We start from the raw sequence: 122,139 nt of genomic DNA on the forward strand, positions 1-122,139 counted from the left end.
AATTTAAAATAGAGTCATGATTTTCTGACGCTCCCTTAGACATGTGCTCTCTGACACATATTTTTTTTCCTTGGGATTTACAACTGCATATCCTCATAAATATGTGCAGTGGTGTATCCCGAGAAAAAAGATATATGGTTTGAGCACATGCCATGTCAGGGGGCATATGTCATGGGGACATAAGAAAAATCATTATTCTTTAAAATAAATTGACCAATTGTGAAAAAAAAAAAAAAAAAAACGATATGTGATACTTGAGTATGGCCGGATGCCCTCCGGGGGTATGTCCAGGGGCCCTCCTGGGGGGACCACCTAAACAATAAACAGACAGAGACAGACCCAGGAATGACTCAAGGAAAGCGGGAGGGTAGGAAGGATACACGCAAACGATAATTGTGCTATTGATGCTTATTGCTAAACCATAACTAAAACAAAGAAAAACACAAACATGAAAAAAAACGAGAAACCCAAGAGCAAATAACAAAGAGACCAAAACTACCATAATCAGACCTTTCATTTTGATAACATTAAGTCATGCAGAGAAAAGAGAGCCGGCAATTTGATCACATAATATGATTTTTGGTAGAACACATCCATATCATTAAGATAACCACGAAGATGACACCACAGCCATCCAAATCAAATGAATTACAGCCATTATGTTACTTTGTTCAATTTTTACATGAGTTAGTTTTTTCTGTTGTTGTGACCAATAATAATCGTCAATATACCTTATCATATCTAAATATTGGAATCAAAAACTATTTTATCATTCAAATTTGTTTAAAATATGTTTCTCCAGTTATTTTTAGATATTAAGGGAAAGGAGACTAAATTAAGAAAAGGAAAGAAAAAAAAAATCTCCCATAACAGACAAATAAATGGTTGATTAATTCTTTTATTTTATTTTATTTTATTGGTCTATTTATTTGGTGGATTGGTTGAGCGAGACAACGATTTGAAAAAAAAAAAAAACCTCAACCTAGTCTTCAAAGCTTTAACGATAAATACAAATAGGGAAGGTCAATAATTGGAGATACCACTTTCATAAGCTTGAGTTAAGTAAGGTCTATAAGCATCTTCCACAGCAAGAAAAATCAATCTGGTGCATCGGTACCATTTATTTGATGGTCCAAATTGACCTATGTGTCCACAACTTATGTAATGAAAGTGTGGATCATGTACTCCTTGATTGCTGGGTAGCTAGCTACTCAACTCCTTGTCTCCTTCACTCACACATGAATTAATAGACACCATAATCAAATCCTTCTCCCAAAGATTTGGAACCGACGGATGCCATTCATCGAGTGAATTGGTAGATTGGTGATTTCTACTCCCATGTTATTATATTTCAATTTAACACACTTGGGCTCAACAAGTAGTATGTGGGCATTAACACATCTATTAAGAGTATTAATATGGTGTATTTCGATAAATATACTCGATCATATTCTTTTTGAGGTTAAGATAAAATTAGATTAGTTTGAGATTGGTGTTAAAATTTGATCAGAAGAGAGTTTATCTTCAATTATACATTTATGATTTACTTCTATTGTTTTTTATGTAAATGTTATTAAGAATCATGTAATCAATTATCAAGAATAATTCTAATTCTAACATTAATCAATCTCAACAAAAGCCATGGTTTGGTATGAGTTTATATATCTATATTTATTTGGCCAATTCAATAATGACCCAAGTGTCCCACCACCCAAAAATGACACGTGGAAAATTTTCAAGCCACACTAAGAGTTGGCCTTATTAATGATGTCTAACCTTTGAGTATCAAAATATTTCTTACTAAGGACTTCAAACCCTCAAATATGATAGAAATGCACCTGAATATATTTTACAGTCAGGACCTTTACTGCGTTCTACATTTCATTTTGATGGTCTCATGAAGGTGTGTTGGGGTTGGGGGAATGCATGTACCCGGGGATTAGTTGGGTGTTCTAAGAGGCCTGGCACCACGGTAACATTTTTTTTATTTTTTTTAAGATGTGTATCACCATCTCTATCCAAAAAAGTTATTTATCCTTTCTCGAGGAAGAATCTAGCCACGGGCTTCTGCTTAAAGCCCAATGTCAGATAGCGTAGTTATCATTTGTATGGGCCATGGCCCAAAACTAAATCCATCTGGCTCTATGACTGCTAGAAATTTTGATTTTTTTTTTTTTTTCATTTCCTATTAAAATTGTATGAAGATATGGCAGAATTTTGGAGATGAACAGCGATTTATTATTAGATATAGGGCTCGATAGACAATATAATCCCGATCGTGTAATGTAAAATCTAATGATTGGGATAAAAGATGTATGCCAAGAATGTATCAAGGATCTCTAAGATAAATTCCAACCGTTTTATTTCGCATTTACACCATCAGGGTTATCTATATATGTTGGATAATCCAACATAAGCCTGACTGGACCAATCCATACTTGGAATTGGTTGGGTTGGGTTGGGCTTTCTGCCATGAATTGGGCTAAATCTGTAGATTTAGGACTTGACCTAATTCAGCTTGGGCTTGGATAATCATTATACACTGGGTAATTATTGTGTCCAGCAGTGTTGTACGCAAAATATCTACTCAATAAAATTGTGCAATGTTGGAGACAAAAGCATCCAATAAAATTATGCCAAGGAAAAATAAAGGTTTTTTTTTTTTTTTTTGACGCTTTTTCTTTAAAACTAATCTAAACCATGAACTCCAGAAGGCTGATGTATCAAAATGGTTGATTGTATCAATCACGTTCTATCTAAATGAATAACTTTCTATCTTACTAAGGCTTTCCTTTAATGAATCCGAAGATCAGAAGAGGATCATCAAGAATCCCCTTAAGTAAAGAAAGGGGTGACATGTCAATGAAAATGGTTAGGAAAAAGGATTAGTCTATAAATAGAGAAAGAGGCCATATTGGAAATGACTTTTCGCGTGTACAATCATTACTTACTGGAACTTTAACAATAACTTGAGCATTAGCGGGTGTTCGCAGGTAACACATCGGTGCCCCCAACGAAACGAAAGTAGAAGGACTCACCATTAAAGTTAGCATTAAGGTTAGTGCTGTCAATGGGCCGGGTTTTAGACCAGCCCGTCATGGACCGGGTTTGGGTTTTGAATGTTGTCTCATTGTGTGGCCCGGCCCGCTATACTATTTAAAATATATTACATAATATTTTTTTTGTAAATTAATAATTGTGCCCATAAAATATTATTATATAGAATACAACTAATTTTGACAAATCTAATAATAAAATTTTATTTTAATCCATTTATTGTTATTTAGTATGATTTTGATACAATAAAAAAAAAAAAAAATAGTTAAAATGGGCTTGTACGCCCGTACATGGCCCGAATATAGGTGGACTGGGCTTAAGCCCTGACCAATATTTAGATGGGTCCGGTTCAGGCCAAGTTTTTTAGCTTTAAAAAGGCCGGCTCATTAAAAGCCCTAATTTAGGTGTTCGAGGCATGTTCAAGAAAATACCTCTACAAATATATATATTCATTATAAATAATAGAAACCAAACTTAGATATACAAGCCCAAGTTGTGTTTGGGTTGACCCCAAATTATGATACAAAAAGCCCAATCCAACCGATTGCAATTATTGATTGGAGCAATATGGCTAATCTTGGGCAATCCAAAATTAAACTCGTTACATAATAAACTACACAATGGTTAAATTTGGTTTTTAGCCTAATCTACTGTTTTTTGTTCTTAAATCCATTTTTTAAATATCTTGCAAACAATAAATGTGCACGTCCATCACCCTACAATGAAACTTGCATCCAACACCCTTGTTTTATCATTGAGAATGAAAGCTTGTTTTATTTTGGACGATATTGCCCATATGCTTTTAGTGAATAAATTACTCTCTCAAGAATGTTTCTAAATATTAAATCAATAACTAAAATGACCAAAACTTTTAATATTATTACCAAAATTTCCAAAGAAATTGTTACTCAAAAAAACTACAAACAACCAAATTCAGAAATGCATCTGTTGGATGCACCAACTATCGAAACAAACCCTTAATTCACAACAGTATAACCTAATGACTAAGCATTAGTACTAAGTAGAAGATACCTATAAGAAAAGAATTATAAAGAAAGGGACTTCAAGATTTGAACTTAAGGGGAGAAGTTGAAACTTAGCTCTCGATTATCCAAATTGCACCTCGTTTTATATTTTCTACGGAAGAAAACTTCATCAACATAAAAAGTCCATAATTAAAAAAATGTAAGTAGATGTCAATACCAATCAACATAACGAGAATAAGTCGCAAACGAAAATGAGAGCGAAGTTGACTGTGGGAGAATAAGTTAAGCAAACATTTAAAGAAAAAGTCAGATTAAAATTTGAGCTAATGACGATTTGAAGGAACAACCCACCATTTGTTTAGTTTAAAGATCACATCTATTACCAAAGCTCTAGAGATTATTTAAAAATAAAAATATCAACAGAATTACAAAGCATCACATACTAAAATGTTAGGTCAATAAATTGGACGTATGAGGGAAAAAAAATTGGACGTGAAGGCAACAAAATTTATCTAAGAGTAGGGATCCAGAACGGTTTTCCGTACCTAACCAAGGTCAGGTCTCCACGTGGCATTTTTTGGGACCCACTCAACGTATGGGTATGTGTTTCATCTCTTGATGAATCTACACACAAAAGATCAGTTTGATTGGTGATGTGCATCCATTGATCATAGCATTATTTTAATAATGATTTTTAATCGTTGGATCTAAATTATTTTTCAAAAGCATAGATCTAGTGGATACAAGTTATAAAACACTATGATTTTTGGTACGTAGGTTCACCAAGGGATGGACCTCATATCCATACCATCAGTGGGTCCCAAAAATGACACATGGCATAAAAATGGGGTGCCACCTGACCTTGGTTAGGTACGGGACACCATCTTGGATCCTTACTCTTTATCTAAATTCTTTACAGCTTTCTCAATTTAATTTATCTTAAATTATGGATTTCAAATGATTTAATACAATATAATGCAAATCCTTAAGTGTATTAGTACCACTTCTTTAATATGGGGGAAGTAGAGAAATAATATATGGAGAAAAGTGTTTGATGATTTTGTAAAATTTGTTTATTAATCTTTTATTTTCACAAATAGGAGAAATGTGAATATAATAATAAATCGACGAACACCAGATATATTCCTCTATGTTCCAAGTCCAAAATCCAACTGGAAGTGATTCCATCTTTTGGTATTGCTTTGATGTAAAGAAATGATTATAGAGTTAAGAAATATTCAACTTAAAATCACATAGAACTTTGAAGAAGTAAACCTGTAAAGCCATTGCTTTACATCATATGTCATGGTGTGACTTAATTAATGTAATTTCAGAGAGAGAGAGAGAGAGGTCCAATTTTTGGGACTTGGTCATTTTGGGATGAAGAAATTCATTTTCGACAATCTTGTTCATGAATTTTTTAGTGGTACCCTGTCTAAATCAAATGGTTTACTTTAACATTTTTTTATATTTATCTTTTAAATTTGATTTGATGTTGATATCCGTTTTTATTGAAATTAATATACAATAAATGAGAAGAAAAGAAAAAAATTAAAAATATGAGCTGCTATATAGAACACCAACTTTTACTTATAACAGACCAATTCATATGTAATTAATTTGAAGGGTGAATCTCCATTTCCTTTGTTGAACATGACAAAATTCCAAGTTGGTTACATTGTTCATTTTAATTCAATCCCAGAAAATATTTGTCACTTTTATAAGAGAGTTACTTTTGCCACACCAACTATGTGTCTTTGGTGATTTACATAGGAATTGGTGTGGCACTAGCAAAAATTTGTGTGGTAATACCAGCTCTCCTTTTATAATTGACGAATTCGTTGATAAAATACCAACGATTTTGTCATATCAACGATCTCGTTGGTAGTTTAATGGCAAATTCATTGATTATAAAACTGACGAATTCATAGGAAAAAACATTTTGGGAATTGAAATAAACAGTGTATCGGAACCAGAGTTTGTCATAAGTTGCACACGTTTTGAGAAATAACTCTAATTTCAAAAGGATCAATGTGTTGTAACTAAAAATTGAGTGACTATTCTATTGCTCTTAAAAGAAGACAAAAAAAAAACTAACAGCAAAATCACAATGAAACATTCAATTACTGTAATAACAACAAAGCCTCATCCTAAATATTTGGGGTCAACTATGTGAAATGTTAATCACACCATGCAACCAAGGTTCAATTCTCTTTTAACCCACTTTCACATTGACTAATTTGCTTGTTAAGCAAAAAAAAAAAGCTTTTAGTATTCCTACGTACATATTTTTGCGACTTCGATCCCCTCATTCTTTGGGACATTCATCTTTTATCTTTCATCTAATTAAGATCATCCACTTTCATTAAATAGGCCCAAAACCATGTCAATCAGCTTTTCAAAGATGAATTACTTCTATATTAAAATTATTTTAAAATGTAAAATATTTTTATTTTTGCAAAAACTAATGATAAACTGACTCGCTAGAATTGATGTGGTTGACGTGGCATGTGCACAGAACCACAGATCTTCTTCTTCGGACTACACAAGGGAAAAGATCTGTGGTTCTATGCACATGCCATGTCAACCGTGTCAGTTTTAGCGTGTCGCTTTATCGGGACTCTTTTGAAAATATATTAGAAATAACATAATATTAATATTTCATTTGACCTAGTAAATTAACAATTTCGTAGTTTTTATATTAAGTTGGTCCATCTGGTTTAAAACTATAGTTTTGACAAGAAAATTCAGTACGTGGTCAACCAAGATCCAAGCAAACCTCTGATGTGTCTCCTTAAATATCAAAAAACCTTCATAAATTATATCTAAGTCAATCCTAAAAGAATCTAAGATCTTTTACGAGTAGATCCCAATGATGGTCAACTCTTTAGTTTATTTTTGAACTGGTAATTAGCTAGAATTGTATGAATGTGCCCCCAAAAAATAGAAATATATGAAATATATGTGATCCTAAACATGGGTGGCCACATTCAGGATTTGCAACCATTTATGAAATCAAGAAAGCCACAACAAGATCTAACTTTGGAAACATGAATTTCGTTATTCTCTTTCATGGAATACGTGATTCTATTTTGCAATAAAGGAAATGTTTTGTAACAAATATAATCAAAATTTGAACAAAGCCATGCCATTTATGGAAGCAAAACAAGAGGAATAATATCTAAACTCATATTGCTAACTAGATACCCATCAAGAATTACTACTTACATACCAGTGTTTGTCTCTTACCATCATCATCAAGCCAAAGAATTTGGAATTGTCTAAGACTTTCTTTTGTTTTTTCAAACCTAATCTAGATCATGAACTAGAGGGCTAAGGTACCATTTGGCCCAAATGAGACACATAAATCCTGACTGCTACCCATATGTCATTTTTCAAAGTTAGGCAACTTATGAAAAATGAGTCATGGAAAAGCACATGATTCAAATCATTTTACACGAAATCAAACTATCATATTTCATCCTAGGAATTTGCATTATCGAGATATTTAATTGGGATAAGTATAAAACATAACCGTTAGATTTTACATTGTAACGGTCAAGATCATGTATTTTTCCACGAGTCATTTTTCATGAGTCACCCAATTCGATTACATGTGTTTGCAGGAGTTCAAAGAAACACTTTATCGGAGGAAATTGCTTCCTACACCCTCTCATGGGAAAGCAAAACAAAGGGGAAGTCTTCTTTTTAAGAGTAGCTAGAGTTACCTCTTGAGTAGTCCATAAGAACAAAGAAGTGAGTTGCTTAAAATTTCATGCACTTTAACAGGCAGATTTACAATGGGGGCAATTGTCTCCTCCATACTTTTCAAAGTCTATTAGGATTTATGAGCTATTGCCCCTCATACAAAGAAAAAAAAAACTCTATTGATTGCTCCCCCACCCAAAAAAAAACAAAAAATCAGTCTTGGTCGCCCCAAGTTTTTTGGAAGTTTAATAGGATTTATGAGCTATTGCCCCACAAAATACTTTCTCCATTGATTCCACTCATAGTAAAAGAATTTCTCTTAATTGTCCCAAGATTTTTTAAAGTCTATTAGAATTTATGAGCTATTGTCCCCATACAAAAAAAATTTGATCTCGGTTGCTCCACGATTTTTCCAAGTCTATTAAGATTTATGAGCTATTGCCCTATACAACACACACACACGCACACAAATCTCTATTGATTTCCCCCACGTTGGAAAAATCCTGGCTCCATCCCTGTTTTGATTTGAAAAAGACAATTAAGAAACAGAAAAGAGTTGGAATCTAGGAAATGCAACAAGTAAGGCCTAATTTTGTTTTATATTGAGGTAAAAGACATTTTTTTATTACCAATTTCATCGTGCCAATTTTTAGTAAGTGCGTTAGGTAATTTATTAATTAATATAAATTGAAATATTCTCTGAAAAAGTCTCCCAATAGCTACAATTTAATAGTCAAAGATATTAGAGAAATTAATATATGTAAGAAGTTTCAAGGAAAATTGGGATAATATAACCAAGAATCACAAAAACATGCCCTTTGACATTAATGAAAAAAAAAAAAAAAAAACCAATAATTAGAGAGAACACAGAGTAAGACTAGACAAAGTCAACTAAGAAGTACTTTTAAAATATATTGAAATTGCCACTGGCTCGAGTATCTTAGTTTAATTTATATCAAATGGGTTTATACAGACTCATCTCAATGATCTTTTTATTAATAAGTATGGTTGTCGTGATAATAGTTATAGTTAACTTTCTTATCCTTATTATCGGGAAATATTTTACTCACAAGAAAGTCGATACTTGATTTTATTGAATCCTGATCGATCAATTGCATGACATCTACACATGACTTCCAGTGATTGGTCGATCCAAGATTTTGTGAAATCCTAGATTAATTTTCTTACGAGCAATTTATTATTATTATTATTAGTGTATATCTTTGCGAGATATTAGTGGTTCGTGGCACATATATCAATTTATGTATTACATGGATCCAAATTTTTCCTACAATTAACTAACACTAATATTTTAGAATCTCATGACAGTTGGTGCAAAGCCTCTAACTTCTTGCCATGTTCGTGCCCCAACCTACCACATTTCTCCTTTAAAAATAATGGAACTTGCTTTCCTCATGTTGACACACATCACTTGCCTATGCGCGTTTTGTTTGAATAAAATAAAATTGATTTAGTCCCCATATATTCCTCTTGTATTTTGTTTATTGAAGATTGTAAATCTCTCACTTAAAATCGATTTTAAAGTCGCTCTAACTAATGCCATATTTATTTAATACGACCTAACCAAAATGTACCATAAATTGTTAATACATCTCAATAGCTTCTTAGGACCCATCACCCACATTAAGACTTGCTTCTCACTTCCAACATTGGTGGGAAGCTAGGATGATAATCCCCTTGTTTTTATTTAATAACTAAAATATCCTCCAATAGTATAACTTAGATATTAAATTAATGGCTAAAAAATATAAACCTTAATATATAATTGTAAAAATGTCCAAAAAAGTCATCCTAAAAATTCACCGCCTTAAACACTTTCACCAAACAAGGCCTTAAATCCCCTTTGGACTTAAGATGCTCTCCTACAGGGCATTATAACAGTCTATTGCCACCTTTCATTTTAAACTAATTATTTTGGTTCCCTAATCTCAAGGGTTTTGTCAACTGCCGACACCACCTTTTATACACTTTTTTTTTTTTTCTTAAAATAACTAAATCTTATACTCCTTAGAGTTGGATAATTAACCAATTTCAAATCTTCTTTGCACTCCATATGGGATTCTCTTTTCATCTCTGGTTGATGATTTTTAACCGTTTGATTCAAATATATTTTCTTCATATGTTTTTCAATGGGCCCATGTGTTTGTTAAGACCATCATAGAGTTAGACTGAAGGATAGAGCATTTGGTGTGAATGTCTTACTAATATAAGTATCACACAACATGTGGGCCCTCTTATCAATCTATCATAGATCATCATTATCGTCTAATAGTGATTATGTTGAAATATATATATATATATAGATATATGTGAGTTTCACACCTGACCAAAATACCCTTATTGGGTATTAAACCACCCTTCCCAAAGAGAAATTGAAAATTCGTCCCTTTTTTTTTATTATTAAAGAAAATTATACAAATTCTTCTTTTTCTATGGTTTTATTTTATCAAAAATAGTTGGCACCCAATTTAAAAAGTTGGAAATGATTGAGAAACCAACGTATACTGAATCCAAAGTTAAATTTTATCTATCCCAAGGACAGGAAAATGGACTAAAGTACACCTCCACTATTTAATAAGACCCACTGTTGATAGATCAAAATCTTAACCTTATTATATAATCTCAACCCCAAGATCTATAATTAAATTTCTAGACCCTTATGTTGGACCCACTAAATGATTGATTTTGAGCCGTAAATGTATCTGATAATTATACATGCATTACATCAAGACTTCCATTAGTTGGCAAAGCAAAACTGAGCACGGTTTGGCCAATTTGTCCAATCTTGTCTAATGGCCAGACCATAAAGAAGGATTTATATATCTATATAATAAGGTTAGAAAAAAAGACCAGTCAAATACTAACGGTCGTTAATCTTACATAATTAGACTTACATAGGAAAATTACACTTAGCCCCCTTGACCATTTGACTAAGATTATCTCTGACAATTATTGATGAATTTAATCCTCAAATGACAAAATTTTGTAATATAAGTCATCTAGAAAAGGACTTACGATTTGATGGGACTCATTTTCAAGGGAATATAAATTTCTCAAAATATTTAGTCTTGAGGTTAGGAATAATAATCTGAGATTGCGTACAACGGAAAATCACTTATTTTAGGAAAAATCATTTTTTCACCCATTTTCCATCCACAATTTAATTCTAGTATTTAAATATAAAAAATTATAACAGAATTTTGTCAAACTCAAAAGGGCAAGTGACATAATTTTGGAATCAGTCAGGCATGTGTAATATGCTACAGTAGGGGAGGGGAGGGGAGAACTCGAAATCTTATTTTTATAACAGAAATAGTTTCAGAAACATTCAAGAAAAAAAAAATTAGGGGAGAACTTTTCTCTTTTGCACCAAAACCTCTATATTGATTGCAAACCCGAAGAAGAAAAATTGTATTAATTCTTTTTCATTTGCCCTTTCTAGACTCTAGTTTGTAAAATCCAATTTCTCAGCAAATAATGGACCTCTGCATGACCCAACTGAATAATTCTAAGTTATAATGTAACAATATTTGCAACAAAGAAATGTCTTTCTGTTGTTATTTAAGAATTTTTCCCTCTCTCTCTCTCTCTCTCTCACTCTCTCTCTTCAATAATAAATACAAATGGTTGATAATGAAATATATGGTTTGTGACTTGTCAATGGGTAACTTAGAATTTCAGGCACATTGATGCGAAACAGAAAATAAGAATAAAAGGCATATCTAGTGAACAAATGTGCTAATTAAGTTAGGTTAATATTATTATTTTTTAATTTCAATGTAAAAAAAAAAAAAAAAAATCTTTTATCACCCCCATTGGACATGGGGTACCTCAAGTTATCCGAAGAGATTTTACACCATATCAATGTGGAAGTATTACTGACAAAAGCACCATGTTATGAAATGAAGATGAAACTCAGACGTAAAATTACATTATGCTCTTGTTTGGTAACATGACCCATCCAGCTGAAATGCTTCTTTAATTTCTATTAGAGTGCATGTAAGAAGTAAATCTAGATCGACTTTTAACTTCAGCATTTGATTGAAAATGAAAATTTTAATTATTATCAAATTAAAATTTTAGACCCTAAATGACATTTATGGACCAAGTACGTATATGTACCACATTCCTCGTGTTGCCCATACACGCGTTTTATTCAGCCATGTTTTATTATCATGTTTTGCTTGTTGAAGAGTACAATCTTCAAATAAAAAAAAGTCAGCTTTGAATCACTCTAACTAATGTATTATTTATGTAATAAGACCTAACAAAAAAACAAATGCCCAATAAAAGAAAATTAATATATCCCCACATCTTTTGCTGTGGCCCATTTACCCATATCAAAGACTATTCTAAATATTCCATTTGGCCGTAGTAAGGTCGTGCAAAATGGAGCCATAGTGTGACTCGTGTCATTCAATAATTGTCCACTGGATTGGCACCCCAACTTTTACTTATTACACTCCAATTAAAAATTAAAAATAAGTGAATAGTGGTGTACAATAATTCTTTACCACCTACGTGATTCTATTATAAATACATCTTTAATGGATATGTTAGTCCCTCATATTATGAAATGTGTTGATCAATATTTATATATACTCTAAATGATTTTGACATATTCAAGTCATGAATTTTATTTATTGAAACTCATATCGAAATCATGAAACTTACTCATTGGATGTATATAAGTACGAGTCTTAAATATAAAAAAATTCCCATTTATTTATAAGAGTAAAACATCTCTTCCTATAACTTCCACGAAACTAGGATCTAGAACGGTGCCCTATTCTTATTCTATAAGAACTATGTTTGGGTAACACTTTGGTGGTTTGTTTAGAACACATTGAACTCCTAATTGAACTATTTTTTTTTATAGGATTTGCAACCTAATGCCTTTAATCTCCAATGAAAAATGGCATGTAGACACCATTTGTTGATGTAGGAATGGGATACTGTTATGAATCACGACTCATTTAAAACTTCATTTGATCTCATTCTCATAGGCCTTTAGGGTATGTTTGATTGCATGGAAAATGATTTTTCATAGAATTTGAAATCTACAAAAAAATAATGGTGGAAAATAAGTAAGGTTGAAAAATCAAATTTCATTATTTGATTTTACTTGGATAAAATCATGAAAAAATATATAAAAGAAGAAGAGGAGAGAACATAGTGGTGGTGGTGACAATGAAGGTGAGGGAAAGAGAAGAAGACGAAGAAAGAGAGAGAGAAGATGGTCGGAGATGATAATGACGACGATGACGACGAGATTAGTGTGATAGTGATTATGATGATGGTGGTGGTGGTGATGGTATGGAAGAAGAAGATATGAATGAGAATAAAAAGATGATATTTTAAAAATGAAAAATATGGATTGATTTCATTTTTTTCAACCATATGGGTGGGAAAGTAAAATTCATATTTCTGTGAATTTTTTAATTGGGATGAAAAATTAATTTTTATGAAAAAATATAATCAAACACATAAAAAATATCATTTTTTATAAAAATTAATTTTTCACCATATTTTTCATGTGCAATTAAACATACCACTTCCTTTTGTCCACTAAGGACGGCAAGGCATATGGGCTAAAGTAAACAAACACATCTTTCAGACAATTGTCAAGCTGCAAAGCAGCACATCCACCAGTTAATTATTAACTATTCTCATTAAAAAGTTTCAACCGTTCGATCTATAAAAAGTTTTACCTGGACCCACTGATCGATGGGTTGAGGCACAAATGTGTATAATATTAATTATATGTGCGTCACATCAAGATGTTCATTAGTTGGCAAAGCAAATCTAAGGAAAGTTTCGCCAACCTGTGTCCATTCCTGGCCAGACCACAAAGTAGGGAATTCTTTAACATTTTTGTAGAGAAATTTCATTGGCAAACCAACTTTCACTTACAACACACCAATCCTTTTAAAATTGAACAGTAATTTACACTTTACATAGAGATTGGTGTGTTATGATTAAAAGTTGGTGAGTTAGTAGAAGCCCTCTTTTATTTATTTATTAATGTTTAATAAAGATAGAAAAATTACCAGGTCAAAATTCAAATTCTAAAGCTCGTAAACATAGAATAATTAATCACACATTAAAAAAAAAACAAAGTAGAGTCTGCTTCCTTCACCTTTAGACTATGATAATTTCTGACTATTCTCAGAGAAATTGATATAAATGACAAAATTTAGAGATCTAAGTTGAAGAGAAAATGATCTTTCTAACCTCTGCATGGTTTTAATTTTAAACCTAGTAATTGTGACTTTGATTAGTTAAATCATTTAAATAGATTCAAAATTATTTGTCATGAAGGGTAAGAAGAGAGGTAATTCAAAATTCTGGGATTCAGTGAGAGGCAAATGTAATATGCTACAGTATTTAGGGAGGTAACTCAAAACTCCTATTTATATTACAGAAATAATTTCAGAAACATTCAAGTAAAAAAAACAAAACAAAAATTAAGAGGAAAAAAATTATATATTTCACAAGAAATTCTACATTGTTTACAAACCCAAAGAACAAAAATTGCAGAAATGTTATTAATTCCTTTTTATTTCCCTTTTTTTTTTTAGTCCGTAAAAATTAAAATCAAATATCATCTGTTAACTTGCGCAGAAAAAAAAAAAAAAATAGAACCTTCAAATGTCTGTATAATCTACAGAAAAGGATGAAACATCTGTCACCCTCCGCGACTAGAAAACCAAACTCTCTCTCTCTCTTTCTTACGATTCAAGAGAGAATGGGGTCTTCAAGAGATCGTAAGGAGCCCATAAAGCGTCCAATGGACAAGGCCGATTCGCGTCGAGTCGAGCCCAAGGCTTCCCCTTTCCGCTCCAATGTAACAAACTCACCGGACCCGGATGTAAATCCCGGCAGAGTCCCCTGAAATTGTCCCCGCCGAGACCATGTTGGTTCCATCGATGATCCACTGGAGCTATATTTCCGGCAAAAACAAGCAAAAATGGCGGCAATGAACCCAATTCGTAGATCCTCATTCGCTTCTGAAGCTCCATCCATTCTTCGATTTTCGTCGTAAAATCTCCTTTTCTCCATCTTTCGAGATCGATCACCATAACTCCTGTGTTAAAGTAGCAAGCTTTTCGACCAGCGAAGGTCAAAGAGAGAGATGGATTTGACCAGAAAGTTGGGGTGAAGTAAGAGGTGAAGTTCGCGTTACAGTATTCTGGTGCAGCGAGGACTGAGTCGGGACCGAGTGGGGTTGCAGCGAGTTTAGCTATGTCATCGACTAAGATTAGATCTGAGTCGAGGTAGACGACTCGGTTGATGCATAAAGGGAGGAGATTTGGGAGATAGTTGCGAGCATAGTTGAGTGGGCAGTCGAGAGCGGAGCGGATTGAGGTGGAGATGAGTCCTAACACGGACGAATCGTCGATTGAGTAGAGTCGGAATCGGAGGTAAGGAAACGAGTTGGAGATTGAATGGTTAAGGTGGTGGGAGTTTGTTGAGGCAGAGGTGATGAAGTGGAAATCGATGTTTTGTGGGCAAGAAGAGTGTTGGAGGACAGAGAGGATTGCTGCCATGGACCCACGAAGGTAAGCTGCGTCGAGAGTCATTGCCACGTGTACGGTTTGATCTGAGCAGAACATGGAGTCTGTGTCTGGGATTGAGGGGCAATCTGGGGAATTGTAGAATTGAGGAGCTTCTCGAAATTGATTGGTAGTGGTAGCATTGATGGTGGTGGTGATGGAGAAGAGGAGGAAGAGAGAGAGATAGAGAAGGTGAATGGGTGTATGGTAAGGCATGATGTGGGGTGCAAGGTTTAGAAAGAGCCAAAGAGGTGTTGGGTTTTAAAGAGAGAGAGAGAGAGAGAGGAATTTGCTTTGTGACCACGTTGGTTTAAAAAGGAAGCCAAGCTGGCTGAGATGCGAAGTCAATGGGTTCGTAGTTCGCTTCACATTGGTCCTAGATTTTTGGAGAAAAGTTCTGCTATGCAAACTCGATAGCAACATTTGATACGCAACTCCAAAACTGATGCTTCTTTGAAACCAATGTTTTGACTCTTAGGTGTCGGGTTGGTTCTAGTTTTGGTTCCATATCCTATGCAACCAAAACCCTTATTGTTTTACATCCGGTTCACAAATCAATCGAATCAAAACTAGAATCATCCAAAAATCTCGTTATATGATTTTAATTCTTGATTTTTATCAGCTCGTATTGGTTTAGTTTCTCACTAGTGGTTTGATTCCTAGAAACCCAACTCTAATTGATTCCAATAAAATGGGACCTAAAACTATTCAATTTTGATTTCAATTTGGCTTTGATCACCCATTGACACTCTCAATTATCACTCATATTATTTACACAAAATAAGTATCCATTATTTTAGTGACCTATTGACTTCTTTTCTTTTTGATGTTTTTACTAGATACTTACCCCCCATATTGTTCCCGGGAGGTGAACAAGAGTTGAAAGTAGCCCTCGTCCCAATGGAAGACACGGGGGGGTAGGTAGAATGACTCGAAATCGTAAGTGCCACACAACTTCCCTAAAATGGATAATATAATTATGATACATATCCATATTTTCCATGTGAAATCGAGTTTCAATTCAAATACCACAACGACACAAATCTTTTAATCAAACCAGATTCATTGAAACGATTCTCATTAAACACCATTAGTTTAGTGGGACAAATAAGTAAAAAAAAAAAAAACATTGCAACATGGTATGAGATACTCTTACTACCATTGACAATATTCTTACAATGGGAAATGGCTTTTAGAGATTCATAGTAATTATCATCCTCTTATTAGGTCTCCTTCCATAGTTTGGATGACTTTTTTTATTTTGGTTTATATAAATCCAATTAGGCTTCTTATATTGCAACTAGGTCTTAAAAATACTTTATTTTATTTCACTCACTAATAACATCACCTTGGGCGAACCCTTCTACCTAAGTTGCCATGGTCATCATCCGCATCAAGTATAATATTTCTTATTTCAATATTTTTTCATAATCTAAGCTCTAAGAGCCCCATAACAATGATCAAGCTCTCTACTATGTGCTCTGCAAATTTCATTCTTAATTCCTCTATATATCATTTGAATTGAATTATTAACTCCTCCCCAATTGTTTTACATTGTTTTATGGGAAAATTTTACCATTTATCTGTAGCATTTGTCTCTGATACCAATCATTGTCCTCATAGAATTTTCTTTCCAATGGATTTATTTTTGTTTTTTTTATTATTATAATTTTTTAGGTAAACTAGTTCATATAATTACATTTGAGTCTTAGTAATTTTTTTCTTATTTAAAATAACCAACACATATAACTTATTTTCCAAAAATTAAGGATACAACCTGTGGAGGATATTTTTCAGACACTAACATGTGGCAATTATGAGATGGTTATGCCGAATATCCAACTGAATAATGAACATCGAAAGAAGGGAGATCGGGTGTTACAGGGAGAGAATCTTAAATCGAGATTCTGAAGATCAAGGATATAGTTTGAAAACATCGCATCCCTGAAAATCAGGAATTTAACCATATTTGTAAGAATCAAGAGAAGTCCAAAAAAGGATGAAAATTACTGAAACATAAAGAACGGAAATCATGGAGAGAATCAAGGAGAAAGCTCTTATAAATAGATAGGCACAATGCATTGCAATGATGCAATTTTCTCCATTAAATCCTAAATAATATTTTCTTGTACTAAGGTTCAAACTTGGACGTCAAAGAAGTGTTTTTGCAGGCACACCCAAATGTACAGGAAAGAGAAGAATTTGAATTAAGTGGGAATCTTGAGGTAATACAAGTTTTTGTATCTACACAACCCAATCGATTAAAGGGTCGACCCTTTAACTTGTTATATGAAAAATAACACTAAGTTCATTCATCTACGACTTCTAGAAGATAGATTTTTGAGTCTTCAACAAAATTTATTTTTGTTTATGTAAATTATATTTTTATTATTATTTGTGAAATAATATTCATAGTCAATTATGGGTTCTATAATGGATTATTGATATCATAATCCATTACTAGAATGGTTATCATATGGTCCATAGTCTGAGATTTTGTAATTATATTCTTATTAGTTATTTTAAGTCATGCAAATATTTGAAAATGAGTAGGCTTCAATGTTTGCAAAATAACACCATTATTTGGTGGGGACAAGTAGAGAAGACAACCCATAGGCATTAAAAGGCCACTAAAAGGTTAATAATAATAGATATTACAATCATAATATTTTGCAACCTGTCGCTAGTGTCTATGATTTTCAATTATATGAATAAAGAATAAACAAAAATTATAGAAATCTTGGTAGTTGTATTTTTTTTTTCTTCACATAGTATCATTACCTAAAAGACTTTGGTGGAGGGATTTATTTCTAAAAAGTCTCTAAGTTTTGGATTATAATTTGATGATTATATTTTTTTATTTATTTCTTAATGATCCCGCATTAGTCAGTATTAGCGAATTCGTCGCTTTTTATTTATTGTCAAATTTGACAATAAAAAATGGTGAACTCAGCACTAGTAAAATCCACCCATTTTTAATTTTTGAATTTTTTTCGATCAAAATAAGTAGAAAGATCGGTTAAAAGCTTGAGATAACAACTTGATTAAATGATTTCAAATCCAAAGAATCATATTAATTATTTTCTTCATTATTAAAATAAATAAATAAATAATATTTGACTTTTTTTAATTTTAAAATTTAAAAAGTGGAGATTGGAATATTGAAAACTCCTGAGTCTCTTTAATTAAATATATAAAAAGGAAAATAAATAAAGTTTTACTCTTGTTGATAAATCATTATCGGAGAAAGCTCCTACTCATCGGTTCTCTCCATTATACAAGAAGTTAGTGTGAAATGACAATAAGGCCACGGAACGCTGACACCATCATAAACGCGTCTTTCACCTCTTGCTCATCTCAAATAAAAGTTTGTGTCGGTCCCAATCCCGGCCCGAGGACATGTGCCACGTGTCATTCACATACGGTCTTACACGTGTCATTCACATACAGTCCTACGAGAGAAATCCATTTGTATCCCGATGAAAAGTATCCATGATTTGATAGACATATACACGTCAGCAATATCTCAATCGATGTCAATTTCTATGTTCCATTCAGTTAATGAGAGAACGCACGCTTCAATTGAACACAAAGGGAAAGGGCCTCTTCTCCTTCCTTCCTTCCATGTCGTTAATGGATCGGGTCCAGATTGGACCCGGGCTGATCCAGAACAAACTGATTACAATATTAATGGACTGGTATAGAGATTCAGATAAATTCCAATTAGATCTCAATACCAAGATCCAAATCCTATACAATAAGAATTGCATCAGATTAATTTTGATTTGAAATACAAAATTTAAACAAATTTTGTATATTTACAACAAAATGTATAATATAATTTACATATTTTCATAAAATGTATCAGATTGGACTCCTATCAAATTAAATCATATTGAACTAGAACCTATCAAATATTCAAATCGGATCTTCATCCAAACCCAAATCGGAAGTATCAGATGGAAACACATCACATTTTGGATCTGATTCAGTCCATTGGTGGCCCAACATTTTCAATCCCCTTCTCCATGTGATTCGGGTCTTAATGGGTAGAGCATCCGGATGTCCAATCCAAAGTACCTCTAGGAAGTAGGAACCATACCATCCCCGCATTATATAGTGTTGTTTATCTCATGGTGATTAAAAATACTTTATTTTATGGCAATTGGGAAATTTATAACTATAATTTTTGGGGGCCATCCATGAGATTATTAGAACAAAATAGTGGTCACAGATAAAATTTTGAGGGCTTATACCGTCTGTGACCAGCTTTTTATTAACAAATCAAATAATGAAATTAAACATAATGTTTGGTGTGCTGATAACCATTCTAGTTTTCTATTATTTTTCTTTTTTCTATGGAAGTTTCTTTGATTTGGATTTCTACTTAGGTGAGGTATTCTCTGATTTATTATGAAATAAAATTCATAGGTAAGAACAAATCACAGATTGATTGCTCTCAAATTACTTTTCTGTTGTAGTTGCTCATTTCGTCGTCTTTGTTTTTTAGTCTTTCTTTTTTCTTTGTTTGAAGGGATCTTCTTTTGTGTGTTTATATGCTTATTTGATGTGTTATATATAATTTTGTTTGATAAAGATTTGAGATACCCTAGTATTTTCATATAGATGACATAGCCACTTGACTTCTGCCTTCTCTAAGAGTCAAATATAAAATGGTGTCTTCAATCTCTTACCAAAACCCCTTGAAATTTCTCTCTTAATCCAGTAATCTTCAACCCTTAGATAAAATTTTAATATCATTCTCATCAATCTCAAGATTATATTTCTTATTCAACCTTTAAAACTCAACAACCATATAGGATTTTTGATGAAGTTGAAATCAATAGATTTTCACGAGAAAATTTAATGTTTATGGTAACAAGTTGACGAAGATGTCAAACAGAAAATAATAAATAAATTTATGTGAGAGATTGAAAAAGTTGAAGATGACAAATTTTAAGTTAGGTTTTTTTTTTTAATGGTTGAAAATTAGGAAATTTAGATCAATTTTTGTTATCTTTCCCAGTAGATTGGAGTCAAGATAACAAACTTGTGGTAATTAAATCATGACTTGGTGGTAGGGGTGTCAATGAATCGGATTTCACTTTCTATTTCAATTCCAACTCTCAGTTCGTATAAATTCTTATTCTCAATCTGTTTGATTTCAAGAGATCCAACTCTAAACGTTTTAATAAAAAGGGATTTAGAACTATTCCTCCAATTTCAATTCCGATTCTATTCCGGTTAAATAGGGCACCTATTTAAACCTCTACTTGGTGGGCGTAGTGGCAAATTTTTAGCCATTAGGTACAAATAATGTGAAAAATGTTCAGTGGGGCCAAATAATGTATCACACGGCTTTTTGTTGATTAATTGGTGGACAGCTGCACAAAGAGAAGGTTCCCCATAAATAATTATAATCCATCCCACCAATTTTGAACGAAAGAAAGGAAATATAGGTGTGGTAGTATTGAAGAGGAGCAGTCATCCAGTCAAAGATGAGTCTTTAAGTCAAAAAGGTCTGTTATAAAGGGACCACCGGATTCAATATTTAGGTCATTTCTCAACTATCTTTCTATGTAATATTTTTTTTTTTACTATCTTTTACACATTTTTTTTTAACTTGGTTTAATTTGCAACAAAATACTCTTTTACATCGATTTTTCAAATTGAGATGATATTTTATTAAAAAGGAAGTAGAATATAAGAAATAATACATTGAAGACAAATATTTGAATTAAAAAATATGAAGAAATTATTAAAACGGCAATGTATTTTGCTAAAATCATTTAAGCAATCATAAGTTTTTAATATTTACAACAATTATCATATTATATCATTTTTTTTATTTTATGAAAATGATTATTTGATGTGATTGTGAGCTCATTGGAAGGGTAAATAAGAAAATAGCAAATGCGACTCTACAATATATAATCATTTTTTGTAAAATAAGTAATTATAATATAATATCAGATTTATGGCCATTTTTGTAAATATTAAAAAAAAAAATGGTTTGTTCATTAATTTTTACAAAATATTCAAAACGTTTTGGCAAACACCTAAAAATGTAGATTTGGGTTATGTACATAAGTTTTCCAACGCATACAATCTAGATTTTATATATGCATACTTCGGAAAGGGAACAGATCTTCTTTAGCCCCATTTTCTTGTAGCTCTTCATCTACAGTACACAAAACACCACTTTAAAATAATAATACTATTAGGAATTCTTATCTCTTGTACTCATGCTTTATATTATATTTGGAAAAAAAAAAAATTCTTTTTAACATGATCCATGACTTTGAAAATGGACGGTCACTGAATCTCCAATTTTCAAACACTTTCCAACTGCGTAATATAAGTTTGTGGTTGACATGGCATTCTCTTAACCGTTCTATAGGGTGCTACAGGAAAATGGAGTTATATATATAGGATCCGCTCCCCCTTCCAAAAAGAAAAACAAACAACTACTAATTATATATATATATATATATTTTTAGCATGAGGCATGATCAACATTGTAGTGATCAAGTAATGAAATTAATTACCTTTTAAGAAATGCTTAAATTACTTTACTTTACTTAAATACATCTTTACTAGTATAACACAAGAAAGGAGTAAAAGTGGTAAAATCGTGAAATTTCCTTTTAAGAAATGCTTAAATTACTTTATTTTACTTATAATAAGAGAATGGAGTAGAAGTGGTTTGACACAAAAATTTGGATCTCACAACTGCCCCCCACCTTTACATGTAAACTTAATATGATCAAGGTAATTTTGGTTAAAAACTAAGAAATTTACAATCCCACATTCAATAATCACATTGGTTTTATTTTTCTTCAAAATTACAAAAATATCTCTTTTTACTATGCAAATCTTAAAAACACTAAAACAAATATCTAATACATGTGCGTTTGCACGTGCCACCTTCTTCCAATTCACTATAAAAGCAAAAGAGTTGACACGTCAAATTGCATTTGCATTTGATTAAATTGTTAGTCTATGAGTGTTGATATCATGAATTACAAATTCGTCTCACCTATTTATCATTGACTAATAAACTGTCTTGCATAATAGGGGGAAAAAAGAGAGTAAATGATCACATAATGGATATACTAAGTTAGTGTTGGAAAAAAAAATTGTAAACCCCGAGATAATTGCATGACAAAAGATGAAAAAAATCAAGAAATCTTAAATAAAAATTTCACAATTGAACAGAAATAAATAATTAACTAAGTTAATTGGAAAGATCTCTATGGGAAATGAATTTGGACTAAAACTTATGTTTTCCTATTTATTTTTATATTTTTGAAATTGCCTAATCAATTTTCAATGCCAATAGTTCTTTATTATACACAATTCCTTCAATTATCACTTTAGTTTAGAATTTGAAAAGAATAAAAGTGAAAGATTTACAAAAGAAATCAACTACTTTTTGAATTGTAGTGCATCCATAAAAAAATGTTCCTATCAAAGCAATTCTCTTAAATGCACTTTTGATGAAATTGCTATTGTACAATTGATTATTTGGTATTAATCTTTACGAAATGCTTTTACAAACTTCTTATTTATTTATTAGATCCAAGCCTCTTAGAATAAGTGCTAATCCTCGGGGCACGTACAATCCCTCCCTCCCACATGCACCAAGTAATTTCAAAGTCAAATCCGTGAGGGTGGCCCCTTAGGGAGGATTCAAATTCAAGACCTCCACTTCTTAATGTCTAAAATTTTAAGTTTCATTAAATTCCTACAAACTAAAACAGTCAGAAATACGTCTAAGCCACTTATCACTCTTGCCAATTTTTGACTTCTCTTATAAGGGAAGCATTTCTCCAATTTGCCACTAATAACTAATTTGATCCCAAAAATACATATAGCATAAAAAATTTAAGAATAAATCATAAAACACCAATGTTGGGGTGACATAGGATTTACTACAATTCTCACAATTTTAATGTGGGGGTGTGCACATAATAGCAAGATTATGTGCCCACCTCCACATTAGAATTGTGAGAATTGCAATAAATCCTATGTCACCCCAGCACGACTCATCACAAAATGCATTCCCAAACATTACTACTTTTTACAAAGATTTAAACGTCAAGGCTCAAAACCTCCATATTTACTCAACTAGGGACACCGACATCTGACACACAACTAAGGAGGTGGTCCAGTGGGTCAGAAATGACCGAAAAGTCAGCAAACCAGCAGACCACGTTATCTGACCGTGGCCTAAAGTCAAAGTACCACGAAAATTTGAGAAAAATAATTAAATATTTTTTTTGGGTAGAAAAGTAGTTTTCCTCCACCAGATTGTTTGGTACAATTCCGCGTACGGAGTCAAAGACGGAATAATTTTCCTTCGAAACTATGATGTTGTCATCCTCATGTTGACGTTGACCCTACTTCATCACCAATAATTGTTCTCTGAGCTTCACTTCATGTACATCTCGAGGACATAATTTTTTGAAATATCTACGAAACCGTACCGCCTAACAAAACAAATATGAAGAAGTTTCTACAACCCTTCCTTCCTTCCTTGAGAGAAATGCCCTAATCATTTAAATAATACTGAATGGTATAAGACCAACATTTGTTTATGGTCGAATTCCTCAAAGTCAATAATAGTTCGTTAATTATTATTGACCAACTGCATTGTTTATGATTAAATAGTAATAAGAACTGCATTATTTATGATTTATGATATGGTATAGAGATCTGTTAATGGAAAGAATCAATCCTGAAATCCAACCCACTGGTCGGATGTGGATTGAGGGTTTGGATTTTGATAAGGATCTAATTTGATAATTTATTAGATATATCCGGATTAACCTTGTGTGAACTAATGAAATGTGAGAAGAAATGTAAATTTTATCACATATTTTGTTTAAATATTTATAGTTTTTCTTCATTTTAGAATCAAATTGGGCTTGATTGGATCCGTACCCAATCTGATTATTGTTATGTTGCTTTGGGATAGTCTGGTACAATAATCGGTATGAAAGTTTTGGGGTGATTGGAGACTTTAAGTTTAATATTGATTTTGATGAATATAATGATATAAATCAATATAGTTGCTCAACAAAGCACTTTTCGTTTAGTTAACAATTAAATGTAATAAAAGTAGTGATGTATGTTATTTATTTTTTTCTTTTAGACTTTGTATTTTATCAATAGACAATGAGGATTTACTTTCTAAAAAAAGATTTTTAGGTTTGATCTTCTCAGGAGGTTTTATAGAGTTTATTATTATTTTTTCTTCCAAATTTGAATTTATCGATTGATGAAGTTGTATTTTAGGAGAAAAGTTTTTAAGCTTGATCTTCTCTAAATATTTGAGTACAAGTTTTATATTTGAATTTTTTGCTTCTCTAGGAGGACATGAAAATTGTTTTTCTGGAAAAAGAGTTTTAATCTTTTTAAGAGAAAATAATTCAACATCCTCCCAAATAGACTACAGTGGTATTTAAAGACCTTGGGTGAGGAAGATTTTTAAGTTTACCCCCTAACTTCACAGGTTTCAATTAATTGATTAAAAGGTCGATTTAATCCCATTTAAAATTTTCATGATTATAAGGACTTTTGGTGGGATCCTCCATTTTTTTTGGTGTGAGACCTACAAATAGACTATTCAAGTTATTGGACTCTCAATTTGGTTATTTTGTAGGCCATGGTTTCAGTTTGACGTCTCGTCTCATTTATGGAAGACATCGAGCTGTCTTGGATAAGACATCCATTTACCTCGATATATAATAATTGATTTACATATATTCAAATTAAAATAATTATAATTTTTTAATAAATAAGATAAATTAAAAAATATTTAATCACAAAATCATGTTTTAATTATATAATAAATATTTAAATTCTAAAAAAAAAAAAAAATTATTTTATTCAAACTCTACTAAATCTAAGATGAGATTTTCAAAATATCATCTGAGAGATCTCGTTTATATCGAGAGATGATGTGAATGTTTAGACACAATGTATATCTCTGTTGTTGTTGAACGTGAACCATGTTGTAGGCTCGATCATCGTCCATTGGGTCCGTGGGCTCAATACTCAGCATGTGTCACTTGGATTTATTTGAACAATGATTTGATTTGGGACAACCCAGATCATGAGATACTATTCCTATTAAGTGAATCCAAATTTAAATTTGTGGGACCCACTTCTGATTTTTAATTCAATAAAAAATCGAGGACCAGAAGTTTTTAGATAATTTTGGATTATTGTAAAATTTTGTTGTCTACAGTTACTTAAAAACAAAGAATTTCCATTCCATTAAATTGGATGATATTACCAAATAGAAATCCCTAATACTCTTCACAAATCTTTAAAATTCATGTGTTGCACTCCTTTAAATCTAATGTAATTCTTCTTACGTAATCATGATGTCGTGGGTTCAATCAAGCTTACGCATAAAATAAAATAAAAAGGACATGTACCATTGGCCGAGAGCTATCAGTTGCAACTTTATTACAAAATCTCCATTACTCTATTACTTAAGAAACCTTACTGGCATGACTAACTTAGTAAATATTTCAAATCTTACTAAGGCGATCGGCCGACATGGATTATCAAATTGCCAATCCAAGACCACAACCGTTTTGCTTTCATGGAAAATATTCAGCTTCAAAAGAAAAGAAAAAAAAAAAAAAAAAACCTTTTCGAGGTTCATAGAAAGTGATGAAAATAGATGGTTACTAAACTCCCAAATCTAAAACTAAAATTCAACAGTGAAAATTATTATTTATTTTTTTTTTTCAGAGTTCTTAAAATTTTGTCCTTCATAACCCTGCATCATCAGATCATGTTTTTATTGATGCAGTTAGGACCCACCTCAAGGTATGTTGACTAACAAATTAACCGCATCAATATGAATTTTATGACAGTTTATCACTATCCAAAGTTTGCAAGATAACAAACTTGATAAAATAAGATTTGGTTGAGTAACAAATTTTACAAAGTAAAGTTCCTTTGGAGTTGTCAGAACTCTTAAGGGATTTTCTGTAGTAAAAATGCAACAGCTAGGTCCACCATGTAAATCTCTTTAAAAACCAAAAAATGTCAATATCAAGGTTACATGTTCAAAATGGGAAAATGATGGGGGCTTTTTCAAGACCAATAATGGTAGGAAAAAATCTCACCATCAAGGCCTTTGTAATTTCCACTTTGGGATTCATAACTTAGACTTGTAGTATACCTACTGCTGCCAAAGCAAATTAATCCATTTCTACATCATATCAATGGAACTGGAACCATAAAAAAAAAAAAAATCGATTTTATACTTAGAGACCCCGATTCTAATAGGTTCTTATAAAATGGAATAAAAAATTGTGATTTTTTGATTCTGGTTAAATGGGTACCCAATGAAACCCCTATCTATGATTATGTCAAACCTTGATTCTATCTATGATTAATTAACATTTTATATTGAACCTTCAAAAAGACGTATCCCAAATATTTGGAGGAATTTCAGCTGAACAAATCTTATCCCGACATTCCATTCCATCTAAAATCAAGTCGTGTTTACTGCTTAGGAACAAATTCTTTCCTCTCACTCTTTTAGAACTTTTAACTTCTTCTTCTGTTCATAACTCATAAGATCCCAAATCTTTGGGATAAACTTTCGGTTATGCTTTTTTTTTTCTTTCCCTACAATTTTTTTTTACGCATTATAGTGAGGGCCCTATTGAAAAGGCCAAGTCTGTATAGAGTAAGGTGACTGTCAGGTTGGCCCACCACATACATCATCATTCTAAGTAAGAGTCCATCTGATAGAAAGTGGTGGTGGTCTTGGGTTTAAAGGTGGCACTTAAACATTTGTATTGGTGGTTCAAAAGTCAGCTATAACATGGCAAAAGCCCATTAGACCCACATATGGTAATAATGCAAAGCAAGGAATCTCATATTCCATTCAAACTCTTTCTTGTCATTTATCAAGAATGCAGCCAAGCCATGCTTCTCCATAGTTCAAACAAATCCACAAATAACCTTAATCAAGAACCTAGTAACTTTTAATCAGAAAAAATGACTTCCCAACAACCAAGTAGAGAACCTAAAGCAAGGGGTTAATATTTAAAAGATAAAAGGATAACCCCCTATATGTTACAATTATTTTACAAAAAATATGCCTACTGTACTTGCATTTATTTAAATTTGTACTTTTAGATGGTCGTGCTAAGGGTATTAAAAATAAGAGAGCTACTATTGGCACCCCAACTTTTACTTATTACAGATTAAGAAAATACGTTAATGGTTGAGAATAAGTAAAAGTTCGGCTGCTAATAGAAGCTCAGTTGTTCATCTTTATAGATTTCTACTTTTTTGTGTCTAGAATTTTATATGAGCCTAATCAGAATTGTAAAGAACTAATGAAATTGTTTGAACGAGTGTCATAATGTTTTGCAATGTTGAGATTAATTTGAACCAAACCTTTGTACCGATTGAAGAGTGTTTTTTTTTTTTTTTTTTTTTTTTGGGGGGGGGGGGGGGGGGGGGGCGCTTAAATAAATAAATTGAGAAATTGAGGTGTAATAAGTAAAAGTTGGGTGCCAATAGCAGCTCTCTAAAATAAACTTAAATAAATAGAATACAAGTACAAAAATACCTGTTTGATAAAGAAATTCATTACCAAACAGAAAATATATCCTATATATAGTACTAGATATCTTATATTTTTGGTGAAGAACCTAAAAAAAATCATTCAAAGCACTAACGTATTTAAATTCATTCATGTATGACAAAAGATTAGATGAGAGCAGGCCAACACATAATAAAGGATCACCACTACCACCTACACATAGGGCCATTATTAACATAAATTTTTCAGAGAGAGAGAGCACAAGTCAGAGCTCATGGAATGCATGGGCAGCATCCTTGCCAACACAATCACAAGCCTCCCAGTGATTCCTATGTGGCGAGCCACACAAAGTCTTCAAACACTCTCATTGAACTGCATTGTTAGCAGCGCAGCATGGGACTGACCTCAATGACTCAGGAGGGAGGGACAATTAAACAGAGAGCAAACCAATCCAATCAACCAATACTAACTAATTATAACCCCAGTGATGTTTGATATTGGCTTTAAAAAATTTAGAGGTGAAAATTCAATAGAATAAGAAGAATATGGAGTCAAATCTCAGCTTATAGGGACAAGATTTCATCATGTGATTGGATGTTTGGAAGAAAAAAAAAATGAGATGAGCCTGACAGAACCCAAACCACAGAATTTTCAAATTGCTTACTATTTTCTTTGCAAGAATAATTGACAGAAATGAATAAATTAGGGAGTTTCCTAAAGCCTTCCTTGGTTTTTAAAAATAAAGTTTAGAATCATTACCTTTCAATGAAATGAAGATGTATGTACATCTGAGAAGAGAAGCCACCCTGCTGGATAGTGGCAGAACAATTCTCCACAATTCCTTCGTCCATCAGCATCATCACATGCTCCAAGACTTGGACTCAAAGAGAATTCAAGCAGTCAACAAGGTCAGGGACAGCCCAAAAACATCATTGCAAATCGAACACAACCATGTACTGAGCTTTCTTGCTGTTGCAGCGCTGGTCACAAGTTCGATGAAAAAGGTCAAATCAGGCAGACAGCAAACTTTTGCCATAAACTATGCAATCAATTTAACCTCATAAACTGTGCCCTTAAAGTTCAGGAAATTTGCACTATATTGGCCCAGATTTTGCGCTTGCTCAACTATTATAGGTGATACCTCACTCTATAAGAAGATACTTGGGCTCGTTATAAGTAGCTCTATGAAAAAGGAAGTATCTTCTTCCATGCCAAGACATGCTACAATTGCAAACAACTTCATCTCATACAATACCCTATCCCAACTATCTGGGATTGGTGAGATAAGCCTTGTTAAGTCATTCATTTCTTGCTAGGGGAGCTATATCTTCAATTAAGGTTTCTTGCCTGTCTGTCTTCAAATCTTTTCTTACTACCTCAACTCACATTCTTTCCCATCTTCCACTTAAATCACGACCATCAAATTTCCAAAAGATATGGGAATACGCCTATTACATTTTTTCCCCTGTAAAGCATCCAATAAAATCCATGTGGCAGAAAGAAAAAGAAAATAAATTTAAAACATATTGAGCTAACTGCTGATGTGTTGCATAATACCTTGACCCAATGAAGCCATTTTCAAATTAAACACCAATCATCATATGAACTTACAAACACATGAGGGGAATAAACACCAACCATTTATATTAAAAAATCTTCAAGTACAAATCCGCATATTGTCTAAGGCTGTGGGAAACCATGAATATGGCCTCCATGAAATGAATTAAAAAAATCCATATGGACAACCAGTAGATGACTTACCGATGACACACATGACACAAAACATCATATGAACGTTTTTTATTTTATTTTTTCCAATTACAAAGAGTAAACATCAATCACTTTCTGAACTTACAAACATGTGAGACTTACAATCCCGCATGTCTATCATCATTTGAATTTCATGTAACACATTTACGACCATATAAGAGCAAGGATCACAAATACGCCAACCATAAAAAACAGCATTTTCAAGTAAGAATCTGCTTGTTGTCCTTGACTAGTTGGAAGTGCAAAACCATGAACATGGCCTCCATGAAACGAATTAAAAGATCCATACGGAAAACCAGCAGCTGTTCCATATGTAGTAGTGTCAGGGAATCCATGCACCTGAAGATTAAAAAGTGATGGAATCAAACCACCAAAAGCCGCAGAGAGAGTGAAATTCCCAAATCTCGTTGTTGCTATAGGCGTAAACCCTCCCATAAACCCAAACCCTTGCTGAGGGAAATGATTTGTGTCTGGTGGAGGGGAAGTTTCGGGTCTCTGGCCTGCTGGACGATTAGGGATATTAACACCAGGAATTGACTTAGATCTTGGATCCGTTGGTGTCTTTCCCCTACCGTAAAGAGGAACTAATTTCTCATCCTGTATGAGGGCCTTACAAACAGGGCATTCTTGGGAATGTGAGTGAATATGGAGCCACTTGTAGAGACAAGGCCAACAGAAGAGATGGCCACATAAGGTGACGATTGGGTCTTGAGCCAATTCAAAGCAGATATTGCATTCAAAATTACCAGCATCGTTGCTACCATTGTTTGAGCATGAAGGGCTTTGGGGTGGTTCACTGGTTGATTCCCCAAACCCATTGGCCATCTTGAAAACCAAGAACTTCAAAATGCCTGTTAATCATATATGTACTCAAATCAACACCAATAACAAAAAGAAAACCCTGTTTTTTGTTTTAAACTAATTAGTTCAAATAAAATTTCAAAATCATAGACCTTAACTACAAAAGAAAATTTCTAATTTATATAATATTAGAAACCCCCATGCAAACCTAAACAACGAAAAATCAACACCAAGAACGTAAAGATGCCTGTTAATTATATATGTACTAAAATCAACATCAACAACAAGAAGAAAACCATTGTCTTGTTTTAAACTAATTAGTTCACATAAATTTCAGAATCCTAGACCTTCATTACAAAACCAAATTTCTAATTTCTAACAATAGAAACGCCAATGCAAACCTAAACAACGAAAAATCGTTAAACCAATCAAAAGCAAACGCACATTACTATCAGAACTGTAGATTGGCAGCAACAACATCAAAATTGAACAAAAAGAGACTTACAAACATCACCAAAATGTAAACAGAAACATAGCAAGGTATCCCAACCTTCAACCTAAAACCTAAATACACCCAATTTCACGAACACAGATGAATATTCAATTACTTATAAAGTCATCCTTCAACTAAACCGTTCAAATTAAACTGATTCAACAACTAAAACCCCAAGATTTTCAGCTTTAACGAAACAACATTACAAAAACACCATTAATGATCAAAGGAAGACCATGAACATACAATTTATAGGGTTTACGAATCGCAAAGCGATCAGATATCAATAAGAGACAGAAAGTTAGGGTTTTTTTTATGTTAAAAACAGATCTAATCCATAAATTGAAGAAACTCGAGACAAGCAGATGTAAAACAAGATCGAAAAACCTAGAGAGAAAGAGATTGACTTACCTTGACCGATCCAGAAATCAACCGAAGTCCTATTCACGATTTGTTCGTGAATTTTGCGGATAAATTCGCCAAAATGGAAGAAGCTTTGACGTCTGACGTCCTTCTTTACTAGATTCGGGTGAGAAAAAAAAGGATTTTATACACCAGTTGAAACTTAACTAACTTACGTCCACTCTAGGAATCGTTACATCTTGTTTTCGATCCACTGGTCATTAAGTATTTTCAGGCCTGGCCCACTAAAGAGCTGTATACCATTTTTGGGCTTCATTTGTAGGCCTAGATTGAAGTGAAGACCACGATTAAATTTGAGATTGTTGGAAAAAACTTTTAGCAACATGACCTAGGCAAGGCCCAACATCAAGTCTACTAAACGATCACGTCTAGGAAATATGGATCGGATCCCAAAGACCAATCCGATAAAAATCGAGTCAGGTCCGAATTAGAATCAGTTGAATTTACAAAATATAGATAAACTTCATATATTAAATAAAATATATAATATAATTATATACTTCCTCACATTTTATCAGATCAAGGCCTATGTAATCATACCAGATCCTTATTGGATTGAATCCTTCTCGAATCCAAATCCTCTATCCAGGGGCGGAGCTAGGATTTTCTTGTAGTGGGGGCAAACTATGATTAGTTGTATAGTTGAAGAACTTGAAGATTAATGGTTTTAGGAAGAAAATCATAGGTTTTTTATTAGAAATTGAAAAAAAAGAGGATATTTAGGTCATTTTCAATTAGTATATGAGAAGGCCCGGTTAAAAGGGCAATGTCATCGATAAAAAATTGAAAGGGAGGGGAGGGGGGAGGAATTGGAGGGGCTGTGGGGGCAAATGGGGAGAGAGGTGAGGGAGTGGGGATAAATGGGGCATGTAATTAATTGAAAATATAGGAGTCTCTCAAAGTTCTATAGGGGCAATTGCCCCCACCAACTCCTTACTAGCTCCGCCCTTGCCTCTATCAATACTTGAAGTTATCAAAACTAGAGATAATGGGTCAGGAATAAAATCGAGCCGATCCTTAAAAAAAAAAAAAAAATCTCATTTTAAATAAATCTTCTTTTTTAAAAGGAATAAAGGATTTTTCTATCGTCCAACCACGTTTTTCACTAAAATAATTGAGACTGGAAGAAAAATATTTTGAAGGGAATCCCAACAAATATCTTTCTATCTCAACCATTTGTTTAATGGAAAATTTAAACATCATCTGTGTTGAGAGAAAATAGAAGTAATAATAAATAACCAAAAAATATATAAAAAAATGCAATCACACACACATATTAAAGTATATAGAGATTTTAAGTAGGGGTGGCAATCTTAACATGACTCAAAAACAACACGAAATTAATGGATTTGGGTCATAATAGTGCCAATCCATCTAATACGATCATTAAATGGGTTAGGTATGGTTAGGACGTCAACCTATTTAACCTATTTTGATACATTTAGTTATTCTGTAATTAATATGCCATTTTAAATTATAAAACATAAAATGTATCTCAAATAGTAACAATTATTTAAGAGTTTTTTTGGTTACCGTTTTTTTTTTTTTTCTAGAATTTCATAAGACTTTTCCATAATACTTTTTCTTTATCAATTTTTTTAAAACATAAATAGTGTTTCAAGATATTTTTCAAATAATTACCCATTTTTTTGTTTTTTTTCTTTTCTCGACCATCTAATTGGTTGTGATACACAACCATTTTTTGGTGATGAAACTTTTTTTTTTGTTTTGTGATATTTAATTTATGTTGGTAGATATTGGTTTATTTTTTTATGGTGGAAATGCGATTTATTTTTTAAATTAAGATTAGAATTTTATTAAATAGGTTACATGGCGTTGCCTATTTAATAAAGAGAAAATTACTCAAAGGGCCTTAACGGATAAACTTTTTCCTAAATAGTCCTTAAATTTTGGGCAGTTTCTTAATAATTCATTTGGTAAAATACTCCTTTCTTAACAGTCACTAGACTCCATCTCTCACATTTCTCACAATGGAATGTCCTAACTGTTTGAACTCATTGTTTTCATAAATATTTTTTTTTTACTTTTGGTATCTTAATCGAGTTTCGAAAATTCTATTTTGTCAAATAGGATTTAAGAAGAATAAGTCATTTTCAAGGGTTTTTTCAAACATTTCAAAAATGTATGTAAAAATTAAGGTTTGTTCACTTTTTTTTTTTCTTAATTTTTGAATGAAAATCAATCAAGATTTGTATGTGTGTGTGTGTGTGTGTGGATGAAATCGTCTAAACAAGTCATTACCACAAGTTTTTAGTCAATCTTTCCATGTATTCCATTCGGAAAAAAAAAAAATAAATAAAACTCAAAAATTGGAAATGGGTGGCTTTACCAGTGTTAAATTAAAAATTAATAAACTTGATTGTAAATAAAAAGCGTTGAATTGGATAGTACATAAAAAAAGGGTGAGCTCAATAGTAAGTAGTGATGAGGTCGACAATAAAAATTGTGAACTCAACATTAAATAAAAAAGTGTTGAATTCGACAATAAATAAAAAGTGGTGAATTCGGTACTAAATAATGAGGGATTATTATTAAATAAAAAGTGTACTAAATGTCCTATCAAGCCGCCATGCAAAACTCATGGACTATTTAAAAATAACTCCCTCCATAAGGGTACTTTAAGTAATTTTTCCTTTAATAAATGTGTCGAGTTTGAATTTGGTAAAAATTTAATTTTCATAATTGTTTTACTTCAACACGACACGACCCATTGCCAACCCCTAGTTGTTCATCCATTGACCAATACCATCAAGCTCAATCTAAACAAACTGATCCTAGAGATCGATATTTAAAAAAATCAATATTTTTCTTTTAGTAATCCAAATTGTAATTAAGATTTTCTTGTGATCTTTATGGAACCTGTGTTTCTCTTTTGATGTACAATGTCATTGGATCCTAAAAATAACCTTTTTTTTTCTTGTCATAATTAGCATGAAAGTCATGTTTTAACTGGTAAATCAAATCTAATTGACATCATAATATATATGGTGCTTTATGATCATAGAAAACATATGGAATCTCCATCATTCTCCACTTCTCAACGTTTCCCATGAATTAGATGTTTCAGACCAACTGGCCATGCCCCACAAATTCCATCACCTTCGTATATGAAGCGACAGCATTGTTGAAAAGTCCCAAACAAACAAAAAAGTACATCAAAATAATATTAGTATTAGATGGAAAATTAGAAAAGAGATCAACACATATGTCACGCCTAATGACGTACCTTAATGATTGAGTTGAGTGAAATTAAATATGGATTTATTTAATTATTTTATAAATTAAAATTAAAATACTATTTAACATTTTATAATGGTCATATATATAAAAATAATAACCATTTTTTTCAAAATTTTGAGATCCATAAAATGGTTTTTGTTCCTTTATTTAGTGTTTTATGATGCTAATTCTTCAATTAATTTTAGTGCATTTATATCCCTTATTACTATCTCTATCAATTACCTTCAAGATCGAGGTGAGTCATCTTAATCTCAGATGATTTTTAAAATTATGGGCAACAATTGAATATTTTAAAAGACCAAAACATATATTGATTTAAAACAAATTTTGTTCTTTTATATGTTTGTTAACAAATTTTAAATCAACGATCACTTAATATCTAATTTTCTCTTTCAAGTTCAAACTATAACTTAATTCTAGACTTTAGAACTCTAGAATTCTATATGAAATATTAGGGGATGACACAAAAGCACCTGGGGATTTGAGTAAGTCATAGAAACCTAAGCTAATTCATCTAAGTTTGAACGATTAGAAAAGATCAGTTGATTCGGTCAAAGTCCTAGTTATGAGTTGAAGGCTTAGCTGGTTGAGGGAATACGAAAGGACAAGTCATTATGATAGAACAAATAAATCAATCCAAAAATGAAGGATTTTCCATTATTAAAAATGGCTGGATCTCTAATCGGGAAATATCCCAAAAATAAAAACAAAAGCAAAAATTTGAATAAGGAAGGGATTTTGATTTAATACTTCCTAGTCAAGATCTACTTGCTAAAATGGATTGAATCAAAGAAGATACTAGGATTTTCCCCTACAAATATAAGAACAAACACCCATTTTTTATGTTTACTTAACATAGATGTTGGAGAGATTGTATTAGCACACCCAAGCATTGGGAGGTGCAGATCCCAAGTCATCAGAGCAGATTTTAATGTAATACAAGTTTTTGTATCTACACTTCACATTTTATTTTTTTACCCTTTATTTTATTTTTTTTAAAGAACTAGAGTACCAATAATTATACTTCTGGGCATTATTTTTCTCAAAAAATTGTTGAAAATGATTTTACTCATTCAAATAAACTCGATCTTGATGGATACCAAGACAAGACAGAGACTGATATTTGAAACCATGGTCACTAATATTTTTTAGTGCTAGTCTCAATCTCGAGAAAGATTAAAGTTGATAACATTATTTAGTAGTATATTTTCTTTTAGTTGCACCTTTCATGAAACCATGTTTATCCCTTTTATAATCATTTTGATTTTATAGAGATTAGTATATTTTCTTTTAGTAGCACCTTTCATGAAACCATGTTTATCCCTTTTATAATCATTTTGATTTTGTAGAGATTCTGAGGAACTATGCTTATTCCATTTCCATCACATTCAGTGAGGCAATGACAAGGACTTGATCACAGCTTACGCATGACGTGAAAGGATAAAAAGCATGAGTGGGCCCTTTATGTTTAATAAGCCATCCTGATTTAATGTATATGACTTTTCCCTATCCCTGCAGATAAGCTTTGTTCTATAATTGTTCCACATCCATGTAAAATACAAATTTTTTAAGAACTTTTTTTTTTTTCAAAAAAAGGATAGTTTTTAACCATTGATCAACCCCATTTTAAATTTGGGACTTTGGTGACCATCCATTTTTTGAAGCCTTTGATTAGATAAGCCTAAAATAGTTTTATTTTTTAAATCTAATCTAAATTTTAAAAATTGAGGTATCATTAGTGAAAACATGACAATCATGTGGCCCAAACACGAGCACAACGTTCTTGACTCAGATTCATGCTCACAAGTACAAAGGGCCCCAACATGAAGGAAAGCTAGCAAGGAAGACACAGACACATCCCAAGAAATGACTGACCAGACTCCACAGTAAATAAAGTTAGCACTGCTCTAACTTGGGATGGTTGAATTACCCCTGGCATGCACACACATTCTAGCACTACATCACTTTGACAAGAAATGGTTAACGTGCCTAGGACATGTCTACTGACACACTGAAAAATGCCCATATTTTCTAGACATGAGATGGTAAGACTCGGTATGATGTTAACACATATTTATCTAGAAATTAGAAAACATGATATCAATCAAACAACTAACGATACACTCAGATTTTTGTAATTTTATAAATAGGAGATCATTCGATGGTAAAGGTACACAATTTTTTACAAACTTGTGCTCTTACTTTACCTGAATTCATGCCGACTTGTTATATCACTAGATCTTGATTTTTCATATATAAGTGTAACTAATCTATCCTCTTCTTAGAGGATTTCCTCCATAATGACCATGAACCCTACAAAAGTTTCACAATGTGCAACAAAGTATAAGTCAAGAGGTAAATCAGTTTCAACACACATGACCAAATGGATCAAACCCTTGTCGCTAGCTTTAGTGTTGAGCCAACCTCTTGGAGTTGGGAGTAATAGATATGAATGTTATACTCATTATGAAATTCAATTAAAAACTTCAACAAACTACAATAATTGAATCCAATGATGAAAACAACAATTGAATTCATACAGACTTCACCAAATTCCTTGAACCTGGTCAAATCACACGAATCTTTAATGGTCCATAATGGCCCATCATTCTACTCTACTAATGGACCGGTTAGATATTTCAAATGAAAGGAAAAGGACTAAAATCATCACTCAAGTAAGACAATTGACCCATAAACATAATTGTCTTTATTATTTAGATTTGTGATTTTTTGACTCGAAAATTTTTACTTGGTTGGTACGTGGCTGATGTGGCAAGGGCACAAAATTGTAGATCTTTTTCTTCGTGATACACAAATAAAAATGATCAACGATTTTGTACCCTTTCCATGTCAGTCGAGTACATACCGAGTGAAAATTTTCGAGTAAGGAAGTCATTAGTTTATTATTAAATGAGTTGATGGGCTATCTGAAATGTGTTAAAGTTTCATTTTCTTAAATGTATGCAAGTGTAAATGTAATGTCTCCACCTAACACCAAACTTTGATGCCGGCATTTATTTCATTTTCATGGGTGGATGTTAATTTTGGTGGGGTAGCAATTTTGCATTTAAAGAACGAAAGTAGGATGTTAGAACATTTTTTTAAAATACGTGTTGTGGCTAGCTCATTAAGATTGCTATTGCCTCTGGACAAAGACAGAGAAAGTAAAGATACATGAAACATTATTTAAGACGTGTTGTTGTCTTGTTGAAATATCTAACCTATAACTTCATAAACAAATTAGGGTTTTTAACGAATTATTCAATTAGTTTAACATGCAATGAAATCATGATCAAATAATTAGTTCATTTATTTTCTCATTTGCTCCTCAGGTATGAGCACACACATGGCCCATAGCAATTCATAGTTGAATACTCTGATAATGTTAAAGTGACCTCAAGATTGGACCTTACATCGCACACCCTGACATGAAAGTGCATGGGAATGATAGATGCTTTTCCTCGAGATACAAGTGAAAAAGCAATTATGATTCCTATCCACTTTCACGTTAGTGTGTGTGATGTGAGGTCCAATCTTTAGGTCAGTACTCTAGCACGACTCTGCAAAGATATGTTCATCAAACATATAATTGAAATACAAAGTCATTCCTTGGGATTCTCTAGAAAAATGAATTCTATGAAAATCTTTATCTGTGATTATGAAATCTGCATTTTTCTCCCAACTTGATCCCATGTTTGATGTCCTATGTCAAACGTTGTTTGTAGCTAGAAAAATTCTTCGAACTATTAATGTAAGAGAGCTGATATTGACACCCCAATTAGAATTTAAAAAATAGGGTGAATTACCGGTTCGTGAATATGCCAAAATACCAAGTTCGGTACACTGTTCATTTTAATATCCGAAAACATGCACAAGGTACACTGTTCACCTTTACACATGTATGTATTTCGTCATTTTTAATATAATAATGCTGAAGTGACCTCAATTTGGAATCTGATATCACACTTCTTGATGTGAAAGTGTATGAGAGCCATAGATGCTTTCATCGAGATACGAGTGAAAAAAAGATCTATGATTCCTATCCACTTTCACGTCAAGAAGTGAGATATGAGGTTCCAGCTTGAGGTGACTCTAGCATAACTCTTTTTAATATCTATGAATTTGTAGATATATTAGCGAATTTGTAGCTATTAAAAAATGACGAACCTAGGATTTTTTAGATGCGTAAAAGTGAACAATGTACCGTGTGTATGTTTTTAGAATTAAAACGAACAGTGTACCAAAATCGGAATTTCAACAAAAATTGCATATGTTTTGGGGAAAATCTCTAAAAAATAAATCAATGAATGAGAATAAGTAAAAAATTGGGGTGCCAATAGAAACTCTTCTCTCTTTTTTTTTTTTCTCTCCAGATTTCTATTTGTTAGATTTAGGATTTTATAGGGCTTAATACTACCTGTAAACAACTGTTGAAGTTACTTGGATGAATGTGTTATATTGCTTTGCAATGTTGAATTAATAACTTCAACAGAAACTTTTGTAAAGTTTGAATGGAGTGTTTTACTCTTCAATTGGGGTGTAATGAATAATTTAAGAAATGGAGTGTAATAAGTAAACGTTGGGATGTGAATAGTAGATTCTGATTTAATTATAAAAGAAGTTAGCACTTCCAACTAAATTATCAGTATGTCTAAAGAAGTTATTTTTTGAAAAACATTTCTCATCAAAAAATAATTTTTCAATCACACTCCAACTTTTGCTTTCAACGCTTTTGTTTCTATCATTCTAGAAAGAACCAAAAAGGGTGGGAGGTGTCCAACAAAGTATTTGTTAGAGAATAATTTCCCTAAGAAACTCTAGGGAATGTTCATTAGGGTTGTTAATGAGCGGGTTCAACTCGGGCTTAGTTTAAACCTAAATCGTTTGTAATGGCTTATACTGAAACCAATCCTATTAGTATGTAACTTGATCTAAATTTAATGGGTTTTGAAAGACTTTGAGTCACGGACTTAAGATCAAGCGCTTAACCCTTTTTTTCCAGGGGGAGTGGGGGGGATTGGATTAGTGATCAAAGTCGATAGTTGATTAGGGGTAGGGCTATGAAAGCTTATTGATCCAGTTTTGTGAATTAATTTTATATATATATTCCAATTTGTAGTCAAAAGAGTATTCTAAATTAACATTCGATTCGATTTGATTATTCTATCAGATATTCGATAGTATCCAACTCAAATCTATAATATAAATTATAATTAGAAATAATATTAACAAAGAATGAGGATAATTTTGGTATAAAAAACCATTTTTTAGGTGTATTTAATGCATTTTAAGTTTTCAAAGTGTAGTTAATTTTGAGGTGCTATTAGTAAAAATTGGTGTGGCAATAAAATCTCTCAAAATTTTAAGGGCATTTTCGTTATAAATTTCAATTTTCAAAATGTATTTATTTCATTTTAACGTGTGGCCTAAAGACCCTTTTATCCTCATTCGATAGTCGGCTACCAATATATGATTGAATATGGATGTTTCGGATTCACAAAACAATTCACACGGTGCAAAATACGCGATATACTTTATGCGAATATCAAGGTCAAACGTTAGGGAATATTTGTATTTATTTATTAGAAATTTTGCTTGGCATAAAATATTGGGCTTTTTGAAAATTGTGTTTCCAAGCACAATGATAAAAAATACATATATATATATATATATATATATATATATATATATATATATATAGAGAGAGAGAGAGAGAGAGAGAGAGAGAGATTTACGGGGCAGACCTATATGTAATTTTATTATAAAAACTCCCTTACTTTATTAAGTTGGTTAGTGAACAAAACTTATTTTATAAATCAGACTAGCATGACTAATGTAGTAAGATTTTAAATCTTACTAAGGATCGTTGGGCCCACATGAATTATTAAATTAGCAATCCAACACCACGGCCTTATAGATTTCATGTAAAAGCTCAAATTCAAAATAAAACATTTAAAAAAAATATTTTTGAACTTAATCGTTGATGTTGAAATGGATGACTATCGAACTCTCAAATTTAAAATAAAATTCAATGGTGAAAATTTAAGTTCCAAGGTTTTCTAAGTAACAAACTTGATAAAGTAAGGGCTGGTGGGTACCAAACTTCATAAAGTTAGGTTGTTTGGGAGTTGTTAGACCTCTAAAGGAATTTTTATAATAAAAATGCAACAGTTATTTCTGCCTAGGTAAATCTTTGAGTAAAATTAAAGATTAGTGATTTTGTAACTCAACTTAACAGTGTGACTCAAAAACTCATCAATGTGTCATGAGCAAAGATTCATAGATTCTTTCGCTCAGGATACACAAATGCACCTTTGGGATTCACGACTACAAATGACAGGTCGATTGTGTATCCCGAGGAAAAGAATCTACGATTCATTGCCCATGCCACGTCAATGAACCATATCAGGTTGAATTACAAAATTAACACTCAAAATTAAAAGAATCATAATCATTTGACTACCTCATGTGGCACACTCAATCGACTATCCCGACATGATAAGTTTGGAAATCGTAGATCTATATGCTTAAGGATACACTATTCTCTTGGGATACATATTTTTTAGGGAAAAGTGTAGTTGTGTATCTTGAGACATACGGATCTACGACCTCTAATTTGTCACATTAAGAGAGTCAATTGAGTGTGCTACGTGGGGTGGTCAAATTATCACGATTCAAATTAAAATTGACATTGATTCTCACGTTGTTGAAGAAGAGGTGCAAACATAGTGATAAATGCTTTTCACTCATATCTCGGTGAAAAGCATCTATGATTCCGTACATGCGTCAATGAAGCCGATCTTGTTAACGTCCTAAGATCACAAGTTAAAGTGCAATAAATAAAGTTTGAAAATTAACTTTTTATTATTGACATATATCCTTAGTTTTTAGTTTTCTAAGTGTATTTATTTCACTTTATCGTGTGTCCTAATAACGTGTGCCCTTGTTAACAAATTCCTTCCTTTTTTTTATAAATTTTTTTTTCCCTAAACCTCTCGGGTTTGTATTTAAATAAATAGGTAAATGACAAAATCTTTTTTTGAAGATAAAATCTCTCTGTGAAAGAAGCTAAAAATTATTAATATTAACAAATGTAATCAGTTATAGAATATCTTTAATATCCAATTGCGTTTGACGCACGGCGTATTGCCTAATGTTAAAATGGGAGTTAAAATACAGAGATTCTATTGTCACACAAGCTTTTGCTAACGCTACCCTTACATCTTGGATGGCATAAGCAAAAGTTGGTGCAGCATTAGCAGCTCTCTTAAAATAGGACGTAAATGAGTTTTAATGAATCGTTTAACTTTTTTTCTTTGGCATTTTCTCTCGTTGTTTTTAAATTAAAACTCTTTCTTTTTATAAGAGCCCACATCAATATTATAGAAAAGTAATATAAAAAGATGTTTTGAGAAATTTTAAATTTTAAAGTCTTAAAATATATTTTTCAAAAATAATATATCATTTGAATTTAGGTGAATCTAAGGATGAATCTGTGTTTGTGGCAGTCAAGGAACATCAAACCATAATCAACTCATTTATTCAATCTACTCCAACATTTCAAATCTTAAAATTTAGATTTCGAATATAACCGGGTTAAATTAATTCATAACATCTATGATTTTGTGCACACCACCGCATTATTACTAAGGGAAGTGCACAGGTAGGGATGTCAATGAGTTGGTTTTGATTCAATTCTTAAGGCATTTAGAATCATAGCTATTATATTTTTTTCGATTCCGATTTTAATTCTAAAATAAATAGAATAAAAATTAGAAAAAAAAAACATGAATATTCATCGATTTCAATTTTGAAGAATCTAAGAAGAAAAAAAAATATTTCAAATCATTATAAAATATATATTTTTTAAAAAAAATCACATATTATCTATAGAATTATTAACTTAATTATAATTTGTTGTAGAAAAGATATAAACTAATTTTTTTTTCAAAATTAAAGTTTTTCTTGTTCAAAAGTAATAAATTTTTTGAAAGCGATTTAGTATTTTTCTTTCGAATATAATCCGACCGTAATTAAAAGCCCAGATTTCTCATACATCCATTTTAGAAAAGAAAAAAATCTTTAGAAATATCTTGTAAAAAACCTCAGCCATTGATTGGATGACATTAGTCCACCAGCGTTGGATAGAAGAAATTTCCTAAGTTGAGAGAGTTGAAAACCACTTTAGAGAAGGAGTTACGACTTGAATGCCTATAAGTCTCTCACCGCCAATCATCAACAACCACCCAAATTTAAGCCCATCTTCTTATGTCCAACCTACCCACCTCTCTCTCTCTCTCTCTCTCATATAAAGAGAAAGAGAAATCACCACCGTTTCCATCTGAGCTAGAAACCGATTGAAGATGGGAGGAACTAATACCATAAACCAGAACTTGAGATACTGGTTATCAGAACACCCATCAATAATTGGTTTCAGATGGAATCACAGCCAATCATGGGGCTCCACTTGGTCCTTCCTCTTCACTTCCATAGCTTCCTACGTTACCTTATCAATCTTCCTCCACTTGATTCTCTCCCTCTTTCGTCGTCGTCGTCCTGTTCCACTTGGCCCAATCCCAGCTCTTCATAGTCTCTCCATGGCCTTAATCTCCTTCATCATCTTCGTCGGACTTCTCTTCTCGTCCGCTTCAGAAATTCGCGATACACGTTGGTTCTGGACAAGATCCAAAACCCCTCTTCAATGGTACCTCTGCTTCCCATTAGGAACCAGGCCAACGGGTCGGGTCTTCTTCTGGTCTTACCTGTTTTATCTCTCTAGATTCCTCCACTTGTTCCGTACATTCTTCACGATTCTTCGACATAGGAGATTAACCTTCTTTCGAATCTTCAACCAATCGATTCTAATCTTCATGTCGTTTCTATGGCTCGAATTCTCTCAATCTTTCCAAGTTGTGGCGATTCTTTCGACGACTCTTGTATACTCTGTGGTTTATGGGTATAGATTTTGGATCGCAATTGGATTACCGAGTGCTTGTTTCCCATTTGTGGTTAATTGTCAGATTTTGTTGTTGGGTTGCAATTTAATTTGCCATATTTGGGTTCTTCTGTTACATTTGATGAAAGGTGGGTGTAATGGAATTGGGGCTTGGGTTTTTAATTCTGTGCTTAATGGAGCAATTCTTCTGTTCTTCTTGAATTTTTATGTGAAGATGCATCTCAAGAAGAGTAACGTTCAAGAATTGGAGATGAAGGAGAGAGAGAATATTAAAAAGAAGGATCTTTGAGGTTGGTTGGTTTGATTTTTCCTTCTTTTTTTTTTTTTGTTCCTCTGTTTTTTTTTTTTTTTTTTTTTTTTTTTTCTGTGTTAGGGTTCTTCTGGAGTCCAACAACAAAAATGGTAAGCTCCAGTTTTTTAAGATACACGTGGCAGAAGTTAATTGGAAGGACCAGGTTGGACATTATAATTATTATTAACCTACTCTGTATGATGTAACCTAAATTCTAAATAGACTTAATTAAAGATGTAAGGGAGAATAACAAGACGCCCTTTTTGTATAGAAATTTTACGTATTTGATAGCGATGTAATTTTTTTTTTTTTTTAGATGGTTGTTTGAGTGCAATAAGAAGAGAAATTAGGTTTTGCCAAAGAAATTTTATATAAAATCAGTTTTGGTTGAGGAGGATTGTTTCATTATTTAAGGAGTCGTGAAATTGGGTTTACCTAATCATGGAAAATATATTTGGAATGAAAACTTTCATTTTTCGTTGTTTAATTGCCCATTTTCTATGGAAATCAATTTTTCACCTTCACCCGAAAACCCAATAACTAGAAAAGAGAAATTGGGTTTGGCAAAAGAAATTCTAGATAAAATCAGTTTTGGCTGAGGAGGATTATTTGTGGACTTGTGAAATTGGGTTTTGCCATGAAATTCTCTATAAATTAGGGTCTGTTTGATTGGCATGAAAAATATATTTTCAATGAAATTTTTTGTTTTTCATTGTTTAATTGCTTAATTTCTATGAAAATTTTCACATTCTCACCGATATCATGAGAAAATGAAATCCACCCCCATAGAATCTACAACAATCTCTCTTTTCTTTTTCTTTGTTCCTTTCTCATCACTAACACTACTCCCATAGACTACCATCGCAACCGCAGACCACTACTGTTGACTGACCAACTACATGGTCGATAGCCACTCCCACAGTCGACCAACCACACCGCTCCTCTCTATCTTTGCCATTGTCCATCGCTACAGTGTCCTTCCTTCTCTCTCTCTCTCTCCTGATTTTTTTCTCCATACTTTCCTAGGAGTAATCGAGCATTGGAATCTCTTTTTCATGGTGCCCATTTTTCTCCACTTCAAACAGATCCTTATTGTTTTATATTTGGAATTTCTTTTGGTGGGTAAGTCTTTGTTTTGTCGTCCAAAATTTGTACTTTGACGAATATTTGAGATGCCTTGTGTGTTGAATTTGAAAACATATCATTGGTAGTGAAAATAACCTAAAATGCACATATATTCAACCTCTTGGTAGAATATCCGTTTTCAATCTTTGGAGTTAAATTTTTATACTCAACCTCTCAGGACTCTACTTCCGGGAAACCTTTAATACTGAAGATTAATCTAGTAATTTTGGAACGATAGAGGACAATAGATTTTTGACTAAAATTGAACATGATGGATTGAAAATGAGGTCGTATTCTTTAAATATTTTTTATGAATAAGTTAAAAAAATTTAAGAGAACGAACATTTTAGAGAAAAATCAAAGGTTAGGCTGAAGACGAGACCATTTGATCTCGAAGATTGCCATCAAAGAGGTATCTCAACTGTTCCAATGACAACAACAATAAAGACTAATCCCGAGGACATCGGGACGACTAAATGAATCATGTTCCTCCACATCACATCACGATGTCAAAATCACATTTTGTATAAAATGAAATAAAAATAAGTGTAAAATTTAAAATTATTCTTTTCATGTGTTTTAAAAATGCACGAATTATATAATTTTTGGGGTAACCCAGAGACGTACATATCTTCAATATTTTCTCGTGCAAAATGACAAAAAATAATTCTTCCACCAAAAACAAATATGTAGTTTTCTCAAGCTGTATAAATTATTGTGTATCATACACTTTTGGTTTGCAATCATGCAAGCTGTTTTTTATATTGGGGGTGACATAGTCCATACAATTTCAAGGATTTAAAGTTGGGTGGGTCACACTCATTCCACTTATTGTCCCCCAATAACTAAAATATGTTTAGTGAGTATTGGAGGAGGGGCCATACTTGCAGAGTTCAGAAACGTTGTGTAAGATTAAACGTTGAACAGATACCCCTGTGTGTGTGTGTGTGGGGTGGGGGAAGATAGTGCGTGAGAAATCAGTCACCACCAAAGAATGATTTCTAATCTTCTACCTATTATTTTATGTTACTTCACATCTTTTTTAGGTCAGATGTTGAAATTGGATGCCCACAAGTGTTTGATATTACCACTTGTAGAAATTAAAACATAATTTTATCTCGATTGTACAAATATCATCTGATCAAGATTTATATTATTACAGGTAGGGAAATGGTACCATCAATATTAGAGATCTCTAAGTTGATGATTGGTTAAATCAATCAACCACTCAAGAAGGGATTTTGTCTTTTTGTAACATTATCAACCCATTTTGAAAAGTAAGTCAAGGTCTTATTTATACAATTAGTTATTTGTGCATTTGTAATTGACTTCACAGCAAGGAAAGATCATGAAGGGCTGAACTCTTCTACGTATAAATCATGATAAGATTTACTCATTTAAAGTTGAATTATTCAATTTAGGTTAAAAATATATTTTGAATCATTTTATGACTCAAGACATCAGAGTATATTTTGTAAGAACCACATCAATGTCTGATTTTGGAGATGAATATCGTTATATTTTGTGGAGCTTGATACGGAGGTACTTTTTTTGGGATAACCGGGTATCCCTACAAACAATGGACTGGTCTCGTATATGACATTTGCCCAGTCCATAGACCATGGTCTTGTCCCAAGGATTAATCCTGGGTGGGCGGGCTAACCCGAACTCAATCCGATGGATGGGCGAGCATGGACTAAGTTATGAAAAATGAGTTGAGCTTAGACTAGGAAACTCAATGTGAAAAAAACTCATATTCAATGGTCCAAGATTGTCGAATTTCATAAAATTTGACGGATCATGTCATTAAAATTTTCATTGTCAAATTTTTTCTTCTGACAAGTTGAAACCATCAAATTAATGGAAGATTAGAGAAATTCGACGGCTCTAAGCCATTGAATCTAGGGAACATCACAAGTTACGATGGGCTAGGCTATTGAATTTTAGTTTCTAAAATTCATGGGCCTTGGTCCGTCGAATTTTCCTGTAGAACTTTCTAGTTTTCACGTAGCGAAATCTCAACCTGAATTGAATGCAGGTTGAGTTCGAGTTGAGGCTCTAGCCAATCCAACTCAACTCAAACCCGATGCTATATATTTACATATAAATATTTTTATTTATTTATTTAAAAAATAATAGTTTTCTTTCCTAAATATATTTGTAAACAAATATTTTTATTGATTTTTATTTTTATATTTAAATTTATTGCTATATGTGTTTAAGTATAGTATTTTACAGATTTTTTAAGATGAAGAATCGGTTTTACCTAAAATTTAAAGAGAGAAAAATGAGCTCAACACACCAAAATTTACCTAATTTAAAAATGAAATTAGACTTGCTTAATGAGCCCAATTCGTCTAAAATTACCTAACTAAACTAACTCAATTTTAAAAGCTCAATTTCGAGTTAAGCTTGGGTTAATGAGCTCTAACTCGTGGTCAGGTTGAGGGTTCTACAACTTGGGTTGACCCTCCAACCCGCCCAAGTTGTAGCCCTAGTCCCAAGGCACGTGCAATTCTCACACATCACACGCACTAGATAAGTGAGGATGCACCATTGTGGGTGGCCCATGAGGATTTAATGCTCATACTGGGCATCGAACTCATGACCTATGGGCATTAACCAATTATCAATCTAAAATTGCCATTGAACCAACCCCTCGGGATTTACATGGAGATACTATTAATTAAGAGAGTTTCTATTGCCACACTTTTTGGTAATATTGTCCAAATGTGCGCTAATTCTTTGGTGATTTACATATGAATTGGTGTGGCATTAGCAAATGTTGGTGTGGCAAATAAAATCTCTCTTATTCAAGTCACAACCCAAAGGGCAATTTCAAACGTGCGATTGTTACACTATCAAAATACCCCAACAAATTTCAAACAGAGTGATGCTCCACAATAACCTTTTCGCACATGAGAAATAATAGTCAAGGGAAGACCATAAAGCAAAGAGATTTCTCACCAAGTTTTGTGCAAGTCCATAGAGAGATTTTTTGCTCACGGAATTTTTCGTAACTGTAGACGCGTGATTTCGTCATTATGATGACTACATCTACAATGATTTGGAGTCGCCACCATTCAAGTTGGAAGTGGGTGTGAATGGTCACCCAGGGTACATTTTCCAAAAGATGAGATTTTTGGCATTTTAGTGACTCACGATGGATAAAGGGGTAGTCAAACCTCGAGATTTGGGTAAGCGGCTCGGTTGAAGAAAAGGGAAGGTGTTAGGCACCCTTTCCTCCCCGCCACGTGGCGGTAACCTCAAATATTCGATCATTTTGATTTTTAAAAGAAGGTGAAAAATGTGCCACGTGGGTGCATTTGTTCCCTAAGTAGGGATTCATTTTCGGCTTGATCATAGGGTCATTTCATTAATGGAAATGACCCATATGAACCTTAGCTTTGGGGCCCAATCATCAAAAGGGGTAAAATAAAATAGAAGAAGGGGATGTTAGAAGAGGGAAAGAGTAGAAGGTTAGAGAAAGAGAGGGGGGTGTGCTTCAAACCCACCTTGTATCTTGTTTCTTCTTTTCTTCTTATTGCTTGAGTCTTCTTGAGTCCTTAGTATAATATAGGAGTATGAGAAGGGGAAGAGGTGATTAGAGAGAGTAGGGATTTCTTTTGTTTTAGTGAGACTTGTAGAAGATTTGTGAGAGAGAGTTGGTAAACTTGGTGAGAATTGGTGATGGTTGTTAGTAGAAAGAGTGTTGGGGAGAAGTTTTGTAATGAGAAGTTGGGGGCCATTTTTGGGAAGAGGAGGAGGGTATTTATAGATGTTTAGGAGTTATTTTAGGGATATAATGGGGTGAAGTGAAGAAAATGGGTAGAATGGTTATGAGTTTGAGAGAGAAGTGGGTGTAATTTAGAGGAGATTGGAGGGTATTTAGGTAAGGGGGGTTAAATGGGTGAGTTTTGACCCAAATGGTTTGGATCCTACCCAACTCATTTGGGTGGAGTATTTGGTGAGGTAAGTTTAAGATGGTGGTTGAGATTAAATGGTGTTTGGTTTAAGAGAATGAAGGATTTAAAGAGGTGGTTGATGATATTTTGGGAGGATGAAGGAGATGATGCCATGTGTTAAAGTGGGTGGAAATGAAGGGTTGGGATAGGTTGATGGGAGAGGTTGAGTGTTTGACTTGAGAGGATGGTGTAGGTTTAGGTTGTAGATGTAGGTTTTGTAGGGAATGATGAGGGTAGATTAGGGGAGGTATAGGTTAGGGGTGTGGGTAGATGTGTTTGATTTGAGAGAAAAGGTGATGGGTTGATATGTGGGTAGATGGGATTTAAAGCAAATTAATGGGGTAGGTAGTTGGGTGAGGGAGGTGAGATGGGGTGATGACATGTGTCATCTTTTGATGATAAAAGAGTGATTGGTTGATGTGGGTTGTGGGTTGGATAATGAATTGGATATGGTTAATGATTTGTGGGCTTTGTAGTGTTGGGCTTGGGTTTTAGAAATGATTTTTACGAATACGGAGGCGGAGCGGTGATAGTAGAGGAAGGGTAGGCATCTCAAGTCTCACCTTTTTAATTTTTAATTTTTTTAGATTTTTGCAATCATTAATTTGATCAAAAATGCCACGTGTTGGCGAATCGGGCTTTTTAGGCCCGTTAGTGAAATTTATCGAAAATTTGACGTTTTTTATTTTGGAAGCGGAGCGGTGAATGTTGGGAAGTCGTAAGGTAGGCCGAGTCCTTTTGGTGGCCTCCTAAACCATTGAGAGGTCTTAGGGGCCTCGGTTTGGTAAAAATGTCCATTTTCAATGAGTTGGGCCCTTAAGGCCCGTTGGCCCATTTATTTGGAAAATCGATATTTTTGGGCCCTTTCGAGAAGTGGCCCGTTCAAATTGAGGTGTCTACAGTAACAATGCTCATAGGCTCGCTAGTGCTTGCCACAAGCCTGGTGGGGGCAGTTTTGTAAATTGGGGATGCCATTCAATACACGCAGACTCATGTGATTGGTGGATCTTGTATTCTGTGAGCAAAAATCTTTTCAAGTCCAACCATCCAAACATTAGGTAGTCCCTAGGATACACATCACTTAAATTTTGAGAAATATTTCATTGTCTAAACCTAATTGGAATAAGACTATGATAGTTTTCGAAAACAGTATCATCTTTCAAAGGTAAAATTTGAAGCGAAGAGAATTAGGATAAAGCATAAAATCAAGAACCCTTGTCGAGACAAAGCTTTCTGACAAGGACACACGAAGTACCATTGTCATGCAAATTAATGTTTTAAACATCGAATCAATGATTGAACAAAAAATTTATCAAATTTGCAAGACTCCAACTGGATTATGGTCCAATTCATTGAGTCAACTTGCATTTATTTAAAAATTCAAAATAAACATTTGATTTTTTTAAATAATTTTCATAAAAATGGAATATTAAGTTGTATTTTAAAGAACCAACCAGTGTTGAATGTAGTGGCTAGCACCTCCCTTCAAAAAGGGAGAGACCATCCACATGGATTTATCCCGACTTACTTTGTATATGTGGTTTGTGGGGTAGTGCATATACTCAAGGGATTTGATCGAGATAAGGTGCTTTAAGAGGCCAGTTGCTTCGCCTTTGCTAGTTGGGCCTATGGTCCGAACACATCTACTATGGGGAAAAAAATTATTTTAAAGATTTAATTATTAAAATTTAGTATTAAAAAAAAAAAAAAAAAAAAAACTACTGACTAGTTACAAATCTCCTAGCATCAAATGCATTCCATCACTTAAAAAGTTCCTCCTTGCAATTTGAGACATCATGCTTCCCAAATCAAGTAGTTCATGCTTATTTCTTAAAAATTTGTCCTTAAAAAAGTTATTCTTGGTGTCGTTCATGAACATGACAAAAATGTTTTTTGAGATTTAAAATCATGCTCCTCAAGCATCAAATTTTATAACAAAACATAAGGGGATACAGAGAAGGAGAGTTGACTCCAGAGACTTGACCAATCCAAAACTATGTAATAAAACAAGACAATTGTTCCCCTTCCCAACCCTTTATCTCAATCTTTATCCTTCCACAAAAAGGGAAGGAGATTTAATTTTGTTACAAATATAAAGCTTTCAATTCTTTTTTGACTTTTCTACTTCTCTTTTTAAAAGATACACCTCCAACTTTATTGTCTTTCTTCTTTTACCACTTTCCAAGAAGATCGCTTCAACTTTATATATATATATATATATATATATGTGTATGTATTGCATTTCGTCTTCTCCCCTTTTCCAACAGGACCTTCTTACTTTATTCTCTTTTCCTTTACTCATTGTCCAATTTTATTGTTTTTCCTCTTCTACCTTGAACTTCATAGATGATGCATGTGCCTACGGGCACGGACAAACTCTAGTGAGTTAAATTGGATAAGATATTTCTTGGGAAAACTCGAGCGATTCATGATCGGGATCCTTATATCACTTTTGACCCGATGAGTTTCGATCCCGACTTGGATCGGACGATTCTTTATGTAAAGAAAACAAATGTCCTTGAAAAGAAAACCACATAGGGCCATGGTTTTTGAACTCATCCGACACCAAGATGTATCGTTCGAGTTAACTCGGTATTGGAGCCCAACGAAACCAACTCACTAAGTGTTATGAGACGACCGCATATCATGAGATAAGCGAATCGTCTCGGACGATATTTTTTATTATCTCGGACGATACAAACGAGACAGCACAGTAATGGTTTAATTCATGAGTTAAACGAGACGAATCGGATGAGAATTTCAAAATCTCGTCCGAGTTAATCGATACAAACGAGTTAAAGCCTCAACCCTCAATTCTTTCACTCCCAAATCGATTTTTTTTTTAATTTTATATTTTTTTTGGATTCATGTTTCTATAAGAATTATTTCTGAATTTTTTCAGAATTTTTTAGATTTTTTTAAATGGTTAAAAACCATTGTCTCAATGTCAAACGAGATAACTCGAACGAGAAGTATCATCCGAATCAACTCGGTATCGGAGCTGAACGAGACGAGACGAGACGTAATACCGAATTTAAAAACCATGCATAGGACCGATCCAAAGTTCCAAACTCCAAAGGCGACAGTGGGGGAGTGTGGATAGAACGGTTACAGTAGCGGGTATCTCGGAATTCACGACAAAGCTACTGTCTACTGAAGCGCTTCTTTAGATCTCTTCTTCTTCGAGGGTTTGACAAGATCTAGTAAGGTTTCTCTTCCGATTCTCAAGTTTTAATTCCATGGATCTCTCTCTAGGTTACCTAGAACCCTAAAAATAGGACAGATGTACTAGAATCCGTCATCCATTCTCTAGCAAAATTTGCTTATCTTAATCGATCAGGATTTGATCTTAAACATTTTTATCCTCTCTGAGATCTAGATTTTTGCGGATCCAACAATCGATTCGATTGAATTCATCGTTAATTGTGTTGTTGGATTGGATTTATCAATATTTGCAAATAACTTCGTTTATGAAGAAATAATTTTGGAGTGTTTGAGAGGTTAGATGACTTTGAGATAGATCCGATTAGAAAACTATGATGAGTTTATATCGTATAAAATCTTAAAAATGCATCCCCCCTCTCATAGAGATGTGGGTGAGTGACAAGATTAGTAGGAAGGAAACAAAAAATAAAATCAGAACTGAGTACATTAAGAAACCTTGGAATGGCTGTATTCAAGACTAGGAAAGGAAAAATCAGAATCAAATGCATTTGAGATTCTAGGAGTAGTTCTAATAGCTGAGAAACAAAGGATAGTTGTTTGAGACTGGCTGGCCATGAAAAAAAAATTCCATTAATGGTAGTGGGGAGAAGGTGTATATTGAAGTTTCTAGAGGTGAAAAAAGTGTTGTGTAAATGTCTTGCATTAAATAGGTGGTACCCAGAGCTACGGGGGTGCAGCACCCCCTCCAAGGGGCACATGGGTGGAGCTCCTGCCCCAAAAATTTTAGGGTTACTAAAAGGGAAATTGTGTAATATTTTCTTAAGGGTTTTCTATTTTTTGGGAAATAGACATGTTTTAACAACTTCCGATTTTATAATAGAGATTTCTAGGACGGTAAAACTTAAGAGAAAATAGTGATTATTCTTGATCTGATCCGTGGACGTAGGCGCATTGCCGAACCACGTAAATCCTTGTGTTTTGTGCAATTTTATCCTCCTTGGTTTGTTTTTTTTTTTTTTTTTCACAAGAAGGCCATGTATCGACGCAATAAGAAAAATAGTAAGACTCTTGAGGACTTTATATTGTTGTTGTTTTAAAGATCGGTAAGCCTGTTTTTATTGAGATCAATAAGTTGGTGCTGGCACGAATTGAACCCAGGTCTATGGTATCATCACCAAAAGATTACTAACTAGCCTAGTTGACACCTACATTAAGGACTCTATGTTGATGAAGTATTATAGTGAGTGATTTAAGTTATTCCCTTGGATAGAATGGAGTGGTGAACAATGATTAATGCATCTCTAAATAGTTGGGACAAAATTTGAATGATGATGGTAATACATGACTGAAGAATTGTTGTGGGATTTAGTTTTGATTCTATATGTCATAATACATATGTTGGGTTTTATTGTGGAATTTAATTTTGATTTGGATTTACCTCTTATAGGAGCTCTCATGCTTCGATTATGTAGTAGCTGTTTATTTTAGTTCCCAGAAGTGGCTTAATTCCTAAAGTTGCATGAATGTATTTTTTGAGAAAATGACAAGAGGTATTTTTAGCTATGAAAATCATGAGTTTGCGGGGAAGGTATATTATTGATAAATATATAAATAAATAAAATGAAACATAATTTGCATGAAGTGGGAGTAGATGAGAATATGGGTGCCGGCATAGAGAAGAAATTGTTGCAAACAACATTTTAATTTATGCATTTTAGATGTGACGTTAGGACATGTGTCCATCTTTATGTTACATAGGTAGCCATATTATGTTACATGGGTAGCCCAAGTTTTTTTATGTTGCAAATTAATCATATATTGTGAGTAGCATGTATCCTCTTAGAAGTGCTCATGTCAACACATTTCATTGATTTGCCATAAACTGTTCTATATTGTTATGTATTTTCATTCTCTACTTCTTGCATGAGCTTTAGTTAGATATCCTATTGTGTTGTCACAATGGTTATCTTTTAACATTATATGAAATCTGGTATTTATAAATCATTCCATCACTCTCTTCATACAATGATTATAAATTATCCAGACTTTGTTTGCTCTGCAGAAAAAAATTTGGTTTCTTGATTCCTTATGCTGTTACTATAGCCAAGTTCTATCAGCAATGGTGCTATACTAAGCACATCTTTTGGTTAGTAAGTCACAATTAAAGATCCCAAGACCTTGGTGTTTCCTTGGTAATTCTTGAATTTTAACAGAGCACTGTTAGGAACATTTCAAGTGATTTTAAGCAAATTTATCTGACATGATGGTGCAGCTGCTTTTCATCTGGAGGCTTTAAACAATTCCTGGAGACGAAATGGAAGTTTGCGAGAATGGTCTCAAGCACCGCCCTTTAACTCCTGTGAGGGTGTTGAGGGGTCTATTGTGTTTAATAGTGATGATTTCAACAGCATTCATGATGTTAGTTTACTTGGTTCCAACGACCGCTGTTTTGTTACGATTTTTCAGCGTGCATTATAGCAGGAAAGTGACATCCTTCTTTTTTGGTGCTTGGGTAGCTTTATGGCCTTTTCTCTTTGAGAAGATAAATGAGACTAAAGTGGTTTTTTCGGGAGAAACTGTTCCTTCCAAGGAACGGGTTTTGCTCATGGTGAACCATAGAACTGAAGTTGACTGGATGTACTTATGGGACCTTGCATTACGTAAAGGAACTGCAGCTTATATTAAATATATGCTCAAGAGTAGTTTGATGAAAGTACCTGTCTTCGGTTGGGTATTTCACATTGTGGAATTCATTTCAGTGGAGAGGAAATGGGAAGTTGATGAACCGAACATGCGCCAAATGCTATCAACCTTTACTGACCGCCAAGATCCCTTATGGCTTGCTGTTTTCCCGGAAGGCACCGATTATTCGTAATTTCTCACTATTTTATTAATCTTTTATGCCATTCATTGGTGTACACTAGTGCTTTCTGTATCGTATTTTCATATCTATTTAATATTAATTGAGCTTTTTTGCTTTCTTTTACTTGCAGTGAACAGAAGTGTATAAAGAGTCAAAAGTATGCGGCAGAGAATGGCTTGCCTATCCTGAAAAATGTGCTTCTTCCAAAAACAAAGGGTTTTTGTGCTTGCTTGGAATCTCTGAGGAGCTCCTTAGATGCAGGTTTCCATTATTCTTTGTTAATCTCTGCTTAAGTTAATGTTGATTTTGCTTCTGTTTTCTTGCCAAATCTTCCAATATTGGTGCCTCCTACTTTCAGAGGATGGAATCAAGTGGTTACTCATGATTTTGGGACGATGTAGTAACTATGAAGATAATTGTCAAGACAAATGATTTTTTATCAGTTGGTTAGCTTCTGATTATAGGTTCTTGTTTCTGCCTAGCAGAAAGAGACCTTGAATGAGGGTGGGATTATTTTGAATCTTGTAAAATTTTACTCTGGAAACAAAATGACCTGGTTTTCGGGCACTAAGAGTGAAAAAATTGGGTCAAAAGGTGGTTCCCACATGATCACCAATATTTGTTCTGGTGGTCTCCTTGAATGTGTGAAAGTGGCCTCTGCTTACTCATGGTTTGAGAGAGCCACATATTCTTTCCTCTTGTTCTCCTAGATTCGTCTTTATTTTTATCTTTTTTACAAGAAGCTAATGTATTTCTAACCTTGGTTCTATCTACGAGGTGGTGCTTGTGTTGCATTTCTACAAGCTGACCTTTAAGGAAACTACAGCATTAGTTCTAGGTAGCCTAGAAAAAGGTTGATAGTAGGTGTTGTTCTGCTGATTATTCCACCTTTAATAACATAAGGTTGCACTTCGTAGACCATATATGTGTCTATATGGTTAACCAAACATATACCCAAATGTAGTTTGTTGGGGAAATGAGCTAACAAACAACCAAACATAGTTATCTTTTTTTGCTTCTCTCAGTAAAAATCAAGAAGTGAAGCTGACCATTCAATCTATGAAAGAGTTAAATTTTTCTCTGGTGTTGTATCATAGGCCCTGCTTGGTACCATGCAAATTATTTGCAAATGCAAAAGCTTTGCACCACAAATGACTTGTAATGCAAATGATTTGCAGCACTTTTTGGGCTGCAAACTATTTGCTGAAATTTGTGAAGGATTTAAGAGGTTCATGCAAATAATTTGCAATGCAAAAAAATTTCAAAATGTAACCAAGCATCTGTAAAGTAGATTCCAACAAATCATTTGCATTTGCAAATGATTTGCTTTGTACCAAGCAGGGCCATAGTCTTAAATCTTAATGCATTTTTTTCCTTTACATGAAGTGAAATTGAGGCTCAGAAAACCTATAGAGACAGTTGCTTCAGTGACAGCCTAACCTTATGCAGTCCTATGTTACCTAATTTGTGGGTTCGTTCGGTTCGAATTCGGGTTTGCAGTTTGCCACTTGAGAATGAACCTGGTTCGTAGATGGGGATGGCAGATTTTTGGAAGAAAAAGTTGAGCTTTTTTTGTTCATAATTTGAAGATGAGGTTATTTGATCATTTTTCACCAGTCTATTAAAAAAGACCAAGGTCAAAGGCGCATGTTATCAGTTTGAAATTAGGGGATATCTTAAATATTATCAATTATGTGGAGGGTGGTGTAAAAAAAAAAGGTAAAATGAATTGAATTTTTGGTTCGCTGTATTTCACAAACAAACAGCGCCAACGAATTGGGTAACCCTGATGCAATCTAGAGAGTTTGAGCTAGGCATTGGATCCCTCTTTTGATACCAACTAAGCATAGTTCAAAATTCTATTATATAGGGTTTGTCAATGAGATGCTTATGCTGGGTTGCAAGACGTTTAGCCAATAAACATTTTGTGTATATCCTGTCTGATTAAGTAGTCTGAGCTAACATGGAACATAGCCATCAATTACTTTCATAAGGTCGCCAGATTTTTATTTTTAGTTTTCTTCAAATGTCTTATAACTGGTTCACTTATTTCTTGACATTTGCCCCCCTTTGTTTCATCAATTTACTGCAGTTTATGACATAACAATTGGGTACAAGCATCGCTGTCCAGTGTTCATGGACAATGTCTTTGGTGTAGATCCAGCCGAAGTCCACATTCATGTTCAACGCATCCCCATCAATGAGATCCCGACCTCTGAAAATGAGGCTGCGACTTGGTTGATGGAGAGATTCCATCTCAAGGACCAACTTCTCTCCGATTTCATTGCGCAAGGCCATTTTCCTCAACAAGGAACAGAAGGAGAACTCTCTACATTGATGTGCATGGTAAATTTTATAGCGGTAATTTCTCTAACCAGCATATGTACATACCTCACATTCTTCTCATCTATCTGGTTTAAAGTATATGTAGCTTTAGTTTGTGTTTATCTTGCATTTGCTACCTATTTCGATTTTCGACCATCCCCCTTTGTGAAACCCGTGTTCCATGGAAAACACCACAACGAGTAGAAAACCAAGATCTTCCAATTTCGGCAGAATAAATGTAATTGCTTTTATTGTCGTAGTGAGTTTTGCAGCAACGATTTTGTCGTGTATATCACCATGTAAGGCCTTTTTCCTTTTTTAAGGTTTTTACAGGCGGACACGTTTGCTGCTATAATAGTACCAAAAAATTGTTGTTTTAGGGCTTATTTATTATGGTCAATGTAAGTTAGTTTTACCTCGTTAAGTTGCTAATCTCTGAAAAATGAGATTTTATTTTTGGAAATTAGTTTGGACTTTTGCACTTGTGAAAACTGAGATATTTCTGTCTGGTGTTAAGATATCTGAAAATGTATTAGTCCCAATAGGTGATAAACTAAAGGTGTGATATGTGAATTATGTGACACTTATAAATGAGAAGCTGGGGTCTACATACATGCTCATAAATGTTTGCCTTCCTAAGATAGTTCACCCTCACTGTTATGTTAGAAGATTGGGCTAAGTTTGTTATTTTATTTTTTTGAAAATCATTTTTGATGAACGATGTAGGGTAACTTGTTTTGAATTCAGTCTTGCACCAAGATAAAAGATTGATAATGTAGTGAAGGCTTGTCTGGTTTTATAGCAGTTAAATGAAAGCGCTACTACTTGAGAGGGTTTTTCCTCTCCTTGTAGAATAGATCTAAATTCCCAACCTTGATAATCTTCTCTTTAAACTAAAATCTCTGCAAGACTTTCATACAAAAAGCGCCGCCTTTGTACATAAGATGATGGGATAGGGCTTTGCTGTTTGCCTGTTAAAGGTATTTGGATCTCTTAGAGCACCCGACTAATCCTTGGGGCACGTGCAGTCCCCTCTCCCCAGGTAATTTCTGGAATAAATCCTTGAAGGGTGGGGTCCTTAAGGGGGGATTTGAACTCAAGACTTTCGTTTGTCGGTCCTCTGTTTTCCCATCTCTCTCTTTTATCTAACATATATAATTTATATATATGGCAGTTTGTTGTTGTTTCAATAGCTTAACATCATTTGTCAGTTACAAATCCTTGTGCGAGACCAGAAGTTGGTATCCTCGAGATCATAAACATTATAAGAATTATTTCACATTATTTTTTCCCCACTTCAGATTTAATAAACAGTGAAATAAATTAATTTAAAATTAATAGTGATGCTATGGGAATTTCCCAATTTTCGGCAAACCGCCTGGGTAAATCAGCCTGTATATCATAAGATGCTAACTAAACACATCGAAAAGTGTAAACTCCTTTTTTTTTTTCTCTCTTTTGTACAATCTTTTTACAATATTATCTTTTAGTAATTCACAGCACACATTGAAGTCCTTTTAGAATTACTAAACGATGAAGCTGGTTCTGAGAAATGAGGATAACACGCTCTGCTAAGCTGGTTAAACTTTTCTATGTCAAAATTTTTAATCTTCATAAGCTGCTTCTGCTTTGCCCTGAAACGATTCTCGAAGAATCCTTCAAAAGATGGGTCTCTCGAAGTCCTGAGAAAGAAGGCGTATCCAGCCATGAAGTAGATGGAAGTGACGTAAAAGCAAATGGGCTCCATGACATCCCAAGAGAGATCGTAAAATGTAAGCTTCATGAACCCAATCGTCTGCAAGACGAGGAATCCCAGCCCAAACTGTAGCTCTCTTCGAACCAATGTTTCTGCTTTTTTGTCAATCTTCACCTTCTCCTTTTCCATCTTCTTGAGGTCTCTCCTCCTTGGATCGTCTGGACGGGCTATTGATAGAGGAATGACATTCTCGATCACTTTTGCTACCTGTAAACAAGTTAAGGGTGAAAATTACAAAAAGAAAAGAAAAAGGAGATTCAACTTTAACTATAGCTCACAATAAAGGTGAGTAATGGGCCTGTAAGGTCTTGTTTGAGAAGGTAGTGTGTCCGGCAAAAATTAATTATATTGCGTCGCTTTAGAAGTAGTAGTAGAATTCATCATTAAGTGGACATTTTATGTGGTTTTTATTGGAGAACAGCTTATTTTAATATTTTAGTAATTATACTCAATTTTTATATCTTTTTGATAATTCATGTAGAATATTATTAAGGATATTTTAATTTATTAATTATAATTTATTAATTAAGGATATTTTTGATAATTCATGTAGAATATTATTAAGGATATTGACGGGAATTGAAGGTAGGTCTATCATATAATCATCCATAGACTTTACAGCTAAGTTAACTAACTGCATAACAGTATTATTTGGAAAGTTTTGTAAATAATTTTGAAAAATTTAAGAGATTTTCCAAAATTTCATTTTGGATTTCTTATCAAAATCCATCTTCAACCTCCCTAGAAATCTTAGCTTAGCTTCTTCTTGATAATCCATCTTCAACCTCTCTACAAATCTTATCTTAGCTTCTTCTTGATGTTTGAAATTGAATGTTGAAAAAAATAAAATTTTGAAGGTGTAGGGTAAATAATTCGGAGAATTTTGTGACTGCTTTGTTCTAGGGTTATTTTGGTCTTTCAAATCTCCTGTACTAGGGGGAAAAAATGACACCCCACCACAAAATTCAAAATTCGATACTGAACCACCCTCACAAATGCAACGTTGCACCATGCTGCATGCATGTACCAAATACCAACCCATGGTGGACTTAAAAATCGGCGTGATTGGTGATTCAACCTTGAAACCCTCGCGTGGCCTGCTACTGCCTGTAAGCCCTAATGAAAACACTTGAATCCGACGGTTGGTAATCATCAATCAAACTTTATTTTGCATATATAGTAGGGCCAAGCGTTAATGTGCCAGTGGCCGGAAACAGTACCACGTGGCATTTTTCATCAATGATAAAGTTAGCTTAAAGGAAATTGATTTTGTATGTAGTTTTTATCATCAAATTGTGAATTAGCTTAATTTCTCTTTCCCTGTCAAATTCGGTCCAGAAAACAAAAACAAAAAATTATTACCTGTTCGGGACGTAAGAACACATCGTTTCCCAACACGATTACAGCTCCAGATTGATCCAACATCTTCGCAAGCTCAAATCCTTGATCATGAGTCGAACCTTCTTGACAGATCTGAACGAACTCCGAATACGAAATTCGACTGTCTGGAATCTGTCTCAGCTTCGATTTCAACATCTCTAATTGGGAAAGCTTCAGTAGTTTTCTAGCATCTTCAACTGAGATTTCCTCAAGATAATCTGATTTCTTCACTCGAGGAGGATTCAATCCATCTAATCGAAGAGGATCTCTGCTTAAATCCATTCCTTTAAGCTTCTCCATCAATTTTTCGCCAATTGGGAGATATTGAAACTTTGTAGACATCTCTGATTGAGGTATCGCTCTTTCGTGAAGAAATCTTCGAGCCAATCCATTCTCTCCTGGAACTGAAGCTGTGAGATAATCACGTTTGAAGATTAGGGTTGAGGATGAGATTTTGCTGATGTGGAAGAGACTCTGTGTTAGGGTTCTTCGAAGCGCCATGATGAAGCTTGGAGGTTTTTAAGTCTTTATATACAGAAGAGGAGATTGAAACAAAGGAAAATGAAACGAAACAAGTAAAAGAATCGCGATATTGAAAACTAAACGCGATAACAAACAATTAAATATTTTACGAGAAAATCACGAATTTATTGACTATTGCGAGAAGATATATCGTACAAAAGAATCATGACGTATGTCTTTAACTCACGACGTTAGCAATTTATCAAAGTTGATCCATGGACACGTGTCCACACCTAACAGAGCGGACGTGTCGCCACATACGCTGAGTTTCTATTTGACTTTTTTTTTTTATTTTTTAGGCACGATACAATCTCAAAATAATTTCTTTATTAGGATATAAATTGGGTGGGATTAGAGATTTTATTGTTATAGGGGCAAATTATAATTAATGTAACAATTGAAGAACTTGAAGTTGGATGATTTTGGAAAGAAATTCAGAGATTTTTAGTTAGAAGTGAAGAAAATGATATTTAAATCTTTTTCAATTAATCTATCCTCATAAGGGTGCAATCAAGAGGTAATGTCATCTTTAAAAATTGAAAGGGAGAAAGAGAGAAAGAGGGAGATGGGGCAATTGGCTCCATGATAGCTCTGCCCCTAGTCAGATTAGGTCCAAAGATTGTCTTATCGGATTAGTCAAATTCTATCTTGTGAGTTCCTTATTATTTTTTCTTTGCGAAAGGATTAAGATAGTCAAGAAGGTTTCAACAAACAAGGAAGTTCCATTCAATGAACCTTAAATTTTTTGGAACAAGATTATATGATAATGACAAAACATAAGAAATGTGTCAATTGTTTGTTTATAAACTTTGCTCCCTTTACAACCTTAGTTTTAAAACTCCTCGAGTCAACTTTAAACTAGGTCAAGTTGACATGATTCTATTGGATTTCAAGTTGAGTCAGCCTCAAAATTAACTAGATCAAACCATGCATTTCACTGAATCAACTCTTCAACTTGGCCAAGCCAGCTTCAAAATGCACCGAAACGAGTTAGAAATTAAGCATAGCCCATGCATCGGACTCCTTTGCCACCTAATATTTAAAAGGCAAAGCTCAAGCTCCTTGGAATGCTCGTAAATGGTTCAAGCATGTGTGGAGGATCGTGAACTAGTTTTATAAACTAAAATTTTCTTTCATATATAATAGAGGCTATTAGGGGCCATCAATTATTTGGCCTCTATGCTTGTTTTTGCACATACTATTGAGTTGACTTCAAGTGACCTTAACAATGAACTCCTTGGTCTTGTAAGGGGATATACAAATGGTTCAACGTAATTTAAATCGTAATTATCTAGTTTTAGTTTTAATACAATTAGTTTGGGGGTTCACCTTAGTTCCCAATCACTCTTAAAATAACTCGACCGAGTTTTTCATTTAAATATAATATTTTTGTGCGAGTACAAATTTTCTATTTTATTTTAAGGAGATGTTGATAAACACCATTTGATGATGAGCTTGAAGCCTTCTTCCTATCCCAATCTTGACATAATCGCTCATCGATTAGTAGCCCATGTGATATTTCTTTGTTTTATTAAAATATGCAGATAATAGTGAAGTTTGCACAATTTTCAAATCATAAGTGGAATTCGAGATTCCTAGCCGTTTGGGAAATGTAAGAGCCACAATCTACGCATGAGAGGAATCTGATTTGTGAATCTAAATTCCAACCAACCTAAAAAAGCTTCCAGGGATTAAATAGTTTCATTCAAGAATCTATTGTTAGTTGAATCAAAGAATAACATAAAGACAACCCACCCCAAACCCAATTCAGAGAATCTTATAAAGGAAATTGGATTCCCACAACTTTGGGTGTGCCGCCACCACTACTAGATCCTTCTCAAATTTAAGAGATTCTGTTTATGAGATTAATTTGATTTGTAATTGAATCCATGCTTCCTGTGGGGGGTAAAATTTTATGCTACTTATTTACCATCCATGTATTTCCCTCGAGATCCACGTAAGATTAATAAAAAAAATTCATGTCGACGTTTACTAGCAAAATTAAGGATCCTTTAATTATTTGTTAACCTCGACTCAACCCATATTTTTAATCGATGTTATTTGGAGATTTACTTATCGTCATTGGCTAACTTTCATCTACATAAAACTCTTATCTGGTTAGAAATAATAGTGAGCAAAGAACATTATTATTAGCCCATGGATTATTAAAATGTGATCGTGTAGAATTGCAGATAATGGTGACAATGACTTTGCAAATATTTAAAATCACAAGTGGAATTGAGAGTCCTAGCTGTGTGGGAAAGTTAAGATGCATGAGAGGAATATGACTCGTTAATCCAAATTCCAACATGACAAGGATTCCAAACAATGAGGAATTTCATTTAAGAATCCTTTGTTTCATGAATCAAAGAATAATAGAAAGACAACTCTCCAACCAATTGCAAGAATCTTCCTAAGGAAATTGGATTTCATTTTGGCTTGGAGATTGGAATGTCTACTAGTTCCAATCCCTACCAGATGATGACAACGGCACCACTACAAGATCCTTCTCAAAATTAAGATTGATTCTGTTAATGGGATTTAATTTGTAAATGAATCCTTGCCTTCATTGGATGCTGAATCTTTGTTGAAAATTTGCAAAATACTAAGGGCAAACCGATTTATTTTTAAAATTTTTTTTTATGTGCAAGTTTGAGCAAAAAAGTTCATCCTTTTTGTGGATCTTCTATAGCAATTCTAGCTCAATAGATTGCAAGGTTTGTAACCGACTTCATTTAATTCTGAAAATCGAATTTTGACAGTAATCTTGCACATGTTAGATAAATATTGTCCTTAAGACAGGAAAATTTATCATTACTCGACGTGATTGTCAGATCAAGATTGTTTATATTTCATGCTAAAATGAGGATGAAATTTGATGTAAAGTGAGGCTGAAATTACATTCTTGTAGTTGACTCTGAAGAGCTTACCATCCATGAGGACAAGTGTAGGGATTATTCGACTTATTGAATAAGATTGGAGAAGATTTGATTCAAATAGAGTATATTTGCACAAAAGAGATCGACTTATCTGCAGTATAGGTATGAAAAGTAACTAAAAGGATTCGAGTTCATTCCCATTTGTTATACCCTGACATGATTCTTTTCAGGGTATTCTACCAAAAGAGTCATATGACCATTTTGTAATTTAATTATTTTACCAAAATGGATATCTTCTATGGATATTAAATTGAACTTACCTTTATACCCTTTCCAAATTCATACGGTTCAATTTTTTTCTCCAAAAATGGTACCCATTTAGTTGAATTTGCTTGTATACCCGAATTTTCAAATTGAAATACATCCCAAGACCTCAATATAATTCTGGTTTTTTCATAATTTTGTAGTGAAAAAAAAAATCACAAATGTGAGTGTATAGAAGATACCCATTTTGGAAAAATAAATAAATATCAAAATTGGTATATGAATCTTTTGACAAATATTTTTAAAGCATGACTGATCCAGTAATTTTGACCTCATAGAAGACCGTTTTGGTATTTTTCATCGTGCTGCAAAATCCAATCGAATTTATTATATTGATTAGCTAACATGTTAGTTAGTCATATTTTTAATATCAATTGAAAAAGCAAATAATAAAAAATTAGATATGGGAATCCACCCATCTTTTCTTAATTCCAAATCCAATGTAAAGTAATTATATGGAATCATGAAGGTGCAAAGCTTCTCAACCCATTGAGATGACCCAAGACTTTTGCCTAGCCACACATGTGTTTGGAGTTTCCTTGTTCTTTTTAAGGTACCTAAGCACGAACTTAGCTTGATTAGCAAGATAAATGTCCTCGTGAGCCTATCAAAATTTGATTAGGATTTCGAATTCCCTACTAGGCCTACTAAGGGCATGATATTGGGTAGATGCATACTCTGACAACGACGATGGATACATTGTGGAATCTCCCAAGTATAAAATGCACCCATATGTAATATAACTTCCTCTATGAAATTTTCACATAAAATTCCATTTTTACACCTAATTGCATATGCTTTTAAAACATCGATTACAAGTTAGGCAAGTTGATTATGAGAATTCATTATCAATAACGAGAATTCTTGAAAGGGACTCACCTCAGGGTCTCTGATTCTTCCATGTGATTAACTTTGTTCGTTTTGTCATCTTTAATGCAAACTAGTAAGATCAAGCCATTCTTCCAAATGTGAATTAGAATTTAGAAAGAGCTAAGAGTACAAAATAAGCCTAAATGGATGACATTTTTCGACCCCTAATCTTAGACATAAAAGGGAACTTAAATTGGGTTAAGATATTAAGATGACCCAACATTGAATTAGACAACCAATCTATGTATAACAAGTTACATGGTTATTCCATTTACAGTACACATGGTAATTATGATCCAACTCAATTGTACTAAGGGCCACATTCCATATGTTCTCGATATAATGAGTTGTCTAGGTCAAGTTTATAGCAACAATAATAATAACAAAGTCTTAGTCCAAAGATTTGAAGTCGGCTAAACAAATTTTGTTTCTTCATTCTACTCTATCCAATACCAAGTCTTTTGTTATCGAGACTGAAGTGTCTAGGTCAAGTATCCAGCTATAAATACTAATTGGGCTGGATTCATATGGCTATCCCTATCCTAGTTCTACATGGGGCAACACATGCAGGCTGTGCTATAAAATAGTTCATATTTTATAGAGTCGTGTTAGATGACATTGGGATTTACTGTGATTCTCACATTTCTGACATGGGGTGCACACATAACCATGGACATGTTACCTTGAGATATGAGTAAAAGTATCTACAGTTATGTGTGCACCTCCACGTCAGAAATGTGAGAATAGCAGTAAATCCAATGTCACCCCAGCATTAGTGAATTTTATATCTAATATTATTAATGAAAATTAAAACATGATAATTCCCATTGAGACCCTACTTAAAACTTGACCAAGTTCACTAAAGTGTCCCAAATTTGTAGGTCGTTCAGGGTGGTAATTACTCCACTACCACGCATTTTTCTTAAAAATCGACTAATCAGATTTTATTTATTTATTTGCCATAGTTGGATATCTATGGTGGTTCGATATGTTTTTAGACACCGAGGCGTGAGGGAAGACATTGGGATCTTCAATGCCTTGAGGTGTAAAGCATAAGCCTCCGTGAATTTTTTAAATAAATAAAATAAAATGTATACATAACTTTTGAAAAAAAAAAAATGACACCATGGGAGTTGAAATAAGTCAACTTGTTGACTTTTAAATCAATCTGAAGGACTTTGGAACATATATGTATGTGTCAATGGCACCATGACATTAGAAAATCTAATCAAATTTTATAGAAAATACATCAAAATAAAAAAGAAAAACAAGGTTTAAAAGCAGAAATTTCTGATTTATACCTATACAACAACATATCTAGTAGTGTGGGAAGTATCGGTGTAAAATAATAGTTTAAATGGAAATGAAAATAAGTTAAAACAAAATGTCTACTTGCAACAAAAGCTTATGCCTTAGTCATGTCTCGATTGATGTGTATGCCTTTTTATGCTTCATAACACCTCATCAATGCCTCAAGGTAATGGTCACACAACGTGAAAAAAACCTATATTTGTCAACGTAAGATCATCAAATTTCATAGAATTTGATGGACCAAGGCTTCAATTTTTTTTTTCTTTTTCCGACAGATCAAAACCGTCAAATTAATGGAGGATGGGAGAAATTTTATGATTCTAAGTCATAAAATTGGGGAACATAAAAAATTCCAACGACCACGGGACGTCGAAATTTGATTTCTAAAGTTGTGCGCTTTGGCCCATCTAATTTTCTTGTAAAAAATTTTCAATTTTCAGGTAGTGGCCTCAACCTACCACCTCAATGCGTTTTAGGTGGGCCTCAAGGCTCACGACTCAAACGCGATCCCTCCTTAGTGGTGGAGGAATCCCAACCTTTCTCTTTTCTAATGGCGGGCCAAATAAAAACTACCCATTTATTAAATAGGCCTAATATGTCGCCCATAACAAAAAAATAGAGATAGATTACATCACACAAATATCTTCTAAAGACTTGATGATAATTTTCAATACTTATTATAAACTATTATTCCTACCCTAATAATAAGTTCATATATATCTTGTTATAAGAAGATCAAGCAATCAAAAAATTAAATAGATGGATTGAGATTTAAAAAATTTAATGGATTGAGGGGAAGGTATTTAAGCAATCTTGTTGAACCATGTACATTATTTCTGAATTACATACTTTTAATGTTTATTATTATTGTTTCTCACACCCGGATTTCTACTCTTAAAATATTTCAGAAAATATCTTGGCTTTCAACCTTCCATCCCACTTTGTCCAAAGTCAAGTCTTCTAATTTTTTACTCTCTTCATATTTTCCACAAAAATACCTTGGCTTTCAACCCTTGTATCCACACCCAATTTTTTACTCTAAATATTTTTCACAAAATATACCTAGGCTTTTAGCCTCGATGAATCTTTGTCCAAAGCCAAGTATTGTGATATTGAAATTGAATTCATATCTTTTCTTACACCCTTTATATTCCAACTACATTCTTTTGGGTCTTCCTCTGTTTCTTTTGAATATATATATTTTACTAGAAGCAATGACTTCTTAGCATGTAAAAACAGTAACAGTTGTCGTTAAAACAGTTTTTCAGAAAATTTCCCGCCTTTCTAGAACTATAACCTACACTAAATATCATGCTTAGAATATAAGAACCATGAAGCAACTAGAATACCCAACAATGGAAGATGAACAAAGAGAATATACATTAGAAAAACCAACATTTCCCGGAACAGAAACATAAACAGTCAGCGATGCACTTGGCAGGTAAACATTGAGGCCATGAAGGCTTCTTTCATGTCTCTTACACAGTTTACATTATCTACATAAGCAGGACAACTAGCAACCCTTTATAACTCATAACAATTGGGTTATAACCAAATTGTTGACAAAACTAAGGGAAAAGAGAGAGAGAGTCTAGGATACATATTTTACAGAAAATAAAGAGACCGAGGAGTCCAAGTATCTGTTAGCCAATGAAATGCAAAGCTCTGTGCCCTCTCTCAAGGTCAATTACAGACACTCTTTAGTCTCTTTGCGGCCTGCGCAAACCCTACAATGACCTGCGACTCGTCTAATTCCTTCAAGAAAACAAAGAAATTATGTTTCAAATGAGTCAGATAGTCTCACCAACTTTTCATAAAATTAGTTATCTTCATTTCAAAGAAACATAGAGCAACCATATAAATTGATATGTCTATAAGTGAAATCCAACTGTCGGGATTTACATGTATCCAGATAACACAAATCTTGAGGATACTTATTTCAAGGATACATCTCAACCATTCAATTTTATAAATACATAGTTGGGATCATGTATTATTTCCATGAGTCATTCTCATGAGTCAACGGATCCCAACCCAATATATATATACACAAGTACCTGTGACATGAAATGCCTCTGAACAACATCAATTAGCTGCTCTTTAGATGGGTTGGGGATGGCATCCACCTGGATCACATAAAGAATACGTTAAATATTTAAAAAGAAAAATGTTTGCAAGCAATAGGGAAGAAATGTGTTTTTCTTCCAATTTCCAAATTGCCCGTGGAGCCAACTTCCATGTTTCTAGCCACTTCACTTGGCACTGACTAACTCACAAGGTTAAAGTGTCGCCAGTATCTCCACAATGCAGTCATCTCTAGTTTGCTGAGGTCAACCTTCTGTGCCAGACATAATAAAAGTTACTTCAACTAAAAAGTAGGAATAGTATTCTTACTTGGGAGGCACAAAGAGATATAAATGTACCACAGAATTGAGCATAAAGGCCATATACCGTGGCGCACTGTGCTGGTGAAATGGAACCACTCATGGTCTTGTGAGATGACTCAACCAACTTATGTGACCGGTGCCTTTGTCTGTGGGACTTTTGGGTGTCAGATGCTGAAAAATCAGAAACAGTGCAATTTTGATAAAGAAACCAAATTAAGAACTTTAGGGAATAGTTAAAAAGGATAACTATGAAGGACAGACACATAGCATCTCATGAAACAAGAACTTTTACAAATAGTGAAAAAGAATAAAGATGAAGGATAGACATATAGCATCCTATGAAACAAGGACGATTCTTTTTATCTAAAGAAACTTCCATGCCAAACACACCACCACATGGTAGTCACTCTAGACAAACTCTGCCTTAGCCATGATTTACCGATCCATCCTTCTTTCCTCATATAGATTGACTGGGTGTGCGTAAGTTCGGTTTCCCATCCTAGCATCATCGTCAAGTTTCTCTCGTAAACGGATGTGTTAACTGGGCTCATCCATGGGAAACTCCCTACTAACCCACTTTTCACTCAGGTTCATGGTGGGTTTCGAGTGGAAAACTATAATATAGAACTAAGTTAACCAAGCTCACCCATATATGAGCCATTCCACTGCATGTTCTCACATTCAAGGTCATCATCATCTTCATGCCCGGTTGGAGTTTCAATCACACTAAGTGCATTCCTCTGCAGCTTCACTTCTATACCATTTGTAAGGACCTGAAATTCATGAACTAGGAAAATCAAGGACCAACCAAAGAACAAAAAAACACAATTAATGTAAAGGAATGCCTTCACACGACACATGCCTTAAATAACATGTAGAACATCAAAACAGAAAAAATGGAAGGAATGGGAGTACAATCAATCTCCTGAAACAAAACCAGATGAAGACTTTGAAGCCATCTCTTGACTCATTTAGATGAAATGCACCAATAATAACTGCATCTTAAGGTGTATATTAGGGAATAACATATAAAAAACAACATAAATAAGGGAATGCACACTAACAACCAGATAGGTACTCAAAAGACAAGAAGACATGAAGAAACAAAAAATAAAAAGCAATATGAGACTGAGATATTGGTCTTCTGACTTGGGAATCATCAAATGCCCAAGAAAAATCAGAAATTAAGGTGTCAGCTTGTTAAGTTGGTAAAGCCTGGATATCATGACTTGGGTTTAACAGTTTCCTACAACTACTAACTACTAACCACTAAAGGTAGCTCCAAGCATAAAAACTTATAAGATTGGAAATCCTTCATGTGTTTGATCAATGTTCATGGCTCGCACTAAATTAAACTACAAATTCAAAATCCTAAACAACCTACATAAGTAGCGTGCCTTTCATCTGCTAACACTAATTAAACAACAAATTCAAAATCGATTGTGATGGCAAGAATGGCCAATAGAAAACCATACAAGTGAAACTAAAAATTTACAAATAAGGGAGAATAATGCAACCAAACTCAGATCATATTAGCCACAAAAATTTAAGATAAATTGAACCCCTCAAGTTCATGCAACAGAAAATATACAAAATGGGCACTTTCCAAGGAAATTCAGTAAATTTTAGTCTACGAGCCAAAAACAACATAAATTGATCAAGAGGACTGTAATCCAAACCATTATGGAAGCAAAATCAAACACAAGAAAAACATGCAAATTAAAAAGATAAAACTTAACTCCCATTAAAAACCCAACATATAAAGGGAAAAACCAAGAATACAATCTGGACTCAAAACCACTAAAGAATCTTATATTTCCATAATCACTTAGTGAGAAAGAAAGAAAGAAAAAATAAAAAACTTGAGAACAACCCATGAAGACCAAATCCAATACAATATTTAATGTGAAACCCTGAAATTCCACAAAAAGATCAGCATATAAGCTCATGAACAACAGAAAATAGCAATAAAACCCCCAAAATGCATCCACAGATAACAGCATCAACGATATCAACAATTTTACAACAAATTCGAACAAAAACAGGAAGAACCAGTGATATGGTACTAAACAAACAGACTCAAAATCCCAAAAAGGTAAAACATTTAAATTTAACAAATCAAGATTAAATTCCTACCTAACCATCCAACGTTATCAACACCAGATCCACATATATAAATAAACATGCAAACCAACACCAAATCCAAAAAGTCCATCAAATCTTCAAATTCATAGAAAAAAATAAATGATTTTCATGCATTTATAACTAATAATTCTAAATAAAATGAATCCGATAAACCTCAATTCAACCCCAAATGTCCACATTGTTTAAAACTCATTAAAATAAACCCCTCAAAATAAAAATAAAAAACACCCAAAAATTCAAACTTTAACTATACCCAAATTCAAAATCAACCCATTTCCCAAAAACATAAAAAAATCATCAAAGCTTCAAATTCATTAAAAAAAATACATTGATTTTTCATGCATTGAAGACTAAAAATTCTAAATAAAATGAGTTCGATAAACTGCAAATCAATCCAAAATTTACCCAAATGTCCACATTGTTTAAAACCCATTAAATTAAACCCCTCAAACTAAAAAAAACACCCCCAAAATTCAAACTTTAACTATATCCAAATTCAACATCAACTAAAATCATAAAACCCATTTCTCAGAAACATCAAAGAAATTACCAGCCAATGCCACCCTCCAAGCCCAACTGCCTTCTTCACAACACCTTGTAGACCGACAAGTACCGATTTGGTTCGATTATTTCCAGTTACAATGACTTTAGTGTGACGAGGGAGCACTGAAAGCTCTTCCTCACTACTATCTCCAAAGCTCTGCAACTGTGAAAACCCGCCATTAACAGAACTCTCCATTGTTTCGAGCATTTCTTATTGAACTAAGCGGATTTTAAGCAAAAAAACAAATTGAGAAAATTCGGCTATCAGATCTTGAAGTTGCATGAACACGAGAGATCATGCATTAATGAATACATAATCGAGGTTTCAAAGAAAGAACAATGGAAAATTGAGAGAAAAATTGAGAACTTGGATAGAAAAAAACAGAGACAGAGAAAGAGAGAGACAGAGGATGAGAGCGACTGATTTTTGCTCTTTTTTTTCTTTCTTTGGTTGTCTGAATCCAGATGACCTGAATGCAACCAATTAAATGCTGCCACATGGTTCATTATTGTGTCTTGACTTGGTCGTGTTTCAAAGACCACTAGCGGTTAGGTTTTGCAGAATAACAGGTTTTCAGTAGTTTTACTAGCGGTAAGTAGTGGCTCGATGAAATGACTCAAAGGCCCTTATTATTTTCTTTTTTTTTTTTCATATTGTACACTCGTACATAAAACTAAAATGACTAGAATACCCTCATTTAAAAAAACAAAAAATTAGTGTGACAACCTTCATCTTTTGGTGATTATTTGAGATAGCCTGTGCTCTCAACCGGACATGGGTTTTTAGGGCATTTGGTAACACATAAATAATCAATAATTATAAAATGAAAAATCAATTCCTTTAAAATCAAATATATAATCTATATGATAAAACAATAGGATAGATCCCACTTTACTACAGTATTATAGGCGATAAATGCAGCCTCCAACTACAATAAAGTGGGATCCACACTATTTTCTCTTTACCGTCTTCAACTTTATGGTATTTTCTCTCATTCTTTCTTTCAATAAAATCTTTTTAATTTTATTATATTTTCTTTTTTACCTAATAATATTTTTTTAATTTTATCATTTTTTCTTTTTTACCTCTTTAATTTTAAAGATTGTACACATGCACAAATTCTAGTCTATATAATAAGACACAACTATAAGTCACACTCTATTATAATTTTGTAGAGGATAAATGTTCCACTCTAGTTATAGTGGAATGGAGTTCACATTATCTATTTTATTATTTTTTCTCTTCACCTCCTTTAAGTTTATTGTCTCCCACCCACCCATCCCTTTCCTTCCCCCTCCCCTTATCCCACTTTCAATAATATCCCTCTAGTTTTATTATCTCTCCTTTTTTATCCGCAATTACCCACTTTATTGTCTTTTCTTTTCTCCCCTTTCTTAATAATATATCAAACCAACTTTATTATTTTATCTATTTTATCCCCTTAATTTCAAATTTTTTTAATCATATCCCTCTAACTTTATTATTTTTTCACTTTTACCACCTTAACCCCAAAGTGGATGTTGTTATCGATGGATTGTATCAGACTCAAAATCATTTATGATAAATTAAATTTTAAATGGAAGATATAGGATATGATAAGGATCCAATATGATATCTAATCATTGGGTTGTAAATCAACCATGTTCCAATCAATAGTATCTGATTAGTGGTAATGTCTATGGATGATGATACCATAGACCTGGGTTCAATTACTATCATCATTGGATTACTAATCTCATTAAAGAAGGGTTTACATCATATAAAAAATGTATAAAAGTATATAAATTATATCAAGTATTTCATTTTATTTTATGATGTATATCTATATTTCATCTATATATAATGTTCATCAAATTGGGTTTATTCTCATCCTGATTGACACAATTGTTATCAAATTGAATTTGGATTCAAATGTTGTGAGATGATAAGTATCATATCTTTTCTAAATCGAATGCTTATTGAATTGGGTTAAGTTCAATAAGGGATAAGACAAGAAACAAGTAAAGACTTTAATCTAAATAGTCATCATATCAAATCAAATATGGTCTACTCATATCGAATATATTCTATAGGCTCATACCTCTTTATCCTTAGATTTTACGACCTTACTTGAACATGATCTATTCTATAAGCTCATACTTCTTTATCCTTGAGTTTTAAGGAGACATGAACTTAAGTCTAGTGGATGAATTATGACCATTCGATCAGAGTTTGATTAATAGTTGATGGTCCAATTCAAGTCGTGAACCATCTCTGTAGATGATCGTTCTCAGCTTTGCTTTGGCAGACTAAGATGGTGATACGGTTGTCTGATAGACCCAACAACTTTTTAAAATCTGACTAAAAAATCCTAAGATTTTATCAACTTCAACCTTTAACCTTCAAGGTAAAATAAATTTTTTTTGGAAGAAGACGATGAAACTTTGAGAAGAAAAGTCCATAATTTTTTTTATATTATTATTTACAAAAGGTTAAAATTGGTTGAAAAGAATAGATTAAATATAAGATTTAAGAGCTTGAAAATAAATGAATTTTGGGAGAACAACTCAAAGATTTTTAACTAGAGGTTGAAGATGAGGGCATGGGTAGAGCTAAGATTTTCTTGTACTGGAGGCTAACTATAAGTTATAATAAGGTTGAATAACTTGAAAATGAATAATTTTTTATTGAGAAAATTCAATGATTTTTTGTTATAGATGGAAGAAAAAGGCATTTATTTCATTCTTCATTAGTCTATGAGTGAAGATATAAATCAAGGGTAATTAATGTCATCAATTTAAAAATAATAAGGGTATTCAAATAATAATCAATTTAATTGAGGGGTGTCTAAATTACTCAAAACAATTGAGAGTGAAGAGGAAAAAAAAAGGGGGTTTAAAGTGGACACTTAGCAGTTTGAAAACACAAGTGGGATACCTCAAATGTTTACTAAAAAAACATTAAGGGGGAGTGCAAAAAGTAAAGGGGATGGGACACCGAATTTGGGGGTGAGGGTTGTGGGCAAAACGATGAAAGGGGGCACGTTAACACATGGGTGTATCACAAAATCATAAACTAAAGTTTAGGGGACTTTTACCTCAACCAAATAATTGAGTTGGGGCAACTGCCCCCACTCACCCATTATTGGTTCCACTACTAGATGAGGGGATGATTTTTCATTTGCCCATAAGAGAAGATCTCTAGGGTATGTACAAATCAAAAATAAAAAAATAAAAAGTTTATACACTAATTAAGTGAAAGGACCAAAATACCCATATCTTTTTTTTTTTTTTGGTAGGTGGGTCACCCCAACTTTGCTTAATTACTTTTGCTAATTTTTTGAGCAAGTCCATGCCTAACTTGCAATTCAATTTCAAAATTACCAAGTCCACATTACTACTCCTAACTAGAGAAGTGTTAACCAATTTATGTATTTAAAATTATTGATATAGGTGGGGATATCCATTAATAAAGGTTTGAGTTCCTAGCAACACCCATTTTTGTATTGAAAAAATCGTTTACTAAATTTGTTGGATTCAAATTGAAACAATCAATTGATTTCAATCTAGTATCAAGTACTCGCCAATTTTTGTGTGTGCGATTTAGATGAACATTTGAGATGCCACCATGTTTTCAAGACGTTTGCCTTCTCTAACTCATTGTAGTTGACTTGGGAGTTTTGATTTTGACTCAACTAGGTGAATTTTCAAGTCGAGACGAGTTTTCAAGTTTTAAAATTTTGGATTGGGTTCAACAACCAAATTCCTAACCATAGAGATCATCCTAAAAAAAATCAATTAATTCCAAAACTTCTAACCCTATCAGAAGTGATTTATAAATTAACGGTCCATGATTCTTCAATTTATAAATTAGGGTTAGAAATTTCAAAATTAACTTATATTTTGTGGGACTGATCTCTTAACCTCAGAAATCATAAAAAAAAAAAAAAAAAAAAACCAATCCATTCCTAAACTTCTAGTCTATATAGGACAAAACACTTTGGCAATTGAACTCTACCCATTAAAATTTGAACAATTATTTTATTACGGCCTCCTCTGACACACGCCCCCATATGCCTTATGACATGATATGTGTTAGAACCATAAATTCTTTTTCTTAGAATACACAACTGCACATATTTATGGATGTAAAATTGTGCATATGAGAGAAGAAGTCTATGGTTCCAGACCATACCACATCAGGGCATTGAAAAATCACAACTCTTAAAATTTAGGAGAGTTGCTATTAGCACACCAATTTTTGTCAATGTCACATCAAACGTGTGCAAATTTTTGAAATTTACATAAGACTTGGTGTGGCATTAGCAAAAGTTAGTGTGGCAATATTAACTCTCAAATTTAAACATATTAAAAGTAAAAGATTGTATTTTCAATCTTCGTAAGGGTTGTGATGAATGCATGCAATCTAGATATGAAGGTGATGTGGCAAAGGCACAAACACGCACATCTCTATGTGTCAGCTTTGTTCCCAACCGCGTATCGAGACCGCGTGCATTCATCATTATTATTTTCGTAATTATATAAAAAAGAATGTCTAATCATTAATCTAGCGCTAAAGCGAACAAGGGTAGAAAAGAGTATTTAAAAAGTTGAAGAATGGCTAACTGAAAGCGGTAATCCGTCTTGTTAGGTCCACTTTTGGGGACTTTATCGGTCTTAGATGTGTCCTATCCAACTGGGCCCAACCTATTTCTCATAAGCTGTTTTCCCGCCATAATTGGGCAATCTTAACCCTCCATCTTCGATGATAAAGGGTATCCACTTGATCATAAGGCGTAAATCAAGCCGTTGATGGAATGGAGAAAAAAGAAGCCACGTCGCAGACACACTTTTGGGCCCACTGACCTAACCAGTCAAAATCAATCATTTATACCATTGACTTTAAATAATTTTAACCATGATTAAAAATTACAGTAGTAAAAAATAATCTATCTGGCCAATTTTTGGGTGAATAAATCCACCGAAGATTAGGTCAAAAGTTCAATAATGCAACTGACTTTTTTGATCATTTGATCACTGAATATCAAAATGATTTTATGCTTTTATGGATACTTTAAGATTTCATATAACTTTTGAATCATTTAAAATAATAATTATTAAAGAGTGAAATCATAAATTATCTAAAAAGCACACCTTAGATCAACGAAATCACATATAATTCAAATGTTTCAGTGGGTTGTTTACCTTAGATTGGTTCAAGCCTTATTTCATTAATCTTGTGATGGTTGGGATTATCCTTTTAAAGAATCCATGATATTGCTTTGGTTCATTATTCTTTTGTGATGTGTGTTTTTTATTTTAATTTATAAAAAAAAAAATGTTTTTCATGATTTTTGGGATATAATATGATCTCTCTATTGGAGTTATGACGTCTGAGATTACGTTGGATATGAGTTCTATGTTTTATTTAGAATCAAGAACTGGAATTTGTTGTCTCCATATCATTGTACATGTGAAACTTTTGTGTTAAGTGCTTGGACTTTACATGTATGCTACCGATGCAGATGTACCAAATAGTCAATCCCCACCAAAATAAAACAACAAAAGTAATTTTTGGCCCAGAAGGGAAAACAATGTTGTTACCCTCCAAAAAAATAAAGAGTCGTGCTGGGGTGACACAGGATTTACTGTGATTCTCACAATTCTGACGTGGAGCCATAGATGATTTTTACATGTATCTCGAGGAAACACATCTATGGTTATGTGCCCATCTCACGTCAGACTTGTGAGAATCGCAATAAATACCCTGTGTCATTCTAGCATTTTCCAAAAATAAAATTTCGAGATTCATTCTTAATTAGGGGTGTAAGAAAAGCCCATAGGTACATGGCCCAACTTTTGGGTCTATGTGACCGAATTTTAGGCCAAATCGACTAAGAGTTGAGTAGGTTCAAGCCTAGGCCTTGTTTTATTATGGGCTTGTTCTTGATTTCTATTAGGGCTCCAAAACAGCTTTTTCTCCATGTTAGAGTGCTTCGTGGTGTGGTACTCTTATGCATGTCCAAACTTTGGAACAGCTATTACTCTTCTTCTCGATAAAGAGTACGAAAAACAAGTCTTATCCCATTAAGTCTTGTACAAAGCTAAGTACTTTTGTTATTGAGAGTGAGTTCATACATGTTTTCAATTCCTCCATTCTTGTTTGTTTGGCTCTTTCTATTATATGTTCCTTCTTGATACTGAGTCATGGGAACAATTTTCACCATGTTTACTTCAGTTTATTTAGTCAACTTTCCTAATATTTTGTAATTTATAAGGCTAATTGGGTGAGTAGAGCTTCTCTTTGTGTGTATATGCATGCGCATTTGCTCAGAGGAAGAGGTTTGTATTCTGCATTTTCTGTCACTATTCATATATATTGATGAATATATGAACAAAGGCACTCCTAATGATGCTTAACACGTATGATTTACAACATAAAATTGTGTTTAGGCAATATGCTGAATCATGTAAATCTTATGTTTGGCGTGTTCGTTTCATTTTTGTTTGTTTTTCTTGTTAAGCTTCCGCACAACATTTTCCAATGCTAACGGTGTTCAAGAGTAGACAAAACAAATTACCATAGATGATGACATTTGAGTTTCGATATCCATTTGTTGAATAAGGAACACTATTGAAAAAAAGTCTAATTCTTCCATCACTATAAATTGGGATTCACTATGGATCACCTTTAAGTTACAGATAGAGTAGTTTGAAGATCACAAAGAACAGTTTCTTTAAGATGAATAAGAAAATATAATTCTTCTTGTTGGAACATTCTAAAGAACCTCTTTATGTTTACAAGACTAGAGCATCATTTGAAGCTAGAGATAAACTAACATGAACATCTCCATATTTTTTGTGATTTCTAACCATGTATGAACACAATTGAATTGAAAGCCTCCATGGACATGAAAAAGGTAAAAATTCAAAAGAAAAAAAAAAAACACAACGTTTAATCCTGAATTAACTACTATTTCTTCTATTATTATTTATTAAAAGAAAACAAAGAATCCAAACCAATGGATCTAATATAAAAAGTAAGCGATCTTTGCTTAACGTACATATAACATATCACCATTAAAGCATAACATGAAACTTCTTCAGTTGTTGGGATGTTTAATGATCCTCTGGAGGACTACAGTCCTCGCCCGTCGTATATCGCGGCTACATTTGTCAGCGTGTTCGCCCAAATCTTCGATATTCTTCGTAAACACCCCCAACTTCTTTTTTATCTCCTCTATACCAACCTTCACTGCATTTTCTTCTCTAATAGCAAAATCAGCATTTTGCATTAAAGATTCAATCTCCATTTCCAATCTATCGACGAGAACCCGAATGCTATCCAAGTCCTTGATCGCCACATAAGTGCCCACTTGCATCGAGTTAATTATCTCCTTTTGCCCTTTAAGTGCATCCTCGTATTTCTTCCAAAGAGAGTCGAACCATTTCCCCATAGATCCTATAGGGACAGAAACTGCAGCGGACAGAGCGGCTGCAACAGGTGGTGCAGCCACGGCTGCAGCCACAACAGAACATATAAGTACCGAAGCAAACGCCGTAGCAAACATAATGTTCGACACCTTCCTCCACGCCTTAACTGATCTAAGCTTCTTATCGAGCTTTCTCTTTTGAATTTGCAATTTCTCTAACATCAATAACTGTTGCTTATAAACCGATTTGAATATATGGAAGAATTCTTCGGTAAAGGGATCTCCGGCTTCTTTGAAATTCTTTAGTTCCTCTAATGTTTTTAAATACTTCTTTTTCTCCTTCAACCCATCTTCCTCTTCGAACTGTTGAAGCGCGACGTTTATAAGTAATTGTCTGTCATGGACTCTCTTCAGACATTTCTCTAGAGCTGTACAGAAATCTATTGTTTGTAAACTGTTCTCGAAATACTCCTCGACAAGTTCAAACAAATCTTGGTTTTTCCAAATGTCTTGCTTGCAATCTAAGATGATCTTAACCACCTCTTGATTCATCTCAAGTAAGCATCCTGTAACCTCTTTGAGTGAATCCAACGAGAGAGTTCGAACTTCGACGCCAACAGCGAGATTTGTTATAACGCGATTTGTTCGATCTTGTAAGTTGGCATCGAAAGATTGCAAGTCTGGATCAAGTCTGCATTCAGCTTCATAAGAGCTAAGCTCAGCTGTGTACTCCATATTTCCGTGGAATTGGAGAATGGGTGGAACTTCGCCCGATTTCTTGCTCGATTGCCCTCCCATCAAATACTAATTCAAATCTAAACAGAATAATAATAGAAACCCAAAATTAAAATAATAATAATAATAATAATTTAAAACCTTTGTTCTTCCCCTGTAATTGGGTGTCTAGAAAACCCAAAAAACTTCAAGAAAAACTCGAAATTTTAAATGACCCAATCTTCAATAAAGAATCTGAAAAGTACCCGAATCTTCTCTATCTCAGTTTCTATCAAAGAACAACAAAAAAATTAAGAAAATTCAGATTTAAACAGAGAAACACACATAGAAACAACAGAACTAGAGAATGGGGAAGAGAGAAGGTTACAGAGAATTAAATTTAAAGAGAATTGGGAGATTATTAGAGATGGAGATGGAGAAGTTAAAAGTTAAAGAAAAGATGTTTTGAGAATGGCTTGCACGCATGAGAAAGAGAAGAGAATTGAGGGGGGTGGGATGGAAAACGCGGGAAGTTATGTCTTTTTCTTCTGTGTTTCCTTCTTTCTTACACAGTTTTCACGCGCAAAGCAACGGTTACCAAATTTGAAGATAAGTGTCGCCCAAATATTTGTCAGAGCCAGCTTGCTAAACTGAGCTAAAAGAAACGCCACGTGTCCATTATAATGGAATAGATATTTGCTATTTACAAATTTTTGCACTTTGCTGATGAACCAATGGCATGACGCCATGTGTATTGAAAATAAGTAAAATTAAGCATTTAAACCGCTCCGAATTTTTCTCTCCACCTTTAAAAAAAAAACACTTGGCATCATGCCATTGGCTCATCGGCAAAATACATAAATTTTGAAGCAGCTAATCTTTTTTCTTAAATGTAATATTCAAGATCATTTTAACTTCCAAAAACCAGCTTTTCACCTTTCAAACAGTTTTTAGTTTTTTAGAGTTGCTATTAACACTCTAACTTTTATTTATTACACTCTAATTTAAAAATAAAGAAAATAAGTGAATGATTGAGATAAAAGATAAGTTAGGGTTTCAATAGAAGTTCTCTCTTCTTCTTCTTTTTTAAAATTTTTTTTCCTTCTATTTTTTATGTTTAAGATTTTCTATGAGCCTAATCACAAGTGTAAACAACTATTGAAATTGTTGGAACGAGTGTTACAATGTTTTGTAATGTTGAGATTAAAATTTAAGCCAAAACTTGGTAATGTTTGAAGAGTGTTTAATTCTTTAATTGGGATGTGATAGATAATTTTAAAATTTGGGGTGCCAATAGCAATTCTCTATTTCTTAAGACACTTGGCAGTATGATTGGACTAAATTGATGGTCCAACCGAAATTCTTAATGTAATCGGTTCAATTAGTGAGCCATCGATGTTTGTGAGAATTTTCTTGTTCGATAATAATGATGGTAATTTAGGAGCAATTTTTTTTATGAATATAAGTTGGTCCAACCAAATTGATCTATGGTATGGCCAATTTGATAAATTTACAATCTAAATAGATAAAGACAATCAGTCCTTATAACCCCACTTGAGATAAGGAAAGAGTCGACATTGTGTCTAGATGGTTTACGTGTGAGAACAAAAATTTGCTTGATTAAATTTTCATGAGAGATCCTTCCATGATTATTGTGATTAAAAGAAGATTACTTGAGCTATTGATCTCATTAAAATAGGTTTATTCGATGTTAATACACACACAAAAAAAAAATTTGTAGCATTATAAATCGGGAGCGGTTCGGCAGCCCTAAAGTTTGCCAAGTTTGATGCCAAACATTTTTTGTAAATCACTTTTGATGGGGTTAGAAGTTTTGGAATAGGCTGATTTTTTGTGAGGATGATCTCTACGATGAAGAGATCATCCTCACAAAAAATCAGCTCATTTTGAAACTTCTAACCCTGGTTTGCAAGTTGAAGAATCGTGAACCGTCCAAATTTTGTAAATCACTTTTAATGGGGTGAGAAGTTTTGGAATAAGTTGATTTTTGGTGAGGATGATCTCCTCATCATAGAGATCATCCTCACAAAAAATCAATTCATTCCAAAACTTCTAACCTATATTTTGAAAAATGTTTGACACCAAACTTAACAAACTTTAGGGCTGCTGGACCGTCCCCTTATAAGTTTTATATTAGTTTGGCATTAAGTCTTTTTTATATATATAGGGTCCCGTTCAGCAACAAACATTTTGGCAAAACATTTTTCAAAATATGGGTTAGAGGTTTTGGAATGGACTGATTTTTTGTGAGGATGAGCTCTATGGTGAGGAGATCATCCTCACCAAAAATCAGCCCATTCCAAAACTTCTAGCCCTAGTTTACAAGTTGAAAAATCGTGGACCATTCATTTTTTGTAAATCATTTTTGATGGGGTTAGAAGTTTTGGAATGGGCTGATTTTTGGTGATGATGATCTCCTCAACGTAGAGATCATCCTCACCAAAAATCAGCCCATTCCAAAACCTCTAACCCATGTTTTGAAAAATGTTTTGCCAAAATGTTTTGCCAAAATGTTTGTTGCTGAACATTTCCTATATATATATATATATAGGGTCCCTTTCAGCAACAAACATTTTGACAAACATTTTGGCAAAACATTTTTCAAAACATGGGTTGGAGGTTTTGGAATGGGCTGATTTTTGGTGAGGATGATCTCTACGGTGAGGAGATCATCCTCACCAAAAATCAGCCCATTCCAAAACTTCTAGCCCCATGTTTACGAGTTGAAAAATCGTGGACCGTCCATTTTTTGTAAATCATTTTTGATGGGGTTAGAAGTTTTGGAATGGGCTGATTTTTGGAGATGATGATCTCCTCACCGTAGAGATCATCCTCACCAAAAATCAGCTCATTCCAAAACCTCTAACCCATATTTTGAAAAATGTTTTGCCAAAATGTTTGTCAAAATGTTTGTTGCTGAACATTTCCCATATATATATATATATATATGGGAAATGTTCAGCACCCTAAGTTTTACCACACACTTTAACAAATGTTTTTTGTCCTACATGGGTTAGAAGTTTTGGAATGAGCTGATTTTTGGTGAGGATGATCTCTATGATTAGAAAATCATCCTCCCCAAAAATCAGCCCATTCCGAAATGTTTAGCCCCATGTTTACACGTTGAAAAATCGTGGACCGTCCATTTTTTGTAAATCAATTTTGATGGGGTTAGAAGTTTTGGAATGAGCTGATTTTTGGTGAGGATGATCTCCTCACCATAGAGATCATCCTCACCAAAAATCAGCTCATTCCGAAACTTCTAACACATGTAAGACAAAACGCGTTTGTTAAAGTGTGTGGTAAAACTAAGGGTGGCGAACGGGACCCTATATATATATATATATATATATATGGTCTCGTTCAACAACAAACATTTTGGCAAAACATTTTTCAAAACATAGGTTAAAGGTTTTGGAATGGGTTGATTTTTGGTGAGGATGATCTCCACGATGAGGAGATCATCCTCACCAAAAATCAGCCCATTCCAAAATTTCTAGCCCCAGTTTACAAGTTGAAAAATTGTGGACCGTCCATTTTTTGTAAACAATTTTTGATGGGGTTAGAAGTTTTGGAATGGGCTGATTTTTGGTGATGATGATCTCCTCATCGTAGAGATCATCCTCACCAAAAATCAGCCCATTCCAAAACCTCTAACCCATGTTTTGAAAAATGTTTTGCCAAAATGTTTGTTGCTGAACATTTCCCATATATATATATATATAGGGTCCCGTTCAGCACCCTAAGCTTTACCACACACTTTAACAAACGTGTTTTGTCTTACATGGGTTAGAAGTTTTGGAATTGGCTGATTTTTGGTGAAGATGATCTCTATGGTGAGGAGATCATCCTCACCAAAAATCAGCTCATTCCAAAACTTCTAACCCCATAAAAAATGGTTTACAAAAAATGGACGGTCCACGATTTTTCAACGTGTAAACATGGGGCTAAACATTTCGGAATGGGCTGATTTTTGGGGAGGATGATCTTCTAATCATAGAGATCATCCTCACCAAAAATCAGCTCATTCCAAAACTTCTAACCCATGTAGGACAAAAAACGTTTGTTAAAGTGTGTGGTAAAACTTAGGGTGCTGAACATAACCCTAAGTTTTACCACACACTTTAACAAACGTTTTTTGTCCTACATGGGTTAGAAGTTTTGGAATGAGCTGATTTTTGGTGAGGATGATCTCTATGATTAGAAGATCATCCTCCCCAAAAATCAGCCCATTCCGAAATGTTTAGCCCCATGTTTACACGTTGAAAAATCGTGGACCGTCCATTTTTTGTAAATCAATTTTGATGGGGTTAGAAGTTTTGGAATGAGCTGATTTTTGGTGAGGATGATCTCCTCACCATAGAGATCATCCTCACCAAAAATCAGCTCATTCCGAAACTTCTAACCCATGTAAGACAAAACGCGTTTGTTAAAGTGTGTGGTAAAACTAAGGGTGGCGAACGGGACCCTATATATATATATATATATATGGGTAGCGTTCAAGGGCAAACTTTTTAGCAAACTTTTTGGCAAAACATTTTTCAAAACATGGGTTAGAGGTTTTGGAATGAGCTGATTTTTGGTGAGGATGATCTCTACGGTGAGTAGATCATCCTCACCAAAAATCATCCCATTCCAAAACTTCTAACCCATGTTTACCAGTTGAAAAATCGTGAACCGTCCATTTTTTGTAAACTGTTTTTGATGGGGTTAGAAGTTTTGGAATGGGCTGATTTTTGGTGATGATGATCTCCTCACCATAGAGATCATCCTCACCAAAAATCAACTTATTCCAAAACCTCTAACTCATGTTTTGAAAAATGTTTTGCCAAAAAGTTTGCTAAAAAGTTGGCCATTGAACGCCCCCTATATATATATATATATATATATATATATAGGGGACGGTTCAGCAACCCTAAAGTTTGCCATGTTTGGTATTAAACATTTTTCAAAATATGAGTTAGAAGCTTTGGAATGAGCTGATTTTTTGTGAGGATGATTTCTATGATGAGGAGATCATTCTCACCAAAAAATCAGCCTATTCCAAAACTTCTAACCCCATCAAAAGTGATTTACTAAAATTGGACGGTCCACGATTCTTCAACTTGTAAACTAGGGTTAGAAGTTTCAAAATGAGCTGATTTTTTGTGAGGATGATCTCTTCACTGTAGAGATCATCCTCACAAAAATCAGCTTATTCCAAAACTTATAACCCCATCAAAAGTGATTTACAAAAAATGTTTGGCATCAAACTAGGCAAACTTTATGACTGTCGAACCGCCCTCATATATATATATAAGGGGCGGTTCAGCACCCCTAAAGTTTGCTAAACATTTTTCAAAACATGGGTTAGAAGCTTTAGAATGAGCTGATTTTTTGTGAGGATGATCTCTATGATGAGGAGATCATCATCACCAAAAATCAGCCTATTCCAAAACTTCTAACCCCATCAAAAGTGATTTACAAAAATTGGACGGTCCACGATTCTTGAACTTGCAAACTAGGGTTAGAAGTTTCAAAATGAGCTGATTTTTGGTGAGGATGATCTCTTCACCGTAGAAATCATCTTCCCAAAAAATCAGTCTATTCTAAAACTTCTAACCCCATCAAAAGTGATCTACAAAAAATGTTTGGCAAGATGTTTGACAAACTTTAGGGCTGTCGAACCGCTCCTGTATATATATATATACCAACAGATCATGGAACATATGTAAAAATAATAATTTTTCAAAATATGAATTAGAAATTTCGGATTGAGCTGATTTTTTGTGAGGATGATCTCTATGATGAGAAGATCATCCTAAAAATAAATAAATAAAGTTCAATATGAAATTTCTAACCCCATCAAAAGTGATTTAGAATGTGAATTGTAGATTTTTTACCAATAATTTATAAACCACTTATGATAGACTTAAAAGTTTTAAATTGAACTGATTTTTTATGAGGATTATCTTCTCATCATAGAGGCCATCCTCATAAAAAAATCAGCCAAATCCAAAATTTATAACCAATATTTTGAAAAACCATTGTTTTTACATGTCCTAGGATCTGCCACCATATATATTTATATGGGGAAGGTTCATGGGACATATGTAAAAACAATGATTTTTCAAAATATGAGTTAGAAGCTTCAGATTAACATGATTTTTTGTGAGGATGATCTCTATGATGAGAAGATCATTCTCACAAAAAATCAATCTAGTCTAAACCTTCTAACTCCATTAGAAGTGTTTTAGAATGTGGACCATTGATTTTTTACCAATAATTACTAATCACTTTTGATGAATTTCAACGTTTTAGATTAGGTTGATTTTTTATGAGAATGATCTTCTCATCATAGAGATTATCCTCACAAAAAATCAGCTTAATCCAAAACTTCTAACCCATATTTTGAAAAATCATTGTTTTTACATATGATTTTACTTATGTCCCATGAACCACCCCCATACATATATATATATACATATATATATATATATATACATATATATATATATATATATATATATATATATATATATATATATGGGGGGCGTTCAATGGCCAACTTTTTGGCAAAACATTTTTCAAAACATGAGTTAGAGGTTTTGGAATGGGCTGATTTTTGGTGAGGATGATCTCTACAGTGAGGAGATCATCCTCACCAAAAATCAGCCCATTCCAAAACTTCTAACCCCATCAAAAACAGTTTACAAAAAATGGACGGTCCACGATTTTTCAGCTTGTAAACATGGGTTAGAAGTTTTGGAATGGGCTGATTTTTGGTGAGGATGATCTCCTCACCGTAGAGATCATCCTCACCAAAAATCAGCCCATTCTAAAACCTCTAACCCATGTTTTGAAAAATGTTTTGCCAAAAAGTTTGCTAAAAAGTTTGCTCTTGAACGCTACCCATATATATATATATATATATATATATATATATATATATATTAGTGTGGTATTATCTTATATTAGCATTATAATACTTAACATTTAAAATTATTCTTCAAAGAAAAAATATAACTTAATTATGGGTGACAGATGCAATATAAAATTTATTTGATTACATGGAATACTATTTATTATCCCAACAAGTTGGGTTATATGCAGGGGTGGGATTCATAGACATAAAGCAATAAGGATATGAGCATGCCTTGGAAATTAAAAGAAAAATAATAATAATTAAAGCAGGCATGTACTATGGTATATGTAAGGAGGATAAAGCTTTTTTATTTATTTTTTATTTTAAGTATTCACCATGTGGGGATAATGGGTTGAGTGTTCTTTCAAAATTTTCTTAACACACTCTATCAACCAACAAAGATGGTATTGATTTGAGTGCTCAATTAGGAATTAATTTGATATTCCTTGGAATCTCAATCTTGAAAGGAATGTACATGCTTGAGAAATTGATGATATTTGTCTTTAGTGGATCTTTTATTCTACCTGAAACATATTTTCAACAAAGATAGAAAATTATGGTAGAGATGCCAAACTCCTAACTTTCAATAAAATATTTATATTGTATTGTTTCTATTAAGAGTCGTGCTCCCTCTTTATCCTCCTGACATAGCATGTGTATAGAAACATAAATTATATTTTCTTGAGATACACAATTACACATATTTATGAGGGCGTGCAATTGTGTATCCCAAGTAAAAAATTCTATGATTCAATGCATATGCCATATCAAGAAGGTAGAGTGGGAGTCAGGGCATCATTATTCTCCTAAATAAAAGAGTTTTGGGAAAACTGAAACATCAAGAGTATTATAATCTCCCGTAAGATTATAATAAATAGAAAAATCAGCTAAGTTACATAACCACCCAAATCATCATCCTTTTTTTCTTAAACTATCCATCCTTATCTTGAGTTTTGATATGGTGTATCAGAAGTTTTATTTACTAAATAACATCAATCTCTATTATTATCCCGTAATGGCACGTTCCTTTGCAAAAAGAACAACATATTGATTATGGTCAACATCAATCATGATCCCATCAATTTAAAATCGATATCATCAAAAAAAAAAAAAAAAGTCATCATGTTGTCAAGGATCATTGTTTTGTCTGGGAAGTCTATCGTTGTCACATCTCGTTCATCTTAGAATCGATTGAAGCCATTGGTCCATCAAATTAAGTTTGTTGTGAGCTCTCCTTAAAGAAATTGATTGGATTGGGTTACTTGATTATATCTTTATAAAGATTGGGAATGATGAAAGGGAAGATCATTACATCAAATGAATTTGTGACATTGAAGTGGGGGTTGAAAAATATGAAGTAAAAGAGCAAAATTATTGATGGGAAGATAACAAAGAATGAAAAAAAAGAAAGTGGTGAAATATGGATAACACAAGTCTAATCATGACTGACTGATCCCAAGACCAGAGCTGGTCACAGTTCTGATAACATTAAATTGAAATATTAAAGAGAGAAATTTACATTAAATAAAGAAAAAAATAATACTGAAGTGCCCCAGAGTTAAGCTTCATATCACATTTTTTAAAGTAAAATTATATGAGAGTCATAGATGTTTTTCATCAAGATAAGAGTAAAAAAGCAATTATGGTTGTTATCCAACTTAAGGTCACTTTAACACGACTCATAAAAAAAAATTAGGAAGTTACATAACAACTTAAACATCCTATGTTTTCTTAAACCATCCATCCATCCTTATCTAAAGTTTTGATATGTGTATTATAATTATTATTGACTAAATAACACCAATCTCTAAATCTCTATTAATTTTATCATTAAGTGATTGATTGATTATGACATATTAATTTTCATGCCCGAGTGACGTGGAATCTCGTCTAATATTTGTCTTCTTTTGAGAAGAATATTGACCTTAAGAATCTATTCTTAGAAAAACGAAAAGGTTTTGACCTTTTCAAAAGGGCATTTTGCGAAAAGATAAGTAAATCATGGCAGGTATTGGGTGATAATGATGTCAAGAGAACTTCAACAACAGGGGAAGCCTGGAGAGTGAAAACTTCCACTAAATATCAGTTTCAAAATGTACACACTATTGGCTGGAAAGAGTGATCACAATTTACACAACAAGGCTCTAAGCCCCTGATAAAAAAGATTGGTTATAATGTTAATGGGGTGAAAATTTTCACGAATCAATGTGTCTAGCATTAGTGTGGATGATTGATGTTGTTGTTGTTGTCGCTTGAGAATATTTACAAGAATGTCTATAGGGATTAAGGAGAGGCGGGTCAGTGAATAAGATTACCTGTTGTTCAGATTGGCGAGAGACAGTTTGAAGTTTTTGATGAAAGATTTATGTTCTATAGCAAAAGCAAATGATTTCCTTAATTGATGTGCTATAAGTAAAATTTGGTGCACTTATAGAAATTCTCTTTCAAATCCGTACCCGACCCGACTCTCTGGTTATTGGATCCACCCAAGTTATGTTTCACTTTCACTTTCATGGAGTCGCATGAGTTGCTCCATCTCCAACAAAATACAAACTTTCGAAAATGGCGGAAGAGGAGACAAACGACGAGCTCTCAATGTTCTTGAATTCGGGCATTTATCGTCTCGAAAGCAGTTCGAACGCCATTTTCATGGATCCAGTTCGAGTACTCAACTGTTCTTACACCCAATTTAGGGTTTCTCCTTCTTCATACTATTCTCGATTCTTTGAATCTAAAGGCGAAGAAGAAACGAGGGATTCAGCAAAATCAAGAAAACGAAAACGAAGAGGGGGAGAATATCACGATCTCAATGAAAGAGAACGATCTGCGGATCAACGTCATAAGGTATTATTCTTTGGTGTCTGTTTTTTTCTCTACTATTTAGGGTTTCTTCTTCTTCAATCAATGTGAATTGGTTGTTAGGAAGCAAGGCCGTTGTTATTGAGAGCACATGAAGCTTTACTAGGATCTACGAATCTTTTATCGGTTCTGTGCGATTTGAAGAGTGACGGATGTTCAATTTCTTCGACTGAAGAGAAAAATTTGTCTTCTTTCGTTGAAAAAGATGTAAAAAAACTATCTTTAATTGAGCTCGGAAGTGTTTGGCAAGCTCCTCTGTATGAAATCTCTCTTTATTCTCATCCACGAAATAAGCAAATAGAAGATGGAGGTCAGTCTCTCTCTCAACCCAAGAACAAATCAAGTAAATTTGTAGCTATGTTACTGAATTTTGTTTAATAGAAGACTTGGATTTGATTAGATTGTAACCAATTAACCAAACTTTTACTTACTGGTTCTCTATAAGGGTAGGTTTGGTTTGTAACCAAACGATCACAAAAAAAATAACTAAAACCAATAGTCGTAGAAAAGAAATAAAAGTGATCGAAGATATAAACACTCATGATACGTCCATGGAACTACACTGATTTCACTATGCTCAAAAGACTCAAAAAGAGCTACAATGTTTCAGCCACAGAAAACCTCTTTAAATACCCCTAAAAAATTAGGGTTAGCAATCTATAACATAGTTGATGGGTAATTTTGGGGTTTCTTTAGGTTAAAGGAAGACTTGTGTGTGTAAGTGACCAAGGAATCTTCTTGGGTTCAACTACAATAGATTGCATATTAGGGATTCTTAGTTCTAAAGCGGAGTCAGATTTTCGTGTCTTACTTAATGCAAAACACTAGTGTAAAAGATCCATTTATGAATCTTCGGTAACTAGGTGATCCCCATGCTATGTACTGCAACATTTAGTTTCTCAACTACAAATCCCATGTTACATAGGATAAATATGGATCTATGGTCGTCGTCATATAAATCTTCATCTACGCTTTGACACAGTCAATATGAATCCTTTTTTCTCCATTCAACTTTATCTAACACTGTATATCTTCTTTTTAGTAACGTAACTTCAAATCATTCCTACAACAGCAAGCCACCTTAGTGCAGACTAAAAATGTGTTTCAAAGAATCATTATTTATATTTTATCTCATTGCTTATATTTTAAAAATCGTAATCCATAACACACTGAACTTCATCGTTTCTTCCTGGTTACATAGGCTCATCGCATGTCCAATATGGTGAACAAAAGGTGGTGCCAATATTTAATAGCTTGGTTCTTAATGAGACTAGCGATGACATGGAGGCTGAATTTCTGAACAACCGGTATATAATGCCCAAAGAGAGCCGCTTTTACATGGTATGGAATTGACTTACATCATCACCTCCCAGTCTGATTAGATAGAATGTAAAATGGTTAATTGGGTAGTCTCATTTAATTTATGTTCAATTTAGTTTTTTCATGATCTAATTTTTTTTGTTTTTGTTTTTCTCACGTGAAATCACACTTTTTTCTATTTTTGGCAACTTTGTTTTGTTTTTTAATGTTTTCTTACGTGTTTCTATATTCTCTTTGTTTTTAATCATGTGGAAGTCTGACTTGGAGCAAATTCATGACCTGATTCCTGGTAATGGTTGCAATCGAACTCTGTTCTGTCCTTGGATCTATTGCTATTATGTGTAATCCATGTCTTCTTATGATAAGAATCTCAGATAATCATCAGTTGCACCATTAGAACACACTGCCAACAACATTGGTACACATTGCACACATGCATAGAGATGTGAGCCTCATTCCCATTGAATGATCACCATCCTTTCTTTAGACTTTTTTTCTTGATGGCGACCTCATTTTTATTTCCGCAGCTAAGCCAGATCAAGGATTCAATCTTATAGTCATCGATCCTCCATGGGAAAACAGAAGTGCACTTCAGAAGTCAATGTATGTACATCCTCCAGCCTTGCAATTTATCATCATCTATGGTTGGCTTATGAGGTTCCATTAAGAATTTTCCTACGGCTTTTCAATTTGTGCTTTACTATGTAAGTAGTAACAGATGTACTGTTGGGGGCTTAAATCCACCCATAACTCAGTTGGTTTGACACATTGAAAAACAACTTTGTGGTTATGGGTTCAAGTCCAGCTTACCCATTAAAAAGAAAAACAGATGTATTGTTGGGATGTTACAAGTGTAATGCACAAGGCAGTTTGCACCCATTTATCAGGCAACTTTGGCTTGGAAGTCATCATAACCTTGAAAGTAAAGGTGGGACCAAGGGTCATCTCTAATGTGGGTGTCAATTGTCATCATAGAATATCTGAAAGTTCTTTATCATCAAGAATTTCTCTTAAACTGGACCTAGATTTTAGAAGAATACAGGATGACAGATTGAAAGGTTGTTGGTTGAACTTCTGTATGGACCTAATGTTCCTTCTTGACCCACTGAAGCCCGATTCAAATAGACATCATTTTAGCCAGATTTTAGGCTTTCTAAGGCTCTTCACATTTTAATCCTGTCAAACTTTATGTTGCATTTAGTATTCGTGATTATCACATCATTTCAGGTACCCAACTTTGCCTAACCGATACCTTTTATCCCTTCCTATTAAGCAACTCACTCACACAGAAGGAGCCCTTGTAGCCTTATGGGTGACAAATAGGGAGAAATTGCGGGTTTTCGTTGAGAAAGAATTATTCCCCATGTGGGGTATCAGTTACACAGCTACCCTTTACTGGTTGAAGGTAACTTTATGTTTTTTGTCTTTGAGTAATCAAGTTTGGAAACCACCCATCATTCCTGATGGTTTGTTTTTCCTGAACATTATAGGTGAAAGCGGATGGATCATTGATTGGTGACTTGGATCTATTTCATCATAGACCATATGAATGCCTTCTCCTTGGCTACAACTATGGGGAGGTGAGTTTGTGAGACAGTAGTGCCCTAACCCTGATAGGAGAGTTTTTTTTCTCCCGCCAAATTTATAGCTTAATCTGTCGAATTTGTTGCAGGGAATTGACTCTGAACTTCTATCTACATTTAAACATCTACAAGGCAATCAAGTTATCATTAGTGTCCCTGGGGATTACTCGAGGAAGCCTCCTGTCGAAAGTATCCAAGCCTTAACATACTATCAATAACCTTATATTTTACTACAAACTCCATCTTTTTTGCTCAACTAATTATTATCATAAAAATGGTCTCCTAGATCAATCTTGCGTCTTGTCTTCACAAAAATTGTCTTAGATCCCTTGTGGCCTTATGCGTCCCTTGACATGGTTAGAGTTGCTATTGGATTATGCACCCGGCCCCAAACCGGCTCAGTGTATCGAACTATTTGCTAGAGAATTATTGGCTGGATGGACTTCATGGGGAAATGAACCACTTCACTTTCAGGATTCAAGATATTTCCTAAACAAAAGAACAGATGTACAAGATCGCACACTATGAAAAAAGCCATTGTTGTTGGAAGGTATGTCTAGAGAGAACTGGAAGCTACTCCATGTACCTCTCTTTGCTGAATTTTAGTTGAATTATGCTCACCCATGTTTACGTTCTGCACGTGTCAAGTTTTCTTGTAGATTTGAGACATTCAAATGTTTTTTTCAATTTTTTGGCAGGCCATAGAACAAAAAAAAAAATTCTCCAGTTGTATGATCCTGACCAACTGTTATGTAATTCCCCAAGAAGGTAAATATCATATGGTTAGGATTGTCTTGAGTGGGGACTTTTGGGTACAGCCCATCCAATTTTCAGTAATAAATTTTGACAAGTAAGATGGATGAGCTAGTATTCCATATTGAGCTCCTTCTACCCATACAGCCCCTATGCCCTTCATGATATAATGGTTGTTAATGTTATACAATGCAGGATGGAATTTTTCGTGGATTTCAAATCGCCTTGGTGGAGCGAGGACTATGAACTTGGACATGACCACCTTCTATTCCTGGAATTGAAGACGTATCCAGTGGGGTGTGTGTGTTGGGGTGGGGGGTTTGAGGGGTGGGGTTGGTCCTGGCAATGTAGAACAGTTCAAGTAGTGCCCGCAAAACACTTTCCAATATTAGATGACCTTCCAGCAGATTTTGGGTATTACCTGGCCGATTGGTTTCATTCAATCAAAAGATCAGAATCTTAGCAAATAATCTTTATTGATGTTTTTCCCCCTTTTCTCTCAACTAAAATGAGGGGTAAAAAGAAGGAAATGGGGAAAAAAAAACAAAGGCAGAAAATATATTATATGATTATGTATCATTTAATCTATTAGTTGATTATGCTAATTTTTTATCTGGACGGATTGTCTGTTAAAATAACACTACATCTTTGATTGGATGATTCTGGTGTTTGCCTTCTGAAATTCTGTTGAGCTCTCAAACATGGTTATAGCGCCCATTTTCTCCCCCAAATTCTAATATGGTTCCAAGTCCCATTACAATGATAGGTAAGAGCAACTCCAATACAAATAACTATACTGTATTGACATTTTAATTTAGAGTCATTTTTGTTATTCAAGGGGTTTACATTTCGATGATGTTAATCAAAATGGCTCAGTATATATATATGGATTAGGATCTATATACACATAAAACTACTCATAAAGGTACAATGTGTTTTGTCTTATATGGACAAAAATGTTTGGAATGGGCTGATTTTTTGTGAGGATGATTTCTATAGTGAGGAGATCATCCTTGCCAAAAATCAGCCCATTATGAAACTTCTAGCCCCATGTTTACAAGCTGAAAAATTTTAGACTGTCCAATTTTTGTAAACCATTTTTGATGGGGTTAGAAGTTTTGGAATGGAATGATTTTTTGCAAGGATGATCTTCTCATCATAAAAATCATCCTCACAAAAAATCAGCCCATTTCAAATCTTTTTAATCATATAAGATAAAAACGTTATAGCTTTATGTGTCTACGGTGTATATATATATATATATATATATATAATTCTATACAAAATTTAGTTATATTGAAATGTTATCCAATTGCCATCGTTTTTTAACGGCTAACAGATAGAGAAAGAATCTCATTCTCTTCAAATTTTTTTGAAATAGAGAGGATGATGTGGCGTGCATTAGAGTGGCTTGGCTCTCCAAAGTGGGAGTTGGGAGAGGATGTAGACCCTGAGTGTGTTGTTGGAGCTGCTTTTAGATTATCAGATAAAAAGGAAAGTAGAAAAGAAAATGGTGAGTGTACATACTTATCCGGGTTTACAATAGTGCTTACTTTTAATAACCCACTTGTATTTTTTTTTAAAAACAAATTGTTTAAGTTATATTTTCATAGACCATATGGCCAACTAAGTCGTTGTAGTATAGTGGTGAGTATTCCCGCCTGTCACGCGGGTGACCCGGGTTCGATCCCCGGCAGCGGCGCAAACGTGGTTTTTTTAATTTTTATATAGTCTTGATAGACGTGTATACTCCTGGCCTCGGTCTTTTGCGAGAGATTAAGAGAACATGACCTAATTACCTCCTTTTCAACCACTAACAAAAGTCCCTTATTCGCTCCCACCCAAAGCTCACTTTATTGTTCTCCCCAAAGTCCAAAATCAGTCTTCTTCAAGATTATCTACTTTTAGTGCAAATTTTTTTAACCTACTCAGTACCTTTACCTAGTCCAAGTTTTAGAGAGCTTGAAATCAATGTTTTTTGGCTAGACATTGAAGACGATGGCCAGGGCATAAAATGAGTCGCGCCAAAGTCCTAATCATTTTCCCAAATTTTATTTTTGTAGATAGAAATCAGAGATTGGAATTCATTTGTCCATAACCATTTTCCCAAACAATTAAATATTCGCTTAAAATTCAATTCCCTTTGTATCCTTAAATTGTATCATGTATTTGTCAAAATTATATATATTAATTTCAACTAATTTTCATTATCTCAAGGTGATACATTTGTGATGAAGATCAACATTTTTTTTTTAGGTCCAAGAAGGGATTCCAATTGAGCCTGTTGGTCCGCAAACACAGCCTGGCACACAAAAAAGTGCTCAGGCCTTGATCTTGGGCCCCCAAAGTAGGATGTTGATCAAAGCATACATAATGAATGGGCTTTTGCTTGTATCTTTTCAATAATACTCTTCTGTGGTTAATCACTACTTTATAAATTTGAGCCTAGACCAGCTCGATGTATGCTGGACTAGGACCTCGAACTTTGTTTATGTCTCTCAACCAAACAAACGGTTGAGATGGGAGAATTCTTCTAGGGATTCCCAGTCAAATTCCAATCCCTAGAAAATAAATCTATGTTTTAATTGGTTCTTAGAGTCTTATTATTTCAACCATCAGTTTGTGCTTAGAAAAGTCGCACGAGACCAAGTCCTTGTTCAAAAGCATGGAAAACAGTCGAAAACAGTCGTCCACGTCCACATACAATTAGCGAGGCTGACTCTTTAAGAGATTTGCTTTTGGCTTCGTTCTACCATAATTAATGAACCCTAAAGTTAGGCATTACTACGAAAATGCCACCATATTCTTCGTCTACCCTTGCTTGGTGCACCTTTTTTTTAACTGAAAAAGAAAAAAGATATGAAATGCAATATGATTTTATCTTCTTAAAAAATTTAGTATAAAAAAATCAGAAATCTAATCTCTGGGTTTTGTTTGAAACCCTCAAGTTTTAGGAAACAAAGTTGGATTTTTATAGAATTTTATTACTCTTCAATAAACTCGGATAAAAAATGAAAATATAATCTTAGGTTTGCTCTTCTTCTGTTTTCCCCTAAAAATCAACTTCAACTTTCAAAAATCTAAATTAAATTTTCTCTAAAGTATCCAAAGAATCACTAATCCTGAGATTTTCAAAGATCCATAAACTAATGTATGTGAAAGTGAAACTAGTTGAGAGAGAGATTTTCAACAGGAAGAAAGGAATCCAAAATCTTGACTTTTTTGCCATTCAAACATTATCTCAATTATGAAACCATGTCTTTCAATTGATGATGTATTGGAGAGATTGACGAAGAGAAAAGGATATAAATATATATGAGAGACGACCAACTTAGAAAAATTGCTCCATGACCCATTTAATAGCAAGAAATTCAATGTACGTACAATAACATCGATGCAATTCAAGGATCATGTAACAATGACTAATCATGCCATGCTTTATTAGGGAAGCATGGTCATGACCACTTGGGAGGCAAAAACAATAAGTGAGATGACTTCTCACTAGAGGGAAGCATGGGTAACAGAGATGATGGAAGGATGGGACAAGCACCAACCTTCTTTCATCAAAACTATATAACGGGTAGTCTAAGACACACAATATATCACTATTATTCTTAAAAAAAAATTGTAAGATTATCGATTGATTTGATTGTCGAAATATAATTTGACAATCAAAAGAGGAAAGTTTGACATATTCAACATGATCACATATCCCAATGAGTGAAGTGGAAAAATTTACTCTATTATATCAATCACAAGAATGTAAATTCTTAAAAAAAAAATTTATATGTACGAAAAGACAATGAAATCGATCAAAACCGATTAACTAGGTCAAGGTTTTTATAATAAAAAATAAAATAAAAGGTGATTGATTTGAACATACTTTTGGCTTAATCTAAGAGTGCCAATTCACATGGAAAACCTTGCATGATGACCTTGAAATTAGTTTTCAATCAAATCAGATTCAATCTTGATTTAAAAGTACTATGTTTGGATATTTCAAGAACATTATAAAAGAAAATAAGGTTGAGGGACCATTAAAAAATTGAAAGTTTACTTAATGGACTATCGAATTATTGCCCAAAACATAGGTACTATTTGGAAAGAAATCCCTCCACCAGAGTTATTTAAGTAATTTTTTCAAAATAAAAGTGTGTCCTTTTTTCTTATTAATTTAAACCCCTTCTTATCAAGTGAAAAAGCATATAATACAGTTAAAAGTTTATTAAAAGCATATAGTTTTGTCAAAAATTGATTTTAATTATAAAAAAGGTTAAAATCTATTTAGTTTTTTTGAATAATGAATTGAAGGGTATAATCGTAATACTCATTTATACATACTTTACTAAAATACATTTGTTATTTTAATTAATAGTAAATATTTTTTTAACCATTATTATCGTTTAAAAATAATAATTGTTTAATAAACTTCAAGCTCCACGCATTGAATATGAACCACTTCCCCACGTGGTCTCATCTAAAATTGAAAACAAGGCACCGTTTTTCGAGTGCTGGCCCCCACACGACCACATCTTTATCTCATGCATGCACTCACACGTGCGGATGGTCGCGTAGACTTCGTTGCCTGCTAATTATTTATGAGAGATTCTATTGCCGCACTAACTTTTTCTAATTCCACCCCAATTCTTTTGTAGCACGCAAACACCAACCCATCTTGGTTTGGCGTTAGAGATATTTGGTGTGGCAATAGGACCTCTCTTATTTATGCCTGTTGGTTTCTTTCTTGTTTGGCGTTTATTGAGGCCAGTTGGGAATTGCATTGCGATGAGATGCTGATCTGTTAGGCCTTTTAAAGAGAAAAAAAAAAAGGTTAAAAATCAGCTTAGCCCGTTATTGGCTTATTGAGCTAACTCCAGCTCCACAGCAAATCAAAGTCGTTTTGAAAAAGATGGTGTTTTGGTAACAAGGATTAGGTTTTCATGGTGTTGGAAATGTATGATCCTCACAGAGTTTTGGATAAGGATTCAATACTGGCCCTGATATCATGTGATGGATTATCTTATAAATTTTTGTTGAACTTAGTACTCTAGAAGTGCATCTAACAAAGGCTTGTTACACAATTAATTGGATTCAATTATATGACTATGATCAAGAATCGACCATTAAAAATCTAATGATCAAATCTAATGATTAGAAGTGCCATGATCAAGGGCGGAATATAAGTGGAAGAGGAGGGGGGGGCGAAAAATTTCAAATAAATATCTTCTTATAATTAACCCACATTAGAAACGTGAGGTTGAAATCTTTGAATTACATGTGATTGTGATGTGGCCCCTACAAAATATTTTTATGCACAAAACCTTGGAAAAAAAGAAACATTTTACTTAGTAAGATTTCAAGTCTTACCAAGAGTCGTTTGACCCACGTGGATTATCAAATTGCCAATCCAACACGACAACCTACAAATTACTTTTTATATAGTGAAACACTTTCCTTACTAATTAGTCAGATTTTAAATCTTACCAGGATTTTCTTCCCGTTCTTTTAGGACCATCAACTTGAATAAAATCTTCTAATAAGGTCATGGTTGGCGCTCGTTGAACATGTCTACCATCTCAATCAACTTTTCCATTATTTATCACCTATTGTAATTATTCATATATTTTATTAAATGCATTAATTTCTAATTTTTTGAATGACAGATGTTATTTACAAAGAACTAATTGTAGTGGTGTACTTCAAGGCATTAACATCAACTTGACAAAATATTCCCTTGATGATTATGGGTTGGTATTCTTTGTTTCCAATGTTAGAGAACTTCTAGCAATACTTTATCCTTTTTTGATTGGAGATCAGAGGAAAATTTTGATTTTGAAACTTTACCACCATTGGATAATACTTTTTGTTTCTAAATCATAAGAAAAAATAAAATAAAATGTAGGACCTTGATCTTGGGTCCGCAAAGATAAGGTTGGATTCAAAAATTTCCAACCTTTCTAAATTGAAAAAAAAAATGATTTAAGACCTTGATCTTGGGCCTGTTTGGATACCAGGAGCAGAACTATTCTTCCAAAGAACAGGAGTTGAAATACTCTATGGAGGAGCTGGAAAAGTAATTCTGTGCAGAAAGGGCGTTTGGCAATCAACTCTGTGAAGTACTGGCAGAAGTACTTTTGTGCTGGAAGTTTGTTTGGAAACCATACTGACTTCTCATGACTTCTAGAAAAAAGACCAGAATACCCTTATATTATACTAGTTACTGTTTTTTATCTTTTAGTGTCATAATATGCCTTCAAACTATACTGTTTTTGACATTTTAATTATAAATATTAATATAATATGTTTAAATCTATTATACTCAAAATTTAAAAAAAAAATTGACAGACTGTCTTTTAGTGTCATAATATGCCTTCAAACTATACTGTTTTTAACATTTTAACTATAAATATTAATATAATATAATATTTTAAATATTAATATAATATTTTAAATATTAATATACTATTTTAAATATTAAATTAATATAATGTGTTTAAATCTATTATACTCAAAATTTAAAAAAAAAATTGACTGACTGTCTTTTAGTGTCATAATATACCTTCAAACTATATTGTTTTTGACATTTTAACTATAATATTTAATATAATATAATATAATAAATATTAATATAATATAATATATATAATATTTTAAATATTAAATATTAATATAATGTGTTTAAATCCATTATACTCAAAATTTAAAAAAAAAAATTGACTGACTGTCTTTTAGTATCATAATATGCCTTCAAACTATATTGTTTTTGACATTTTAACTATAAATATTAATATAATATAATATAATATTTTAAATATTAAATATTAAATATTAATATAAGGTGTTTAATTATAAATATTAATATAATATAATAAATATTAATATAATATTTTAAATATTAAATATTAATATATGTGTTAAATCCATTATACTTGTAGACACCCAAAATTGAGCGGGCCCTCGACACAAATGCTCCAAAAAATCGAAAAAATCGGAATGGGCTCCGAAGTCCAAACCTACAAAATTTCAATTTATTTTGTCATTATTTTTTAATAAACGGCCCAAGGTTACTCACGTGGCCCATGGACCCAACACCTCATGCAAGTCCAAACCCATGCTTATCCTACCCACTACCCAAGCCCATTCAATTCAACCCATTCAACCTAAACCCATGCTTATCCTACCCACTACCCAAGCCCATTCAATTCAACCCATTCAACCTAAACTCATCCTTATCCTACCCACTACCCAAGCCCATTCAACTCAATCCAACACATTACCCAAGCCCAATTCTCTACCTAAGCCCAACATCACAACCAATCACCCAATATGACACATGTCATCACCCCCTTCCACCTCCATCATCCACCTCCCTCACCAACTCCAACTACCATTACTCCTCCAAAAATTAATTGAACCCATAAACTCTACCCTAACCGATCCTATCCATTCTCTCAAATCAAACACTTATAACCTATCACCCTCCGTTAATCTACTCCCATCATTTCCTACAAAACCCATCTCTACAACCTACACCTACACCCATCCTCTCAATCAAACACCCATCCTTTCATATCAATTCATCTCAACCCTTCATTTTCACCCACTTTGACACATGTCATCATCTCCCTCACCCTCCCAAAATATCATCAACCACCCTCTTAAATCCTCCATTCTCTTAATCAAACACCACTTAATCACAACCACCAATTAATTACCCCCCCTTTAAACAATCTCATCCTCTCAACCATTCTCATCAATTCTCCTCACCAAACACTCAACCTAAATGGGTTGGGTTGGATCCAACCCATTTGGGTTGTAAACAACCCATTAAAACCCCCCCTTCCCTAAATACCCTCCAACCTCCATCAAATTACACCCACCCTTCTCTTAAACCCCATACCATTCTATCACTTCTCAATCCTTCACCCCATTATACCCTAAAATAACCCTCCAACTTCTATAAAAACCCACCCATTCTCCCCTTACCATAACTAATGAAATTTGACAAAAAAACTAAAAAAAAAAAACCTCAACTCAACCCTCAACTTTCAACTCTTACTCTACTCCATAACCACCATCAACTCTCAACACCCAACTCTCAACCTTCTCTCAAACAAATCAAGCAAAGAAAAAGAAGTCAAGGAAAGCCAAAGGAAGTCAAGGAAGGTCAAGGTGGGTTTGGACAAAAGGAATACCCCCCTCAACTCCCCTCCTCTACTCACCCCTTTCCTACACATTTGCACACACCACTATGGTCTAAATCACCAAAGGGCCCCTTCTTCATAAGGGTGCCCTCAACGATTTAAACCAACATCGAAGCCCCTCACACTTGAGGGAACACATCGAATTGTTTTTCGATTTCATTTTCTTTTTTTTATTTAAAATATCGAATCCGAGGTTACCACATTATGTGGATGGAGTAGGGTGCCTAACACCTTCCCTACTCCATAAATGGACCCCCTTACCTTGAATCAAGGTTGGACCATATACCCTATCCTACGAGAGTCAACAAAAAATGTCAAAATGACATGTTTTTCAAAAATACAAATTCGGGTGACCATTCACACCCATTCCGAAAATGAATGGTGGCGACTCCAAAACACCCCAAAGTGGAGGGATGTTTTCAAAACATTGAAAATCCCGTGTCCACAATACTCAAAATAAAAAAAAAATTAATATTAATAAATGTTTCTTTCATTTGATTTAAGGGCAAATGAATTAGGAATATTTTCATAGAAAATTAATAAAGTTAAGGGTATTTTGGTAAAACGAACCATTAAATTTTGACTCCCTGCAAGATGAGTTTTGAGAAATAGGTTTTCTCGACTTCTTTACAAAGAGTAATTTCTTGCTCTTGCGCGGAGTAACTCTTCGAAGGAGTTATTTATCCAAACGCATCCAAATGACTTCTAACTCCCCGCAAGAGTCAGAAGTAGCCAAGGAGTCCTATCCAAACGCCTACTAGAATCGGATTCAAAAATTTTCAACCCATTAAATTTAGGTTTGACTAATGCCTAATGGTGGCGGCTCATTTTTTGAAAGACAAGTATTTGTTTCAAATTTTATTTTATTTCTTTTCAAATCTAATTTGGACCTCTAAATCTAGAGGGATGAATGGTAGATGTGTCAATTTAAACCAACATAGGGGGTACCATACGCTTTCCATGGGCCTTCGGTACATGCATCCTTTACTATTTATATATAAACAAAATATTTCATATTGATTTTGGTAACTATCATTCGGTCGTGGTGGCTTGCTAGCCTATGATTAATGGATGACACGTGTTAACTCATCGTGGGTCCCACCACATTTTAAAGTTTCTTCCCTAATCCCTTGGACTAACGGTTCTCAAGAATCCAACAAAAACCATGTTCTTTGGGGTCCGTTGTCCATTGTGGTTAGCTTACTAAATCACCTACAAAATGTAATGTACAGTCAAAACAGTCAAAGTGGGATATTTTCGAAAGGCCTCACTAGTCATTTTTTTTTTTTTTCTCTTAAGGGTGTTTTAGGAAAAAAGAAAAAATTCTCACTTAATCCGTACTAAACAAGCGGATTATTCGATGGCTGAGTCGAGACGTGCGATTCCTTTGTTTATGTGGATGGGACCACAGGCACGTGGTCCATCTATGGGCGACACGTCAAAGGGAACTGTTGTGGTCCCCAAGGCTCGGTTTCTGTATCACACGTGTGGAGCCGACTGACACTGCAAAAAGGTTGAGGTGGGGCCCACCATCTGAACTCCTTGTTTGTCCGTATGCACCGCTCAAATAAAGCATCTTGTATATGATAACAGACAGAACCCGAAACAACGAAGTGATATGTCCAGGTACATTTTTATAACCCCAGGTAACTTCTAATACGAAGAACAGAAATGCGTTTTAAGTTCTATTTTGATTGTTTCATTGTTCCAACAGAAATGTCCCTGCCTTTAGTACTTACGGCTCAATCAAATAGCCAAATGTCATTAATGATTTGGATATGAAATTACTATTAAACCCAATTTGTGGTGCTTAATAATTAAATGTTACTGTGTGTGAAACTAATAGTACATTGAGAGATGATTGTCTAGGCAATGCACCATAGACCAATACCCTTTTTGCATATCTATTTAGAGTTATGCTATTGGCACCCTAAGATTTACTTATTACACCCCCAACATAAATAGAGGAATGGGTGAAAGTAAGTAGGAGTTGGGGTGCCAATTGAAGCTCTCATTTTTTTTACTAGATTTTGTAGATGTGATTTTTTGCACTACCTAGAGATCTAGAACCCCTTATCGATGCCCGTTCTCTTGTTTGTCTGACTCCCCTAAGTGTACATGCGCTACAAATCCTTTCACGCACGACTTAGTCACAAATAAATCTCTTGTACCTTAGATTGTCAATGCATGCCCTATTTATAGAGCATGAGATATAATCCCCATTTTAAATGTTTCCTCTTTATTTTGTTTTAAAAAAAATTCGGTTAGTTAGCAATTTGGCAACTTACTAATAAGAGCTCATCCCCAAAATAGAACACAAATCCCTTGAAATCAGATATGTAGTGTGATAAGTATGACATACCACTCGAGAGAGCATTCCATGACCTTATGCTTTGTGCCTCCCGACCTTTTGACGTAATTCACAAAACTATTATATTGAGGCAGTTTTTTATACTCACAAAATGTAAGTCTTTCTACCTAGATTCATCCTAATACCCATGTAAAAAATTACAATAGCGATTCAGACTAGTGTGAATCCCCATGTACACATCTTAGCATCTTAAGGCTTATAAATTTTACCCCTCCACAAATTCTAATTTTTGGGTTTAAGATTTTATATGAACCTAATTATATTCGCACACAATTACTGTAATTATTTGAATAAATGTTATATAATGTTTTACAATATTAGGATTATAATCTGAACCAAACCTTGATAGTGTTTGAAGAATGTGTTTTGATCTTTAAGTGGGGTGTGATCAACATTTTAAGAAATTGGAGTGTAATAAGTAAAAGTTGTGGTGCCAATAACAACTCTATTTATTGGGTAAGTTGGTGATCCCCTAAAAAAATTTGATGATATTAAATTTACCTCCTCCAAAATGCAAGATTAGTATTTAAGTTTTTGGAGGGCATTTTTGAAAATATTAAAATTTCACAGTTAAATCATCGACAAAAAGCAAAGTTATTTTTGATAGGGATAAACCTATTTTACATTATATATATTTTTTTGACAACGAAGGGTATTTGGGCCAGCTTGCAATTACATTACATTTTGAGATGTGAAAACCTTATAATTATTCTTAAATTTTATATATATATCAAAATCAATATTTTGTGTGCTCAATATAAGTTATTTAGTTGAATTTATCTTTATTCTATCATTTCCTAACAAAATTAAATCCGGAATCATAAATATAATTTTTACTTTTTTTATATTATCTTTGCTGTTATAACGAGAGAATTGGTGTTTAGTGACATCAAAATTTAGAAGACAAAAAATGAATCAACATTAAAAAAATATATATATATATATATATATTTATTTTCACCGAAATGAATAAAATAGGCTTTTAAAGTCTAAAAAGCCTTTTACAATATTTTAAATGCTAAAATACTGCAGATGATGCAAAGATTATCATCCATGTGTACGATGCCACAGTGAAAAGCAGATCAACAATTGGCAGTAGTCCATGTGTCCACTCCCATGCATACTCACAAAGTAGGAGTACGGGTTCAGAAGGAAAAACTTAAAAAAAAAAAAAAAAAAACGTTCAAAGCACCGCAAAACAATAAGAAAAAAAAAAGGATGAAAATAAAAGATAAAAAAATATTAAAAATAATATATATGGGAGCGGTTCAGCAGCCCCTTATGATGTCACACATGATGTCATGTATTTTTTGTAAATTACTTTTGATGGGGTTACAAGTTTTGGAATAGGCTGATTTTTTGTGAGAATAATCTTCACGGTGAAAAGATCATCCTCACCAAAAATCAGCTCATTTTAAAAATTTTAACCCAAGTTTATAAGTTGAAGAATCGTGAACCATCCTATTTTCGTAAATCACTTTTGATGGGGTTAGAAGTTTTGGAATAGGCTGATTTTTGGTGAGGATGATCTCATCATAGAGATCATCCTCACAAAAAATCAGCTCATTCCAAAGCTTGTAACCCATGTTTTGAAAAATGTGTGGCACCATAATGGGGCTGCTGAACCGATCCCTATATATATATATATATATATATATATATATAAAATGAAATTCATATAATCAAGTTATTATCTACAAATCCCAAATTTTTATATTTATGAATTATCAAATTCTATTATGTATTAAATCCCACGTTAAAAAGAGAGAATGTATTTTTTTCTTGTGAAAAAATGTGGGAAAATGAGAATAAAATGATGTTTTTTTGTTAGGAATGAAAAAGTCTATTTTTTAATCGTCAAAGATAAAAGACCCATTTTAAATACATTATTTTTCTTCAAAAAAATGATATTTTTTGTTACTATGCTCCCATGTGCAAGATTTATGTCTCACTGACTTGGCACGGTAGATGTCTAGTGGAACAACAAAATTTCAACCTAAATTTATTCCCTTTGTAAAAGAAAAAATCTTAGATTTTTCTACATAAAATTTGATCATTTTCTACTTCCATGAAATTTCAATCTTACATTTAGATTTGAAAGTTGAAGTAGATAGAGTCGTAAGATTGACGATGAGGGATTAAAATTTCACTCAAAGATGTTAAAGATAAATAATTTTTGAGAAGAAAAAATAAAAGATTTTGACAAGAGATTGATGACAAGGGCATTTGGATTATTTCTATTAGTCAATTAGAGAAGATCGAGCTCCAGGGTGGCACAGGGGCATGGGTTCAACTTCCTAGATCCTTCTCCACAAGTTGACTAATTACTGATTTAATACTTTTGGATTCGGAAATAATTTATATAATTATAAATTTTTTTTTTTTTTTTTTACTGGTTAAACCCCAAACTAAGATTGTATTTACTTATTGTTTCTTACAACTGAAACGATTCTCCCCAAATCTTACTCACATTCAACTTTATTAGAAATTCAACCTCCATATAACATTAAATTTTTATTGAATAAATTATCCCTCTTTGGGTACATATTGCAAAGAGATAATTATTTTTAAATGAATAAGATCTCCATTTTTTATTATTAAAATATATTATTTTTTTTACAAAATAAAGTACCATTCAATTTCAAGAGGATCGGGAGGATCGGTAAGATAGAGCTATTTGTATATTGTAAATCTGAAAATCATAGTTGACTCCCTTGAATATTTTTTCTTCTTTTTTCTACCCAAGTGCTCTAAATCAATGCCAAAGAGACCAACAAGATAATATCTTACCTAATTTTTTTTTAAACTATTTAAAATATACTTTTTTTTTCTATAAATATAATATTCTAAAACTTTAAAATTATTTTTTGTGATCTATTTTTGTAATTTGTTTGTGTTACTTAAGAACCTGATTGTAAAAATAGAAAAAAGTAAGGGAACTTATCACCATTCTAGATTTCTTATATAAAGATGGCACAATCTTGACCATGAAAACATTTTTTTGAATAAAATAATATAAAACATTATAATTATTCTTTATATTTTATTTACAAAAATATTGTATGGTCCCAATATAAATAATAAGAATTTTATCCTTTAAAAATCAATAATATTTTAATGGAGTTAGATATTACTTGTTCAATATTGTAATTATCCTTCAGTAACTTATGTTCAATACATGTAAATAAATATTATTTTTTTTCATTTAAAAATAAATATTTTGTGTGAAAGATAATTTGTAACAAAGCTTAAATTAAAAGTAGGGTTTGGAAGAAATGGTTTCAACTTCTATAGGGCATATGCAAATGATACTAATTGGGTTTAAGTTTTAAGGTCTCCCCAAAAGAACAAATTTTTTATTTTTTATTTTAATGAAAGAGAAGAAAAGTGAAAGTTTATGTTTGGTTTTCTAATTCTAATGGCCAATTTTCATGTTGCAACATTTGAATAATTTTTTTTTTCCGATATTTATTTTGATTTATTTATTTTTTATATTATTATTATAGTAAAAGCTCCATACCTTTCTTCAAAATAAAACCTAAATTTTAATAGATCAAACTCAAGCATATAAAAAATAAAAATAAAAAACTCCATTATAGTTTCCCTAGAGAAGATTGAGCCTATAAGTAAAACATTTAGATTTTGATGAAAATCAAAATATTTTGAAAATGCTTTAGATTTTTTAGTAATGTTTTAATCAAGATTATATTAATTTTTCTCTTCATTGAAATATTACCTCAAAATAAGATTTCAAACCTCAGCATTGTTTTCATCAATCAAAATCCATTTTCATATAATTTTCAAGAACTAGCTATTACTTTGTTGTAAGAATCATAACCATACTCATCAAGATTTTGATCGAATTGTGGCTTTTGAATATTAGTTTATGTGGGTTTGTGCCCCCTCATGTGGGGGACTCCACGTTTATCATCTAAGGGTTTTGCACTTTTTTTAGTCTAAAAGTAGAAGCATCAAGTGATATTTGTCTTATTAGTTAATATTAAAAAGATTAAAAATTTTAGATTTTATTTAATTTCTTGCTCTTACCTAATTACCCCTTGTTATTCTATTAATTACTTTTCTTTGCCCAACTCTGGGGAAAAAAATGGGAGCTACTATTGGAATCCCAATTTTTACTTTTTACAATCCAATTAAAAATTAACTCCACTTTTAATTTTTACAACCTACGAACTCGTGAATTCGTTACTTTTAATATTTACGAATTCGTAGATATACTAGTGAATCCATTGAGTATAAGAGAGACAAATTCAACCCCAAGGGATTGGCTCAATGGCAATTTTAGAAAGATAAGCGGTTAATGTTTGTAATACGTGAGTTCGATACCCAATATGAGCATTAAATCCTCTGGGCCAACCGTGATGGAACACCCTCAATTACTTGGTGCGTGTGATGTGCGGAAGTTGCATGTTCCCCGAGACTAGTCCTTGGACAAGATCATGGTCTATAGAATGGGCAAAGCCTAGATACAGTCTCGATCCACTATTTACAAGGATACTTTGTTTAAAACAAAAAGTGACGAATTCATTTAAAAATACATGTTTTGGGAATTAAAATGGATAGTGTACCAAAATCAGAATTTGAGCATAAATTGCACAAGTTTTGGGACAAATCCCAATAAAGAAAGTAAGTAAATGACTATAATAAGTAAACGTAGAGGTGCCAATAATAACTCTGGATTTCTATTTGTTAGATTTAGGATTTTATATGAGCCTAATTCTAACTGTAAATAATTGTTAAAGTTATTTAATAGAATGCTAACCCAACCGCGGGTCGAAAATGCTTAACCTAAGCTCAATCCAAGCTTGGTCGGTCGGGTTGGCTCATTTCTCATTAATACTAGATAATTTAAAAATAATAATAATAATACATTATATAAAGAAAAGTGATACCTAAAAATATAGATAAACTTTACAAATATTTATCTTAAAAAAATGATGATTAACCAAATTTTGAAATGTGAATGAAACAATAAAAAGATATTTATAAATTATAATCATATTAAGTTCTGGTTTGGGCAAATTAGATTCCACCAATCCAATGTCTATCTCGAATCCAAGATTTGGTCAATTGTTTTTTACCCCAATCCGAGCCCAAACACTTCCTAATTGTGCCCAAACCTGACTGAGGGTTGGGTTGAATCGATTGGATTCAGGTTCTGCTTACCCAAGTTGCAGCCCTTGTTATTAGGGGTGCACATTGGATTGGGTAAATCAGAGAACCGAACCAATCCAAAGCCTTTTGGATTAGATTGGTTCGGATTGGGCATGATTTGGTTCGGGTATGGATTGTACATTAAAAAATTCGATTGATTTGGTTTGATTCCGGATTAGGGGTATAATAAAATCGAACCAATCCGAGAACTGAACTAATCTGAAGTATCTATTATATGTATATGTCATGCAGAGGTAACTCATCAAAGTCTTCAACTTTATCTCCACTATTTTTTTCTAACAAAAACTCATAAAAAATGTATACAAATCTCTTTCTTAACTCTCAAATTAATCAACCCATTTATGGAAAAACTTTTCCAAAGAGTTTGATTCCTCATTTTTCTATAAGAATTTTTATGTCATATTTGTTAGATGAAATATATTATACAAACCTAGTCTTGGATACGCTAATCTACCATTTATGGATTAGTTTCCTCACTAATCCATTCAAAATACTAATTTTAAAATTATAATTTTTTTTATTATAATCTCATTGAGCTTCCTCTACTTTTCAATTTTTACAGATTTCAATCAGAATTTAATCATAAAATCATTTTCATTTTTAAAATATGTATTATTTTGAAAGTATGAGAACCGAGAATCGAGAATTGATCCAAATCAAGGTTGATTTAGATTGGTTCGATTTTATATGGTAATTGGATTGGTTTGATTCCAAATTTATAGAAATTATCATGTTTGGTTTGATTCTAATTTTGTCAAAATCCTAATCAATCCGAACCATGTGCACCCCTACTTGTTATAACGCTTTGTTTAAACGGTGTCTTTTAATCTTTAATTAGGGTGTAATAAATAATTTAAGAAATTTGCGTGTAATAAGTAAAAGTTGAGGTGTCGAATACAAGTTCTCAAATTGAAGAGAGAAGGAGAGGGAGAGAATCTTCCTCGTAGTAGATTTACGCCAGTTTCAATAAAGCAAGCATAACTCTCGTGAGTATCTCTGACTCTCTGCAACTCTCTCTCTTTGAAAAAGGGTTCAAAGAGAGAGAAACAAGAACAAAAAAAAAAACTAAAGAAGAGAAACAACAACTTGGCCGAGAGCAAGAGAGATTTATTGAGAGTGGGTCAGATATTCAGGTGGTGGTAGTCGGAAAATGACGTCCGGTGGGTCATCAGGGAGATTACCAACATGGAAGGAGAGAGAGAACAACAAGAGAAGAGAGAGAAGGAGAAGAGCCATAGCTGCAAAGATTTACTCTGGATTAAGATCCATGGGTAACTACAAGCTTCCCAAACACTGCGACAACAACGAAGTCTTGAAAGCTCTCTGCAGTGAAGCTGGTTGGATCGTCGAAGAAGATGGCACCACCTATCGCAAGGTTTCCTCTCTCTCAACCCCCAGAAAAAAAAAAAAACTCTTCTTTTTTTCTTTTGAAATCTCTTCTAAATGTTTCTGGGTTTTCTTTGATTCCATTAAAAATCTCTCCTTTTTATTTGATTTTCTTACGAAATCTCTTCTAATGTTTGTGTTTTCTCTGAGTCCATTAAATATCTATCCTTTTTCTTTGATTTTCTTTCGAAATCTGTTCTAAATGTCTCTGGGTTTTCTTTAATTCTGAAGAAACAAACATTCTCAAACAACAAATTCCTTAAAAAATTTCTCATTTTTTTCTTTGATTTTCTTTCGAAATCTCTTCTAAGTTGTATAAGTGTTTGTGGATTTTCTTTGATTCCCTTAAAAACCTCCCTTTTTTTTCTTTGATGTTCTTTCGAAATCTCTTCTAATTGTTTCTGGATTTTCTTTGATTCAGGGATGCAAACCACCAACAAACGAAATTGGAGCAACTTCTGCAACAATCAGCCCATGTTCTTCCCATCAACCAAGTCCAACTTCTTCATCATTCCAAAGCCCTATCCCTTCATACCAAGCCAGCCCTTCTTCTTCATCCTTCCCAAGTCCCTCTCGTTTCGACACCAATCCTTCCTCTTATCTCCTCCCATTCCTTCGAAACCTCGCTTCAATACCCTCTTCTCTACCCCCTCTTCGCATCTCCAACAGTGCTCCTGTAACACCCCCTCTTTCATCCCCAACTTCAAGAACTCCAAAACTAAAACCCGATTGGGAATCGTTCTCGAATAATTCGATTTCGATCGCCTCTTTTCGACACCCACTCTTCGCTGCTTCCGCTCCTGCGAGTCCCACTCGTCGACACCATCGAACCCCTTCAACTATTCCCGAATGTGACGAATCTGACGCATCTACAGTTGATTCTGGAAGATGGGTTAGCTTTCAAACGGTTGTTTCTGCCGCTGCTCCGTCGTCTCCTACGTTTAATTTGATGAAACCTGTTGTTCAAGAGAACTGTAACCATGATTCTGTTACAGGAGTTGGCGAGATTGGTGGGAGAGGTTCAGAGTTCGCGTTCGAGAATGGGTTGGTGAAACCATGGGAAGGTGAGAGGATTCATGAAATTGGAGTTGATGATCTTGAACTCACATTGGGGAATGGGAAGAATCGGTGTTAAAGAGTTACTCTGTTTTTGAGATCTGAATATTTGGTTTTAGAACTAAAAAGGATAGACCTTTGTTCTCTGATCTCTCTGTTCTTGAAGGGAGATTTCAATTGCAGAACAGATTAGTTTAATGGGTTCATCTACAATTTTAAGATGGAAAATTGGTGATGGGTTTGTAAATGATTAAAGATTTGGATTAGAGATTATATTTCTCTTTTTCTAATTTAATCTACTTTATATCTGTTATTGTGAAGTTATCATCAAGCTTTAATGGTAGAAATTGTGGGCAAATTCAAGTTATAAAATCTATAAAAGTTTTCTATTTCCTTTCCAAAATCAAAACTTTGGGTAATTTTATTTTATAGATTTCAACAGTTTCCTATTATTGGAAAAATAAATTATTTTTATTTCTATTCTTTTGGATCATCTTCTCCATTAACAGCAATGCCTGCTTTAATGATTTTGGTTCTAGTCAATGGTGTACTTCTTGAATAGAGCCTTGACCCACAACTATCTCCATGGAAGGGTTTAATACATATGGCTTGTAGCAAAAGAAGGAAAATGAAAATGATAGCATCTAATCATGATGTTTTTGTAGGAATCAAAATGGACTTTGGTTTGTTTTTTTCTTCTAGAAAACTTGGTGTTCAAGTTTGGTTACCTTAAAAGACTGTTAATTGTAGAAAAACTATATTAAATTGCAATTTTAATGATTTTTTTCTTTAATGGGTTGGACTTTTAGAGATAAATAGTAAATACATCATTTAGGGAATGATTTCCCCACAAAAATTTCAGTCATGGAAATTACCCAATCTTGGCCCAGGGTTTCAGAGAAAGGAAAGATTCTTTTCACTCTCATCCTATTATTTTATAGTTCTCTTCATTTAGGATTATTTGAATTTTAGTTTTTATTTTTAATAATTTATTTAAAGGAAGAATAAATACAAGTAGTAGAAGGAAAACAGAATTAAACATGATCTCATCTATAAACAAAAATGTAATTCTTTTAACGACTTATGTTAGAAGAATAAGGGATTTGAGATATTTATGATCACTAAAATAGCATTTTTATTTTATTTTTAATGTTGAAATTTGTTTTGTTTATTTCTTTCTATATGTCCTAATAAATTGCAAATGTAATTAATTTTGTGCCCTTCGACTGTGTTCTTGTTCAAACTCAAGCAATTGAGGAAAACTGCTTCCAATTAGAGGGTCAAAGCTTAAACTTGAAGACAAGTATATGAGTATATGAGATATTCTACTAAGAGTCGTGCTGGGGTGACACAGGATTTACTATGATTCTCGCAATTCTGATGTGGACATGTATACATAACCGGAGATGGTTTTTAATTGTATTACGAGAAAACACATTTATGATTATGCGCACATCTCACGTCAAATTTGTGAGAATTACAGTAAATTCATTTTGTTATTTCTGCATTTTCCTCCTACAAAGGATCATTGCGGATCCTACATTGGTTCTCAAGCTCAATTGACAAATTCTTTATTTTTTTTTTCTTGAAAAGCACATTATATTACACCATTAATTTACTGGGCGAAAGTCATTAAATGGTACCATTGTCAAGGGGTATGTCATCAATTTCAAAACATGGGGTATCTTAAATATTCATCGAGATCTCGAGGGGTACACCTAAAATTAGATGGTCTTCTGAACAATAGTGACTCCAGCCATCTACACGACATGTGCTTTTTGACGTTAGGATGATAGCGAATGAGGCTAGTCGGTTGGGATTACTACGTTATGCTATGCCCCCACCAATTGGATAGACCAGTTCATACCGCCAAGGATAGATAACACGTGTGCATGGACACACAATAATCACAAACAACAACAAAATAAATTATTGGGTAGAAATAAAGAGCTGCTATTAGCACCCCAACTTTTACATATTACCAAACAATTAAAATTAATAATTCAATGCTTGAGAATAAGTAAAAGACTCGAGTGCTAATAGAAATTCTCTCTGTTTAGATTTTGAATCTTATATGGGTCTAGTCATGATTGTCAGGTTGTTTCAATGCGTTATTTAGGCTTTGTAGTATTGAAATAATAACTTGAACCAAATTTTTGTAATGTTTGAAAGTTGTGTTTTAATCTTTAATTAGGGTGTGATAAATAAAATAATAAATTGGAGTGTAATAAGTAAAAGTGGGGTTCTAATAGTAGCTCTATATAAATTTAAACCCATACCCAGTCGTCTGGGTACGATGGATGGATGGATGGATGTTTATTTTTTAAGAGATGTGGGACTAAAGAGATGAGGGTGCTGGTGGGTTCATGCTTCTTATCCAACGTGAAACTGAGCTTTCGGCGTTGTTGGTCAAACAAACAAGCAGAGGGCCCATGCCCCATGTGAGATGTGTTTTTGGGGGCATGTGAGCTTCCCACGCTTTGATGGTGTTGTGTACCTAACATTTTAATAACAAACCCAACACACAGAAACTTACGCATACACATACACATACACATACACCACTCTTTCCTCAATTTTCTATTTAACTTGCAACCACCACCATATTGCCCTATTTTTTTAAGTTGACACAAGCCCTCTCTTGACTTTCTAAATATTACATTTAAAATTTAAATCCTTTTAATTAAAATTAAATATGCATGCGTGGACGTGTGCACGTGTGGTTGTAAGGCATAATCCAGATATGAAAGAGTATATTCGAATAAAAAAGTGTGGTTGTTGGATATAGATCCACCACAAAATCCAACTAGATCCAAAACCCATTGCGTTTATACAGAACTGTTGGGTTTATTGACAAGATGACCAAACCTTAGTTCCTACATTGAAACGGATCTCATTTGACTGAATTCAACATGGGATCGGATAGGATTAAGAAAAAATAATCTTGGAAAACATGAGCCTCGAATCATGGTGCGAAATTGATTATCCATCCTACAACCTACTAAAATTGTTAGAGATGGACTCGTGATATTCGAAGACTACTAAGATTAGTACTTAGTGCAAAGTACACACATGCTCTAAAAAGTCAACTAACAAAACCACCACCCTTAACAACAAATACGTGTCTTGACATGCACAAAGATAGTAAGACCAATAAAGTATGATCTGACCGAGTATAATTATATGACCGCGCAACAAAATAATGTAACAAAGGATACTAAAAATCTATAAATAAGACTAAAATAAGATGAGAAGGCATGCAACTTTCCATTAATAAAGTCTAAACTTTGTTAGATAATAGAGAATGACTTGATCGTTAGAGTAATTAAAAGTAATGAACAAAATTCAAAAGGAGGAGATGGAGGAGAATGATTGATCCTTAGTGAAGCTCAAGGTCTCATAATAGCATCCAAGCCTACCATGATTAGACCTGGCTTTGGCCTTTTTTTTATGAGGAGGAAATAGAAGACAAAGAAAGAAATCCAATTCAAGATTTTTAGTATTTGTGCATTTTGTGACATATTTTGAATCCAATTGGTGATTGATCACCCAGATAGCTCTTGATGGGATATGACATAAAAAACCAATATCATTCTAGATTTCAATATTCAATTTCCAACAGTTTTGTCCTTGGAAGATTGCATACAAGACCATTAGCTAAGAGAGACAGATGGAGGATAAATGATTAGAGGTTCTATTGCTCCACACCAACTTTTGCTACTGCCACCCCAATTCAGATGTAAATCACAAAAGAATTACCACACATATTGGGGTGCCATTAATAGCAATAGAAGCTCTCTAATTTTTTCATTACACGTAGCACTATGCCATCGAATCATATGCGCTTAATACAATTTTTTTTTTGTTAACAACAAATCTCTATTCAACACATGTGCTTCCTTTCTCAATATGTTTAACAGTTTGGAAATAAATCACGAGGAAAAAGGATAAATGGGTTTGGTTGTGGTCTTCAAACGAGGACTTTATCACTTTCTTCCTATTATTTGGTACTTTTCATAATTGAAATCCAATTGCCCATTCTGTCCAAGTTTTTCTATGAATTCCGTTGCTAGTCAAAATTCCCACCTTGAAACACCTCATTAATTGGACCTCCAAACCCATTCTGACCCCCTAATATATTGTATTATATATGGTTAAATGTTTGATTTTACATTAACATTTAAATGAAAAAAGATAATGAAAAGTTAAGGTGAATTAACTTATCTAAGCAGATCTAAATCTTTGAAAGATTGTAAAGAAAGAAAAAGAAAACATAAACATGGGAATATTCTACATGGTCCATTACCAATAAATTACTAAAATGTGGCAATGAGGGGACAAAACATTGAAAGTTTTATTTGTAGGTGGACTGGTTAGGGACCATACTATTGGGTACACTTTTAAAGATGGTGAGGTAAGCAAATACTTTAAACTAAAATGGATATTGGATTTCTTACGTGATGAAAAATAGTGTTCAAACAACTATGACATGTGCATAAATTTAAGAGTCGTGATAATAAGACTCCCCCTTCTGACAAACTCCCCATCACAGAATCGTATATCATTTGCATCGAGATACGCAGAATCATAGCTCTTTTTCTTGTGTATCCCAAGGAAAATGATCTATGGTTCTGTGATGGGGGCGTTTGTCAGAGGAGAGTGTCATATTATCACGGTTCTAAATTTAATGCTCGTATAAGGTCTGAAAAATCAATCCACACCCAGTCTAAGCAATTACGGCCGAGGTTAGGCTTAGTTAACTTAGGCCCGATATCAGTTTAGGGCTGATTAAAGACATAGCCCGTCACTTTAGGGATGGGTTATGGTCTAGCCAATTCCGGCCTTAACAAACCATTGACAAACTTAATGGGTAGGAAAAACACAAGCTTCTTGCATATTAGTAGTACAAATTTCTTAGCGTGCACTAGAACAGATTTGTATCTGTTACCAAACACCCACACATGCGTTTTAGTTATGATTAATGAGTGTTAAGTTTTAGGGTAGTGCTATCTTTCCAAGATCTTTACATTTTGATTATAATTAGATTGAACATTGGAAATGAGAAGGACCCTCCATGGACTTAATTAGATAATCATAGTTCAAGATATATGTAGATTTAAATTTTGTAATTTATAATCCATTTATATTTACTTTTGATTAAAAAACTCTTAATTAACTCTATTTCGACTATTCGGAGAACCATTAACTTGTCTAGATCGATTGATGATTGAAACTCAGTAGCTATAGACATGGCTAAAAATCCCTCAATTTCTTCAAATGTAAATTTTTGTTTCCTTAATTTTAGCACTAAAAATAAGGAAATTTCAGCTAGATTTTCATAAAACTACCTCAAAAGATCATTGTGATTTGGCTTACCTCTTGATTTAGTATTCAAAAGGAATGCCTCAACACTCTTTCAAGAACTAGAACCCTAAATCATCGTAAAATCTTAAATTAATCTCGAAATTTTGTTAGGGATTAACAATTGTGAGAAATTAACAGAGATAGTGGAAGGAACTTATATATCTTGCATTAATTGCAAAATTAATGTAAAATATTAATTATTACTATCAATGCATGTGAATGGGGATGTAGCTCAAATGGTAGAGCGCTCGCTTTGCATGCGAGAGGTACAGGGTTCGATACCCTGCATCTCCACTTCAAATTTATTAAGTCTAAATTTTATTTTAATGATGGTGGAAAAAATATTATATTTATTAAAATGGTCTCCAAAATATAATTCTTCTTAAAAATATGTTTAGTTTTGTTAGTGATGTATAAATATCACTCACTCCAATTCATGTGGCACCTTCTTCTCACAATTTCTCTACCACACGTTAATATTCGCACTCCTCCGTTCTTGGGTTCAATGCAAGACAATCTCCCACGTTTCCTTCTCTTAGTCTGTAAATTGGACTGGGCTGTTATGGGCTTGGGCTTTTTAATTTTCTCTCTAGAAAATTTTTATTCCTTAGTTGATGGGATGGTCCAATAACGTTATGCTTAGAAACCATTTATTATAGGACTTTTACAGTATCTAATGAAATTGTATTAGGAACAACATAGTTTCAAATCTCGGTTGACCTTTCATCTTACTCATGGCCAAGTTGTTTCGGACTAGTCAACTCATCTCATATAAGATAAATCATTTAACTCCATTTACAATTACTTATTCATATATATATATATATATATGGGGACGGTTCAGCAGCCCTAAAGTTTGCCAAGTTTGGTGCCAAACATTTTTCCAAATATGGGTTAGAAGCTTTGGAATGAGCTGATTTTTTGTGAGGATGATCTCTATGATGAGGAGATCATCTTCACCAAAAATCAGCCTATTCCAAAACTTCTAACCCCATCAAAAGTGATTTACAAAAATTGGACGGTCCACGATTCTTCAACTTGTAAACTAGGGTTAAAAGTTTCAAAATGAGCTGATTTTTTTTTAAGATGATCTCTTCACCGTAGAGATCATCCTCACAAAAAATCAGCCTATTCCAAAACTTCTAACCCCATCAAAATTGATTTACAAAAAATGTTTGGCATCAAACTTGGCAAACTTTAGGGCTGCCGAACCACTCCCTATATATATATATATATATATATATATATATAGGGAAATGTTCAACACTCTAAGCTTTACCTTACACTTTAACAAACGTGTTTTGTCCTACATGGGTTAGAAGTTTTGAAATGGGCTGATTTTTGCTGATGATGATCTCTATGATATATATATATACTATGGTCTTGTCCAAAGATTAGTTTCGGGGAACGTGCAATGCCCACACATCACATGTGTCAGGTAAGTGAGAGTGTACCCTCGCGGGATGGCCCCCGAGGAATTGATGCTAATGCCAGGCATTGAACTCACGACCTACAGGGCAGTAACCACTTATTGGTCAAAAATTGCCATTGAGCCTACCCATTGGGGTTTTACTTGTCTACTTTTTTATCATTTTAAATACCAAGTCTCTCTACTGATCTATTTAACGGTATCAAACTCATATTTTTATCTCACAATTTTACGATTTAATCCAATCAATTCAATTCTTAAAAAAAGGTTCAAATCTTATGTCTGAATTTTATGTAAAAATATCTACAATTAATTTTTTTTTTAATAAAAAAATTGACACCTATGATTGTGTGTGTGTTTTTTTTATTTTTTCAAAACCTTAAATTCTATAACAAAAATCAATGCATAAAGAAATTTACATTAAAATGGCTTTATTTGCTAATTTGATTGGTCGAATTTGAGTCGAATGAGATTTGTGAGAAAAGAGTCATTGAGAAAAAAAGTTCTAAATTGAAAAATGCTTTTGGCTCAATATTTGGCCTTTTGTACTCAAACTACCCAAGTTTGGATGTAAAATTAACTTTTAAAGTGTTTTTATGAGAATTGGGTATTGCAAAAGGCTGGTGATCATGCTCTCAACGAAACAAAATTTATTAGAAAAATGCCCACATTGATCAACTCATCATCCTTGATCCATATGATTTTATGACTAAACATCTTCTAATCTAATTTTTTTGTAAAAAAAAATTATAATTTATTTTCATATAAATATATATGAATAAATGATTTGTCTTGTTTGAGATGAGTTGACCCGGGCAAGACAACTCAATCTCGTCCATGAGTGAGATGAGATGTTGTCAAAATCCTATAATAAATGGTTTTAAAACATAACTAATAAAGAAAATCTTTCATAGATGGTTTGGAGGAAAATTGGACCATCCATCAACTATGGAGTTAAATTTCTAGAGAGAAAGTGAAAAAGCCCAAGCCCAAGCCCATATCAGCCCAGTCCAAGTTACAGACTAAGAGAAGGAAAAGAGAGAAATTGTGAGAAGAATGTGCCACGTGTACCAATTAGTGACTGGGGTCTCCCATTGATTCGTACAAAAATGGCAATTTCATATTTATTTCCATGTTCTAAAATTCTGATATACAAAATCAATGGGGCCTGTTAAGATTATTCTTTTAGAAAAATAATTTGTTTTGTTAAAATTCAAAATCATACACACCTGCAACATGCAATCACATTTTACTAGAAAATAAATTTCCATCAATTTTCTCATGCAATTATTTGGGTAAGACCCTCCTCGAAAAAGCCCTACATGCAACTGGTTGAGTCAAGGGTCAACTGGACTTAAAGAGTGGCCCTAAGGACTTCATTGCTTCGCGGGGTTTCAAACACTTGACCTACCCTTGCTGAGTAACTTATTAAAGCTTGGCTTGCCATTAGCCAACTCTAAACAGAAATTTGTTATTTTGAAAGTTATGTTCTAAGCTGATGAATCAATGACATGACGCCATGTGTACTGAAAAGTTATTAAAAATAAAACACTTAAATTGCTCCCAATTTTCTCTCAATGCCATTGGTTCACCAGTTTAGCCATGGAACCCAATTGCAAAGACAAGGTCAGCTCAAACCAGAAAGAGGGAGCCGAAGAAGAAACAAGTTGAAGAGATGAATAAAAACAATGAGAAGCAAAAGGTGGTGCCTATTTCCTGAATCAAGGGGAAGTAGAAGGGAAAAAGTGATTTGGTATCAGGATGGCTTTCACATCCAGTTGGAGTGATCTGTTCGAATGTCTTAAATGTTGTAGTAGCGTACTAGAGAAGGCAAACATAATAACTATTTACTGCTACACTTCTTGCCACCTTTATTCTTCATAAAATCATTCAGTCTGACTGATCTAAAAGTCCTCTTGTTGAATATGATTTTGTGTATCACAAAACTCCTTTTTACAGTGCATCTTATAATACTCTAATAGTACACAGTCGAACATTAGATCACCATCCATATACATGGCATTGAAGAAAAATATTTTTTATAAAATAAAAAAGAAACAAAGTACAAACAGGAGAATCCAACATAACACAAACTTCCTTCGCTAAACCAGAACTCTCACCTAACAACAAAATCTTTTAAAGAAGAAATCACTACATTCTTTGAAGCTTAACAACAAAAGGATAATGAGAGCCTTTATGTTGATAATAACATCACATCATGACAGACAAAAAGTTCTATTATTTCTATTACTCCCAATCAAAAATATTATTTCTGATTCCTCTCTTTCTAAAAAACCCAACAAACGGGTTGAATCAAATTCTCTTTCGAATTAAAGGTCTTGGTGTTTCAACTTTGGAAAGGGGACAAAACAAAACAAGGAAGGATCAATGATACCAAGGAAGCAAAAGAAATGGGACACCTTAGGATGGATGAAGAGTTGGTTTACGGATTTGTCACTAGATTCCCATTAAGAAAAGAAAATCAACTATGATGATTCTATGAGTGATAAGGTGTTCAGCAGTAAAATAAAACAAAGAGCTTGTCCAATGAAGCCATCCAAACAAAAAAAAATCAAAAACTACCTTGTAAGGAACTTTGGTACCTCAGCTAATGGATTCTAGGAAATTGACTTCATCTGAGTGAATAAAAGAGAAACAAACTACTTTCCATTTTCACAAGAATGAGCTCTTCCACACTGTAGTAAATATGTTAAGAAATGATAGGTGATGGGACATGTAATGAGAGAACCACATCATAAGGGAAGCCTGACGGTAATATCCTAAAAGTAATGACCTTTCATTTATTGACTACAAGTGGCACAAGAAGGCATTGTGGCAATGAAAATTCTGAAGTTAATATTCTATTTACTTAGGACTTGAGAAGTGTAAAGGTATAGGCTTATCTATAGACAATTGCCCAATTCAAAGATATCATAAAAGGGTTTTTTCTTTTTACTACTCCTCCCCCCCACCCCCCGAGCACCTAAGATGACACATTTTTTTTTCCTCTCAACCTCGTCTCTTTGAACAAAAAAATGTACTTGACTCTTCACAAAACCAACCCAAAACAAGTTGAGTTATAGACTTTGTTCACAGAAGATTTCTAAATGACTATTCACCCACCCATCAACAAATGAATCTCCACAATAAAATATTTCCAAAGAATAGTATCCAAATAGCAAATAAAAAGGCAGAAATACTTCAAACACTTGGGACCTAGAGGGTGGTCCCAAGGAATTCATTGTTTTGTGGGGTTTCAAACACTTGACCTACCCTTCTTGAGGAGCTTATCAAAGCTCGGCTTACCACTAGGCCAACTCCGAACATAAATTTGTTATTTTGAAAGTTATTTGTTAAGCTGGTGAATCAATGACACGACTCCACGTGTATTGAAAAGTTACTAAAACTAAAGCACTTAAATTGCTCCCAAATTTTCTCTCAGTGCCATTAGTTCATTAGTTTAGCACATAACTTTGGAAATAATAAATCACAGTTCACCAACTCCTTGGGTTGGGGTTATACAAAGCCTAAGGCTATGTTTGAATTGAGAGAAGTGGAGAGAAGAGAAACTCATGAAGAGAAGAGAGCTTGGGATAATTTTGAAATTTTAAAATATCTTAAAAGAGATCTAGGGCAGAGTTGGAATTATAAAACATATTAAAAGGGTTTCCATCCATTTCTCTCATCTTCTCTCCACTTTTGAAAAGAAAAGAAAATTCACCCTTTCTTTTTTCTCCTTTCTCTCCAATTCTTTTCTCTTCTCTCCCCACTTAATAACACAAACAAGAGAAATGGAGAGAAACTTATTTATTTTCTCTTCTCTTCTCTCCATTTCTCTCAATCCAAACACAACATAAGTGAGAAAATGAATTTCCTTAAAAACTTGCCATATAACCAATCCGACCCTTTATTGACATTAAATCCCCTCAAAGATTGTTTCCTTTATATAATTTCCTCAATATTCTCTAGAAAGGTAATTTTTTTTTTTAAATCCAGAATAATAAGAGATTCCATATTATTGACTACTTCTATTAGGAATTTAGGATAGTAATTATATTTGCAATTATTTTCTTTCCCATTTTGAAAAATTGAATAACAAA

The 122,139-nt window shown here is 33.5% G+C and overlaps 9 protein-coding genes and 3 non-coding genes across 24 annotated transcripts; 7 read left to right on the top strand and 5 right to left on the bottom strand.

Moving 5' to 3' along the window:
• Positions 1-14,249: 14,249 nt before the first annotated feature.
• PARVUS (Nucleotide-diphospho-sugar transferases superfamily protein) lies at positions 14,250-15,619 on the bottom strand. Its single transcript, XM_086439148.1, has one exon. It carries the CDS (start codon positions 15,542-15,544, stop codon positions 14,504-14,506), a length of 1,041 nt encoding a protein of 346 aa, XP_086295274.1. The 5' UTR covers positions 15,545-15,619; the 3' UTR covers positions 14,250-14,503.
• Positions 15,620-29,532: 13,913 nt separating this feature from the next.
• Positions 29,533-31,546, bottom strand: LOC147403548 (uncharacterized). Its single transcript, XM_086439149.1, has 2 exons — positions 31,390-31,546; positions 29,533-30,535 (listed from the first exon to the last, which is right to left on the bottom strand). Exon 2 carries the CDS (start codon positions 30,507-30,509, stop codon positions 29,829-29,831), a length of 681 nt encoding a protein of 226 aa, XP_086295275.1. The 5' UTR covers positions 30,510-30,535; positions 31,390-31,546; the 3' UTR covers positions 29,533-29,828.
• An 11,356-nt stretch (positions 31,547-42,902) lies between these two features.
• LOC147403549 (fatty acid elongase 3-like) lies at positions 42,903-46,354 on the top strand. 2 transcript variants are annotated; one of them, XM_086439150.1, is made up of 2 exons: positions 42,903-43,908; positions 46,198-46,354. In XM_086439150.1, the coding sequence occupies exon 1, from the start codon at positions 43,026-43,028 to the stop codon at positions 43,905-43,907; it is 882 nt and encodes a 293-aa protein (XP_086295276.1). In that variant the 5' UTR covers positions 42,903-43,025; the 3' UTR covers position 43,908; positions 46,198-46,354. The 2 variants fall into 2 exon arrangements, with proteins under 2 accessions (XP_086295276.1, XP_086295277.1); XM_086439151.1 differs by lacking the exon at positions 46,198-46,354 and adding an exon at positions 45,908-45,924.
• A 5,718-nt stretch (positions 46,355-52,072) lies between these two features.
• On the top strand, positions 52,073-57,819 carry LOC147403550 (putative 1-acyl-sn-glycerol-3-phosphate acyltransferase 5). 9 transcript variants are annotated; one of them, XM_086439160.1, is made up of 6 exons: positions 52,073-52,203; positions 54,228-54,315; positions 54,438-54,583; positions 54,682-55,036; positions 55,159-55,289; positions 57,121-57,819. In XM_086439160.1, exons 4-6 carry the CDS (start codon positions 54,771-54,773, stop codon positions 57,555-57,557), a joined length of 834 nt encoding a protein of 277 aa, XP_086295286.1. In that variant the 5' UTR covers positions 52,073-52,203; positions 54,228-54,315; positions 54,438-54,583; positions 54,682-54,770; the 3' UTR covers positions 57,558-57,819. The 9 variants fall into 9 exon arrangements, with proteins under 9 accessions (XP_086295286.1, XP_086295285.1, XP_086295282.1 ...); XM_086439159.1 differs by having other exon boundaries at positions 52,073-52,208; positions 54,438-55,036; XM_086439156.1 differs by having other exon boundaries at positions 52,073-52,208; positions 54,228-54,311; positions 54,438-55,036.
• Positions 57,820-58,783: 964 nt separating this feature from the next.
• LOC147403551 (calcium uniporter protein 3, mitochondrial-like) lies at positions 58,784-61,072 on the bottom strand. Its single transcript, XM_086439161.1, has 2 exons — positions 60,472-61,072; positions 58,784-59,316 (listed from the first exon to the last, which is right to left on the bottom strand). The coding sequence occupies exons 1-2, from the start codon at positions 60,988-60,990 to the stop codon at positions 58,840-58,842; spliced, it is 996 nt and encodes a 331-aa protein (XP_086295287.1). The 5' UTR covers positions 60,991-61,072; the 3' UTR covers positions 58,784-58,839.
• Positions 61,073-67,758: 6,686 nt separating this feature from the next.
• LOC147403552 (uncharacterized) lies at positions 67,759-71,891 on the bottom strand. 2 transcript variants are annotated; one of them, XM_086439163.1, is made up of 6 exons: positions 71,478-71,891; positions 69,429-69,555; positions 68,847-68,953; positions 68,671-68,730; positions 68,453-68,521; positions 67,759-68,150 (listed from the first exon to the last, which is right to left on the bottom strand). In XM_086439163.1, the coding sequence occupies exons 1-6, from the start codon at positions 71,676-71,678 to the stop codon at positions 68,079-68,081; spliced, it is 636 nt and encodes a 211-aa protein (XP_086295289.1). In that variant the 5' UTR covers positions 71,679-71,891; the 3' UTR covers positions 67,759-68,078. The 2 variants fall into 2 exon arrangements, with proteins under 2 accessions (XP_086295289.1, XP_086295288.1); XM_086439162.1 differs by having other exon boundaries at positions 68,671-68,733; positions 71,478-71,889.
• A 1,679-nt stretch (positions 71,892-73,570) lies between these two features.
• LOC147403553 (small nucleolar RNA U3) lies at positions 73,571-73,790 on the top strand. The gene has a single exon (XR_015178177.1). It is a non-coding gene; the product is annotated as a small nucleolar RNA U3 (small nucleolar RNA).
• A 4,613-nt stretch (positions 73,791-78,403) lies between these two features.
• LOC147403554 (UPF0496 protein At4g34320-like) lies at positions 78,404-80,120 on the bottom strand. The gene has a single exon (XM_086439164.1). The coding sequence runs from the start codon at positions 79,678-79,680 to the stop codon at positions 78,553-78,555; it is 1,128 nt and encodes a 375-aa protein (XP_086295290.1). The 5' UTR covers positions 79,681-80,120; the 3' UTR covers positions 78,404-78,552.
• Positions 80,121-88,840: 8,720 nt separating this feature from the next.
• Positions 88,841-93,696, top strand: LOC147403555 (Methyltransferase MT-A70 family protein). 3 transcript variants are annotated; one of them, XR_015177528.1, is made up of 11 exons: positions 88,842-89,365; positions 89,444-89,690; positions 90,582-90,721; positions 90,956-90,989; positions 91,228-91,303; positions 91,928-92,105; positions 92,191-92,280; positions 92,373-92,472; positions 92,645-92,833; positions 92,982-93,051; positions 93,232-93,696. XR_015177528.1 is itself a non-coding variant. In XM_086439165.1 (10 exons), exons 1-9 carry the CDS (start codon positions 89,084-89,086, stop codon positions 92,809-92,811), a joined length of 1,314 nt encoding a protein of 437 aa, XP_086295291.1. In that variant the 5' UTR covers positions 88,841-89,083; the 3' UTR covers positions 92,812-92,833; positions 93,232-93,696. The 3 variants fall into 3 exon arrangements, 1 of the variants encoding a protein (XP_086295291.1); XR_015177529.1 differs by lacking the exon at positions 92,982-93,051 and having other exon boundaries at positions 88,841-89,365; positions 92,645-92,865; XM_086439165.1 differs by lacking the exon at positions 92,982-93,051 and having other exon boundaries at positions 88,841-89,365.
• A 970-nt stretch (positions 93,697-94,666) lies between these two features.
• TRNAD-GUC (transfer RNA aspartic acid (anticodon GUC)) lies at positions 94,667-94,738 on the top strand. Its single transcript has one exon. It is a non-coding gene; the product is annotated as a tRNA-Asp (tRNA).
• A 14,996-nt stretch (positions 94,739-109,734) lies between these two features.
• LOC147403557 (protein BZR1 homolog 1-like) lies at positions 109,735-111,566 on the top strand. Its single transcript, XM_086439166.1, has 2 exons — positions 109,735-110,179; positions 110,612-111,566. Exons 1-2 carry the CDS (start codon positions 109,955-109,957, stop codon positions 111,323-111,325), a joined length of 939 nt encoding a protein of 312 aa, XP_086295292.1. The 5' UTR covers positions 109,735-109,954; the 3' UTR covers positions 111,326-111,566.
• A 5,265-nt stretch (positions 111,567-116,831) lies between these two features.
• On the top strand, positions 116,832-116,904 carry TRNAA-UGC (transfer RNA alanine (anticodon UGC)). Its single transcript has one exon. It is a non-coding gene; the product is annotated as a tRNA-Ala (tRNA).
• The last annotated feature ends 5,235 nt before the right edge of the window (positions 116,905-122,139 follow it).

The sequence above is a fragment of the Akebia trifoliata genome, chromosome 4, assembly GCF_017979445.1.
Source record: "Akebia trifoliata isolate Shusen 1 chromosome 4, ASM1797944v1, whole genome shotgun sequence".
Classification (NCBI taxonomy): Eukaryota; Viridiplantae; Streptophyta; class Magnoliopsida; order Ranunculales; family Lardizabalaceae; genus Akebia; species Akebia trifoliata.

Excerpts from the sequence above, each read along its gene's own strand:
- LOC147403555 (XM_086439165.1), top strand. The coding sequence starts at position 89,084 with ATGGCGGAAGAGGAGACAAACGACGAGCTCTCAATGTTCTTGAATTCG. Across the intron at positions 91,304-91,927 it reads AGTGCACTTCAGAAGTCAAT|GTACCCAACTTTGCCTAACC; the intron begins GTATGTACATCC and ends ACATCATTTCAG. Across the intron at positions 92,281-92,372 it reads TTGGCTACAACTATGGGGAG|GGAATTGACTCTGAACTTCT; the intron begins GTGAGTTTGTGA and ends AATTTGTTGCAG.
- LOC147403551 (XM_086439161.1), bottom strand. The coding sequence starts at position 60,990 with ATGGCGCTTCGAAGAACCCTAACACAGAGTCTCTTCCACATCAGCAAA. Across the intron at positions 59,317-60,471 it reads TGTTCTTACGTCCCGAACAG|GTAGCAAAAGTGATCGAGAA; the intron begins GTAATAATTTTT and ends ACTTGTTTACAG.
- LOC147403557 (XM_086439166.1), top strand. The coding sequence starts at position 109,955 with ATGACGTCCGGTGGGTCATCAGGGAGATTACCAACATGGAAGGAGAGA. Across the intron at positions 110,180-110,611 it reads ATGGCACCACCTATCGCAAG|GGATGCAAACCACCAACAAA; the intron begins GTTTCCTCTCTC and ends TCTTTGATTCAG.
- LOC147403554 (XM_086439164.1), bottom strand. The coding sequence starts at position 79,680 with ATGGGAGGGCAATCGAGCAAGAAATCGGGCGAAGTTCCACCCATTCTC.
- LOC147403548 (XM_086439149.1), bottom strand. The coding sequence starts at position 30,509 with ATGGCCAATGGGTTTGGGGAATCAACCAGTGAACCACCCCAAAGCCCT.
- PARVUS (XM_086439148.1), bottom strand. The coding sequence starts at position 15,544 with ATGCCTTACCATACACCCATTCACCTTCTCTATCTCTCTCTCTTCCTC.
- LOC147403550 (XM_086439159.1), top strand. The coding sequence starts at position 54,480 with ATGGAAGTTTGCGAGAATGGTCTCAAGCACCGCCCTTTAACTCCTGTG. Across the intron at positions 55,037-55,158 it reads CCGGAAGGCACCGATTATTC|TGAACAGAAGTGTATAAAGA; the intron begins GTAATTTCTCAC and ends TTTTACTTGCAG. Across the intron at positions 55,290-57,120 it reads GAGGAGCTCCTTAGATGCAG|TTTATGACATAACAATTGGG; the intron begins GTTTCCATTATT and ends AATTTACTGCAG.
- LOC147403549 (XM_086439150.1), top strand. The coding sequence starts at position 43,026 with ATGGGAGGAACTAATACCATAAACCAGAACTTGAGATACTGGTTATCA.
- LOC147403552 (XM_086439162.1), bottom strand. The coding sequence starts at position 71,678 with ATGCTCGAAACAATGGAGAGTTCTGTTAATGGCGGGTTTTCACAGTTG. Across the intron at positions 69,556-71,477 it reads TTGGAGGGTGGCATTGGCTG|GTCCTTACAAATGGTATAGA; the intron begins GTAATTTCTTTG and ends CATGAATTTCAG. Across the intron at positions 68,734-68,846 it reads CACCAGCACAGTGCGCCACG|AAGGTTGACCTCAGCAAACT; the intron begins GTATATGGCCTT and ends TGTCTGGCACAG.